Genomic DNA, 130,962 nt, shown 5'->3' on the forward strand with positions numbered 1-130,962 from the left:
TTGGTCAAAAGTACATGCAATTAGTCCCATGTTGCGTGAGAATGATGTAGTGCAGTGGATGTTATTGAGCTTCAGTCTAAAGGCATTGCTGGTTTGTCTGTCAAATGAAATATTATAGATATTTGCGTTGCTTTCTCTTAATTTCATGTTATCTAACAGTATGTGTTTTGTGCGAGTTAAGGAATGCTTCACCTCTGTGGAGATGTTATAATTGAAACAGCAAAAAAAAAAAAGAAAGAAATAAAATGTTAATGTCTTGGCTTTTTTAAATTTTATTTGTTTGTTTGGATTTCTTTTGAAAATGTGCAGGCAGTTAGGTAACACCAGGTGCAGTAGCTGGATCGGGCCCAAGAATCGGACTGTCAGAGAGCCGTAAGCATGGATGCAACAGAGAAGAGGGCAAGGTGGGAGCCATGCGAGCGCAGCGTGTGTGGAGGAGTCTGGGGGCATAGTTAAAGAAACACTGGGGCATTCCGCAATCACGATTGGAGAGCTGGAATCTGATTCTCACCCATCCCTGTTGTAGAACCAAAGAGTACAGGCAGGCGGCTGGGGACCAAAGTGGGCGAGTGCGAAAGTATTTTTGGATCGCACGGGAAACCTGCCACACCAACAGCAGCAGCAGCATCGGGGCCTGGTACCGGGCTTCCCTAACCCACTCCCACTCTCAGAGGAAGAGCGGGAGATGTTCCTTCAAAGACGAACCACGCTTCCGCTGCTTTCATTTTTCTTATTTGTGCTATTTCGCTTTCAATTGCCCAGTGTTTGGATGATGATGTAGTATATATAACTATGCAGAGCCCCACATGACAGAGAGAGAGAGAGAGGGAGAGAGAATAACGAACTTGGCAGCTGAGGCGAGTATCTTGTATTTATAGAAAGTCGTGTTTCCGGCAGAGGTTTCTGTGGTTTTAGCACTCCCAATCCATTTTTGCGGTGTCTTACTGGCCCCATTGTAGTCAGGTTTAGATTGAAGATGTTCCCTCATCTAACGCCTTGGGGGGGAGATTTGACTGTGAGACGTGTCAGAATGTGATTTGGGGGTGGCAGATGGATTTCTCCTAGCACCGTTTAACCCTGACTTTCGGAGGATTTCTCCATAAATGTTCTGTGCAGTCAGAAGCAGAAGACATTAGCAAAAAAGTACGGCACAGCTCTTGAGGCTGAATGTAAATGTGTTATATATACATATACATTTTCACACCATTAGGATGCAGAGAAGATGGGAGCTTACCTTGTTAATTTTTTTTAATTTTTTTAATCTCAGTTCTTTTGTATTTGTCTTGTGGATCCAGTGCAGTAATTTCTGTATAAGCTCTCCAGATCATGGTGGGTTTGAAGTGCTTTTTTATTTCAAACAGCAACGACAGCCTCTGCATCTCAGTGGATTTCCTGGTATGGATCAGGTTCGTCTATTATTTACTCTCAAACACTGTGGGCTGCAAAGCTGGTTGACAGGATGCCAAGGCATTGAGATTTTCAGGAGTTACTGTACACATCAGGTTCATTTTAAAGCATCAGTTGTAGGTGCAAAATGATTGTGTTTTTTTAACAAGAAGTAAGGTTGATGTGACTATAGAAAGATCCAGTGATTTAGTCCGGGTGTCAAACTGTTAAAGGCCGAGAAAATCAAACAGCGGCGGAGCTGTGTTGTCCGGAAAATTTAGAATTCCTATTGCAAATCGATTGATGGAAAGAAGCCTGCAACTGATTTTCAATAACTAGTGAAAGCCATCCACTTATCTGATTCGGCTTAAAACCAGAATTATAGTGTGCGCTGCAGGACAAAGGCAATAAATTCTATCAATAAGAACAGACAATTATAAGAGCACCTTTGGTCTCTGGGTGGAACACGAGCTCACATTCTCACAAAATTCGAAAATTAACACTTGCAGATCCAAATACAATACAATCCATTGATGAGACTTTTTTGATGTGCAATTTGTTTCACTAGCTTGACTGAGACCAGAATGAGCACAACACAATGTGCATTTACATGCCAGGATGTGACTTTTTTTTGTAATGATGTGTTATAAAGGCTCAAACCATCATCTGGGTTTCATCTGTATTACTGATCTAGGTTGTTGGTAAAGCAGCGCTTAGATATTCCATTTCTTACAAACGAAGTCAAAATAGCCAAATATACAGCAGGCATTATTGTCCACCCTAACCTTCATCTCACAGGCAATGATTTCAGAGGACACTCACTCCTTTCTGCCTCTTCAACTCGTGTCAGGCACCCACCTGGTAAGAAAAACTCCCACTGCCTGTCCAGGAGCGAACCTGAAAATAACCCAGCCAGATGCTTCACTTTGACCTAAACATCCAATAAAGCAGTTGCAACGTTACCAATGAGTTAACATAGACTTACTATGTTTTTTCTGTCAGAGTAGGCCCGATATCATTAGGACACTGCTATTTTTTTCACATGCAGACACTAAACGCTATGAAATACCGAGTGTATTTCATGGAAAATGTTAGCAGCGTGACTTTGAGCACAAAAGTAAAATCAATTGGCCCACCACTGTGGTCTAGACTGAAAATATCAAAAACTTTTATATTACACTCTTCTTCTGTGATCCCTTGACTGATGATTTAGAGCCGCCAGCAGGCTTTTACTTTTTTTTTTTTACCTTTTTCCTGAAGTATCTTCACATTTAATAGAAGACGTGCAGCAAAAATTCCTATAAATATTCATGATTGTCCGGTGACACATCTTAATGGCTTTGATTATCCTCTGACTTTTCCTCCAGTCTAACAGCGAGGCTGACATTTCTGCACTGTGGAAAGATTTTGCAAGAAATTGACACATGTTAAAGCCCGCCCTCAATGAAGTGGCGATCCACTTCATGTAGCAGGTCCAGATTTTAATTTGTCTCGCTCTTCATGACAAAAGAAGTGCAATTGTGTTAATTGCGCAGAAGCAAATGTTTGCCACATTTTGCAACTCTTCTGGCATCTTGAAACATCTGCAGGGAATTACTTGTGCAGGTATTTTGAAGGATTGTTCAAAATTAATTTCAGTAGTAGTAAAAAAAAAAAAAGAACATATTATCAGTTGAATCTGACTAGAAAAGAAAGTAAAAGCTTAAGAAGTTTGCTGACTGTGCCTCATAATAATGTTTTAAAAAGCATTTTTGTGGAAGTTGTAACATTATCTTTCCCATAGATTTCAGTTCAGGGTTATTTAAGTGCCATGCCTCTGATGTAGCTCTCACGTCTCTTATTTCTGGCTAGGCTAAAATGTTGGACAGGATTTCATGTAATAATAATAATAATAATAATATTGCCATTTTCAGTGTGTCAACATTTAGCCCAAAGCCTCACAGCCTTAGCAGGGCTGTGGACTTCACAAAGGAAAGAGCTAAAGCAGAAGTAGGCGCTCAGTGTTTGTTTGTCTGTTTGTTCATTTGTCTGTCTGTTTTCAGGAGGATAAAAGACAAAACAGAAAACTGCCAAGCAGACTTTCATGAACCTTAGAGGGGAAATGGAATATGGGCAAAGAATCCATTCAGGTTTAGGGCAGGTCTGGTTCACTCTATTTTTAAACCCTTTGTCACCCAAATATCAGACATATTATTATCAGACTTATTTTGTAATTTTAGCTGCAAAAGTAAAAAAGTAATAGTCGTCTTTCAGGAACCATCTGAATTTCCCCTCTAGCCCAAAATGTTTGAGGAGCTCTGGTAATGTGAGGCGCACATGGTAAAATCTAGGCAGAGCTGATTTTGCTGTCTGTGTTCAGACAGCGGTATCTTGTGAATGCTTTGTGCTACCACGATACACCGAATATCCCCGTGAAACTCGTCTTCTCTACTTTCCGAAAGCATTTAAATTTCGTAACTAGCACAACGGAGTTACGGTTATTTGAAGAGCTCTTGTAAAATGGGCCCTCCACCGGGCTGATAGTAAAAAGATGGGTTAAGATGCCAAAACAGGGCACTTGACTTGGCAGAGGATGTGCTCCATAAGCGCCCTTCTAGTTTAAATGTGCCCTGTCGTGTTTATATGTCAGATTGACAGTCGTGCAATGTTAGCAGGGCGTTTATTAGCACACTGATGGCACTTGGTTAATAAAATAACTAAGCGATGATGCCAGACCTTAAGGTTAGAAGACAAATTAATACATTAGCTAAATTAGAAAGTACTACAGCTTGAGCTTGTTATAGGTCAGTACTATATAAAAGCAAGTTCTACTTGTGCTTTACTGAAACTATCCATTTAGCAGAAGTGCCAAGACATCCTTTCATTAAAGCAATGTTTCATCTTCTTTCCATTGCCAGCACTTTAAACCTCTTTTGAAGTCAATATCTTATTAAAACAGAGAAGTTGGTATTGCTCTACATTCTCTCCCTGCCTAGCAAGCCGTTTCCTCAGAAACAGGAGCATTTTGTCTCACAGTGCTCAGAGGAAGGGAATAAAACAAAGGCTTTCATTTAACTTTCACAGGTATGGAGTTACCCCTGCGCTATAATGTCAGTAAGTGCTAACATTACGTAAATCCATTACTTAGTCCCTGTGCTGTGGCATTTTATGGAGGAGAGAGGTTAGCCACACTGCAGTTATCATAACAGCATCTCGTGATCTGAACTCTGTGTGATCAGATTGGTTTTAATAGACTCTGGATTACTTGGAGGCAGTTCCTCAAAGCTAAACATCTCTGGGCCTAGAATTAGAGTGCATAGCTGAGGTGAAAACGATTTGTTCCGGAGAATGTCACTGCTGCAATGAAAGAGCTTATATGCTATTATCATACCCTACCTTAAAAAGATGACAGGGTAGCGACTTAGAGATCCTTTGATACATTTTCCAGCGCTCAGTATTGATGGAGATAACATAAAATTTGAGCTGTCTAGTGTGAGCGGGCTGTTTATTATGGCTAATAGTCCTTTTTGCAGTAGATTTCTGCAGTAGATTTGTGCTGCAGTAGACACAGTAACTTTTATTCCATATAGTCCACAATCTCTTTTACCTTCGGTTAATCTCGCCTGTAACAAAACACACTTAGAGTCAGGTGGAATGGCCTGAGATCTGAGCCCTTGCAGTTGTCTGTCGTACGTGAATGAAGCAGCTTTCTGGTTTTCCTTCCCTTGCCTTGTTAGATTTTTGCTCGTGTATAGCCGCGTGCACTTGTGACCCCGTGTTGCTGGCTTTACAGCTATTGCAAAAGTCAAATTAAAGAGCGATTTCCCTTTTCTAAGATTGCTTCATTTGAATACGTTTTAACCCTAAAAATTACACAGTGCGGTAGATAGAAGTTTGAGAAGTCTGCATAATTTTAGGAGGGGTCCCTGTCCTTTCCTCTCTCCCAGGCGTGTTCCCTATTTTGTCCATCTGCTTTTATAAAAGCTAAAATACCAACAGACACTCAGTGCCCACTTCATTACCTGGTCAGCCTGTGCTGTTTAATGCAGTCCAGTACACGGTGCCATTTATGTACATGGCTTTACCATTAAGGGTACACAGCATTTAGTTATTGGGCTTTTTAATAAGAGGAGTTTCTGTTATTCTGACCCCTCATGTGCAGAATGTGAATGGGAAGGACAACATATAAGAAACACTTTTTATTCTAATGTAGCATTATGAATAGCATTTAATGTCTAAAAACACAATCTTCCTCTAACCCCTTAAATACGTTTGAGGATTCATGTTGTTGTTTTTTCAGTATACTAGCATGCAGATTATGTCATGAACTGTTATTTGCTTTCTATGGAAATTAAATACAATATTAGTGCAGATGTTTGAAGTACTATTATACTTAAGGCTTAATAAGGCATCTTACTGAAATACTCAAATATGCCCATGAATATTATGGCCGTACAGAGACTTAGAGTATCACTTATGCGGTTTAATGCTGTACAACTCAGAAGTCGGGGCCTCCTGCTCATGTAAAAGAAATGTTATTTGTAGAGATAAAAGCTCCACAGTGTTAATGGAAATGAATGATTTCGGTATGAATTCTTCTGCGGGCTATAGGATTGATTTTAAGGGAAATAATGCAATTCACCTAAATAAAGACAGACACGAAGCATTCAGAGTGAAGTTTAAAAAAAAAGAAAGAAAAAGTAATGACTTTTTGCTGGTTCATGTGTGATTACACGGCCAAACGCTGCACCGTCGCTATCCATGGTCCTGAACCTCCGAGCCGGAGCCAGAGGTCTGCTGCAGACTGCAGCGTCCTATGAAAGAGTATCGACTTTTTGTAATAGGAAGTGTGACCACGGAGTGCACCCGGCAACAGATGCGAAAGTGAAAAAAAAATGCTTTGGGGGGGTTGAAATGTCATGTGAACAGTTGGGTTCAACCACTGAACACCTCAGGGGTGTTATCGACTCCCTTCAATGCTTTTAAAGGCCAAGGGTTCGCTCAGACCAGGCTGTGCTGTTATTCGCCTGATAGAGTGAGCGACCACAATTTCCAGCGGCACCTCGAGAGGAAGTGAATTTGTGAAAGTAAATCTAAGCAGTGGAACGTCTGGAAGGAGAGTTCAGTGCACTACAAGAAACATCCAGATCACACAGTCTGCACCAGACACGAGAAAGGATGGTGTCAGCCGAGGAAAAAAAAGTACCTGAATAGGTGTGCATAGGCGTGTATTTAAAGCGTGTAGTGATATTTGTACCCGGTGTCACAGCACGTGAAGCCAGCCTCTTTCTTTTCAGGTTTTAAATAGAACAAAGTCTCAATTAATGTGATTCGTTACACCTTTAATATTTTACATTTGACTTTATAGACATTTTTGTATCCTTGCGTTATATCTGCTGGGCTACATGTGCGTTATTTCTTACTCATCTCGCACATTTACGCGCATTTAAACGTCATTTATGGCCCGTTTGGTCATGTAAGTGATCTTGTTTTATAGTATTTAGTATTCTGTATTGCATGTTACGTGTAGTTACTGCAACAAATGAGACATTTCCGTCTTTTAAGCTCATAGTCCCAAGTTGGAGTAACTCTTTTTTACACATCCTTAATTGGTAACTGCGTCCCTCTCGGCTACTAAACAAGAGGAATAATACTCGTTTGACACGCACAGCCAAAACAAATGGGCGCATGGACTGTGGAGCCCTTTTGACATTGTTTCTTTTCAGTGGGAAATTTTCCGCGTTGGACGAGGATGCATCCAGGAGAAGAGGACTTTATGGCTCAAGATTAGCTTCACTTTTGTGACATTTTAATTAAAAAGACGATTGGTTTATGTGGAAAGAAAAAGGCATCATTATTAAGGAACACTACCGCCACTTGTTGCAACGTCAGACTCCCATCTCTCCGGCATGGGAGGAGGGAGGATTTGAGGGGAGGTGGGGACACCGTCACATCCTCTGTCCATATATGGGCATGAAGTTTACACGCAGCGGGGAATCCTCTCACTGGAGCTGATGAATGGGGAGGAGGGCCGAGGGAGCTGCCAAAGTGTATATAAGGAGAGAGAGGGGAAGTCGCTGATGTGAAATCCACAGCAGGCAAATACCTACCGAGGAGCAGAGACGAAAAGGAATACCGTTAATTGCTTTTTTTCCTGTTTTCGACCACAGACCACTTTGGATCATTTGTTGAATACCATCAAAAAGGAGGGTTGAAAGAAAACAAGCTTCTGTATTGTTTGTTTACCCCCTCCCTTTTTTTTTTTTTTTACCTTTTTTATTTCCTTCCCTGGGAGAGACGGACTTTTAAGTGCATCAGTATGTTGAACAATATGGATTTGAATGCGAAAGATTCTTTCTACCCTCAGTTTGAGAATTGCAACAGTTCTTCCTTGGGGATGGAAAACAGCGTGCGGAAAGATAACCAGGAGGTGTATGTCGATGCAGAGCGGGGAGTACCTGCCCAGTTTGGCCACGGTGAGTTCGCATGTTTGCACTGTCGATGAATCTGCATGCATGACCGTTTAAAACGTAGAAGATGAGCATTACCGGAAAGCGATGAGACTTTATTTTCGGGGCAGTCCGGTATGCTCTCTATCGGGGGCAAAATACGCACGGATGTTTATGTAACGCAGATTTTTTTTCACACACCCCCACCAATCGCTTAAATTCCACTCATTTTTAAATCCACTTATAAAAGACTCGCGGTTACAAAGTTTCCTCTCTTTCTAATTCCACAGAAGGAACCCCTGCAACTCTCAAAACCGAAGCTTCCAACTCAGAATTCGCTTTTAACCCCTGCGAGTGCCCAAAAGACACATACACCCCCTCCTCGCTCGCCTACTCCGGCAGTTTCTATGTGGAGGCATCTCAGGGAGCGCCGTGCAGCACCGAAACACTCCTCAACATGATCACAGAGATTGTGGGCATATCCACGCTGCCGCTTTCAGAAGTGCAACAGAGCGGCAACAGTCGGGGAACTTATCCGTCGCCTGCGCCACTGGACAGCAGCAGTGGTAATTTTGGAGACCCTGGCTCCAAGAGGCAGTCCTACACGTGCTCCGGACCCTCTCCTCCTGTGTATTCTCCGGATCAGACGTGCTCGAGGTATCCCGATGATCAGGCCGGCGGCCAGGTCCAAGACCCGTCCTCTTCCCAGCTCAACTTCAGCTCATCCCGAGCTCCTAACCAGAAGAAGGCTGAACCAAAGTCAGAGGCTGCTTCTTTCCCCGTCGTGGTGAAGAATGAGTTTGAGAGCAGCTGCTACGAGTGGGGGACCCTTAATAAGTCTGACTGTTTGGAGACCAGTTTCCAGACTGAAACCTTTCCGATGTCGAGCGATTTCCCCCCTGACCAGCAAATGGATGTAAAGGAACTTTTAGACACGTTCCCCCCGATTTGTCCCAACCCGGAGATGGAGTTTAAAGTGGAGGAGGGCATCAAACAGGAGCCGTGTTTCTCTGACACCTGCTCTCAGAGCTACTCCAGCCCCATGTACAATAATTACCTCCCACCCCCGCCGATGGGCCTCTCCTCTAACCTGAAACCCTTCCCCGAACCTCCACAGCCATCTAATCAGTGCGATTCCTTATACACAACACCAGCTTTACCGAGCACCATAGACTCCATCCTGTACTCTTCCTTGCTGCCAGATTCATTTGCCCAAAGTTACACCACCCGCGCTGCGAAGCCCCCCAGGGCCAGAAAGAGCCCTGCCGCCTCTCATGGCCCCGCCAAAGAGAAGCCCTTCACCTGCCCCATGGAGAGCTGCGACCGGCGCTTCTCTCGCTCGGACGAGTTAAACCGGCACATCCGCATCCACACAGGCCACAAACCTTTCCAATGCCGCATTTGTTTGCGCAGTTTCAGCCGTAGCGATCACCTCACCACCCACACCAGGACTCACACCGGGGAGAAGCCGTTCTCCTGCGACGTGTGCGGCAAACGCTTTGCCCGCAGCGACGAGAGAAAACGGCACGGACGCGTACATCTGAAACAAAAGGAGAAAATGGAAATTAAGCCACAGGTGACCACCGGCGCGTGGCCGTTCACTCTTCCCGAGGGGATCTGAAGACCAGGCCGCGTGTGCACACTTAACATGTTAGGATCTTTCCGTCTTGGAAGATAAACCAGCTGACTACAAGTTGATGTCTGAGTTGGTCTGACTGGTGAGCCAATACCTAACGTAAGAGGTTTTTGCGAATATTAAGAGTTTTTGAGGAGCAGAGAAGGGGAAGAGGACTGCTTCGGCCTTATTGCAGGCTGCCGATGCTGCTGACTATTATGCAAAAAAAAGTGCATAAGTTGTAAGAGTCGGTAAACAGATCAACAATTAACTTGTTGCTGTTACTGTCAGTAAAGCCAAACCTCTCCGCCCTGAATTGCATGACTGCTGTTCAGCACCTCCTTCACCTGGACAGCTCCAACCTCCATTCGCCTCTCACACTGAATGGATTGCACTTACAGATTATTAATATCTCCATTTAAGATTCTTATTTTCTGCTTTTAGCATTCTTAGAGCAATTGTTTGGACTATGTTTCTTAAAAATTCTTGCATGTTTATGTCAGTGTTTTTTTTTTCTTTTTCCTTTGGCTGGAATATCAACCACTGTCAAGGTACTCGTTCACTCCACAGTGAGGGTTTATTGACATGAATGTAGACTAACATATTTATGGTCCTCACCATAAAGCTGCCCACCTTTGATCAGATTTAGTGTTTGTTTATCTTCTTATCATTATGCTGTCAGTGTTTTTTGTCACTGGTCTTTGTGTTGTGTTACAATTGTTTGGATTATTACAGTTGTGAAAGATATATCATAAATGGGAAATAAATATATTTGTATTACTGTACTTTCTTTGTATTTTTATAGCCAACTGTATATTTTACAAGTATATTTGAGCGTCCTTTTTAAGGTGAATTGTATTCTAAATCATAACTAATGTCTTGGTTTTTGAGGGCTATTGTTTAGTAATACAATATTTTAAATGTTACAATTTGATATCTGAAACCTTTTCGCACTTCATCCCATTGTTGGTACGATGAGAGTTATTTCATTGAATTGTTGATCTAGATTTTAAAAAAAAGGGAATGTACTCTAGTTGTGGTACGGCTTTTCAATTCAAGCCATTTTACAGTATGTACAGAGGTATGTTTATTCGAGCTAGGGGAAAAAAACCTAGCAAATCATATTTAAAAAGAACAAAAAAACATTGCTTTTAAGTAATCAGGTAGCACACATTGCTGCGAGTTTCTGTAGACTTTACCTTGGCGATGAAAGGGTTTTTGACTCCTCGTATCTTTTGCTGGAGATACTGTATGCTGAAAAATGTTCACACTTTAGCAAAAAAACGTTAAAAAAAACCCAAAACAAAACAAAAAAAATGTTCAGAGTTTGGTGAAACTGTCACCAACAGGGTACTGCAAAAAGTAATTTAACTCGCCTTAAGTTATATTAACTGTTCAAGTAAAGATTTTGTACATACACAGTTTCTACAATACTTTAAATTAATATCGATGTTGTTATTTTTATGAAAAGTTTATGAGCAAAAATAAAATTTTCTGGAAGCAGCAAGTTTCTCGTGTGTGTGGTTTGGAATGATCTCACTTTGCTCAATGGTATCGTGCGCCGTCGAGACCCCCCGTCGGAGCATTCAGATGAGTGTGTGTCTTACCCAAAATAAACATTATAACGCCCCCCCCAGTGGCACCACACTGTAGCCCTAACATTAGACATCGCAGTTCTGCCCTGTGACTCACGAGGCTCAAACACATTACGGTGAATACCTCGCCCCGAATCCCTGTTGACTTCAAAAGATTTTCTCATGATGTGAACACCACGTGTGCCACGGTAATCTTGTTAAAAAGGACATTTTCTTGCCATGTCAATGAGATGATCTCAAGCCCTGTGTTCATTCATTCCTTTGTTCATTCAATCGCCCCTTTTTCCTCTTTTTTGGGGGCTATAGAAGGATATTAATTTCAACCCAGGCGCTGAACACGATCATCTTCTATTATCGTGATTTTGTTTCTTTTTGAATAACGCTGGAACTTTAGCCTCCTCTTGTCTAAACTTCCCATTGCATTTCTGTAAGTGCAGGTAATAATCTTTGTGCCTTCAGACCTTTCTACAAGAAAAAGGAAAGAGTGACTCAAAGCTGTGGTGAAAGCCATTTCTTCTTTTTGTAATCTTTAGAGTGTTTTTTTTTTTTAAAGCAGCACTCTGTAAAGAAGAGAGCATTGTACGAGCAATGCTTAAAGTCAAAGCAACTACAACACTGATTTGCTGTACTGTGTACATGCATACGATTTTCAGAGGCATTTTTCAACATGTCAAAATCTCACAATCTGTCACCGCAAACCGTGGAGCCATCCATGTATGAGGGTCTCCGCGGTGGTACACTGCCCGTGACGCAGTTGGCTGGCAGATCACCACTTTGCATGCCTACGGCAGTGCGCAAGTGCCTGCGTTGTCTGTGGCTGACAAACATACTGTAGCAGTGTGGAAATGCAAGCTGCCACACAGAGCACTGTGAATAGTATGTACCCATCCTCTCCTGTCTATCACTCATCCTTGCTTACAATAGCGCGTGGCCCAACCGGCATCGGCACGCACCCGCTTGTCCGTGTTGTTTTAGTGGCAAACATTGTCCAGTGATGGATGGTTGAGGTTTTTGAATTGCGGTGATGTGCAGTCACGGTGACCATTATCCAGACACTTGAAGATTGAAGAGTTATTGAACTGTGGCCAGTGATGGAATTTCTGCAATTGTGCGTTTGTAAGCTCAAATTCGCATTTGCATACTGTAAATGGCTGATGTATCTGCAGCATGTGAGCCCGGTCTCAGCAGCGGTGCCTTTATTGAATATGTTTAGTATGTTGTAAGTCTTCCTAACAAAAGACATAAATCAGTTCTTTTCCTCTGACTGACGAGTGTGTGCGTGTTGTTGTTGTTTTTTTAAAAAAAAAAACTCCTGTAGACATGCATAATTGCTGAAGCCATTAAGTAATTGTGCAGGGAGGGCACATGACAGAGCACCATGCTTTCTAAGAACGTGGACAACTGTGAATTGTAGCACATCAAGTCCATTAAATCCTTGCCAGGGCATTACTAATGCAAACATGTTAACAAAAACTGTTGCTGCACTGTGTAGAGGGGGGGGGGGGGGGGGGGGGGGGGGGGGTTAGTTTATCCAAGGTAGCGCGTCTGTGTGACTAACATATTCCATATGTGACCAAGGAGAAAACCATGAACTGATGTGATTTTACTGCCTTATTGTCTCATCCAATTAATCGCTTGATGTAGGATTGCTTCTGGATAAGTCAATGGTACTATTTATCTGCTGCACCAAATGAGTACTTTGGCTCAGGATAAAAAAAAATCCTAAAAAATGACAGCGAAGGATTAGATAGGCCCAAATTCTGAGGATAAGTGTCACTACAGGATGATTTGTACTTACATGTTCATTACTTGTAATCACCAGCTTTCTCTTTTTTCCCCAATTGGCACACAGCAGTTTGTTTATGTACATCATTTGTTCTTCATAGTCTTTTTCATCATGCAACAACACACTGACCTCCATTAGTTCTATATGATGACATAGACTAATAAGCATCCCTCGTCCTCCTGAGTGTGAAGCTCTTCCAAAGCTGTACTGCCATTGAATGTCTGAAGCCTATCTTGAGAGGGATAAGTACAGCTCCAGTTGTCTCTGAAGAGTCCAACATCCCTTTTATCCATGCTTGAACTCCAAACAATTCTGCCTCTACAACAATAATCCAATAATGACTTTCAGAATGTATGAAAAGGAATTTATTTGCGTATATGAAGGTTCAGAAGCAGTTTCATTGGTTCAAGCTTCAGGTATCAGGTCACCTCAAGTACCTATTAATAATCACAGTCCTACTTGAGACGGTCTATATGGCCACACAGTCTCATTCGCTTGTGGATTGATCTATTGTGGGGTAATCACCACATAATTTTATGCGCACCTTTAAAATGTGCACCGGGGCACGTCACGGTCCTTGGGGTGGGCTCGGTAATCAAGGTGCATAATCGCATGGCGGTAATGGCAATCAGGCTTAGCAGATTAATTCCTCGGATCATACATCAGCCAGTCAGTCCTGTATCTGATCATGAAGAAGGGTGTAGGTGGTCTGGAGAGTGCAGGTGATTAAAAAGAAGAGAACCTTTGCAGTGAGAAGGTGCTTGTTATGCAAACATTTTAAAGTGCCCAATTCTTTTCCCTTGCTCTGGCTCCGAAATTCTTCATTTGTATTACTGATCAGGCGAAGCGGAAAAGTGAGGGGAAGAAAAAAAGAACTTTTCTTTCCCCTGCTTCATAACTGGTAAGTCAACTCTGGGTCAAGGAGTTCAGTCTAGCACTTTTATCCAGTGAGCAACATATCTACATCAAAGGCATTATGCTGCACCTGAGGTGAATGGAAAGCGGCGAATGCGTCCAGGTTAGATGAATGACTTTATAGTCGTTCAATTACTTGGGAAATTTACAGCTGCCCTCGGAACATTCCAGTTTTAGACCTTACAAAGCTGCTGTGGCACTGCTGCGTGTTTACTGTGACAACCTCGGGGAAATTTGGAAAGTCAGTGTAAATGATATTTTCAGAGCATGCAAACATATTCATAACTACATAGCAAAATCTTTTGAACCTTATGGTTTGGATGTGTTTTGCTTCACCTTAGCTGAGTTAGGGAAATATAAATAATGATCCATTTAAAAAAAAAGAAGAAGCTTTAATGAGTAAAACATGATACTGTGTCTGTAGTGAGTTTCTCTATAGGTCAGTGAAACATCTTTCAGCTCACTGTTTTGGATTGTGGCTGCAGCTGTTTTCTATCTGCTATCCCCACACAGAAGCAACATCCAGCTGTTTTCTGCAATAAACCTATGAAAGCCCACTGTACCTTCTCAGCTTGGCATAAAAATGCAGACAGCTAAAAAGCAGCTGGCTGATAAACAGCAGTGGAATATTAAACAGCTAAAGAGAGGTATTTACCTTGAGAACAGGTGGAGACCAAAAGCAGAGCTAAAAGGAGAACGATGGCCAGAGATGTGATGTAAATGTTGATGTTTATCTCTACCTGTGAGTATGTAAAACAGGTGGTGCTATACTTGTTTAAGATGACATAATCCTGATATATCTAGTATAAGACTTCTTTATATTTGAACTCCAAGCAGACAGTCTTGAGCAGGTTATTGAGGCTTTCTGAAGGGCACTCAAAGCATTTCTTTAGACATTGGCTGCTTTTTCACTCATTTTCAGTCGAGTCCTTGTACCTGACCATTTTCAGAGGAATGCTTTAACACTTACCTGTGACTCATTCAAGTATAAAAAAGGCTCCTAACTCAAGGGATGAACCAGTGTTGTGTTTACACATAACAGTAAACAGCAAAGAACCAATTTTAAATTGTACCTTTAGGCATTTTGTTACTGGCAGCCTGTCACAAAAACACATTATTTGTTCCCATTTTTTTAGTTGAATCTATGAAAAATGCAAAAGATAACACAATGTGACAGACATAAAATTTTATTTTTCCACCAAGGAGGTGAGTCCCAAAAAGCTGAAAACTAGCAATACATGGGATTTCCCAGCGTAGTATGCAGTTTGTCCTTAAAACATCTGAGGAAAGGGGACAAGTGGAGGACAAAAGAAGAAGTGTCAGGACTAAAAACTATCTACAGCAGATGAACAGTATCTGAAAGTCATGTCCTTAAGAAACAGGAAAACAATCCAGCAAAGACCTGATAGAGGACTTGAGAGATGCATCTGGCCCTTCAGCACATCCATCTGTTTATCAGAAATGGTCTCAGTTTCAGGGTGGCTTCAAGAAGCCATTCTTAGGGAAGGGAAACAGGGAGAAAAGCCTGAGGTACGCTAAATTAAACAAGAATTGGACTGAAAATCTGTGATGGAGTGATGAATCCAAATTTGAAACTTTTGGTTCAATTCATCATCAGACTGTAGCGAAGACGTAAGGAGAGGTACAACAGTGAGTTTCTATAGGCATCTATAAAACATGGTGGAAGCTCTGTCACAGTGTGAAGCTGCAAATCAGTCAGTGGTGTTGGGGACCTTCTTAAAACACAGAAAAGTATCATCAGGTTTTGATCTGCCATACAATACCATTCAGAAATGGCTCAATGTTTGAGTGTGATAATGATCCCAAACACAGTGCCAATGGATTCAATGGATGGAGAAACATAAGTCACAAACAAAATCACAAACAACAGTCACTGACAATCTCCCCAGAGCCCCAGCATTACTGAAGCAGTGTGGGATCCTCCTGACAGAGGACAGAACAAAAGGCAGCCAACATCCAAATAAGACCTTTTAATGTCCCTCAATAAGTGTGGAGAACTAATCCTGAAGACTGTCCAAATACATCAGAAGAAAGATTGACTGAAAGAGTTCAGGCTGTGTTGAAGAATAAATGTGGTCAAACCAAATATTGACTTTCAAGCTTGTTACAATTGTACAAACTCTCTTTTTGCCTCATATTATGTATTTCCATTTATGCTTCTACATATTTCAGGACTTTTACACAGCACTGTAGTTGGCAGCATCTAATGTAAGCTAAGACCTCACGGTGCAGCAGCAGCGGGTGTGAAAGAAAGAGGAATATTTCTAAAATCGGAAATTTGAAAACAACTGCTAGGAGCAGACACATTGAGGATGTGATTAACTATCAGTACAAACTACAAGACGTACACAGGCACAGAATTTGTGTCCAAAAACACATAAAATCAACTTGCGAGATCATTTATGATGTGACAAGACTAAACTGGAGCTGTTTGGAGTCATGGACCAGTAGTAGAACATTAAAGCAAGAAGAACGATGCTTTGCTGTTGCAGTAAATTAAAAAAGTTGACCATGTGACTGGCGTCTTGGATTTAAAATACTAAGGCCATACCTCAAAAGGAATGCGATGCCCTCAGTGCATAACAGTGTTGGGGAGTAACGGAATACATGTACCGCCGTTACGTATTTAAAATACAAAATATGAGTAACTGTATTCCGTTACAGTTACCGTTTAAAAAGGTGGTATTTAGAATACAGTTACTTTGTTGAAATAAATGGATTACACGGTGGTACTTCCCTGTTTCATATTGTCGCGCGTCAGGACTGTTTGGGTTTTGTCTGACAGCTATGTTCTGTTGTTCCAGGCAGCAGCGTTACGGTTGCCATGGTTACAGGGTGACACTCTCTCTCTGCGTGTTTCCTGGGTGAGAGAGGCCTTTTTGTTGTTGTTGTGCTAAGCTAATAGGCAGAATGCTACCGGTATAACTCTAAAGAATGTAGCATCATAGGCAGTGTAGTCCGTGCTGCAGGGAGAATGGACTGCTATACACGTTGTGTGTCTGTGAGCGAGGGAGGGAGAAAAAGGAAAAGTACGAGCTGTCATCGAGCAGAAACGGGAGCTGGAAGCATGTAAATATAATAATAACCACTGCAGCCAAGAAGAGTGCCTGACGAGCCCAGTTGTAAGTAAGCTATTAAGACTCGACTGTACACTGTGTTCTTGTTTTCCTCCAAAAACAATAAGTTCCGTTGGAGCAGCCTTTCAACGCCTCTCTCTGTCTCTCGCTAGCAAAGTTGACCCAGACAACAAAGTAAAGCTAGTTTTCAGCTACGAGCCCGACACAGAACCCACCGTATTAGCCAGAGGTCCCTTTACTACGGTTCGAAGCCGTGGACCTTCAGTAACAGTAATAAATCACAGCAATAGTACATTCATGTAGTTGTAAACAGCATGATAATATATTAAGTAATCCAAAGTATTCAGAATACGTTACTCTCATTGAGTAACGTGACGGAATACGTTACAGAATACATTTCGGGTCATGTATTCTGTATTCTGTAATGGAATACATTTTAAAAGTAACCTTCCCAACACTGGTGCATAAACAGAAAATTGGTAATCACTGGACAGCAACCCCGAAGCATCAGCCTAAGCTTGGTTCAAGAAGCATTCCTCAAATGTCCCTGAGTGGTCTGGAATTGAATCCTTAGTGGGATATAAAGAAAGCTGTGGCAGCAAAGGAAGCTGGGAACACTAGGACCTGGTTAAATCCTCACAAAGAGAGTTTGCAAGAAACTACTGGAAATATTAATCAGCGGTCATAAAAAAAAAGAGGATATTGTTATTAAATACTGACTTCGGGTGGTGAGTAATTTAGCTTTTGGGCTTTTTTTTGGAGAACTGTTCTTTATTTGTAGCAGCATTACTAAGCTTAACACTATGTTCTCCAAAAATCCCTCTAATATGTACTTTGGAGCGTTCTTTGGCTGTTTACCAGATTGAAGTTGATATGCTTTGATTACCTTTTATTCACATCACTAGAATATCTCATCAGTTAAAGGAGGTTCACATTTCTGATTGCAACTGTATAAAGCGATGATTTGCCGATGTCGTGTCAGCGACTTTCAACTCCACTCCCTAAAAGTCACTAAAAATTTGTTATTTCAGATTAACTGCATGTTTTCCAACACGATTAGCTTTTCCTCCATAATCATTAATCTGATCAGCCGATGGCTGGTCCTTCAGGTGCTCACGCTGAGGCTGGTGAGCACCTGAAGGACATCCCAACAAACGCTGGGAATATGAAGTACCCAGCACAAATGCTTACTGCGACTATGTGTGGAGGAAATCAACTTAAGGTGCATATATAAAGTAGCTGAAAGCATCCCTGGATTGGCAGTAATAACTCTGAAGGAAGTTGGTGAAAAAAAAAACCCTCCACCATGCTATTACTTGTTGCAAATAACCAGAAATCTGCTGTCACATTAGCATGAGGGCATGTGGGAAATTACCTCAAACGTAAAAGATCTGTAAAATCTCAGCATTTATATATGCAGACACACCACGCGCGCACACAACAGTTAACCCTTCTACCCTTGAAATAATTTACCGTATGTCCATGTGTCCGGTTGAGCAGCGAGCGATTACTTTTGGTGCTTTGACATTTGCAGCAGCAGTAATGAGGCATGTCTCTGACAGCCGTGTCACTACCAGCAGCCGATGTCTCAGCTGTTCAGTTCAACGCTGGGAAGAAGGCACACTGTGGCCAAACACTGGCACTCTTTCTAGATAATGATGGCTCACCCATAGAGAAGAAGCGGAGGGAACGTGTCGAAGTCTGAGAAAACTGTGCGCATGTGTGGTTCAGTAAGAGAGAAGAAGTGAGTGGGGAAAGGCCGATTGAGTTTGAAGTGTGTGTTTGTGTGTGTGTGTATGTATACATGCCTGTCATTGCCAAGATGGAATCAGAGACTGGGAGAGAGAGGAGGCTGGGCTGGGACATGAAGATTAGTAGTGGAAAAAAAAAATGGAAAAAAAATGAGTGGGCTGAACATGCTCACACAGTGCACCCTCCCGTCAAGCAGGGCGACGATTTGCATGTGCACACCAGCCGCAACGCCAACTACACTACGTATTCTGCATCTAAATTAACCAGCGAAATCAAGCGCGGCTCTCAGGAGCTCCATGAAATGTATGCAAAATGTAGCTACTTCAGCATTAGCAGCTTTTGCTTTCTCTGCCACCGCCGCCGCCGCCGTTGTTTTAATACCTGCTGAATTCTGACAGTTGTGGATTGGAGCCATTAAGGGAAGAATAACTGAAAACAGAAAGGCCCATTACTTTCTGTCAGCCACATAAGTGCCCTAAATCATAAAGAGGTGCTTTTTTTTTAACCATGCAGATGAATAGCATGAAATATAGATACATTTATTATGGAACAACTTGATATGAAGGAGACGAGAGATGAGTGCATGCTACAGCGAGCACGGTCATCTGGTTTTGAAGTTTATCCGTCCACACGGTTTTCTTTATAGCCTCCCGCCAGTTGAGGGAACTCACTGAGTGTCTGCACTGTCAACAAGCAGCCAGGCTGTCCTTGAGGCCTCTTTGTAGAGGCAAAACAGACAGCAGCAAACAGAAAGGAGGCAGGCTGTCATTCTCCAAAAGACTCCACTCTGCCTGAGCAATGCAGGCCTCCTCAAATTAGTGAGACCTCAGAAAGAAGTGAAATAAATAGAACTGTATTTGAAGTCTGAATTGAACATGTTGTGGTCACAATTAGGCCAAAAATCAATCTGTGACAACTCTCATGCTCTATTTTTTTTTATGCTTAGTTATGTAAAAGTTGGCATCCAGTCTCTTAGTTTTGCAAAGTCTCGTTGTTGATGTATGTAATCTATATATTTAAACATTTATCTAGCTTTACATCACCACTTTTGTCCTGTCTTTCTCCCCTCACCCCCAACCAGTCGTAGCAGGTGGCTGCTCCTCCCTCACCCTGGTTCTGATGGAGGTTTCTTCTTGTTAAGAAGGAGTTTATTATTCCCACTGTCGCCAAGTGCCTCCTCATAACTGTGCTGTTTGGTTTTGGGGGTTCTCTCTGTGTTATTGTAGGGTCTTTACCTTACAGTATAAAGTGCCTTGTTGTGACTTGGTGCTGTATAAATAAAACAGATTTGAACTGAGCTGATCTTTCCATGTGCCTCCTTCCTGCTGTCATGCATGAGCCTTGCTGATGTTTTATGTGAAAGCTCACCTTTAGAAGAGGTCTGGCACTCCTTACTCAGTGTTTATACCTGTAGCAGTATGTCTGCAATCATCTCATCTAGAATAGTCAAGAAGAGCGCATTTCCTTTTTGTTGCACCACCTGCACATTTCCATTAGTGTCATTTACTCGAGTAAAAATAATGACATTAAATAAATTCCATACTAAATGAATGAATAGGATTGAGGCAAACAAAAAGGGCTCTTGCTGCATTTTAAGGCTTTTGGTCTCACTTAAAAAGAAGACGTATTTAAATATGCAAAGGCCCTCCTCAAAAACGTATGTTGGTATCTTACATTCTGCTGTAAATTCTTTACACACATGGTATTTAAACTTTAACTAGTAACTGTAGCTTTTTAATATAAAAGCTGCACGGTCATTTTCTTTTGAAAGGTAGCAAAATACAAACATACTTTTCTCTCCAGCCTGCTCTGCTTCCACAGGCCACTGTGCTGTCCTCCCGTTAGCATGTAGCGTCACTTATAGTCCCCTCACCTCCTTATCCCTTTTCCCTGCTTTCTCCCCAGCAGTGCATAATAGCTAGCTCTGCCCCTCTTTCTCCCCCTCTTTGTGCCTTTAAGGTGGTGACTGACTGTCACTTTTACCAGAGGAGAGCGCTCAGAGAGTGACGTCTCTCCTTGTCTGAGTGTGTAGGAGCCATGCCGGGGTCACACAGGGGCGTATGCGATACAGTATGCTTTCCCAGGCATAAAAGAGCCAGCCACATATCAGACAGGAGCTGTCTCTGATCTCAAACCTGTAGGGTGTTGGAAACCTAAAGAGACATGTTTTGTCCCTTTCCTCTGATTCTCGGTGCTTTAAATGGGGGCTTTCATATGCATGAGTCAGATCAGCAGCGCTCATTTAAAAATCAAAACACTTTCTCTCTCTGTAGAATTCACTTGTCGTGTGATTTTTGTAGTTTTTGTAACTGCTTTAGAGAGCTTATGGCAAGGCAAGACTGGAAAATGAGCAGCTTTGGAGGATTTAAATTTACGAAAGGCACAATCTGCTGAATGATCTATGTACATTTCGCCTATTCTCTGACTGAACATCCTTTTGGTCAATAAATATTCTTTCTTAAAACAGGTTTGCGGCAAAGACTTGATCAAGAAAATGATGCTAATTTATGCTTTGAAGATTGAGCAGCAAAAACGCTAGGTTAGAAAACAGGAGAGGGAAAAAGAAGAAGAAGAAAAAAGAGCGAGTGCTGTTGCTGTTAGTCATCTGTGATCCTGTCACTCAATGCTGTTGCGACATAGGGTCTGCTTCCTGTTAACAAGATATGTTTACAGCATCAGCATTGAGCTCCCACCGTCTGTGTATTTGTGCATTTATACTCCTTGTCACTCCTCAAGATTGATACATCCACATGTCTGTTAACCATTAACTGACGGGGAAGTGCCATCTTCGGTGGAGACAAGAGAGTGACGGGGTCCAAAGCTCTCCGAGGCTGAGGCAGGCCTTCCTTTGTTAGGAAGTGGCAGGATGCTGTATGCTGTGTCTAACCATTAACTATATTCTTGACAGGAGGTGGGGCGAGCTTACTGCTCAGGTGACAAATCACAATGTCCTGTAGAAGTTCTGAGGACAGGGGGAAATATTAACCCCATCTCAGCTGGAGCTCTTCCTCCAGATCCTGCAGATAAATGAAGAGCTGCTGATCCCTCCATCACCATCAGCTTCTCCTTCCTCCTACTCATCCACTCACTTGTGTTTGCGTCTCTTCTGGGCACTACTGACAGCGGTGTCTAGTAAAGGAGGAAGAGATTGATATGATGAGAGGTAGATGAGCTGCTTCCTGCCTGTTTTAGATGAGAAACGGATAATTTATGGACTCATCACTCTGCGGGTCATTAAAAAACAGGCTTTCAAAAGGAAAAAAAAGTGAAAGAACAACCCTCAAAGAAATTATCATTGTGAGCGAATCCAGAAGTGTGATTGAAGTTGAACAATCACTTAAACAGTCACAGAGCCGGCACAATCAAGGACTTTCATTTATGTTGTACATTCTCTTCATTTGTGATCTCCTACAGTAGCTGGGCTGCACTCAGTCCTTTTTTGGAGAATGTGACCGCGTTTCTGTTCGTATGGCCCATTCACCGTGCCCTCAGATGTCGCGGGTCTCCCTGTGTTTAACACCTCTGAAACATTTTCCTACCTCCTTCCGCAAGATGTTAAAAGGGTGACAGATTTGGCTGTTGCCTCGATCATTAAATCCCCCCTCCCCCTTAAAGTCAGCAGACCTCCCCGGTTTCTCGGTCCCGCGACCGTAATGGCCGCTCACGGTCCAAATGGACTGAAGAGCTTTCATGTGTCCTGAACAGTCTACTCCTCTCATTACGGCCCATAGTGGCCTCACATCAAACAGCCTCATTATTTTCAACGAGGGAGGAAGCGCAAGTATGCGACGAGCTGGAGCTGCAAAGTGGCTCCCAAGTTCAAATAAAATCTGCACTTTGCGGTTGTTCCCTGTAAGCAGAAACGCTGCAGGGATCAAAGTGCTGCAAGCCCCAGACTGGCACGATTCACGATTATTTACACAGGGTTTGATGCAAATTGCGCGAAATTAGAAGCTTTTAATGTTTAAACAAGAGAGCTCAGCTTCTTAAGGAACCCCAAACTCCTCATTGATGCACGCAGCCGTCCTACTTCTGCAGCCAGGATATACCGTGATGCGCTGAATGGGATTAAACGTTCAACCTCTGCGCCTCTGAACACTCTGGATCACAAATGGCTTTTCAGATTCCGATCATTAAAGCGCAGCAAAAAAATGTTTTGATATCACAGAGACCGTCACATTAGCTCTCGGCTGAATTACGCCTATTTATAGTTTTGCAGCATTTTTACATCATTTACATAAAAACCCTCTATTACGAGCCTAATTTAATATTAGCTGACAACAATTTGACAAGGCAAGATCAAAGGTTAAGCTAACATACAATGGCTGTTAACTCTATTAACATGGAAATGAATGCAACAACTCAATAGCCTGTTGTCATACCTACAGTGAACAGCCTAAATAAGTTGCAGTGGGAAAAAAAGAGAAAAAAAATCACAAGGGCTGTACTTGATAAGACATACTCGTGTTACTATGGCAACATCCATGGCTCAAGCTAAGGATGCAGAGATCTGGATAATCGTTGTCATTGTGATACACAGATTCCCCCCACCATCACCACCACCACCCCCCACACCCCGCTTTAAAATCCGTGTATCACTATATGAGGACGTACATGTGTTTGCAGACTTACACTGGTTTCCATTCAGAAATCATTTTAACAATGACTGTGCAGGCATATGCTGAGCAGCCCGCAGCACGAAAAGCCTCCACCTATCACTGCTATGTATGTACTGCCCTCCTTAAGTGCAGGCATTGCACTGAACTGAAATGACTGTGCAGTGGCAGTTTGTGCACGAGAATATGACTCTTTTGAAAAATCGTTCTGTTGTGCAGATATTTTCCTGACAAAACACAATCGGCGTTAGTTGGAGATTTATTGGGGTGCGACAGTGCACAACGGCCCACACTGTAAACCTGACTGCTTCATCAGATCATGCACGGTGCGTCCTCGTTCAGCACGGGCCGCTGGGCTGTAGCTGTGCAGGATCGCTGGGTACTGTGAAAGCAACCCCCCCCCAACTACCCAAAATGAACAAAACCTATTACAAAACAATAATTTTATCACAGTGTAATAAAGAGGAGGGGATTTTCCTTCTGAGGAGGTGGCTAAAACCTCGCTTTGCTCATGTTTGCGTGTACAGTGCATTCTAATTTGACAAGTGCTGAGCCAAAACAACATCACTTTCCACTCTTGTTATTTTAGTGAAAACAAAAGATGGCACTGTGTTCTCCGTACAGCCCCCCGCCGCCACCACCCTACAATCACTTAATGGCTCTTGATCTAAGTCACACAGCTGATAAAATTCAAAACATATATTTGTATTAGAAGAGAAATGAAACTATAATTCCTCAGTAACTGAGCTGTTGTGACATTCCTGAGCTCTCGCTATTTTTTTTCTGTTGTTTTTGGATGTGAAGTGCTCAGATGTGTTAAGAGCCAGTGCAAGTAATAACAGCAGCGTTTGCCAAAATGAATAATTTGTCTTCGAGTGATTTCCAAATGTTTTCGTATTTGCCTGTTATTTGGCCTCTTGCTCCAGATTGTTCATTGTCGTGGCCGGACTGCTCGACAATAAACTGCACACTTTGCAGTGGAGTTGCATTGTTGCACGGGGAACGTGATGATGAATTTCAAGCTGCTCGCCTGCAGTTCCATCTCATTTTATCCCTTTAATGAGTATAATTGGCACTCGAGGTGATATATTGATATTGGCCGAGCTCCCACGGGCTCGTGCGTTGCTCCGTTGTGTTACCCTGAGTGTTAACAGACAGCAAAAGACCATTTGACTTACTGATTTAGCAGGAATTTCATGAAAGCCAGGCTGGCTGTCATTTTGCACAGCGTGTGGTCGCTGGTCAGTGAGTAAACTGATTTGTAAAAAAGAAGAAGAAAAAATGTGGTGAACATTTACAGGGGGATAATATGGCAGCTCACTCTCTCAGACACACACACACTTAAGCGTTTATATCATTCTGTATTCCATACTCTTATCATCTGACTAGTTATCTATAAAGATTACGTTGATTAGAATTGCCAGAAAGGGAATAATTAGCATCAAGACACATCAAGACAGTGCGTCTGTAAACAGTTTAAATATTTGGTTTGATCTCATTCTGATGATTAAAAAGTATTTTTCTCTTTCAGTAACACTTCAGTCAATCCAGGCATATTACTGGTGCCCCCTGCTGTTCGCAGATCATACTACCTTCTCTGCCTTCATTTCCCCCCCTGTTTTGTTGGCTTACTGATCTGTTTAGGTATGGCATATTTATTCTAAGGTGACCTGTAAAATTCAGCTTAACAATCTTAAGATCACAAAGAGACTTAGATTTGTTTTCAGATTATAATCACACCTATTCCATAAATATATTGTAGATATTACATTAGGATGAATTATTTACCACTGCTATTTGTAGGTGTTGCCTCCTCCACTGATTTCCCATGTGGTCTTGGCATTAGTTAAAAACACAAGTGTTAAATAACGTTAACATGCTTTAATCTCTGGCTTTAACGCGTAGGTATAATAATCATATTGTTAATAATAATTATTATAATGTGAGACTTTGCCTTTGTTTTCTTAGCCATCTTCTTCTTTGTCACCTTTTTTTGTATATATTAAAAAAACAAAAACAAATAAGCATTCTCACAGCCAAAATAAAATAAACTCCAGGCGAAGCGTTTTCATCGTACAAAAATGTCAGACATGTGTTGTGGTTGCTAAGCAAACAGCGACTAATAATATCTACATGGGAGAGGTTTGCATTAGTGCAGCAAGCCAAAGCACAGCATGTCTCAGTCTCTACCAATCTAAAGACAATGAAGGTTCACCACACTGTAATTACCCAACAATGAGTTTGTCAGTCACTTCTCATAAATATGAATAAGGAGGGATGGATAAAGGTGTTCGGTCTAAATTTGCCACGGTTTTTGACGTGAGAACGAGAAAACGGCCCAGCATCATATTCATCCTATCAAAATCTCCTGAGGGAGAGAGTTTTTAAGCTTTTGTGTGTCAGTCTTTCCCTGTCATGACTGGATGAGTGCGGCATGTAGAGGGCGTAGAGGGGTAGAGATTGATGTAACAGGTTTGGGTTTTTACTGTGTGTGTTTTTTTTTTTAAATAATGAAAAGGGTTACATGCTTTAAGAAATAGCCAGAAGGTGTCAGCTGTTACTGTGAGATGCAGGGAAAGATATAGCTGACAGAAAAGCTAAATCAAAGGGAAACAGATATCTGAGGGGTATTTTTTCTTTAAATATTCAGTTATATTCCAATTACCACTCTCACTGTTACATATTCTTTACTTAATGCTCATCAAGAGTGCACTTGTAGTGTCATCAAAGCAGACTTGATCCCAGACCACCTCAGATTAACAATGCAAAGCAGGAATTTTAATTGATTAATCTTTATCGTAGTCAAATGAATAGCTTCTTCTTCCTCAGAATGCATGTACCTGTGTTTAACGGGTCAGTTCATCCCCCTATTAAAGCTACATATTTTCAGTCTTCTTGTAATCCTACCTAAACCCTTTTTGGGTGTGAGATGTTCAGTTTTGAAGATATCGGCCACGTTCTTTTGAATGTAATGGAATCAGATGGCATGTGCCTTGTGGTGGTCAAAAAGCACCAAAAATTATCTTAGAAAGACCCGGCAGCAATATCTGGTTCTAGAAATCATGACCCAGTTACTCTGAAAAACAATAAATAAATAAACAAACTGAACTGAACTGCATCCACCAGGTTAAAGCGACTGTGCAGCTGGCTGACAGCACAGCTCAGCTGAGGCGAGACACCTTTAATCTTTACATCCTGTCACCCTGTCACGAGCCTCTCATCGCAGGTATAAGGAATGCGGTTGGTGGGTGTTGTTCGGTAAGAAAATAGCTACCACAACAACGTATGGTCGGGGGTGGAAGTCCATTTAGTTCTATTATATTCAAGAGAAGGTGGACAATATCTCCCAAAAAATAGACAAGTCATTCCAAAAACAATGTGGACGGATAAATAGCGCTACAGACCAAAGGACAAACATTTGTTTTGTTGTTTTGAAGTTTCTACCTGAAAAGATGGATTTTTGTTCAAGAACTGTGCATTTGGATCCTTTTCTGCACCCACACATGACATAAAGAGTAAGCTGATTGTTTTAGCTTTATATCCGATCACCTTTGAAAATTTACATTCAGGGGCCACATAATGTGGTGCAGACACCTTCATTCTTTCATAACTACAGATAGATCTCTGTTACTGTGACTCCTATGGGTCGCTGTCATACTGTGGAGAAGCACATCAATGATAATAATCTTAAATATTCCCTTCGTGACATATCAATTCAACAATGATCACATTTCTGCGCTGTGTTTCTGTCTATTCATTGCTGTAACATCAGCTTTAAAAATGCATTTTTACTGGCCACGGAGAATTCACCAGGCTTTGATCTCCTTTGAGTTATACTGAGAAAGTCAGCGAGAAAGACTGGTGAGGGAAATGTTAACATTTGGCATGAATAATTTGACAGTTGCGGGAAAGTGTTGAATTATGGCCCATTTGACACTTTAATGTTCTGCACGCTTGCTCAGAATAATCCAAAGTTGAGTGGGCCAAATTCAAATTGAAATTAGTGAAAAGACAAAAGACATCAAAAAAGGTTAGAGCCTTTGCTTTTCAATTCATGTGTTAGACATTACAGTAGTTGGTATATTTACACTAAAGGACACTCTTAGATGTACCTTTTGCCTTAATTTTTCATGGCACAGATTCAACAAGGTGCTGGAAATATTCCTCAGAGATTCTGGTCCATATTGATATGACAGCATCACACAGTTGCTCCAGATTTTCTTTTAACTGTACATCCATTAATGCCAATGACTGTGGCAGCTATACGACTACAGTGAACCAGTTTTAATGTTTAACAAACCAGTTTAAGATAATTTAAGTTTTGGAAATGGTGTGCTATCCTGCTGGAAGCAGCCATCAGAAGATGCTCAGTTGGTACTCTGGGGGTCAAACATGTGCCAAATGTCTCCCACCACCAGCATCTTGAACCATCGATACAAGGCAAAGAATGGATCCACGATTTGGCGTTTACATCAAATTCTGATCATAACATCCGAGTACTGCAGCAGAAAGTGAGACTCGTTAGGCCAGATAACATTTTTCTAATCTACAGTCTGATTTTGATGAGCCCATGGAAATGGTAGTCTCGGTTTCTTGTTTGTGACAGGAGTGGCACCCAGTGTGGTTTTCTGCTGCTCATCTGCATTCAGAGATGCATACCTGGTTTGCAATGAGTGGGTTGTTTGAGTTACTGTTGCCTTCAGCTTAAAGTAGTTTGGTCGTTCTCTCACCTCGGGCATCAACAAAGCATTTTCTCTCAGAGAACTGACGCTCTCTAGATATAATCTCTGTTTCAGACCATTCTCTGTAAACCATAGAGATGCTTGTGTGGGAAAATCCCAGCAGATCAGCAGTTTCTGAAATACCATGAACAACCATGCCACATTCAGTCACGTGTCTAAATGGACTGAGTTGCTGCCATGCGATTTGCTGGTTAGAAATTTGCATTAATGAACAGCTGATCAGGTGAGCCTGATGAAATGACCAGTGAGTGTATATTAGATCATATTAGATTACATTTGTTATCATTCTTTTGGAATTTCCAGTTGTGCCTTATTGCGACAATCAGAAAATCAAAAGGGTAAAGATATCATAACTACAGCTACCACAAAAACTCATTGCAACCATGTTACACCATAACGTACCAACATACCATCATATATATTAACTGTTTAGCAGAGGTATACTACAAGGTATCAAAGACCTCTGAGCACAAGATGTAAGGTGTATGTGTTGTCCCTTTGCCACGTCTTATAAGTTGGGTGACTTGAAATGCTCCTGCCTATGTTTATAATAGTATTGAGTTTGTTATTATTAACTACAGAGAGTGGAAATTACCAGTCAATAAAAAAAAGGCTTTCAACAGAAAAATCAGTATATGTCTATCTACGGCAAACTGTCTCAGTATAAATGTATAAATGTTGCAATCCTTTAAAAAAAAAAAAAAAGTACATTACACCAGTATTTTTAGTCCCATGACAGGTTTTCATCAATCACTGTACTTACATATCTATATATATTTACATAGTGGTTCCACATGCAGTAAATCAATGTCGAATAAAAGCAAGTTACTCCTCATCAGACCCCACAATCAAAGTTTTATTTTTCTGTTTTTTAAAGGTGAAGAGATTCTTTCTCTTTTTTGTTTGTGAATCTTCACATTTTTTTCATTTTGATGATAACTTTGAGATTGTGTGATACACCACCATTTCAGTGTCTGTCACCCAAAAAAAATGACATCTGAATTTTAAAAAAATGTCCAGAACAAACTGCTTTTTAAACAAAAAAATGTATTTCCAATAGTCTATCAGTTTTATTTAGATGCAGTATATTTAAGAATATATTGTCTTTAATTTTATTGTATTCTCAGCCTGCACATAGTGCATTTCTCATCTTTCACCAGGGAGTGGTGCTTAAGTTCCTGAATGGACCGTATGCATCTCTCTCTCTCTCTGTTACATGTTAATGTTAAGATTGAAATATATTCACGTACTGACTTTGCACTATATCGCGTCTGTTTGTGTGAATACATGTGCTATGTGCGTCACGTTCAGTCACTCCTAAAGTCTTCTCTCTCTCACAGTCAAGTGTACAGGCGCAAACACACAAGAACACCTCTGGTTGTGGCTGTGTTCATTTTAAGCTACAGTGAAATCAAATCAAAACACCAGGCAGTGCATTCACTCTGAGGTCTGCAGCTTCAGCTTGTGAAAGCTGAACATTTCCCCACATAAAGAGGCATTCAGCCTCTTCCACACCAAAAGGATATTGATTGAGATGATGCTGAGGTTTTAATGACCTCCTTTAATTAAATGCACCCTTTTAGTCAGCTATTATCAGAAAGAGTGTGTTTGCATGTGCCTCGAATAACACATATTCATGCAAACACTGAATGATATCATTCAAGTGGATCAATTTGCATCATTGTGTGATTATGTGTTTAATATCAGGAACACAGAGTTACAACAGCGTGAGATTTAGGATTTCACAGCCTTTAAAACACAACATCTTTTATTATTGTAGCACCGACTGGATGAAAACATCATTGTTTGCTTTACACTGATTTAAATCTGTGTAATGATACCTCCATTTCTGTTGAAAGTACTATTCTCTTTCACCGGCCATTTTATTACATATAACTGGTCAACTCTTCGTTAACCCAAATATTTAATTAGCCAACTCCGTGCATTCAGGCGAATAGGCACGTGTTGAAAGAAGAAAGGTGATATAAGTGAATTTGAACATGGCATGAGTGCTGGCCAGACGGGCTGGTCTGATTTTTTTTCAGAAACTGCTGGTCTACTGCGATTTTTCGCCTCGAGGGTTAACAGAGAAAAAGAAAATAAGAGAGAAAAGCGACAATATCCAGTGAGAAAATGCTTCGTTGATGTCAGAGGTCAGAGAAGAATGGACAGACCTGCTTCCAGCTGATGGTAAGGCAAAATGAACTCAAACAACCACTCATTACAACCAAGATATGCAAAAGATCATAACAATTAACAGAGTTTCACTTAAACTGGGAAATAAAAAGATTGGAAATACATTACGTGGTCTGATGAGCCTCAGCTTCTGCTGCAAAATTCAGATAGTCGGGTCAGAATTTGGTGTAAACAACATAAAAACATGGATCCATCCTGCCTTATATGAGCAGTTCTGGCTGCTGGTGGTGTAGTGGTGTGGGGGATATTTTCTTAAATGCCACAGCCTACCTGAGTATTGTTGCTGACCATGCCCATCCTGTGTACCTAACTTCAGGTGGTTGCTTCCAGCAGCAAAACACACCAAAATGTCCCTAATACACTGGCCAGTGAGTGTCCACAAAGACAGTTTTAGCCCTTCTGGTTGTTAATGTTACTGAGTGAGTCCTGTTCTGTAGGAGAACCAGTCAAAATCAAGATGGATGCTTGTGTCTTTGTATCAAATGTATATAAGCAACGTGTGTAAAAAAAGCTATAACGTGTGGATGACAAAGACAAATTCATTATTTGCAGACTGCTACTTCTAAACCATTAGTACAAAATACAGCCACAGGCTGTGAAGCATGGGACAAACATCAGCTGGTGAATAAATCCCTGGAATCTGATTTTTGCTTGTGTATTATTTTTTTCCTCTTTTCTGTCACCACAAAGAAGCCTACTGTATGATTAGCAGAAGAGTTATGACCCCCATTATAACACACACACAAACACGCTGCATTCAAAGGTCCAGAACATTCTTTAACTCTGTGTTATCAAAGAACCACCCATAAAAAAATGTGATTTGTTTACCATGACTGCCTGTAGTAAACAGCAAGAAACCATCAGAGCTGAAAGAGAAATGAGCACAAAAGAAAGTGAAATCTGCCGAGTTTAGTTCTGCGTGCTGCTGTCCACATGCAGCCCAAAATGTATCTCAGCAAGATTAAAACAGCACAGCCAAAAAGATAAAAAACAAAAAAAAACAACAGGAAGTAGAATATTGTGAAAACATTTACAATAATAAATGACATAATCTTAAAGAAAAGAAATCAAATCTTTATCATAAAAGTTATGATCAAAGCTAAAACAAAAGCCAGTGAATGGTGAATTGCATTAACTGCATTCCGATTACAAGGGAGTTCGCCTTGTAATCGGAAGGTTGCCAGTTTGAGCCCCGGCTCGGACAGTCTCGGTTGTTGTGTCCTTGGGCAAGACACTTCATCCGTTGTCTACTGGTGGTGGTCAGAGGGCCCGGTGTAGCGCCAGTGTCCGGCAGCCTCGCCTCTGTCAGTGCGCCCCAGGGTGGCTGTGGCTATAATGTAGCTTGCCATCACCAGTGTGTGAATGTGTGTGTGAATGGGTGGATGACTGGTTGTGTAAAGCACTTTGGGGTCCTTAGGGACTAGTAAAGCGCTATACAAATACAGGCCATTTACCATTTTACCATTAAGCAAGTCCCTCAGATACCGAGGCAGACTGTTTGTGACACACAGGGCCTGAAAGCTGAATCTTCAGTTTCCAGTTGTTATTCCTGAGGTCTATACGTTGCTCAGCTCCAGTAACACAGTTTTATTAGCATTAATATGCTAAATGGGAACAATAGCCAGAAGTGACTGATTACCATGGCAGTGTGGGGCTCATGCTGGCCAGTCACTAACCAAACTCAACACCTTGAGCCATAACACACCAGCTATCCCATCATAAATTAACAACAATGGAGGACAAACACATCATAGCTGCAATAACTGTTACTACACTGTAAATTTAATGCATTCACTTAAACATGAACAGTCCCTAAATCTTTGAACTAGCTGCCCTTAGTCGTTACATCTATAAAGCATGTCTAAGAAATACTTGTGTGACTTTTTTAACCATTGTTCCAGTTATTCCAGTATCACCGGGCTGTAGCCCATCCAACACCCTTGTGTCCCGTCTCTAAGTCTCTCAAAGAAAATGTACCAAAATTATCCATTAGTCATATTATTTGAATTTACATTATCCTAATTGAATTGATAAATTGTATTTCTCACAGATTCTATCTCTAGCTTGCATGAATCCTAATTCCTAACTTTAAACACATTGCCACTGATACATTTATCAGGTGGAGATATTTTGCTCTAAAAATGTATAGATTATCTTTGAAACCAAGCATCTTCAATTTTTTATATCGCAGGTGAACTTAAACACATATACTTTTATTCTATAAAAAATCAAAGAAATTAGCTGTTATTAATTTACTGGCACTTTTGGGACCTGTGTTGACATCTGGGTGATGCAGAGTTGTGTAAAAAAAGAGAAAAAAACAATAAAACAACCAGTCACGGCAGATGGCTGCCTCTTCAAATGTTGGAGGTTTTTTCAGTTAAAAGGGTGTTTTTCCTTCCCACTGTCGCCAGATTCTTGCTCATAGAGCAATATAAGAAGCGCTACATAAATGTATTGAGTTGAACTGAATTGAGAAGCAGTTATCAAAACAGCTGATAATTAATTGTTATGTGGACTGACTAATGATTGGCAACAAACAAAATACTGTTAGATTTATCATTAGTCAGCCCTATCAGCAAGGACTTGGCGACAGTGGGAAGGAAAAACTACCTTCAAACTTCTTACAGAACCAGACTCAGAGAGGAGCGGTGATCTGCCAAGTACAGCTGTGGTTGAAGGGAGAGAGGCAGACATGCTGTGGAAAAGAGCCAATAACTAATTATTAAATGCTGAGTGGTGTATAAACACACAGAGAGTGAAAAAGGTGAGTGAAGAACCTAACTGCATCATGGGAAGCCTCTAGCACACTAGACCTATTCCAGCCTGACTAAGGAGGATTTAGGGTCACCTGATCCAGCCCTAACAGTATGCTTGATCAGAAATAAATGTTTTAAGCCTAGTCTTAAAAGTAGAGAGGGTGTCTATCATCTGAATCCAAACTGGGAGCTGGTTTCTGAAAACCTGTAAAATGTCTCCCATTTTACTTTTAAGTATTCTAGGAACTACAAGTAAGCGAAGTGCTCCACTGGGGTGATGCGGTACTATGAGGTCTTTAACATAAGAGGGAGCCTGATTATTCAAGACCTCATATGTGAGGAGAATAATTTTAAATCTGATTCTGGATTTCACAGGAAGCCAGTGAAGAGAAACCAGTATGGGAGAAATATATCTCAGCATATGTTGAATTAAAAGACCCTTTCTGTCTTCTTCTGACCAAAGACACGTGAACATGCTGCCTGGATGACAGAGATGTTACCTTACCCATGTTTACTTGATGTTAATTAATAAGCAAGCAGGCAGCTGGTAGGACAAAACTGTCTTTCCAGTTTGTGATGGTGAGCTGCTGAGCTGGATGAATATGATGTCTAATCAATTTCCACATCCACAGCCTGAGTTGGTACAATATCCTCTCCCTATCCTGAGGACAGAAGGGCTTCTTTTTTTTTTCTTAATGATTCACATTTTTGCATCTGCTCCTCTCCCCCCCTCTCTCTTTCTCCTTCTCTCCTCCCTCCTCACTCTTCCTCTCCTCCCTGCTCGTCCTCTGCAGGCCTGCTGCTGCTCTCTGCTGCAGAGACGGGCTGCGTGACGTCACTGAAGGCTGGAGCGGTCCCTTGATTGGAGCAGGAGGGGGAGAAAAATGGGGAGAAGATTAGGAGGTGAGTGAGACCGCACGTTTCTTTTGCTTTTTCCAACGTCCCTCTGTCTTCCGATCACGTTTGTGTCAGCGTGTGTGTGTGTGTGCATGCTTTGTCGCTTCACTGCTGCCGCTCCGCTCTTCCAGTGCAACGAATTTTATGCAACGTCGGGAGTCCGGGTCCAGCAAGGAGCCAGTGCTGCCGTGAAAACACAGGAGAAAATCGGGTACACGCCAGGTTGTCCCCTCCCCGTTGTGCACGGCTGCTGTCACGAGTATCGGTGTGAATTAAGCTGGACTCCGGGCCTAGGCTTGTGTGTATATGTGTGCGCGCTTGCAGAGGCGTTCGTGGCTGTGAGATAACATTTGGTGGTGCCGCTCGTCCACACCCACTTGATCGGCTGCTTGTGGTTGATCCATGTGCGGTGCAAAATGTGAGGATCAAAGATCGTCAGCGCCGGATGATCCAGTGGTTGCTGTCACGTCGCTGGCGGCTGTCAGGCGACAGCTACATGCAGCTTTTCAGGGATCGCTCTGAGACTTTGGCCGGCCTTGGCCTGTAGGAACTGGACAGGTTGTATGTAGAAATATTAGGATGCTATCTGTTATAAGTTGCATGTGTTTGCTTATTGAATGTGCTCACACAGCTTGAGCATAAATCTGCATGTTTCCCCCCCCTTATAGCCTATACAATGTTCACTGCACAAATTTGTGCTGTTCCTCTGAGCACACTTGGATTCAAGAGGAAAGTGTCAAAGGAAGTCATGACTCTATATGCATGGTCTAATAATAATAATATACCCGAAGGACTCCTCAAACTCCCCTGATGTACCCTCAGCTCTTAAGGCAGCATGCTGCTAGAGTTTGGGAAACTGCCATATGACTACAGAGCTGGAGAAATTTCAGAGTCAGTGGGCCTTAGCCTTTATGTTGCTGCTGTGTTTGTAGAAATCTGATGTGACAAAAGTTGGGGCAGTCATGCTGAAAAAAGAGGGATGGCTGCAAGATTAGAGCTGAGTTTGTACAGGGTGGAAGTAGATTTAACTCTTTTGAAAACAGAGCTGTCAGGGCCTGTGAGTGCTCATTTTATTTAAGGAAGAGCTGTGTCCTTTATCTGCAATGCAGTTATATACAACATGCTTGTGTGCAGACAGTATGTCAGTTTATAGCATAGCCGGTCATCAGTTGTCATTTGTCATGCAAATGTCAGTGCAAACAGATGGTTTCCTGACTGATCACATGTGAGGCAAGTATTTATACAGATGCACAATGCTTACTGTCTGTACTGCTATCTGTCTGGTAGAATCCTTTGATGCAGGTCTTACCATGGTGACACCTCCAGGCACTCCTCTGGAAAATATTTTTTGAAGGATTATCTAAACTTAAATTATCTTAACTTAAATCTCATTGATTATTTGGACATTAAAAATGGACATGTCCAGGTAAAACCTGCTTAAAAATGTTCATTGACTTTGCCCCAAGTTTCATCAAAGTTTTTAAAAAGGTCCCCCAACTACCACAGAAGTTACACTTCTGCCACCGTCTTTGCTGTTTTCCCAAAGATTTTAATCTGCATCCTTTCAGTCTGCAGTTCTCAAACTGAGGGGTGGGGTCCCACTGGTGGGACAGAGTCACTATGAGCAACAAACTGAAAAATGTGACGTAAAGCTGAATGAAGTAGCTTCTTGTAAGGGAAATAAACAAGTGTTTGCTGGGGCTGTCTTGGTGACATCTGCTTTAGTCAAACTGAGATGTTTTAATAATGAGAAAGAACAAATTTAGTTAAATAGGTGTTTTGGTGCTAAAGACATAAACAAAGTAAGATTTTGGCATGTCTGCTAGTTTTTTGGAGTAGCAGCCATCAGCTTTTTTTTTTGGTGCTGGAGCTCATCATGTTCTCCTGGCTGTGTTTTGTTATGTACTTTATTTCTAGAATTTAACGTAGATTCTTTAGTTATTTTTATTTATTTCTGCAGATGTACAGCCAGCCAACTGTTTTCTGTATGACATTATCAGTCTTTCACATCATTGTGGGGGAATTTTGGCCTGCTCTTCCTTACAGTGTTGCTTCAGTTTGACTCTTTTAAGATCTTGCCAGGGCTTTTCAATCGTCTTGAGGTCTGGACATTAACTGGGTCATTGCAACATTTAAATTCTTTTCTTTTTCAGCCATTCTGTCGTAGATGTGCTGCTGTGCCTGGGATCATTGTCCGGTTGCGTGACCCAGATTGGGCCAAACTTTAGCTGTTGGGCAGATAGCCTTACATTTGACTCAAGAATACTTTGGTATACAGAGGAGTTCATGGTCGACTCAATGACTGCAAGGTGCCCAAGTCCTATGGTTGCAAAGCAAGACCAAATCATCACCCGTCCAACACGGTGCCAGCAGTGCTGATATGCTCTGTTTTTGTTAAATGCACCGCCTAAGCAGTGCTGCAAGACACTTAGAGAGAATAGGCTTTCCCCTGGTAACCTACCAAACAAGCCATATTTGTTCAGTCTTTCTCTAATTGTGCTATCATGAACTTTAGCATTTGACATTCTGAGGCCTGTTAGAGTCTAAGATGTAGCTCTTGGGTTTCTTGCAGTTTCTCTGAGCACTCATGGTCTAACCTTTGGGTGAATTTCCTGAGATGTCCATTCCTGGGAAGATTGGCCTTTTGTTAACACACACACACACGCCTGTATGCTCCAGACCAGCAAACTGCCAAAACATCTACTTTCATAGAGGTGGTCATACAAGTGCATTTGATTAATTCCTATTGAAGCAGTTTTTCACAGGACAGTAAATCCTGCTACACGTGCTACAGACAGCACTGAGAGTGTTGTAAACACTGGAGTAGAAGTTGCATTGCTGGACAAAGTACTTGTCTGGCCATTATGTACAGATCGAATATCAGACTCATGGCTCTGTCACAGGGCATTTAAGCATTTCTGACGGCTTGTGACTATCAACGACTGTATTGACCATAATGTAGAAATGATTCTTGTGCCATATTTACTTATTTATATCTTCATTTATTATTTTAAGGTTTTTAAACTTAAAACATCAAAAAGTGACATCTAAAAATGTTATGAACAATGTTCAAATATTTAACCCTCACTTCTTCACCTGCAACTTGCATGTTATGCCACCACAAGCCCAGGATTAATGAGTATAAGAGGACTTCAGAGACAGTCAAAATGCAGCCACAAATCACAGAGGCCATTTTCTGCATCATTTCCTCCTGACATCCTCTATAGGAGCTTCGTCCCCATTATTGTTTAGGCAGGCATGGAGGGGCTTAATGTGCAAACATACAGTAAGAAGCTTCTGTAGTCTTTAGAGAAGATGAGCAGTGGAGAGAAAGCAGGATACTGTAACATCCCTGAGTGGAGGTGACAGATGTGTTATCTGCATAGGCAGCTGTTTAAATGAACTAATTGCTGAATAAAAGCGTATGACATATAAATTGATCTTATTAACTGTTAAGAAATTTGCAGAAAAAATTCATTTTTGTATATTCCCTCATTAGCATACCCACATTATTGTAAAAACCCTCTATTTTCTGGGGAAACGAACAAGCAGAATAGAAATGTGCCTACATTGTCAGTATTGAATTTGTACAGTGCACAGATTTGCCCACATAATGAGCATGGACTTGTGGCGTTAGTGTGCCTAACAACATCCTCTTGGCATGCTTGTATGTACATGTATACTTGAATGTAATTGCTTCAGTGAACAGCTGTCTGGATCAATAGCAGACAGCGGCGAGCCAGAGGATGAGTCTGTCCATAAGCTCAGATCGGCGAGAGGCTGTCGCAGCCTTGTCCTGTCTCGAGCTCGATGCTCATCAGAGTAAAGTGGGCAACTGCCCAGATGCCAGAAGAAAAGTTCTGATTAATACATCCTATCCTTCAGTTGTAAAAAGGACCGATGTGTCAAAATCTTAATGCTGAACACATCTGTTGAGCTTTATTACATTTCCTTACCACTTTTTTTGTGTGCACTGTAGTAAACGCACAAGGAACTTCAAGCAAAGTGGTATTATTCCATCACAGGAGTACTACTATAAATGACTTTCCTTTATTAATGCAATCTGATGGGTAGTTTCTTTGCCAGTCATCAGAAATACAGAAATATTTATTCACAAATTAACATATTAAAATTATTTGGTTTTGTGGAAACTACAGCGTTTTATAATTAAGTGGTTATTTGTTTTTAGTTTTTTTGGTAATTGAAAATCAGGAATGTTTTGAAATATTTACATTTGACAAGAGCCTTTTTGGCATTATTGCTTAAAAACTGATCAGTTTTCTAAGTTTGCACAGATCTCTAGAGGACTGAAATAACAGTGAAGCTATCATCTATAATGGGGTACTAAAAGCATTTTTTTCCCCAAGGGACATGCCTGAGCTGCAGTGCAATGGCAGCTATTCAGTCACTGCAGTAGAAGGTATAGTTGTATTAGTTTTAGCTTTTTTAAAGCTTTGTGTTTAGAACATGTATATATATATATATGTATATATATATATATATATATATATATATATATATATATACGTAACATTAAAACCAAGCACACCATTGTTTTTCTTGTGACATTACCAATAAGTTTGATGTGTCACATGGCCCTCTTCCTATTGAAAAAACAAAAGTTGTATCCAAGATGGGGCCGACTTCTAAATGGCCACCATGGTCACCACCCATCTTGAGGAGTTTGCCCCCTCACATATACTAATGTGCCACAAACAGGACTTTAATATCACCAACCATTTATTACAGTGTATCCATATAAATGGCACACTCTGTGCAATGCAAAGGGGAACAGTCATTTGCAGAGTAAATGTTTATAAGTCTTTGAGATGCGCTTATTGAGCAAGTTTTGCTGTTCGATGTGTTATTACACGGGAAAGAAATTCTTGCAGGAAGAGGAGGTGGTAGTGACGGTGGAGAGTCTGCATATTGAGGTTCAGTGTTGTTATGCCACTTGAAACTGTTTCTGAGTCTGTTTGTCCTTGATTTGAGGGACTGCTAGTGCCTGGCAGAGGGCAACAGGTCAAACAGGTGAGAACTAGGATGCGCGAGATCCTTTGAGGCAGCTGGAGGTAAACAAGTCCTGCAGGCACCTCTGAGCTGTGTTCATGATCTTCTGAAGCCTTCTCTCTGCTTCTGTGCAGTTCCTGTACCACACTGTGATACAATATGTCAGTACACTCTCTATGGAGGAGCCGTAAAAGGTCACAAGCAGCTTTTGGCCCAGATTGTTCTAAGTCCTCCCAGGAAGTAAAGTCGCTGCTGTGCCTTTTTGGTTATCTGCTGGGGTATTCGCAGTCCAGGATAGGTCAGCAGAGATGAAGATGTTTTTAGCATCACATCTAGGTAGACATACCACTCTGAAATGAGGTGGTATCATCTGCAAATAAGACTCAACACACAGCCTGTGGGAGAACCAGTGCTCAGTGAGTGGAGGAGAAGTGGGGAACAGGTTTCACTGTTTGAGGCTGATTTGTGAGAAAGTCCTTTTTCCAGTCAAACCTAAATTGGACAGCTTGCTGACCAGAATCTCTGGGATGATTGTGCTGAAGGCTGAGCTACAGTAAATAAAAAGCATCTTCATATTGCTCCCTTGGTATTCTAGGTTGGTCAGCGCAGTGCGGATGGAGAGTCATGGCTTTTTCGGTGGATCATGATTGCTACAGATTTCAGACGGAGAGGGATGAGGGCTTGTCTCAGGGAGTAGTTGAATATACCGATAAAGACATGTGACAGATAGTCTTCACATGCTTTTACCTGGAAGCAGCAGGATTCCTCATGTTCACTGACCTAAACACTCCTCTACATTGATGTTCCTGTGGGGTTAGCGTCTGAGGGGCTGAGAAGAAAGGACTGAGTTCTGTTGTGATGTCTCATATTGTCCACAGATTTTTGCTGTAAAATCTGTAGTTGGTGATATCCTGTATTCCCTGCCAGAACTGTAGCCAGTTGTTTTGATCAGTGTAAAATCGTAGCATTATTTTTTATGCACAGTAAATATAAAAAGTACTAAAAATTAAAGTGGCCAAATATATAGAGTATATACAAGGCATAAATACAGTCAATACATCCACCTTGCTAGCTTGTAGCTTAGTACCAATGGTAACCACAAACCTATAGGTAACTTGGGCTTGTTCCTTACAACAGCAGTGGTTAGTACTTGGTCTTAAATGCTAAAATAGGGGAAAAAAAATGATTTGATGTCCTGTTTTGTTTTAATTGATTCTGATGCTAAGGAGATGTAAAATGTCGTGTATCTGCTTATTTGTATTTTTGACTAGATATCCAGAAAGAGTTTAAAATGAAAGGGTTTCTGAGTAATACTGTGACATGAGATGAAATGCTTCAGACGAGTGGCCCATTGTGTAATAACTGAAGTGTACCAAGTCTTTTTCGACATAAGCGATTAGGCTTGTCCTTTGTTGTCAGGTAATAGGCCCAAGGCTATGAGGTTGTCCTGTCAGGGGAGTCCCATGGCTTACTCAGGGCTAACATACTTTGATGTAGTCATGTAGCCCAAAAGGCTTTAGGTGCTTTCACTAAACCTCTCATTAAGTTTATAAAGGAGCCTATAGTGTACTGTAATGTGTCAAAACTCTGAAGGATCCTCATCTGTGTCCCCTTTAATTATTCTTGATACAACTGGAAGCCACGCAGAGCACTGGGGCGGGGTGATGTGAAACATTTTGTCGCACTTTGTTTATTTTGCTCTGCGTTTTTATCATGGTATTAACTGTAGTGGGAGGAGCACATTTTCCAAAGGAGAAATACCAGCAGGGATAACGGCTCCATTGTTAAAGCGTGGGTCGAGGAGGATGATCGTGTCGCACCTCTCCGAGAGGCTTGCACCAGTTCTGGATCAGCGCTACAGCATCTCCAAGCGATGCTTTGCAGAGGACTGGCATGAAGGCTGTGATACACCTTGAGTCATTCTCCTCCTCACACCTCCGAGCAAAACAAATCTTTGTCGGCGAGCGCGAGCACACAGAAATAAATCTGAAGTGACTGCGTGATAGAACCCCAGTGACAGCCTGTGAAACAAAGACTGCGAGACTGAGGGGGTATTTCGCTTGTGACTGGTCGCTTTTATTATTTATAAATAAATTCAGACCATCATTTGGCGTTTATCCTTTAGAGCTGAACCTTTAATAGGCATATCATTAATGCAGCCTGAGGGCCAGCTCATGATTTATGCACATGGTGCAGAGATTGAGCTTTCTGTTGCAGTCGCTGCAGCAGTGTTCATTGTCCTCAAGCAGGAGTTTGAAACTCCAGCTACACTAAACACAGTTCAGTCAGAGACTCTTAAAATCACTTACAAGGACCATAATGAGCATTAATAGAAAGTAGTTGTACAGTTGGAACAATATCCTCAGTAATAAACACATAAACGGGTGTTTAAACCTGAGCTTGATCAACAATAACAAAAATATAGCACATAAACAGGATGTTGTGGCTTTGGATAGAGCAGAGTGAGAAGTGTATACACCTGCTTAGAAACGATTTGCTGATGTGAATAAGGCAATTATTGTGAGGCCTGAATGCAGCAGCTGATGCCAATCAGTTTCTTTGTTTCTCAGGTCTCGTCAGTGGCAGAGATGGTTGAGCCAATCTGGACTATTTTCAGCAATTATCCCCTCCTGTTCAATTATTGTTAGATTTTGAAAAATAGCATTAACATTTGTTATCTCTCTAAACAAATGTATGCATGTCTGCTCTTTATCTTTTCAGCAGCATTGAGGTTCTAGACCAGGGGTGGGCAATCTCAGTCCACGAGGGCTGGTGTCCCTGCAGGTTTTAGATCTCACCTTGGGTCAACACACCTGAATCACATGATTAGTTCGTTACCAGGCCTCTGGAGAACTTCAGGACATGTTGAGGACCTAATTTAGCCATTAAAATCAGCTGTGTTGGTTCGAGGACACATCTAAAACCTGCAGGGACACCGGCCCTCGTGGACTGAGATTGCCCACCCCTGTTCTAGACATTTGACACGATAGTTACCGATTGCCTGCATGTGAGGCATTTAGGGAACCCCGGTAAATTGTAGTGATTACACTCACCCCCCAAAAATACATTTTGAGCAAGGGGGAAATGCTGCAGAGAAATTTGGGTGTAGCTCCAAAAAGTTAGAGTTCACCTCACACTACTTAGGTCAACCTGGTTATCTTGTAGCAGGCTAATTCATTGCTAGTTTATATTTCATTATTTAGAAACTTCTTTTGTTAGCTTTACCTTTCAGGCTCACTTCATCTGTTTTATATTAATTAGCAAAGACTAACCCTTCAAGTTGTTGTGTCCTTAAAGATCTGTCATTTCAAAGAAGTACTTTTACATGTCTCTTAGTGCTCACAGCAACTGTTTGGCTGTTTGGCTGTATGCATTTGGTACCACTGTCATCTCACAGCGAGAAAATCCTGGGTTTGAATCCATCAGCTAGCCTGCGTGGGTTCCCTCCGGCTTCCTCATGCAGTCCAGCAACTAGTGTGTTAGGTTAATTAGTGGTTCCAATTGGCTGTTGGTTTAAACGAATCCTTCAGTGTTAGCCTTTCAAAAGATGGGCCCAGAGTATGCCCACCTCTCGTCCCACGACAACTGGGATCACATCCAGTCCAACCACAGCCCTGAATTGCATAACTGCAAGGATGTGAACATTGAAATTGTAGCTACAGAAAATAATCCAGGTTGCTTCCCTAAACATAAAAATAAGTGGTTACAATAATTATTTCTTAATCATAATCATCATCATTATAAAAATTTGCTTATGTAATGATATGTTAATTAGCCACATGGAACCCACTTAAAGCATGATAGATAGTTAAAAGAAGATCATTCAAGTAAAGGATAATATGAAAACACATTGGAATTAGATATGGATGACATAGCCTCAAAATTATATCTCGATATTTCAAGAAAACCTGCAATAATGATACCTGGGAGGTTATCTTCTCCTTTTTAGCCTGGTTATACTTGATGATGTATTCTTTGCCTCAAGTGGTGAAACAGGTTTGTTGTTTCCACCTTTAAGTTTTCTTGCATATATAAGTACTTTGTCTTGTTGGAGGTTGTTAAAGCAGCTCTATTCTTAGATACTAAATTGTCACACAAGGTTGACACGTGGCTCTTGCAGCTCTCTCAGACATGCCTGAGCTTGTGTGCACTATGGGATGTAAACACCTGGTGTTGCTATAGCAATAATATCACGATATTACATTTTTATGTCACGTAAAAATTTATACTGAAAATGTGTTTAAAACTAAAAATAATTGTTTTATTTATTAGGAAAATAACAGTTGAATTCATGGTTTTATATCCAAATTTGAGCACAGTGGTCAGAAATGAATCAAGGATAACATTCAGCCACTAATGCATTTTATTTTTTATTCAGGAATTTAATTAAATAAATGTAATTTGACGTTTTTATCAAAAAATGATGTTCTGCTTTAATATTTTTGTCTTTTCGTGTAAAATATGAATTTGAAAATTCATGGATAACAACATAATATTCAAAATATCCCATTTTCATCAAAGAACTTGAATATACCGGCTGGTTAAGCATTACAGAAACATAACAAATGATTTTAGTAATTACCAATACTGTTAATTTTGGGACAGCTGTGGCCAAAACCTTACATTGAATGGTGGTCTAATAGATTTCTTAAGCACTATACGTTGTCAATCCTGCGATTAAAAACAACCCCTTCTAACCAAAGCTCAAAATTGACACCTCCCGGTTGCTTTTCTCTCTAGTCTGCAGATTAGTTCAGTATTAAAACCTGTTATCACCTCTTCTGCTGAGAAACACTTTCACTCCCTCTATCTGCCCTGTTCTCACTCACCCTCACACCTCTGTGTGTCCTGATAGATTTCTTATTCCTTATTATTACTTTTCTATATCTTTATATCTATCTCTATCTTCTCTTTGAATTGGACTCTTTTCACCTTTGACATCTTGCTTGATGTGCAGAATCCCCGTGGGAGGGTAGACCACGTTTCACTTTTAAACAAACCCCGACTTCAAATTACCACCCCAATGCAAACAGCAATGAATAAAGAGTCATTTATGCCTAATACCATAACTTTCAGTCTTTGACCTTGTTGTACAGGACCACAAAATGAAGCCCTCCCTCTTACACTCAAATAGGTCATAGGTTTATAGATTGTTGACTGGACTTATTTTGCGTCTTGTTTGACTGTCTGAAAGCTTCTGTGGGTTTAACAATAAGATTGTTACTGTTTCCCAGCAAAAAGACCTTTAAAAAGTAGCTTTTCATTAAATCTCTCCATTTGAATTACTCAATAAAGAAATACAAAACTGCCAGTAAAGGGTATATTTGTGGTCCCATCGCACCAGTAAAAATGTTGGTTGTAACTTGAATTGACTTTTGTTTTTTTTACTGATATTTGTACGTTATTATGTACTGTAAATATGGAATAACTGTGAGTTCTAATTAGAACTTATTATATTTGACTAAGTAAACTGTAAATACAATGACTGGCCAAAAGAAAAGTCACCAACTCGAAGAATTTAATTTATAAAAATTGAGCGACTCTCCCATCACCGTGACAAGATCAGACAGACGCTGCATAAGCTTGTGGAAATGATGCCTCGCTAAATTAAAATTGGCTTAGTTCTGCCAGAGGTTTCTTCCTGTAAAAAAAGGAGTTTTTCCTTCCCACTGTCACCAAGTGATTGATCATTGTCTGACTTCTGGGGTTTTCTCTCTGTTTATTGTAGTCTCTAGGCCTTACAGTATAAAGTGCCTTGAAGTGACTGTTGAATTGAAATATATATTTATAATATAAATGGTAAATGGACTGGACTTGGTATAGTGCCATTCTACTCAAGGTATGTAGCATTTCTGAACGCACAATACGTCAAACCTTGAAGCAGATGGGACACAGCAGCAGGCCACCGCACTGTGCCTGAGCTATCAGTGACCATAAATATCAATAACTAATGAAGTGGCCGGTAATATAGTTGTGAAAACTAACCTTTCTGGAAGTACATTTAGGCTTGGAGCCTTTGCATTTAACTCAACTGTTTATTGAACTGTCTAAATACACAATAATAAGATGAATTTAACCACATTTACATATCGGCAGGTTTTTGTTTTTTTTTTAATTTCTACATTATTAACTTTATTAAGACTTAATTGCTTGTGATCTGTCTATATGTCTCTCTACCCTTTGTGAGGGTAAAACCAAAGATTTTGGGAAAGTATGACTGTAAATATGATTGTTGTATTGTAAATACCGTACACAAGCTTACTGTGCTGCTTGATGCTAAGTAATGCACTCTCTCAGTGATATTTTGCCACTGCGCTGCGTGGCTGCTCTGTGGGATCATTATTATGGAGCCATTCTGAATATGCTCGAATCCCAAAATAGTACTGAAATACGATTGTAGCTTTGAGGTTTTTGATGTGATCAGTGCAGTTACGAGAACGTAAGCTATCATAAAGTGTTCCCTCACATTTCTAGTGCTTCTACTCAGTTTTAAAGGACAGCTTGTTAAAGCTGATCTGTGTTTGGCCACACAGCCTTTCAGTTGGCAGTTAAAGGTTGCAAAATGTTTGAGGCAGATGGGATAGCTGATCTGATGGGACCGATGGCTTTTTGTTGTTACTGATGGTCCCAATAGTTTCTATTTTGTATTTCTAATGTCTGCTATTCAGTACTCCACAATAAAGGAAATGAAATGCATTTCTTTTCAATGTTTCAGCTGAGCTTCACTGACAGGATGTGACATGTGGCTAAAAGCAGCTTCGCGTCCTTCCTTTTCCTGCCTGTTTAAATACCTCACTGAGTAATTTTAAGCAGATGGGAATGCCTGCTCACTGCAGTGCAGTGACTGTGTCTGTGAAATCCTCCTCCTTTAATAAATGGGGACGCGTTGCCAGTACACTCCCTGATCCAGCCTTACCAGACGTCTAATAACAGTCTGTGCGACTTCTGGGGATTTCCAGTGTATGAGCCCACTGTGAAGAATGGTCTGCATCTGGGATTTGTGATTGTGCTTCCAGTGCCTGCTGCTTCACTCATTAATAGCTGTTGTAGAAGTTTCTGAGAGATAGGAGATCTCTGAGAGTTGGTTCCAGTTCAAGTGCCAGTGTTGGTTTTTACTCTCACTTGTTAGATTTAGGAGCTAAAAACTACTTGGCAAGGTTTAGGAAAAGATTGTGGTTTGGGTTAAAATGTGCCTCTTGATGCATAACCGACTGTGTTATGGCACCAGTTCCAGAGGACACATTGTCAAATCTGTGAGACCCCACTGCCTTTGACAGACTGGAAGTACGTGACTCCTGGGAATGAGAACAGGCTGGTTTGGTGGGAACTACCTGGTAAAACAATCCCTGCTTCAAGCATGAGCTTTCTATGGCTTTGAAACACTACTCTACAGTCATTGTAAAATGGTTCTTGCCTTATAGCAGAAAGTAGCTTGTGCTATGTTGAAAATACAGATAATACACTACCCAGTATTTAAACTGATACCATTAGTAAGTCCACATGTAATGATGCTAGTTTGATTTTCTTGTCAATAGGGAAACATTTCCTAAAAAATACCCTTGGGTGTGATTTATGGAGATTCCTCAGGATCGTTACTAAAAGTGCACACATGAGTACACGCTAAAGCCAAAAACACCAACACACAATATACAATATAATATTTATAAATCGCAGTCTGCCTGGAAATGTTCACCTTTTGGATGAGCACAACTCCTAATAAAGATATGCTCTGTAATGATTGGGATTGGAACTATGACTGGTTTATTTCTAGACTGCAAATTTACAGATTGGTAATGATTTGGCAAGTGTGACCGAAAAAGGCATCGCCTACCGCCGTGTCTCCAGTGGGCTTTGCGTGGCTGAGGGGAGTGGTGTTCAGTGCAGCAGCAAATGGGATGCAGCAGTCTGATACAGATCCATCCACTCTTAAATTGAAAAAGCTGGGAATAATTCTTTTATATGTAAGGAAGCATTGGGCTTAGGCTTCAGTCACAGGGGTCTAGAGACCCTGGTTATTAGAGGTGGGAATCACCATACATCCCACGATACGATATTATCACAATACTTGACGCACGATACGATATTATTGCAATTTTTTAAAATATTTTGTGATATTTAGATTCTGTACATAAAGGTAAACTTTATCAATATTCATTTTATCTAATATCAAAGTCTCGCACTCAGTCTTTCTCTCATTTCAGTTTTATTGTTGACAAACTGAACGGTTTGTATTACAGTCTAGTCCAACTTAACTGAATGCAACCATCTGGTACAATTATAGCTATTCTGAACTATGCAATTTATGAAAACTATGCAGCCCATTCAGCAACTGAAGAATTTGAAAGTAAATTAAAACAAAATATAATTTTACATTAAATAAAAAAGTTTTAAACTTAATTAAAATAAAACATGTCTTAAATTAAAATAAGTAAACTGTCATGTTTATTGCTGCCATAAAAAAAGTTAAACACATTTGGACAGTGAAGGAATGTCAGGATTCTTGATCAGAAAAAGGATCAACATGCTCTGAAGTCAGAGCACAAAAACCTTTTTTGTAACAAAATATCGATTTCTGCTGTCCCTGTATCGATACATCATTAGCAAACAAAATATCACGATACTACACAGTATCGATTTTTTCCCCCACCCCTACTGGTTATCTCTGGTTGCTGGGGAAAAATGTATTCCTGACTGGTTGACGAGTGGCTACTGGAAGACCTTTTGATTGCTTTGCTTGCTCGTAGGTTGTTGTGTTTCCCTGTGATTTGCATGGAAGACGCCAACTTTTCTGCAAATACTCACTGACTAACCATATAGCGATTGTAAAACTTAGCAAAATAAGAAGTGATTGCTGTCAAAGTAAAGGGTGTGCCATACTGGTGAAACTGACATGTTTTAAAACAGGGGTGGCCAACTCCAGGCCTCAAGGGCCAGTGTCCTGCAGGCTTTAGATATCACCCTGGGTCAACACACCTGAATCAAGTAATTAGTTCATTACCAGGACATGTTGAGGAGGTGATTTAGCAATTTGAATCAGCTGTGCTGGATCAAGGATACGTCTAAAACCTGCAGGAAACTGGCCCTCGAGGCCTGGCGTTCCCTCGCCCATGTTTTAAAAGGTGCACCTTTGACTTTGATTGCAAACGGTCTCTGTTTCTGGTTTTCTGTCGCACTTTTTCAAGTTGCTGAGTTCCGTGCATATTTGTGGGTGATTGTGGCAGTCTGCAGTTGTGAGGAGGTTTTTAGTACAACACTGCATACCTCTTTGTGAGGAGTTTCACCTAGCAACAGAAAGCAGCAAATCAAAGAGTGGAAGTTAACCGGTGGTTACCAGGGGGTCCCTGGCCTGACTTTAGCAACCACAGTGACTGTTGGCAACCTTCAGCAGCTACTCACCAACTGCTCAGGGAATATTAATTTTTTCCTAGCAACTGGTGGTTGCTAGGCTCTATGTGACTGAAGTCTTAAGCACTGTTTTTTTAAACAAGTTTTATAAAATAAAATGTAGCCAACAAATACATCCAAGAACATGAGTTTACTGAATTTCTTATTAAGACAATGAATCACAGCAGGACTTTACTCTAAATGAGACCTTGCTACAGATATTATTTAGTAGCTGTGTAGGCTCAGAGTGAAGAACTCAGTATTGTTTGTCAGTGCACTTGAGCAGAACACTGAGCTTTACAGTAATTAGAGAAGCTGATTCAGGGAAACCAGAAAAGGATGGTGTGCTGAATTTGTATTTCATCAGGGGCTTCAAGTTCTGGGTAATTGAATAAAAAAACTAATTCGCTGTTCTTGCAGTGACCCACACAGCTCTGCATCTGAATAGCAAATGGGAAAAAGTAATCAAAAAATAATTTTGAATATCTTGAATAAGTTAACTTCACTTTCTGAATGCAACTGTGTTTGTTTTTTGTTTTGTTTTGTTTTTACCCAGAAATGCATCCAAGGAAAAGTTTTGCTATGCATTTACATGTTCTAGTCTTGTCTTCATTATCTATGAGGGCTGTTACTCTGAAAACAGATATCAGGGGTTTTTTTCTTTACTACTGTGGGCTACCAGATCCCTTTGTAAAGGATTTAGCCTTATCCAGTCTGACCTCTTAGACTAAGACTGGAAAATGACCTTGGCACTAATAAGCACTCTCACTAATGGATCCATTTCCATTTCCCCACCATTCCCCGAGTACAAGTGCAAGAGCTTGCTTTTTAATCCTTGGTGAAGTAAAGGTTTCAGGTTTCTTGACGGCTAAACTCATGGATTATGATTCCAGCTGAGAGAGACAGGCTTTGATTTCTTCAGTGTTCAGACAGCTGGAGTAGTAAATATTGAGAGGCCTGCGGTGAGGACATTAGGAAAACTGTTCTCTAATATTGTAATAAAGATTAGCTAAATGTAACAATAACCAGGATTTGCAACCCCAATTCCAGAGAAGTTGGGTAAAATATAAATAAAAACAGAATGTAATGTTTTGCAGATCTCATAACCCCATATTTTATTCACATTAGGACATTAAAAAATATAGAGAAATGGCCATATTTACCACTGTGTGACATCTGTCTGTAAACATCTTGGAACTGAAGAAAGCCAGTTTCAGGAGGCCTCCAGGAGAGGAATATTGTCCTGCTCTTGTCTGAAAGAGGAATCTAGCTGCTCAACAGTCCTGGGTCTTCTTTGTGGTATTTTCTTTAAATTTTAAGATTCTCCAAATGTTTTCTGCTTTCAGTGAAAGATCTGGACTGCAGGCAGGCCATTTCAGCACCCGGGCTCTTCTATTATAAAGTCATGCTGTTGTAATAGATGCAGTATGTAGTTTAACATTTTTCTCTAAAATATACAAGGCCTTCCCTGAAAGTGATGCTGTCTGGATGGGAGTGTATGTTGCTGTAAAACCTGTGTATACCTTAAAGCACTGATGGCACCTTTCCAGATGTTTAGGCTGCCAATTTCATAAACACTGATGCTCCCCATATCTCCAGAGATGCTTTTGAACTGAGCACTGTTAACTAGATGATCTCTGTCTTCTTTGGTCTGGAGGACATAGCATCCATGTTTTCCAAAAAATTTGAAGTTTTGAATTGTCTGACCACAGAAAACGTTTCCACTTTGCCTGCTTTAAACTAGCTTTGGTCTGCAGAAGATAAATCATGTTCACACATAGCTTCTTCTTTGCTTTTGCCTGCATTTGTGAGCGGCACAGTGAACTGTGTTCACAGATGGTGGCTTCTGGAAGACTTGCTCATCCCATGTAGTGATTTCCATGACAGAATCACGTGTATTGTTAATGCAGTGCCACGTGAGGGCCCAAAGATCACAGACATCCAATATTCAAGCCTGCTTTGTGCACAGAGATTTCTCCAGATTCTCTCAGTCTGTTGTTTGTATTACGTACTGTAGATGATGAGATATTAAAATTCTTCTTCTTCTTGTAGACATAGTATTTTATATCTCGGCCCACCTCTGCTGCTGAGAAAAGATGCTCTGTCATGTTACTGACCTGTTGCCAGTTAACCTAATTACTTGCAAAATTTTCCTCCAGCTGTTTCTTTTTAGCATCACCTACTTTTGTTACCGCATCCCTGTCTTCCTAGAGATGTGTTGCTATCATCAAATTCAAAATGAGCCAGTATTTTTCATGTCTCAGTAAAATGTCTCAGTTTAAACAACTGATTTGTGTTCATTTCTCTATTGTAAATAAAATGTTTTTTTTTTTTCAAATGGGAGTTTTATGTGGCCCTGTTGCAGGGAAAAGCCGTGTAGTGTTGCTGGAAAAGGCACGTTGTTTTTTTTTCCCTTGTGTATTTTGGCAGGTGGTTTAGCTTTAGCTTTGTCCTCTGCTTCTTGACATCTATTTAGTTGACTTGATTTTTGCCTTTGAGTGACTTTATCTCAGTATATCTTAGAATTATACTTGTATGAAACCAACAAACTTTATCTTGTATTTTCGCCCTCTCTTTAGGACCTTAGGAAAGGCAGCCATGGCAGATGAAGTGAGACGACCAGCTGAATGTTGCCACCAAGTGCGGTCATGTGACTGACCTGGCTCTTCTCTCCTGCTGATGTCCAGTAGTTGCCCTGTTCTCACCATGAGAGGATCTGTCAGGTGCTCGAGCTCAGTGCCCTCAGACTGGCGCTACCGTTGTGCTGCGTGAGCGCCCCCCTCTCCTCCGGCAGTTACTGCACGGAATGGCATCTTTGGACCTGCCATACCGCTGTCCTCGCTGCGGGGAGCACAAGCGCTTCCGAAGCCTGTCGTCGTTGCGTGCCCACCTGGAGTACAACCACACGTACGAGACCCTTTACGTCCTCTCCAAATCCAACAGTGTATGTGACGCTGCTGCTCTGCTGCCCCTAGTGGCTGAGGGAGCTCTGCTCGCACCCGCCAATAACAACGACCCTTTTGAGCCACTTCGGCCTTCAGCTTTAAAGGAGCGGCGCTTTCCTTGCCGTGAGCTTCCTTGTGCAGACGACCTGAGTTTGACCCCAGCTAACTCCAACACTGCAGCCCGGTATATTCCTAATGTGGAGTTTCCCCTGGGGGAGATTTTTATGAAAAAAGCCATGACATCCACAGATCCGGGTCCCCATGGAAACCCCAGCACAGCTGTAGCGGTGGCAGCTAATGTAGCAGCCAGTGCAGTCGAAGCAGCGTATGAGGAAGGCCTGGCCAGGCTGAAGGCGCGGGCGTTTGAACGGCTGGAGCTGGATGAGAGGCTGGAGAAGCTGTCTGAAGAGGTAAATACACTAAGCTAACAGAGTCAGAATAAACTTTATCAGGAAATTGTGTCCATAAACAGTCCTGTGCAACAACTCGCCTCTCATTTCTCTATATTTTGCTTCCAAGGAGCCAGACTTTCTTGGACTTTTTTAAGTGGTCCTTGGACATTAGCTGTTTTTTCACTAATTTTCTAATAGTCTACTTCTTCACATTTCCTTCTTTCTTCCTCTTACCTTGATGAGATTGAGCATCCCCACAGCATTATACTCCCACCACCGTGCTTCACTGAGGGGACAGTGTTCTTCAGGTTGCACCCCTTTCCCTTCTTTCTCCAAACATAAGCAGCATCTCCCCGGCCAAAGAGCTCTAGTTTCTTTTCTTCCTACCAGAGGATGCACTTCCAATATGCATAAGTAGTATGTAATTAGTATATTTCTGTCTGGCTTGAAAGTGTCTCTTCTGCAGAAGTGAAGTTTTTCTTGGTCTGCAACCTCACAGTCCATTCCTGTGCAGGTTTCTAGTGATTGCCTTCTTTCAGACTATAATTCCTGACTTGGCTAAGTCATTCACTAGTGTCATGGAAGTTGATCTGGGGTCTTTAGACACTGTATTTTGTTTTAACCAGTCTTCAAACTCTTTCACTTTCTACCTCTGCAATGCTTGTTCTGTACTGTGTAACTCTTGATGATAATTCTCTCTCCAATTATTGACATGTTGGTACACTGCGATAACTTTGTATATCCATCTCTTGCAACAAGTCTTTTTCTCCAGTCTAAACTGACTTCTTTTGTTTTTGGCATGCTTTTTCATGATTTTGTTCTCTGATCTGATTTTCTAAAGAAAACTAGTATGCTTAGAAATTCTTGGGAAAAAAAACCACTTTAAATTTTACACAGGGGGGTAAAATTTTCTCCTCAACTGTAGGTGGAGCAGAAAATAGCGGCCCGTGTAGGCCGTCTTCAGGCGGAGCTGGAGAGGAAGAGCTCAGAGTTGGAGCGGGCCAAGCAGGAGAGTGAACGGCTGAGCCAGGAGAAACAAGACCTGGAGGACAAGGCCTCAGAGCTTTCTCGGCAGGTGGACGTCTCCGTGGAGATGCTCGCCAATCTCAAGCAGGACCTGGTGAACAAGGAGGCAGAGCTGAACCACAAACAGCAGTAAGTGAAATATACTGGTTCTCTGCTATTTAACACATTCCAGTTTTATAACACATCTGAATGGGTTGGTGTATACAAAAGTGTAATTAAGTGCACTTAAACATCCTGCTAAGGAAAAACAGCAGTCCATCCAAAAATTTGGAAAAAAAAACATTTTAAAGGGTGTGGAAGTGCTAAAGCCAAAAACAGGTCACATAAGAATTTGTATATTAAAACAAATCTGCACACAATAGCACAGCTTTTACCTGCTTACATACTTATTTATTGATCTCCCTCATCGACTTCACTGCTAGATGATCTGATCCAGGACAGAAGAGAGCTGCTGCCCTGCTGTAGTTATCTTTATTTCTGTTTTCTTAACCCGTCCTTTCTTGCTGTTGTGCTACATATTAAATAAATATTACACATCATAATTAAGGATTAGATATGTATTAAAATAATATTTAAGGCAAAGACTCTTGGAGCTAACTAAATGTGTAAAGTATTTGAGAAATAATTATACAAGCTACTTTTTCCCTCTGTAGCAGGTCTGACACACACACACACACACACACACTCCTCGTGCCTATGGTACGACAACTTTTCCCCATGCCCCTGGTACACTGCGTAGAAGCACTTTGCCACACACGCACACGCACACACACACACACACACACACACACACACCATGCTGGTACTGATGTCCCACGGACTCGCACACAAACTTTGACCTCTTTTGACTGCACCTATAACCAATAAATACGATGACAAATCTGTAAGATTAACGTCCCTTCCATGCAAGTTGATATGAATGACTCTAGATGGATATGCCGAGCAGGTGTTTCTGACATCTGAATATTTGCTGGCCAAACGCTATCATAATCTTGCTTTCGCAGGGTAATGGCAGGTCAGAGACATCATGCTGTTCCTCAGGGCACTCTGATGGCATGCAGGCATATGGCTGACAGCAAAAATCAAAAGAGGATATGTGGCTTGTGTGATCTAGCAGAATTATAAAAATATAATTGTTGGCCTTCATATGCTTCTAATTTGAAATTAATGTCATACGAAATTGTGAAATAGATGATAGAAAAAAAGTAACCTGCAAAAAGGGGACTTATCAAGTAAGAAGTTAAAAGCACAGGTGCCTGCACACTACCTGGGGCAGGGGTCGGCAACCTGCGGCTCCGGAGCCGCATGCGGCTCTTTAGTCCTTATAGTGCGGCTCCTCGTGGTTTGGGAAAATAAATTAGAAGTATTTAGCTGACGTGTATTTTATTTAAGTTAGTTCTTTTTTACCTTGTAGATGGTAAAAAAGATTTTGTCTTGATTTCAAAAGTCTTGAAATGAAGGACTCGATCTATACTGCGGAAGCTTGTCAGGGTCAACGAAAGGTTCGTAAGGATATCAAGATATCAAGTACAACTAAAATAACTTTCACATGAGCAGAAGTTTTCAAGCTCCATAGTTTAATAAATTGGCCGGTTTTATCGGTTCATAATTAGCTGTGTTAAACATTTAATTGAAATGACATTTCACAAAAGAACAATTATTCTACTATAAATATAAAAAAAAATTTATATTCTATTATTTTTTTCATCGCTCAAAATAAGAGTCAAACTCGCGGAAGCCGGTATACCTGCTGAAACGCCGTGCATTTATCAAGACTTTCAACCCCAGGTAGGCCAATTATGGATCTTTGGATCAGCTATTCTCCACCGTGAACTTTGTTAAAAACAAACACCGCTCACGCCTCACAGATGACAGCTTACAGTCCTGCGTAAAGATGAAAGTCACTTCGTACAGCCCTGATTTGCAGACGCTGTGCGCAGAGGTTCGGGACCAGAAGTCCCATTGTAAACATATCATGGCAGACCCGACGATGTTTCCATGAACATGCTTTTCAGCATCTCTTTATTGACCAGTTTTCACACATGGTTGCTGTACGCATACAGCCGACACATACCAACAACAGCATAGATAGCACAGACATAAAGGCGGCGAGGTGTGATTGCAGGTGCCGCTCAGGTGCGTCGCCTCCCCTGCAGCGGCGCTGCAGACCAGGCCACGCCACACACATTAACCAGGTAAAATACATATTTAGGCAGAATTTTGCAAATATCTATTTTTCTTTTTTTAGCAGCACAGTGCTTTTTTTCCAATTATTTTTTAAAAGTCAGGTTAAGGCTCCAAAAGCCCAAAGGCGATATAAGGGTGGCGGCTCACAACAGTTTTTGTTTGCTACATGGATCATTTTAGTTCAGCTGGGTGTCTTTCCTTTTGTTATATTTCTTTAAGAGTTCAAAATGTATTAATTACATAAATAAAATGTAATTTTCTCTGTAGCACTTCATGGATTTCATAAGCAACACACCTTAGTTGTTCACACAAAGCATAAAGGTAAAAAACAATATATACAGTGTTATCTTCATTTTAGATGTCAAAAAGTATTTGCGGCTCCCAATGTTTTCTTTTGCGTGGAAACCGGGTCCAAATGGCTCTTTCGGTGTTAAAGGTTGCTGACCCCTGACCTGGGGTCTATGTGGGCACGTGCCTCATCTGTTCCTTGAAGCTCTGCATGAGGAACAAAAAAAGTGGGTGTTGAAGTACCTGCAGCACTCCTTGGAAAAACATTTTCCCGTGATTCCATGATTGCATTTTACTACCTGTCAGCATTTTCTGCAGTACTGTGCTGCAGCTGTCTTCCCTCCAGCTAAACGCATAAGGAAAGGTTGCTTTAATACGAAGTCTCCTTGTTTGTGTGCTGCATTTTGGATGAAGATCTGGTGTTTAGTTTAACCCCTCGTCAGTGTCAGAGTATTAGTTTAATTTCTGAAATGGTCTGAGGCACTCTGATTAGTGCTGATTTGGAAAGTGTCATTGGACTGCACACGGCAGCGCTTTATCATCCTCTTCCCTCCTTTCCTTCACCTCTCCCTCTGTGTTTATAGTGTAATTTGCCATCATACCCCCCCACCAGATGTGTTCTGCATCTGTCCCACTGTTGTCGCGATTTACCAGTGTCCTCCAGGGCTGGTCAGCTGCTCATGTTGAATGGAGGGCTGGATGGGAGCAGCTGGATTGGCAGTAGAGATTACAGCATCCTGCCAGTCCCTCAATAAAGCTGCCATGCTGTTTCTTGAACTAGTTAAAGTACGGCTGCTGTAAATAGACTAAGTTCTTGGATGCCAATCACAGCTTTATGAAGATAGATGAGGATGATTTGGAGCTCTTCCGCAGCATGGCTCAAAGCTTAATTTTCAGATTTTTAGAGCTTTTATTGAAATGAGTCCCAGGATGAATTATTGTGCGCTCCAAAAATTTGTGCTGTTTTTAGTTTGACACACTAGAATCTGTCAAACTAAAATCTTTTATAGGATGCATGCCATCTAGTTTCCTTTTTTAATATTTGCAAATGTTTGGATTGGATGCATTATAGCATTAGAAAGGGAAAAAGGCTCTGCAAACAGTAAGTACATAAGAACATGTAGTTGAAATATTGCTTGGATTTTTTGATCTACAGTGTTAAACTATAGTTTCTGTCCACTTGATTTAGATCAGTTTTTGGCACTAGTAACTATGAAAATAACTTCTTCACTTTAAGCAGTGAAAATAAAAATACAATTTTACTGACTGCTTTACTTTGAACACTGAAGTACCACTAATGGAACTAAAGCAGAACCATAAGCTCTATTGGAAAAAAATAAATTAAATGTTGGCTTTAATGAAAAAGTTTTCTTTTTTAAATACAGGCAGAACATTTTTTTCAGTGGTCACTAAAATTCAACCTTGCAAAAGTCACCGGATAGATCTCAGATTTTCAAACCTGTCCACCTCATGAACTGTTTGCCCTCCCTCATTGCTGCTTTCAGCTACATTTATTCACTTCAACTACTCATTATTCATTAATCTGTTGAATTCTTTTAAAAATAATTTCAAAGAAATCTTTGATCTTTAAAATGTCAGTACTGACAGTTTCCCTGTGTCCAAGATAATGCCTTCAGCATACTCAATTTGTCCGCTGAAGATATCCACCACACCGAAACCTCACACCTGTTAAAATCGCCTTGTTTGGCTTTCATTTTGCAGTGGTCTAGTGGTAAATGCAAACATTGTAGGTTTTTGACTAGTTAGTCTTATTACCCAAACGGCTTTGTTTTCAGATGTGGCTGATCTTGAGCGTTCATCTGGTTTAATGTACAAAAAAAACCCACACAAGATGTCCTGTTCTTTTACTCACTTCTGCTCGTCTATTGTAAAGGTTACAGTAGCTGTGGTCACGTATCTCAAACCTGGCAACATCAGACAGGGAAGGTCATGCTGTGGGATTAAAATCCTTGCCTGGGCTGTGTGAATACCTCCTACTTATGTCAGCAGCTTAGCTTCTCCCTCTTTCTCACACTCACACACAATTCTTGTGCCTTTCTGCCTCTCAGAGGAGAAGCTGGCAGCGAAACAGTAAGCTCATTCAGAGTCTAAAATACAGAGCAGGTCTGAGGTGGAAAAAGAGCATCACAGTCTGTGAATGTTCAGCAGGGTGGACGTGAAAGCCGTAGTCAACAGATACAAAGCGACTTATTGGCTCATGTATGTCTCCCTAACAGCCTATTAGATTATTTTTAGTTTAATTCTAAAAGAATCCAGCGACTTTAAAGGCTCTGTGAAAGCCCTTTAAGGAGATGTGTGAGATCGTGCTTTTACATCAGCTGTGTCAAATGCTGAAAAATGCGAGTCACCTAACCGAAGGTTGCTAAGCGACCAGAAGAAACTCCTACGAGCCTTCTTTTGCTTCTAGCAGTGCCGTGCATAAAAATATGACCTTGATAATTCTTCCTGCACTTAATATCCCTGTAATTAGAAAAAAAGGTGTGCAGAACGCCTCAGGTGCAGTTGTTCCTTTCAGCTTAGACTTTGTTACTCAGCATGCGGAATAATTCATTCACAAACAATGCGAGCGGGGAAAAAAAACCTGCCGCATGCTAGCCTGTAGCGGTCAGAGCTGAATGAAGCGTGCCTGTTAAGTGGTTTAATAGCAGCTGGAATAAACGAGAGCAGCTGTAATCAGCAGAAACTGGAGCCCGAGGAGAAATGAAAAATGATGGGATGGTTATCTCCATCATTTCAGCTGTTACAGAATCACTCAAATGAGAAAACTGCTCCATTTTGTGTCTGTCTCAGAAATATCATTGGAGTATTTCCAACTATCTGTGATTGCTTAACGATGTGGGTTTATTTCATTGCTATGATAATGATCTTGTTATGATTACAGTAGATGGTTTTAAAGAGGTATTTGGAGCAAACGTTTCTGTAATATTTAATAATGGACTGTAATACATGGTGATCATGCACAGCCAAGTATGTGATGGCCTGCTTCTCGAACACTGTATGCTTCAGTCGCAGCATTTTGCAGAGAGCTTAAAGGGCTGAATGCAGTATTAATTAGACCTATGCAATATTACAGTCCAGTGCTCAACTTAGGTTAAAAGTGAACCTGAAGTGCTTTTCCTTGTTGTCTCTCATATATCCAGGTAAGTCCGTAAGTGCTTGGACAGTGCCACAGGTTTTGTAATTATGCATGTGTACACCTCCACAGTGGATCACACAAACAGTAGCTGTAGGCAGCTGCAGCGAAAGCCTTTCAGAGCATCTCAAAGGAGAAAAAGCAGCATTACAATGAGGAGTGATCATTTGGAGAAAGTAAACATGATTTATTGAAATGCAGAGTTTGACTAATAAGCTTAGCAGGATTATTTAGCAGAGTCGACTCCAATGAAGATAGGAAGTAGGACAGGACCTCAGCAATGTCCTGTGGTAAATAATACCCCCACCCCAGTGTCTAGACACTTTTTTTTGTCATTGGTTCACAGAAAGCAGTCAACAAAAAGACTGGACCAGAGTGATGATGACTGAATTGAATTTGACACCGTGGGAAAATAAAAGTGATGTAAAGAACAGACCAACAGCTGAAACACCCAAGAATGCAGGCAGACGAGTGAATCCAGATCTTACTTGTTGAACGTCATATTTAAGCTTGATTTGCTGATGTCCATGGGTCCTAGACTTGAATCAGCCATAGACTGCACAGATTTTTATCCAAATGTGTTAAAAACTGTCCAGAAATGTTAGGAACAGCTCAGGTTAAACAGTTTGGAGACAAAGTTACAGAATCAATGCTGAGATGGTTTGGACAGGTGCAGATGAGGGATAGTGGATATACTGAACAAAGGATTTTGAAGATGTAGAGGCAGAAGAAGGAAACAGGACTGGCTTTGTCATGTTATGTGAAGGAATCAGAACAAGAAATGAAGTATGTTTTGTTTTTGCATTTTAAGTTGTAATTAACCTCCTAACACTCGAACTCTTCCACGGCATGCATTTTTAAATTCTCTGTGATATGTGGCCATATTGGGGCCCGATGAATGTAAAAACAAAGAATGACCTGATTTTTTTGTTTCTAAGAAAAATGAGAGCCACATGTGAGGATATTCATTTAAAATTTCGATAGAACAGTGGCAGTATAATGTCCTCGTAAGTGGATACCAGGCCCTTGTAGAGCAAAATTGAGTATTTTGGTCTAAATAACCCAAAATGTGATGTCCACATATGTGGACGCCAGGTCCTAGGAGGTTAAGGCAGAAGTAAATCTTCTCTTGACCTCATATAATCCCATGTAGGATAGACCATTTATCCATTAATCTGAAACACTATAGTGTTGAGAATGTGTCAGAAAAGTACTACTATTATGGTAGTTTTGTGCCTGGACAGTAGTGTTTATGTTATTAGGGTGTGTTGTAGATAGATTATCTGTGTTTCGTCACTTCTTAACTGGTTTGTACCGACCCAATGTATCATTCATCCATAATCATACTCATCTTACATACTGTACAAACAGCGGGGGGAGGCAGTGATGCATTTTTAATGTCTGTGTAGGTGTTCAAAATATTCCGTCCACCCTCTGCACAGAAAAGCAAAAGAGAGCTCTGAGAGCTGCCAGGTTTTCATATCATATTCAGCACACACGCGCGCCTGCTGCAGTAGGCCTTAACCCTGCAGGCTTGATTTATTCCTACAACCAGCTTTGATAAAGTAACATTGGTCTGTGCAGAATTCAAAACCCAGAGGCTCCGAAGGAAGCATAAAATACAGAAGAGTCCTGCTATGTGCTGTCACCATGTCTCCTTCAGAAAACAAGCCTATTTCACTGAGCAGGAAATCTCGACTGCAAAGTGAAGCTGTCAGGGCAGAAAGAGAACTCATCTCATTAGTAGCAGTGTCTCGGAGAAAGAAACATGGCAAGACTTCCAAAGGCTCCCTAATGACAAAGAATCAGAAAGGGAACAGGATACGCACAATATCTAGGAGGATGAAATATTTGAATAATAATAAAGAAGTTGGGCATCTGCTGTGAAGATGAAAAAATAAAGTCAAAGGTAGTTTTGATTTTTATAAACAAACTCATTTTTGAATTGTTGAAGTATCGGTGCGACGTGTGTCTGAAGACAGTCGAGAAATATTTGATCAAACTCTGGAGGAATGGGTGTCATTTAAACAGGCAAATCGTTTGAATGACAGAAAACACGCTGGTGCTGTTTCCACTTTTATGTTATAAAAAATGCATGCACATACTGTGCTGTAGAGATCTTTTCTTTTTTTAATTTCAGGGAATTTGTCCATTAACAAGAACAATAACATGAAGTTCTGCACTGGTACGTACTTACAAAGCCCATTTAATTGGACTGAATGTCTGCAGTTGGATTTATCAGGGCTGTAATGCACAAAAGAGTTGTGGTAATCCAACTTTAGAACAAATCAGTGCATGTGTATGTAGACACGGCTTCAGGTTTCCTGTAGTGAGATGAAGATGAAGTGGCTTCTAAGAAGAAATCGTTCCGCATGATAAATAATCAAGACTAGTGCATTCGATTTCAGTTAGGGCTGGATTTATGGGCAGAGGGCTTTTCATGTCTGCCATTAGATGTAGGAGACTGACATGAGTGTCCTTGAGTTTGGGTGAAATTATTTCATGAGGGCAGGAGAAGGGAATCAGGAAGGATGATGCAACCGGTCTTTCAGTAGACACATCTCTCCTCTCATTATGTTGAGACTGACACGAAAGGTTGGACTAACAATTGTGCAATAAGATGAATGGTGTGGTCAAGTGTAAGGTACTTGAAGAATCCATCAAGGGTAGATATTTGTCAGTGTGTGTCGGGGGCTGTTTTTAATCAGAAAACCTTATATTGAGACAATGTTGTCTCGGATGTTTTCAGGTTGTTATGTCAAAAACAGATGTCTTTGCAAAAAAGTCAAAATGTTTCGGAAAGACATTGATGTAGCCGCTCTGGCTTCACCTGCTGGTTTGTGAATTGCAATTTTGAAGGCTTGGAACAAGTGACTGAGACCATAAACAAGAAGTTTACTTAGGGCTCCAAATAAAAACTTAAGTCATCCATCCATTCATCTTGGGGGAATGAAGCTTATCTCTGCTGCCGTAGAGGTACACCCTGGACAGATTCCCAGTCTGTCGCAGAGCTAACACACAGAAACAGACAACACAGTCAAACCCATCGACACTTTAGAATCACTCATTAAATTAACCCCACTAACTTTGTGTCTTTGGTCTTAGAGGAAGCCAGAGAAACCACACATAGGCACAGGGATAACATTCTAGCGCCACACAAAAAGGCCCCACGTGGTGGTTTCGAACCCTGGATTTTCTTGAAGTGAGGCAACAAAAGTGAGATTTTCCATCTGCTTTTTGGGTATTGGGAAAGGAAAGTGGATTACATTTAGATTTACACATCTCTTTAAATGTTTTTTAATGCAATCTCCAAAAGTTTTGCAAGTTGTCCAAGTTTTAGGATATGCATGAACACAATCACATGACTTCAGCCCCATGTGTTCACCACGATGACTTTAAATGTCTGTAGTTGCTTTTAGTCACATATTCTCACAGTTTATGTTGTACAGTACAATGTGGTAATTTTAAAAGCTGCAGTTATGATCTGCTAAACACCCCCATCATAGAAATGCCTCTGATGGGGCCAAATTAAACACGATCTGAACTGAAAATCAGTGGCAACAGGTCTTATGGAGTGATAAATCCATATTTAAAACAGCCATCTGTAAAGCACAGTTGTCAGTACCAGATGTACTAGTTGTTTAATCTAATTGTTTTACATTTTAATTGATGGCTAGTGCTGGAAAATTGTTGTGTCCCACATTATATTCAGCCATCTGCCACCAGAGGGAACAGCAGCCCTGACATCGCTGTAGAAAAAGCCTAATCCTTTCAAGTATTGTGGTTCTTTTTTTTAGTTTTTTTTGAAGGCGAAAGTATGAGATTCTCGATACAAGCAGCAGAAATGAGCTTCCTCCTGTAGATGAGTGGAGCCTCTACTCCTCCATATTGAAAGGAGCCAGCTGAGGTGGTAGCCTCTTGGGTGAGGTGTTGTGACTGAGGACATCCTGGGGAGATTGCATCTCTCGGCTGGCCTGGGAACGCCTTGGTGTTTCCCCCTGTTGAGCTGTAGGAGTTGGTTGGAAAGAGGGAGGTCCGGCCTTCTCTGCTTAGGCTGTTGCCTGCGTGACCCAGGGGAAAAAATGGATCGATGGGTGATTATTATTTTGTTGTCATTTTATCTCTGTTATATAAATGCAAGGTTCACATTGCAAGGTGCCACACAGCTAAACAGCATTCAAAGTTTGACTCATTTTTGAAGAACTGTTTAGATCTGAAGAATGCTTTAGACTGTTTTTACAGTTTTCAACTCAACCAGACTACCGACAGGTCTCGCGCCACAGCCGCTCTATCACCTGATGCATACTGCTCCGACGTGCTACGGTTATGAGCCGAGTTACGCCATGTCGCAGGTTTTTGTGAGGTGCTTTTTTGATATTTAATGGATCGGATTACATTTTTTATTTCTCTCCGATATCCGATCCAGTAATTTAGGTCAGTATCGGACCGATACGTAATATCGGATCGGTCCATCTCTAAACTGTTTAGACTGTTTTTGACAGTTTGACATTAAATGGGCATCAAATTTAACTTGACATATGAGTGTTTTTGCAGTACAGTAACAGCATACATGGATAGAAAAACATCCAATGCAACACTATCAGTCATGGATTGGCCTCCCCAGAGCCTGGACCTCAACTTTACTGTGGGATCATTTTGACAGAGATTAGAAGAAAAGGCTTTGAATGTCCTTCAAGAAGCCTGGAGAACTATTCCCGAAGACTACTTAAATAAATTAGAAGAAATCTGCTTAAGGAGAGTTCAGGCTGTGTTGAATCACTAAGGTGGTCATACCAGATAATGACTTTCAAGCTTGTTAGAATTGTACAAACTCTTTTTGCCTTCTATAGTGTACTTCCATGTGTGTTTGCACATTTCAAAAATAGTTGCACCTGTTTCCCCTTTTTCTAACTAAATAAAGAAATGGTGGACGACTCTGGACTTTTGCACAGTACTGTATATGTTAAAATGTTTGTCTCCCTTGCAAAACATTTCTTAATTCTTTGATCTGCAAGTGATCAAAAATGACTTCATGGAACCAATTTTAATCATCTGTTCATTTAAAATCCCAAATAGAAAACCTGCTACTGCTTAATTAATTAAGCAGTAGCAAATATAGCTTAATTACTATATTTGTGGTTCACAGGGTATTTGATTAAATAAGCAGTTTTGAAGACATCTACTACTCATTCATACCATCATTATTGTAGATTGGTTGTCTTCTCCCACATTTTTGTTTAACTTGCACTTCCGCTTTCTGAAAGATTGGATGCAGAGATACAAAACCTCATCATTGCGAACATGCTTTTCAGGACATATCTATTCTGTTTCTAAAGACACACAAATTTTCGTTGGCCTTTCCCATGTAATGAATTCGTTCTTTCATGCATCTGAAATGCTGCAGATCGTCACCTTGCTTTTGTATCTCAGGGTTACTCAGCCATCTGGGGTTTGTAATGGGAATTGAGATTTTGAGAGAGCTGGTCCACCCGCAGTAAAATATTTATTTTCTCCCGATTGATCGGAGGCAGCAAAGACCAGGATTAGCGGTTTCTTGGGAAACCAGGTTTTCTGTGAAAAAGCAGCACATTTTAGCCTGCAACTCTTTTTATCATCCCCTTTCTCACAGCCTTTCATCCTCGTCCGTCTCACATCTCCTCTCATGTCGCCACGCTCTTCATGCTGCCTACCTCACTCTGTGCTTCTGTGTAATGCATACAAATGTGTGACACTATGACACGATAACACAATGTAAACCAAAAAAACCCCAGAAAACAAACCATCAGAAACAAGAGTAAAAAATCCAGGTGTCAAAACAGAACGACATGCGAGCAGCTGTCCTTTGTTAAAGGAGAGAAAGCCTCGTCGTCTTTATCCAGGCCTTTTAGTCAATCATCTCTGCTCTTAAATATTAATAAAGCATAATTTTAAATTAATGGCCACAGATGATGACAGCTGTGACAGGAGGTTGACCAGTCACTGTAATGAACATTTAGACAAAACCCTTCAGCTGAACATGTCTTATTATCCGTGTCTTTGCTAAGCTGAAGTGTTTACATTTGTTTTTGGAGTCGTTGCTTCTTAGTGCTTCATACAGTCACCAGCTGTCTGCTGTTTGGTGCCGAGCAGGTAGTGTCCAGATGGCTCTCAAATTTTCAGTTAAGTGCAAAATCAAATGCGCATGCATACATTTTTTATCTTGTGGGTGTTTGTGTGTAGTTTCAGAGATGTTGGCTGTGGAGACGTGTGCCTTTCTCTTGAATGAAATGGACGCAGATGCAACTTGCCCTGTGGTTCTTGGAAAAATCGGCGGCGGTGTTCCAGTTGCTCCAAAACAAAAGTTCCCGATTCTTGTCTTAAAACATTTGGTTTCATAATACTAATACTTGGTTGGAGCCTGTTTACCTTCACAGCTGCTTTAATTTCTTCATCAAGGGGCTGGAAACATTCCTCTGAGGTTGTGTTCCATATTAACATGTTAGCATGTTAGCATCTCACAGTTGCTGCAGATTTGTCGGCTGCACATTGATGATGTGAATTACCTGTTCCACCACAAACCAAATTAGATCGAAAGCTGGTGACTGTGGAGTCCAGTACAGTGAACTCATCATGTTTAAGAAACCAGTCTGAGATTATTTGAGGTTTGTGACACGGCACATTATCGTGCTGGAAGCAGCTATCAGTAGATGTGTACACTGTGGTCATAAAGGGACGAACATGGTCAGCAACGACACTCAGGTAGACTGTGGCATTTAAAGGATGCTCAGTTCTTTTGACATTTCCATCGAGAGTTAAAAAAAAAATAGGACCAGTTGGATGAATGTTGTAAATTGTTTTTATTTGTAAAATTTGGACAAATCTTAGCAGACTGTTTTCCCACTGTTTGCAGTCTTTTTGTTAAGTAAGCTAACCATCAGCTTACCAATGTCAGAGAAACTTTCATCTTCTCACTAAACTCTCAGCTGTTTTTTTGGTATTACAAAGTCTCAATTATTACTCAAAGTTATAGAAAATAGAAGTGTGAAAATAAGATGTATGCTGTGTTGTTGACTATCACTGAAAAGTGCATAAAAGGACAAAATTCTATGTCACCGTTGGCTAACGTTCACCTGGAATAGCCTGAAAAGATGGCATTTCTTCTTTTCCAGGTAAACACCCAGGCACGTTTATCACCTTGAGGCGTTTTTTTCGGAGGTGTGAGTGAGTCACTGTGAGAGTGAGGTGTTGTGAATATGTCAGCGTGTGTAAAAAATTGGGATTGACAACAGGAAGCAGCTACATCCCATTTCCCTCCTCTCCTTAAACCTCCTGTGCTTTCTTCTTCCACATGACTGCAGCTTTCTGTTTGCTGTCTGATCTTTTAGCTTCTGCAGTGTGTTATTTTATTTTTTTTCTCACAGTCGTTGTGGCCCTTCCTTCCTCTTCAGCTTCAGCTCCCTATTTCTCGTCTCCTTGTCTGTCTTTTTTATTGGATTTAGATCTTACAAAAAACTGACAGAAATAGCGTCTGTTAGGCTGTCAGGCAGCATTGGGGAAGGATGGGTTCCTGTGTGGCGTCCATCACGGGGTTGGTGTATCCATCTCCTGATACAGCTGAATAATTAATTAAGACAAATTAAAGATGCATGAAAATTTAGATCCTGAATCACATGCGCCCTAATTTTGAGTGCATACTAACCAAGCTCAATAATGTCAATTCCAGGATTTTCTCAAATGGATATTTGCTACTTTTCTGGAGGCTGAACTTAAAGCGATACTCAGTCGTTGTGTCCTCTGTTTATTAAACCGAATAATGAGAACAAAACGTCAGCTTCAGGTTTTCTAATGAGACATCTCATTACGTACAGATCTAATTATTAAATCAAAGTAAAAAGTTCTTGAAGTCATTAAACATAATGAGATGCATGTTTAGTGTAGGATGATTTAATGATATAATCTGCAGAAGCTGTTTGCTTATTTACGTCATTAGGACTTTAGGACTCCTCCATCCATCATTTACCATATGGTTTTTGAAGAGGGCAGTAGTCACCAGCCTTAAGAACTACAATCATTCACTAAAATGGTTAATTTGACTGGAGACTGTTCTGTGTAAACCTTATTATCTATGAAAGCTCATCTAGATTGCACAAAGAGGAGAGGAAACTACTCTTATCACTGGTTGTTCTGTTATTGTTTATCCCTTCTTTTCCTTGAGGCGGAGCAATTTTATTTGTAAAGTGGATGTTACACAGAAAGACAATTAAGATCAGTTGTGAGCTATACCATCCATCCATTCTCTTCCACTTTTTCAGAGTCGCCGGGGGGCTGGAGCGTTGGCGAGAGGCAGGGTACACTCTAGACAGGTCGCCAGTCTGTTGCAGGGCTAACACATAGACACAGACAACCATTCGCACTCACACATATTTGCAATTTAGAGTTACCGATTAACTTATCCCCATTAACTACATGTCTTTGGACTGTGGGAGGAAGCCAGACTGCCCAGAGAGAACATGCAAACTCCACACAGAAAGGCACCGGCCTGATGGTGAAATTGAACTCAAGACCTTCTTGAGGCAACAGTGCTAACCACCGTGTAGCACACACATGTGATATACGTCACTCTAAAATTCACAAAATCTCTGTCAGTCCTAAATGATCAAGAGTTTAATCCAAACTTGACATACAGAATTCAGTATTCGTAGTCATCATGTGGGTCATGTACCCTTCAACTAGCATACAGAGTTGTTGGGGTGAAGGGAGAAAGACAGGAAAAAGACAAGCTGTGGAAACATAACATTAAAATTTGGATTTAAATTAGTGCTGTCAGCATTAATCTTGTTAAAATGACGTTAATGCCATAACCGCATTAACGCGGAACGTCCCTAACGCGTTAACGAGCTATCCACGCTAACGTGTTGAGGCCGCATTAACTCGCTAACGGAGATTTGCCACGTTAATGCAGTTATGGCGTTAACGTCATTTTAATGAGATAACAGCACTCATTTAAATATATCAAAAAACTTAAAGTCCTCTGGAGAATGTTGTTCTCTGCTGAACAGTTTTTTATCTCACATCAGATCCTCACATCTGTCTGTATGTTCAGTTTGGTCATCAAATCACCTAAATGTGTTGGGCTGGATTTTTTTTTCCTTTTGCAAAACTAAACATAATGAGATGCATCGTTGGGAATTAACAGTGTGGTGATGGTGAGATAAGACAGTTTACAACAAGACACACGTGCTTCATGTTTTCTGTGTACATGAACACAAAGATTTTTATCTTGAGTAGTGTAGATAGTGTACAGTAGCAAGCCTCTTAATCAATGTACGCTCAACTTTATACAATTTGGTTAGTGAGCACTCGATAAAAATCATGCTATCTAAAGTTGTGAGCAATTACTAAGTGACTCCGAGCTCTAATCACAGTCGATTACATTTCATCGTGGAGAGAAGCCGTTTGATTCTGACATAATTTCCAGACTCGCTGATTATTTACTCACTGATGTTAAAGCACATTTATTGTTGGCCTACAGTTTGCTACCTTGACTAATTTTGGAGTCGTTTTCTTTTTATAATCTTTGCCTGAAGATAAGAAAAGTTATCTGTGCCAGGCTCGAAGCTATTTTTATCTCAGCTTGTCCCCATTTCAGGAAGTTGTGCGTGTTGTTGCTGTTTTGGATTCTGCATCGTATGATGGTTTAGCAACAGCGGATGTTTGACATTAATTTGACATGAAATAAGTGGCTTTGCTTGTTTAATGACTACAAATCCATTTAAATTGAAGCGACATGGACTATATGTCTCCATTCCATGTCTGCAGGAATCCTCTGAACTTTTCTTTTGCTTCCTGAAGGTCAGATGGTTTAATAAGCTCTCCTCTCTGACATTGTTTAGACGGTAAACACTGGGCTGTTTGTAAGGACACAGTCAGAGACCAATAAAGGAAAAAGACCTACAGCTTTTGGAAGCTGTAGACATTTGGATTGATGAGCATTAAATATTATATTCACATATTTTTGTAGATTTGGAAATGAGTAAAAGACAGATTTTTAGTTTGTATCAGGCAACAAGGGAAAACTTTTCAAAAGACCAAAGGACTGTGGGTCCTAAATTGTGGAACTTACTCTCGCCCGACTTATGATGTGTTCAGACTTGCTTGTTGTTTAATACCATCTACTCAAGCTGTTATTATTTTATTTTTTTTCTTATTATTTTTCAGCTAAAAAGCTAAAGCTTTGTCTCTGCTGTCCACAATAAGTTACTGTGTTTTATTATTTCAAGCACATTGCAAGAGTCCGACTGTGTCTTTTTAAGCTAATGCAGAGACACAGAGTCACACTTACAGGATTAATCGATCAGATCAATCCTGTTCCAGAGAAATCTTGGCCACTGCGTTAACTTCAAAACTTGGCTGCATGTATTGGCAAGGACCAGAGAGGGAGGCCACATTACACCAATTGTAAGGTCTCTGCTGTTTTAAGGCTCCCAGTCACAAAGATATCGTTTAGTTATTGTGCTCCATGTTTATGGAGCAGTCTACCTGATGACCTGGTGGCTGCTGAGACTGTTGAGATTTTTAAAAGCAAACGCAAGACTTTCCTTTTTATTGTATTTTACTTTCATTCATTTACTGATATATTTTCATTGCATTTTTCTTTGTTTACCTGTTTATTCATCTGTTATTATCTTTATGCCTTTATTCAGCTCTAAGTCAGTAGGATCAGCTTCTCTCTCATCTGACTTACGGTATAGTTGAATAGTGCAGACAAATTTACCTCCTTTCTCCTTTTCCGAATCACTTTCAAATCAGTATCACAGTATGAAGGAAAGGTGAATCTGACTGTGCTTAAAAAAACAAATACAAATGGAACTACAGTGAAACCTAATCAAGTTCAAACTGACTTTGATGTAAGTAATTTAGGAACTGTGGGTTGGTGTCAAAAGTCAAATCATACCTGCAGGTTATGGCATGAAATAGAAAAACACATTCATAACTAACACTGAATTAACAGTTATGTTATTGTTTTTTATGATTGGTTGGAATTGCTATGAATGACCTCTTTTACTTGGATAAAGGATGGTCCAGTGTGTCCTCTCCTAAAGGAGGTAATAAAGGAAGCACTAGAGCACCTTTCCTCAGTATCTAGAGCAGTTCTTATTATGGCTGCCACACAGATACTTCTGGGTCACTTCACTCTTAGAGACATTTAGGGTTGGAAACTGTCCATCGTTAGTTTTAGATAAATTTACCCTTGATGAGAAGCTTTTGTTCTGAAGCTTTTGCAGCTGACTAACAAGTTGTCATTGGTTTCAGTAAGCTGTCTTCTCTTCTACCGGTTCCTACTCCCCTCACACACATATGGTGCCAACAGAGGAAGCTATTACAGAAACTAGTGCAACTATAATTGAATGCAAAATGCATCTGAGACTATTAAACTGCCCTGAAATTAAGACCAAGGCTGTCTGGGTCTCACGCTGTCCCTTGAAATGACAGGAATTTGCCCTGCTGTGTTTGCAGTGCAAGTATCCAGCTGCTCTCTCACCCTCTACTCTCTCTGCTTTTGTTTTTGTATTGTTTATTTATCTGTGTCATCAACCCTCGGTGTCTGTTTTCAGAAAAGGGCAGTACAGCTGGTGGATGCATGAGAGAGGCTTTTGAAGGCAGAATCTGTACCCACATGCATTAATAAACTTGTGTACGCAAAAATGTCATCAGGACATGAATGTTTCTGAATTAAGGAGGTTTAGCAGATCTCTAATTTTCCCCACAGCCCTCCAAATATCCTATTTTAAGAATCCTAGCTTCCAGCAAGAAGGAAAGGTTCACACCTCTTCCCCTTGTGCCCACAGGGAGGTCGCCCAGATTGACCAGTTCCTTCAGGAGACGGCGGCCCGTGAAGCAAACGCTAAGGTACGTTTGCAGCAGTTCATTGAGGAGCTTCTGGACCGAGCCGACCGGGCCGAAAAACAGCTGCAGATCATCAGCAGCTGTGGCACCACGCCGAACGGCAGCCTGGGACGCTGCAGCCTGCAGGCCTCGAAGGGCAATGGACGCCAGGTTAGGATCTTTTAATACACATTGCTGTAGGTTCACTATGAAACGTGTGATGTCAAAATAAAAAATATATATAATGCATATAATATATAACATATTTTCTGCCATACGTAACAACACCTGCTGTACAAATTGGTTTTTAAAGATTTAACTGGTCCTTATCACTCTGATGTTGTTGGTTGATTTTCCGATTAACTTTTTCTATGTAATTTTGTAGCACATTTTAACTGGCATATTATTTTAACTGGCAAAAGTAAGTAACATTCTTAGTTTTATTGCAAATAAGTAATGTTTCATTAACATTTAGTAGTTACTTTTTTCACTTCCAGAGACTCTTAAAGACTCCTTAAACTGCAGGAAATTCCACTTCCAGCATTCTGGCAGTCATTAACAGAGCAGCTTGTTGCTGATGAAAAGTACATAAGCATAGATTGTATTGATTTATGCCTCTGTAATGCACCACAGCTCGAACCGGTAATAGACTTCAAGATGCCTGAGACAGCAAGTCTACTGTGTTTTACTGAACTGAAGGGTAGTCGCTGCCTGTTTTTCACATATGAGCAGTTGAAATGAAATAAAATATAATTCTGGATTAGTGATGCACCAAATTCTGATATTTTTATTCGGTTTGCTTATTCGGAGCAGTTATTACCCCTTCTGTGAAAACATAAGAAACAAAACAAGACAAACCTCTGCCGGCACGTCACTCTCTGGGCAGTATTTACTTTTAAGGGAATAGTACTGCATCATATTTTAATAGTATTGTAAACTTTATGTAGGAGTAGATCATGGAAATAGGTATTGATTTGTAAATAACTGGACATGAACAACCTGTGCATAGTATATCATATTATACTACGGGATATTTCTAGATAACTAGACAGCTCAGTCTCTTTCCTTTGGCAATACTCTTTTATAAATATCTAACACGTTTTACCGTCAACTTGTTAGAAAGGCAGATGTGAAAATTAAAAGTGAGATCGGAGGTCAAACGTGACGTGATATTTGGATGTTTAGTCATATTTAGAAACCCCATATTCTTTCCCCTGTATTTTTAAATGTGAAGATGTTTTTATTTAAGGTTATATTGTTTGGATATAAAGTGAGTCCTTATATCGTTGTACAAGAGATTATGTTTTCTATAGATTAGATTTTGTTAATATCCATGTGCTCTATATATGCAAGTGCATTTTATTAATATTGCACATTTATAACCAAAGTGCTTTAAATTAAAATAAAACAGATTAAACAAATTCCTTTCTTCAAAGATATGGGGGTAAGCCTAGCTGTATATATTGAACTGATAATATACAAAGCATTTTATTTTATACTCTATCAGTGTGATCTTCCTTCATCAAGGGATTATTACAGTAGGTATACAGTAGGTACAGTTTTACAGTTGTTACAGCATTCAGCATCAAAGCTGTTGGAACAGTGAAACTGTGCAGCTCGATACATCCTGATCAGAAAGTGTGCTCCTATGAAAAAGAAAACTGGAATGCAGCTCTTCATCTCCAGGCTCGGTGCTTGAACCATGTTTCTTTTGTTTTGCCGTATTACACAATGATTAAAAAAAGCTATAAAAGCACACAGAGTCTGTTCTTAATGTCACGTATTCAAATTACTGTACAACACTTATGGAAAAAAAAAGGGGTCACCTGTTTCACAATGCAGTAATGTGTATGCTGCCATGGAAACAGTTCTTGCTCTCGCTCAAGATTTCAGCATGATTTTTAATCAGATGTGATATGGTGCAGAGCTGCCTGAGAGGAATCATGTCCTAGGATTACCGTCTCCGAGTGCACAGATGATGTCGGCGTCCTCGGGATATCGCTTTATAGTCAGGTGACCAATTATAGACAAATCTTCAAAATAAAGTGTTTTACTAAGGAGTTGGGCCACTGTGACCACATGTTTTCCAAATGATATTCCATTATTGGATGTTATCTGACCAATCAGTCCAAATTCTCCAGTAGCTCTTCACTTGGGTTGAGATCTGGCCGTAGCATATGATTTACCTCATTTTCATCCTCAAACCATCGAGTGAACCTTTCAGGGCATCAGGGTAGACAAAGGTGGTGATTCAGAAGAGTGAATGTATTGATTCAGAGTGATCCTTCTTTCTAAGGTCAGGGCTTTTAAAGTGTGGCTCTTGGTAACATTTTATGCAACCCACGAGCATGATGAGGATAAGAACGCACTAATGCACATTTCATTCATCTGAGTTCATGGCAGACTCTGACAGAACAGGAGAAAACAAGTATTTCTCTTCAACTTCTTCTGCTGTAGTCATCATAGCTCACAAACCTTTCTAACACTGACAAATCCAGCAGGTATCAAGGAACACAACAGTCTCAGAAGAGGTTATAAAAACATTAACACCATAAACCACCTTCAACTTACCAGGCAAAAAGCCTGCTACAGTCACACTGTAGGGAAAACACTGATTGGAGACTGTGCCATAATCACAATTATTGCAATAGTTGCAACGAACTTGCGATCTTGTTCCTTTAAAGACGGGGAACAGCAGTACTCGCTGTCAGTTTCCATTTTCAAAGTGACTTTTTTTTGCAAGAGCCAGTCTGCAATCAGTTTGCGATTGATTGAGGTGAAGTTGGCATTGGCATAGAGTCTGTGTGGTTAATGGGCGATTAACTGTCATAAAATGGTAGAAATTGCAAGTCTGCTGTCATCTGTTGTAAATCTGTTGCAACAGATGACGGCAAGATGCACAGAAATTCACATTAACTGCTCGCATTTAGAGTTCAGCCAGAGCCTCATACACACAGAAATTCCTGCTCAGATGGTGACATAGTTACTGCGGGATGGAGATTTAACTGCAAAATGAAATAGGAAATAAACAACCTCGATTTCACATGGGAACATAACCAGAATATAACCAGTGTAGGCCCCTGTTACAAGGAGACATGCTGCAGATGTGTTGCGTTCGTCAGTGCAGACTGACTCAGACTGATTGCAATGTGCCGGCAGTTTGAATTCGTTTATAAATTAGATGGCGGTTGCTTGCAAACCAGTTGGTTATACAATCTGTCTGAGAGTTCAGTCAGTCTGAGTTGGACTGTGATTGTTTGGAGAAAGGTTGCCTCCCATCAGGTGAAATGTGCAGTCGCCTCATGATGGAAACTGATTGGTACTGTTGCACGTTTAAACACTTGGTGACCAGTTGGTAGCTGCAACTACTTGCAATCGGTTATTTTATATATGATATTTATATAGTTATTTTTTATTTACTAGTTGCAAGGAGGTTGCCTTCCTTCTTGTACTTTAGTGTGACTAAATACGAAATCCCTAAATCTGCATTAAGTTAAATGCCAGAGGTCCCTTCCTTCCTGTTAAAAGGGAGTTTTCATTCCCATTTTCGCCATGTGGTTGCTCATAAAAGGTTGTTTGACAGTTTGGGTTTCTCTCTATTATTGTAGGATCTTTAACTTGCAATATAAATTATCTCAAGGTGATTGTTGTGACTTGAAATATTAGAGAACCACATGACCTGTGAATGACCTGAAACTACCTACATTTAGTCAGTTTCTTGTCTCCATGCTTGTGCACTGTAGGACTATGAGTAATCAGCATGACAAGTACAAGTGTGGAGGCACTAACTGGTTGGCACCTTGTTATACTGTCAAGGGAAGCCCAGCGATGTCTCCACCTCTCTATATGGCCTGAGAAAGGTCGCCCTCATCTTCCTAGGAGACAGGTTTTAGAGTGACAGGGGTATTTTAGGACTGGTGGTGAGAGAATGGTTTATCTGCTCACTCTGTTGTTCTTTCCAGGCTGACTGTAATATAATTTTCACAAAGAATGAGAGGAATATACAGCAGCTTTAATCTGACTGTGATTCTTTATTATGTTTTGGGTTTGTAACAGAGAGCAGAAGAGGTAGAAATAGACAAATGCTGACGTTTGGCTCGAATTTAAGTCACCCAAATTGAGTTATACCTCCCGATGAATGCATTTGATTAAAACCATTTCTTGGAGATGTGCTCCTGCTCTGCCTTCACTGCAGTCTGTCCAGGAATGAAAGGCACGGATGATGCTCGCCTGTTTCCTCCATGGTCCATTTTCACTGGCAGTGGCCCACAAACAAGCTGTGTGAGTGAAGCAGAGAAAAAGAGAGGGAGCAGAGAGGGAGGGAGACTGTCTGTGTTTGCGCACATTTTCCCTCTGTGGCACGTCGCCGGTTTGGTACACAGAGTTCCACCTGGCATGGCTTCACACACGCACACTTCAGTGCACATGCAGCTTTGAGCACGGTGTGAAAGAGCGACAAGGAAGATTTTGCGCTGGCAAACACAGAGAGTCAGATTGCACACTTACAAGCAAATACATTTTAAAAACCTGCTCTCAGAGCTGCAACCAAATATTTTAGATTGCAGGGTTCTCTCTGCAGTGAGTACAGTGGATAGATAGAAGTATTGATTGCTCAGTCAGTCAGGTCCATCCAGCATTTTGCTCTAGAAAAAGATATTTTGACTACTTTCCATCCATTTTCTTTGGGTTATCCAATTCAGGGCTGCAGGAGTTTGTGACAGCTGTCATGTGGCAAAATGTGGGTTACACCCTGGACAGGTTACCAGTCTGTCGTGTGGCTAATACAGACAAATGATCATGTTAGACTCACACCTATTCACGACAATGATCCTGTTCAGATGCTTTGCTCGTGTGTACAGTACAAAAACATCTCAAATCAAGAAAATGACATGTGATGAAAACACGTCACTGAATCACACACAATTACCTTTAATCAGAAAAGCACTTTTGGTAATCATTATAGTCATGATTGTATTCTGTTTGACAAAAATGAGAAGTAACGGAGCCTGTTTGAGATACATTTAGAAAACCTTTCCCAGATAACTGCAAAATAGGCTGCAGTTTCATTTTCTATGATTTCATTCTACTTCCAGTGGGATTTTTTTTAAGCATGCTTCTGTACTCGATTTATTTTTGTAGCAGTTCTAATTTAGTGTGACAGCTGTTTGTCAGTAATACATACAGTTCTTGTCCTTCAATTAAATGTCTTGTTGTACTTTGTGTTTTGGTAAAATATGAATGCTCGCATTTCTCTATCATAAAAAAAAGATCAGCCTGTAAAATAATGTTTGAGAATGATGGGGAAACGGGACATTTTATTAATAACACGTTTGATCCGACTCTTTGTTTTCTTTGTGTTTCTCTGTCTCTCTCCAGAGAAACTCGAGCATCTCTGGGAGCACGAGGGGAATGTACCAAGTGTCAGAGCGACGTTCCTCTCCCAGCACAGGGTGGGTCAGCAACACACTGCTGTACATTCAACACAGGAGTTATCCATTCATAGTACCATTGTACCATAAAGAGCTTTATGAAACAAATGTTGATGTACATTGGAAACAGGATGCAAAAGCAGGATGCTGAGGCAGGCAATACTTCCAAATAGCAAGCCTTCATTTTTTGACCCCCCGGATGTTACAATGTGTGACTGCTGGGGAAAAAACTCTCAAAAAACAGCAATGTGCACTTTCACTAAATGCATTTTCAATAACATACTGACCGCTCGGGTTCTGATGGTAAATAATGTCTTGTGTTCTTCTACACAGTGTAGAAGAACACAAGATGTCAAATGTCCAGATGTTTATTCTCTGTATAAATCCTGCGCTCCACCCGAGCCTTAATCCTGAGGACCACACAAATTTAAGAGTTTAACCTTTTATCAAAAACACATTTTTCTCTCATTTATCTGATATGCCATGATTTTGGTTTCAATTAATGATACTTCTTATTTAGGATTTCTATGGCTGAAGTAAAATTCCCCACCATCCATCACTTATGACTAGGGATGGGTACCGGTATCCGGTGCCATGATGGCACCGGTTCTGACATAAACGGTAGTAACCAGACCGAAAAGCAGCGCACATTTCGGTGCTTTATTTCGGTGCTTATTTTTTCCTGAGCTGTGATACACTTTGAATTCTAGCCAATCGTTTTACGTTTCCGGGGATAGTAGGCGGGCCCAGGTACGTACGTTCTTTTAGAGCAGAGCTACAGATTAAAAATGCCCAAGGCAAAGCAGTCAAAAGTCTGGCTGTACTTCACAGCGAAATATGCAAACTCAGCAGCCTGCAACAAGTGCTTTAAGGTGATACTGTGCAAAGGAGGCAACACCTCAAATCCGATGAAACACCTGGCGACGGATAGCGTTTCTTTTAAAGCCGAAAAATGCGCCGTATTTGATAGCTTGCTGCGAGACCTCACACCGAGCGCCTCTACTGCGGGTGTGGTGCCTGTTGTCGGACCCGGAGTTTGCAACATCCCCCAAAAACCCGAAGAGGAGAGTCCTGGCCCCTAGCCCTGCCAGTGTAGGATGATGATGGCAGCAGCACCCGTTCTTCTCTGCGTGAGTAGCTTAATGTTGTTCGTGTGTAATTTACGTTGAGTAGGCTAACCACGTTATTACATTAATGCATGTAAGGTGAACTAGCAAACACCGTGGTAGTTACATGTGACTGTCTTCTTGTTTGATGGCAGATACTCCCTTCACCCTGGCCAAAAAGGCTAAAATGACCAAAGAAAAAGTGGAAAACAGTTAAACATGAGAGGTTTTTCGACAAAGTTTGTGTTTTTTCCATTGTTTAAGCACTGCTTCCAGCCAAGAGTGATACCATATATGCCCCATAGCTGCAGAAAAGGCTAACATTGTTATCTCTTTACAAAAAAACAGCTGAACATGAGAGGTTTTTGGACCAATTTTGTGTTCTCCATTCTTTAAGCACCGGTTTGAGCACCGTTTAAGCACCGGCACCGTTTCAAAAGTACCGGTTTGGCACCGGTATAGGATAAAACCTAAACGATACCCATCCCTACTTATGACTCACAGCTGACCCGAAATAACAAATGATTTTATAATCATTCTAAAGGCTCGCAATACAACAATAGACGTTACTCAGGTGGTGCATCACTATGAATTATTAGTTAAAATGATCTTCTCTGCTTTCAGAAAGGATGGTCCTGTGCATCCTCTGCTAAAAGAACTAATAATAATAATGGATTGGATTTATATAGCGCTTTTCAAGGCACCCAAAACACTTTACAATGCCACTATTCATTCACTCTCACATTCACACACTGGTGGAGGCAAGCTACGGTTGTAGCCACAGCTGCCCTGGGGCAGACTGACAGAAGCGAGGCTGCCATATCGTGCCATCGGCCCCTCTGGCCAACACCAGTAGGTGGTAGGGTAAAGTGTCTTGCCCAAGGACACAACGACCAGGACAAAGAGCCCGAGGCTCGAACCGGCGACCTTCCGGTTACAGATGCGCTTCCCAACCCCATGAGCCACAGTCGCCCCTGAATAAAGGAATCAGTGGCGTTCCTTTTCTTTGTGTTTGGAAAATCTCAATGGCTGCCACTTCCAGGTCACTTTACTCAGAAACCTTCCTAAATGAAGAATAAAATAGATGCAAGGAAAAGTGATTTGCTGAAATTAAACAGGAAGTGGACAAAAACAGATGAAGACAAGGAAATAGTGGAAAAATATAAACATTATAAGAATAAAGAAAGGAAATCATTAACGTCACAACAGGAACCACAGCTCAGCAAATACTATACAAGACCCTAAAACCATGATAACAAATGTAGTCTCTCGTTTAATGGTACTTTTACTGCTGAGTGAAATCGCAGTGATCCATGCTTTAAATTGGCTTATTTAAATTGTTATAATTACTATTATATGTCTCGCACCAGATGTATGTATGTATATATATATATATATATATATATATATATATATATATGTGTGTGTGTGTGTATGTATATATATATATATATATATATATATACATACATACATACATACATACATACATACATACATACACACACACACACACACACACACACACACACACACACACATATATATATATATATTAGGGGTGCAACGATACAAAAAATTCACGGTTCGGTTCGGTTCGATACTTTGGTGTCACGGTTCGATATTTTTTCGATACAAAAAATGTTCATGCCTTTTTATTAATTTGTCATTTATTAAATTTCCACGGCACATTCTGCACCACATCTCTGTGCGTTCATCATTTGTTTAAAGCCAGCTCACCTCCTGCAACCACTTTTCCGAGAATATGCGCTTCTTTTGTGGTTCGGACTCCTTCTGACATTTCTTTTGAGGTGGAGGAACATCACAGTAATTGCTTAAAGGAGCTTGCTTCTTCGACATCTTTAAGAGTTCTAAACAAATGTCTGTCCTCCTCCAGAAAATCTTATGTATGCAAACACGCGTTGCAACTTCTTATCTTGTGCGCGTTTTTTTATTTTGACAGCGAATGCGCACCTGCGGACCACTTATGTGCAGCCCTGGTTATTTAGCTCGTCATATTGCAGCCACAGAAATTTGTTTGTCCATGAAACCATAAAGCTGCACTTTCTTTTTGCCTTATAGTCTGATTTGTCATAACTTTTCCGTTTTGTGGTAAGCTTTTCTTTGGCTGTCACTTCTTCACCCTGACCTGTCTTATTTGGCTCAGCAGAACTAAAATATATATCCTGCTGCTTTTACACACGCACTCACACAACGCTCAGCAATCCTCTGCGCGATCAACCTCTCACATGTTTAAGCTGCGGGAGATTTCACTTGTCATGTTTGCATAGTAAGCTAACGATTGATAAGATGATGTCAGAGGAATTGGTGCGCAAATTATCATCACTCACCAATCAGTGCTGTCGCTCTCTATACACAGTTCGCGCGATTGCAAAGTGAAAGCAAAAAACAAGCGCTAATTCAAACGCGATTTCAATATGTCACATATTGACAGTGGCTCACCGATGCCAATGACATAATTACCCAGCTACATTTCCGAAAGAATGCAAAAGCATTGACATATATTTTTCCTTCCTACGATAGGCCGACGAGCAGAGCAGGGCAGCCCGACTGGAAAAATCGCTAGCCCGGGACATCGGGCTTGCGATTTTGCGAGCCCTGTATCTGATTGAGGAATCACTCATCTTTGGAAAAGAGAGTTTATTACAGAGAAATGGCTCTTTCCAAAATAAAAGCTATACTATACGCTTCTTCTGGGCTATATTCTCAGCAGCATATTAAACATATCAGGTCCCCATAAGGAGAATCATGTGCTAACGGCTGTCTAAATGACTCGGGTAAAGTTTGTAGCATGCGTGCTTGTTGTTTTTGTCTGCTTCCACTTGTCTTTGCACTAGGATGATGTCAGAGTAAATGTGCAGTCATATTCGTTGTGTTCCCACTAGTGCTGTCAGCCTTAATCTCGTTGAAATGACGTTAACGCCACAACACGGCAAATCTCCGTTAACGAGCTACCGCGGATTGCCCCGTGCGTGGGGCTGGACGGCCAACACGTTAACGAGCTAACTGCGCTAACACACTAGTTCCCACCCATGTAATTGAGCATTGTGTGGCACATCCAACATACTGTTTTACTTTAGTCCATGACGCGCTTACCTTCAGGGTCATACGTCACATGAAAACCAAAATAGTTCCAAACGCCAGATCTGAATGAGGGTGGGGGAGGTTCCATTTGCCATGTTGCAAGGAGAGCTTAACTTCTGTCTCGCTAGCTTGCCCTGCTCAGTGAATCTGCGTTCGACTACTCCGCCTAGGCTGCACTGTCGAGCGCAGATCCACTGAGCGCTCAACACAGACAGCACCGTCAGATGGAAAGTTGATAAAATAAATTTAAAATTTTGTATTGTTTGATACATATGCGTACCAAACCGAAAGCACTGTATCGAACGGTTCAATATCGATACGAGTATCGTTGCACCCCTAATATATATATATATATATATATATATATATATATATATATATTCACATGATACATGACATGAAGACATGATGGAGTCTACTTTAAAGCAAAGTCCACACAGTAACTCCTAAAATGGTGCAAAGCTTTCTTTTAAAACAACAATTATCTTCTTAAAATTCAAAAATTTAATTTAAAAAAATTAAGCAAGATTTCTAAACATCTGTTTGGTACACTTTTTCAAAAGTTAGTATTTGTTACCTTATCTAGCCTCCGAGGCAAGCTAAAGACTAACTCATTTCAGTGTTCAAAACTTGGGTCATACACAAGTTCAAGAAGCTAACATTTGACAGGAGGGGCAGGCAAGAGACAGAGAAATTGTGGTCGAAAAACTAGCAGGATATCATACACAAGAGAATCACAAAGTCACAGAAAATGCTGGACAGCTCTACAAAATGCTGAGAGTTTGGCAGAGGACGGAAGGAAGGAGGGCTCTATAAATACTGGGTGACTAATTGGCGGGAAAATAGAAACAAAGAGAGGAACTAGTTACCAGCTTAGAGATTTCAAAGTAAAGCAGGAAATTATTATATAGGTCATCAACTTTATATATTTTTTCCTTCTAACCAGAGCAAACAATCTGTAACAGATTTCATGGCAATACATTTTTCAGTATTCCATGATATTGTTGTTTTTAAACTAAAGAGCTGATTTTTCAGGACTCACATTGCTTCTTTGTGTCTGCCACATTGGACGTTATACAACCACTGGTTGTTATGGAAACTGGTTGGGGAAATTGTTTGCAAAGAAAGTGCTAAATCCCAAACCTTGCTAGCTTATTCCAATATAAACCTGTACTTTTTCATATTAGCCAAGCATCAGTACAGTTTGAGAAAGTGCAACGCAAGCTTGACATGTAGAAGGTTTGGCCTCAAAGTAAAGGTTGTGTCTCAGAGGTTTCAAATGGCGCAGAGAGGAGCCGACTGGTGTTTGTAGAAAACGCCGACACATCCGTTCAAACAAGACTGCAGCAATGTGCTAGCAACTGAAGTAATCACAAAGAGGTTTTGGGGGAATATGTGTTTTTACCTGCTGGTTGCCATGGGGTCACTGACTGTAGGCCTCTGTGACTAGCACTTTAGCAATCATGTTCCCAGTCGCTGCCACCAACCTCCAGCAATGACACATAACAGGTTGGGAAATATTCAGTTTTCCGTGATGACTACTATTTACCAGATGGTGGCGGTGCAGTCTGTAGGCTTGTATGACTGGGGCCTTATTCACTGGATCCTGCATTGTCACCACGACAGTCATATGTTCAGAATGGCTGAAAAGTTAATGTCATGTGGTCAGTGATCATGTGTTTGCAAAGCCTCAACTGAGCGAATGTGAATTTATTTTTTTTATTATTGAGAGTAGACTGTTTAATCCAGAGTCCTAACAACAGATGGAAATTAGCCCTTGGCTATAATCTGGTATGTTTACATTCATGTAATTTTTTTTTTTTTACATTTATGTTCATTAACATGCACTGTCCTAAATAAATAAATAAAAAATAAATTGTGAACATTTGTGAGCACAGTAGTCGCCAACTATTAATGAGAACATCAAATCTATAGTGTTGAAAACTGACTTAAAATTGAATCTATCCAAACCACATATCACAGATGCTCTCAGTCAGTGGCAGCGCTGAGGCGCAGGTCAGACGTCTCACTACACGAGGTGTGACTGAAGTATTTCTGGGTCTCCACTGGAGATTTCAAACACATGGCGTGCCATCATGTACCGACCCAACTGTCATCCCCAGTTGGTGTGCGAATGTGTTCCCTTCTCTGACGTCACACAGAGCCTGTCAGGCCTTCCCCATTAAATAAGTGATGGCACGACGCACGCACAAACGCCCGAGAACAACTGTGTGAGCCTTCTGCCTTCGGTTATTAATAGCTGTTTAAGGATAAAGGTTGTATTCAGATGCTATTTTACAGGCAAAGTTACTCAATTTGCACAACTTCAAACTCCCATTAAAACTTACAATCAAGATTTACTAAAGACACGCAATAAAAAGTTGGCAATCCAAAGTCACTGGTCACTGTTTTCCTTTAAGACTGTTTAAATAGACATTGCTGCACAAACATCAATCCAGAGTGAAAAAGAAAAGGTCACCAATCGTCAGTTTGCAAAAGTTTACACAAAACATTGTGAAACCTCATGAATGAACTTTCATGTATTTTGCTTCCTATTGCATAACATCAAGAATAACCTTGAAATTTTGTAAAAAATAGCACCCATCGATGTGACTCGGGTACATTTTATTTTCCTGAATTTCGCTGAAATGCCTTTAGGATGTCGCTGAATGTTATTCTGGATTGTGGGAAATGACTAATGGACCTGCTGATGTGCTTGTTCTTGATCACAGCTGTCTGTGTTTCAACAGAAAATTACAGAAACAGTGGTCACTTTATTAGGTACATTGTTTAACTACACATTATCACATACTGTCAAAGTTCGGCTGTGTGGCAGGATGTAGGACCCAAACGCAGGACTCAAACATGGGAAGTTACCTGAAAACGGCAGCCATGACACACACCTAATCAACCGATCATACAGAAGCAACTCAGTGCATTAGGCATGTAGATATGGTGAAGACAGTCTCCTGAAGTTCAAACTAACCAGAAAAAAGGTGAATTAAGTGGCTTTGGGCATGACATTGTTTTAACACCGTGTGAGACGGGCTGGTCTGAGTATTTCAGAAACTGCTGATCTGCTGTGTTTTTCCCACACAGCTATCTCTTGGGATTGCAGCTAATGGTTTGAGAGAAAATATCCAGTAAGTATCAGTTCTTGCCACTTCAGTTCAGTTAATGATGCCAGAGGTTAGAGGAGAATGGCCAGACTGCTTTGCTACAACCCATCTACTTTTAGGTGCATCTCTGAATACACAACACTTCAAACCCTGATGTATTGTGATGAAGATGAAGTTACAGGATGAAGCATGAAGATCGGAAAGATGTTGGTTGGCCTGATGAGTGTTATTTGGATGGTAGGGTCTGAATGTAGTACAAACATTTAAAGCATGGATTCGTCCTTACTTGCATCGGTTTTTCAGGCAGCTGGTTTTGTGATAGTGTGCAGGATATTTTCTTGGCGCACTTTGGGTTTCTTGAGGATGCATAAAAACAAAAACATGCTTACACTCTTTGTCAGCTTAGAAGTAAGAAACAGTGCCTGTGTTATTAGTAAAGGTCACCCCCACCCCATCAGGTTTGCTTGTTTGCAACCATAAATAGTGCTGCTTTTGGGAGATTATGGGTCAGTTTTGAAGTAAACTTGTCTAACACCTGTATTTGTCACAGAGCTTTCTCTGCACTGTCCAGGTCACTTGGTGGGGAAGGTTATCAGTGACCAGTTAGCCAGATCTAGTGTCAAGCTCTGTGCTTTGGGCACTGAGTTGTAAGCTTACTTGTATTTAACAGTCAACCAATTAGTAATGCTTTCACCGTATTCTCTTCTTAGCATTCTTCTGAGCTTTGCTTATTTGTCTACTCTGCTCAGGAGCTAGAAATTCACTAGTGTTTTACCCTTGTACGAATCCTTGACCATCAGGAGTGTTTTGCCCTGTGTTAACCAGTCAGTCTGCCGAATGTCTGTCTCTATGTTTCTGACATCTACTTCAAGGCCCACCAGACTCTTAGCATTGATGTTGTGTTATGTCTTTTCACTTTTGCTCAGTCTCAGCTCTGGCTGACTCATTTATGTGTCCTGTTGTCTCAATTTGGAGAAGGGTACAGTATTCATACTCTTGGCTTCTGTCTCTCTGGGACTGACTGATAGATATCTTCCTGCACTTCTCTATCAACTTCTGTTAGCAACTAAAGTTTCTCTGGGTTTTCTTGAGAGACTTTAGTCTGGATAGTTCCTTCTCCTTGCAGTGGCATTAAAGAGCTCATTGGAGTCTGTGATACTACTGGTAGCATTCATAGTGTTAACTGTGTTACCATGTACCAGTATCTCTACCAGTGGGACCACTGTCTGTCAGTGAGCTGGAGGGGTTGCAGCTAAGAGGTTGACTGTGTTTAGACTTGCTGCAGTTTTCATCCTCAGTTCGGTGGATGCAGCTGTCACGACTGCTGGTGCAGTATTATGTAGCTCTTTACCACCATGTATGCAGAGTTCCCACTCTGTTATTTATCTATTATTACTGCTGTTTTTTGTATGTAGTGTCATCCAAGAAAACCTGTTATAACTGTACACTGTACAGATGTAACGGTGTCACGTTCTTGGTGCAAGTCTTCTCATATTGATTTACTTGTTGGTTATTTTTGTAAGATGAGACAGAAGGGAGCTGCTTGTTGAGCTGTTTATTATTTACTGTTTGATGCTATGTGGACTCTGAAATTACCAATTCTTACTCATAGTCTCTTATTTTATATATATATTCATTTCACATTATATATTTATTGATTTTAATATTGGCAAAACATGACTGCCGTCTGTCATGTTGATGATGTTGCAGCTTTACAAACAGCTTGTTAGACTGCAGTTTAGTCCAGGTTCGTCCCAGTTTTGTTGTTTAAACAATAAAGTGAGATCATCATTTTAATTTTAGAGAATATAAATTGATGTTTGTGGCATTTTATGGATTTCTACTTTGGCGCATCTTGACTTGGAATTTCTGGTTAGTGCCATCTGCTGTATTACCTGTGATTCTCTTACACTTTTATTCCTAAAATGATGCATGGAGACGTTTTTGCTCTCCTTGTTATGCTGAGAAAAAGAAGCACTGAGATGGAAGAAAGAGAGAAAAAGAAAAATATTCTGCTTTTGAAAGGCTGATAACTGTAACTGCTTATTGCTTGAGATAGCTGGGAGGTTATTTTAAGGACTGTATTAGCTCGTATTCACAAAAGTCACCCTGATTTGACAATAAGTAACCTGAAGTGCGGCTTTTCCTCGTTGGTGATACTAGCTTATCTGTTCTGTCGTACTCTATAGCAGCACTCATGTTGTCTTCAATGGACCTCCGAGGATATTAGTCTTTGTTAGCAATGCCCTGAGGCCTTTACTGATCAGAAGAACATGAACATGTAGCTAATGAATTTAAAGTAGCTACAACAGTGAAGTCTTTTGTGTATTTGAGACTTTTGTGTGTAGTAATTGTATGTTTGAATGTGCCATTAAATTGGTCGACTTAAATCCAGCATCTGCACGGGGAAGGCCTGAATGGGGTCGCAGTTTCAACTGCTATTTACTATTTATGCTGTCATGGTATCTTAGTTGTTTTGCAAATTTGTTACACTTACATGCAAAGTTTAATATTATACAAAGATAACCTGAATAAATGCAGTTTTTAGATTGTGATTTCATTTATTTAGGGAAATAAATGTTATCCAAGCCTACCTGTCTGAAAAAGTCATTGCTTTCTAAACCTAATAATTGGCTATGCCATCTTTGGCAGCAAGAACTACAATCAAGGGTTTGTGATAACTGCCAATGAGTCTTTCACACGGCTGTGGAGGAATTTTGGCCCACTCTTGTTTGCAGAATTGTTGTAATTCAGCCACAGTGGAGGATTTTTGAACATGAGCGGCCTGTTTCAGGTCATACCAAAGCATCTCAATCAGATTTAAGTCCAAACTTCGACGAGGCTGCTCCAGAACCTGCTGGTATGTTTTGGATCATTGTCCTGCTTCATAACCCAAGTGTTTCTTGAGCTTCATGGTGTGACCTGATGGCCGGACATTTTGGTCAGTAGTGCACGGATGCCATTTTTGCCCAGCCTCTTTCTTATTGTTAAATCGTGAACTCTGACCTTAAGTGAGACAAGTGAGGAATGTACTTCTTTAGTTCTGGGTTCTTTACATTTGTCTGATGATCTGAAACATGTGTGACAAATGTGCAAAAAAACTAAGACTAAACTAACTTACTCCTTCAAATAGCTCTCGTAAAAACAACCAAAAGACTCCCACAACTTGTCATATTTACGTTGCATTTCAAGTGTAAGCTTTTTTTTGTAGACACTGTTAGTTACTTTTGGACCAATTTGTCTCTAGCTTCATTTTTAACAGATTGGTTTGATAATTAGGTCTCTGCATGAAAGCCAGCAAAGCTATTTTCTATAATATCTGCTATATGTATGTGAATTATTATGTTTGTATTTGTTCAAAATTATTACCACAGTAAGTCTTGTTATTAGATGTAAGATGGGTCATCTATATGTTAGACAATTCAATAAAAAACTCATGTAGATTACCCTCCCTTGTATTTTTTTCTGCAGAGCATCAGGGAGGATCAAGTCTGTCTCGCAAGGCTCTGGAGGTTACGACAGCGATAGCGTTGAGATGCATCCCATGGAGGACTGTCCTGAAGCTCAATACTATCACATGCAGTGCCGGTTGAATGAGGGGGGTTACGAACGCTCACCCGGATGCGGCTCGAGAAACTGGGGTCTTCGTAAACAGGCTATCCAGAACTGGCAGCGGCGACCTTACAGGAACAGCACTGAAGGCGAGGAGGGAGACGTATCTGATGTGGGTTCCCGAACCACCGAGTCTGAAGTGGAGATGTGGGAGCAAGAGAGGAGGGCTGTGGCGGAAGTCCAGCAGTCTGCTGCGCCCTATTCTCACAGCAGAGCAGCATACCGCCCCACCGCCGGTAAGGGCTCTTTGGAAAGTTGTTAATGTAGACAGATGGGTGTAGCCACGGTGACAGGTCACCCATCGATTTCTGAACTGCGGTTGTTGAAGCCAGAGTTGTTGGCTGTTTAGTATTGTGGCCATTCTCATCTTGTTTTTGCCAGATGTGTTTTTTTCCAGAGTCAGATGTGACGGTGGAGGTCTTCTACTGGATCTGCCTAGCTAGCTTGTTTTCAAGCTGCATTGACAAACTTCTGGGTGCACAGATACATTTACCTGCTAATCGTTCTGAGTAACATATAAATAAGAAAAACAAATAGTGTTTTGTTCATCAAAACTAGCACAGCCTTCTTGGATAGCCTCCAGTTTACTGTTATATCTAGCTGCCCTTGCAGACAGATGGCAGCCTAGCCTGTATCCACTTTCTGTTAACATATTAAATTCTGCTGTGAAGTTGGATAGATATTTTACATTAAAAGTCTAAGGGGATTAACTCACTGTAGGACCTGCATTTTTTAGTACTTTGTTGGCTTGATTTTCAGGTCCCAGATGTTGGTGCATGTTTGTCAAGTGCAGGAAAATTAGTAGAAATCTCCATCCTGTAAATCCGACACTCCCTACAATTTAATATCTGGGAGCCAGGATTCAGAGTCGAGGTTTTGAAATGAGTCCCATAATAGAAGTGACAGATGTAGATCTGGGTCAGCTTGCTGTAATGTAATATTGCAGGAGCTGCGTCAGTGGCCGAAGCTCGTTCTACAAACTGTTTGGGGTTTATCATTGAGGCCTTTTATCTGCTGCAGGTCTCGTATGATATTCATGCAAGACAAGGAAAAAATCTATACCATCTGAGAAAACAAAGTTAAATAAATTGTATATAAATTAATAAATAACATGAAAATAGGTACAAATGATTAAAAACTCTAATATTGGACCACACATATGCTTATTGTGTTTGCGGTGCAGGTACACAGCTTCAGTTCAGCTGTGGTGCATCAGGGGTCATCAGGAAGACAGCTCCATCTGCAGTGTTGGAGCTAAATGCAGCTTCTTTACGTTTGCTCCCGATAAACAAAATAAATGAAGCAACGAGGGACAAGATAAACGCACAAAGTTTAGGGTCTATAAATATTTCTAGCAGGCTCACAGGCTAATCCAACACAATTTAAAATCTTGAGTCCTTTTTAATGAGATGTTTTGCCAGCGTTTCTGTTGTAGATGCTGAGTAAATCAAGTCAAACATTGCTGCAGGTGATTCTGCTGTTCTTCCTTTGTGTGCCTTTGTGCGTTGCGATATTTGTCTGTCATATTGTCTCAGTTCCTCCCCTCATACTAGGTTCTGTGCTCAGCCAAGCTAGGCAGCTAGTCTTTCCTGCACAACTGAAATCCACCACAGATTGTGCATTTCTCTCTTAACTTCTTGTAATGCCAAGATCTTTGAACTCACTGCTGTGGCCCCTCCATCTTTTCCACCTGCTGTTGGGATTTTAAATACCAGTTGGACTGGGGCGGTCTGCGAAGAAGCAAAACTGGGCCAAATCTCTGACAAATTTGTGTAAACTGCTATAACGGCCCCATTAATACAAAAGATTCCTCTCATCATGTTACTGGCATCCCTCTGCTCTGACGTAGTCCTTCTTTTCGGGAGAGTCTCTGCCAGGTTGTGATGGAGGTCTATGTATCTACAAGCAAAGACAGAGTTGTTTTCCCAGCATGCAACACACAGTTTGGCTTCTTTTTTTTTTTAGTTCGCTTGGCAATCTTGAGCGTAGGTGGTGTGTGTGTGTGTGTGTATGTGTGTGTGTGTGTGTGTGTGTGTGTGTGTGTGTGTGTGTGTGTGTGTGAGAGAGAGAGACAAAGAGAGAGAGTGAACGAGGAACAGTGAGAGTGTAAGCAATGGTTCGTAGCCCTGTTGGTTTCGAGCGGACGCCTTCCAAGGCCAAAGACGAAATGAGTCATCTCGGAGCAATCTTGCTAAGAGGAATGGACGCATGATGTCCGCCGATAGATAAAAATCCACAGAATGAAAAGATGAGAAGGTGAAAAAAGAGCAATGTTAATTAGTGTCCTTCAGAAAGTTGGCGCCACCGTGTGACAGAATGTTTTTTTTTCTTTTTTAAAGAGGATTTAAAGTACTTTGTGAGAGTCTCAACTCACCCATCATTTCTTTTACATTTTGCTTGAAAAATGGGAAACAGTTGCAGTGATTTATTGAAATGTGCAAACATACATGGAAATACAGCATACAGGGCAAAAACACAGTGTGTGTAACTTTACTGACCTTGAAAATCAGAGTTTAACGTGGCCGCCTTTATTTTTCAACACAGCCTGAACCTTCTTAGGTTCAGGCTGTGTTGAAATAGTGTTTAAAAAAATTAGGAATAGTTCTTCAGGCTTCTTAAAAGACATTCAAAGCGCTTCTTTGAAGGTAAAGTATTGTCAAAAATCAAAATGGTTCTTGTCTGTGTTCATAATTCCCTCGGTTTTGACAAAACCCCACAGTGTAAATGTAGCCTGAAACAAGATTTCTGACAATGCTTCAGTGAACTGTCAGCCCTTTGCTGGATTTCTTCCCTATATCTTAAGGATTTGACTTTCAGATACTGTTAATTGTTAATCTATGCTAAATAGTTATTTCCTCCACATGTCCAGCTTCCTCATTATGTTTTGAAAGTACACCATATTCCAAGATGTTCCAAATTTTTGGCTAATAGATCTTTGGGAGTCACTTTGTTGTTGCAAAAATAATATTTGATGCTTGTCAAAGTGTAATCTTTGGTATTTTTCTTAGATTCAACTAAAGAAATGGGTGCTGTACTAAGTTGCAAACACAGCACGGTTCCTCACTAGACTAGGGTGCTTTCGTATGCTTGACTGATTCATAGGTCAGTGCTAAGTGGTTCAACACACAACCCCCCCCCCCCCCCCCCCCCCAAACATTCCTCTGAAAGAGTGAGTGAACAAGCAGATGTTTAGAAAGCTATTGAACTATTGTTTAAGACCACTTTCTTTAAAAAAAAAAAAAAGACAAAGTCTGGCTCCTTCAAAGCAAAATATAAAGAAATGAGTGTTGGCTCAAGATTTTTGCACAGTACTGTATTTGCACAATAATTTTGTTAATCTAGTTCGATTAGGAACTGGGTTAAAGACTCTTCTATTCCCACATGTCGGTCTGAAGGCGTCTACAGCAAGCCATGCAGACATGAAAAGAGTCCTTCCAAATCCAATGAGGTGATCAGTCCAGAGATCCTGAAGATACGTGCTGCCCTCTTTTGTATCTTCACCTACCTGGATACTAAGACCCTGCTGAGAGCTGCCGAGGTCTGCCGCAATTGGAAGTTTGTGGCCCGCCACCCAGCCGTGTGGACCAGAGTGCTGCTAGAGAACGCTCGCATTTCTTCCAAGGTGCTTAGTGAACATGAAGATATTGTGATATATGTAACAGTCAAGATAACCATGTGCTTACTGTTATTATTTAAGGTGTATTTTCTTATTTACATGTATTTTTTTTTCTCAGTTTCTTAGCACAATGTCTCAGTGGTGCACTCAGACACACTCTCTGATCCTGCAAAACCTTAAACCAAGACAGCGGGGCAAGAAGGAAACCAAGGAGGATTACCTGAAAAGCACACGGTGAGGCACACATCCAACATATAGCTGCCAAAGACTGCATGTAAAATATGGTCACTCCCACCACAGTGTCTTCCACTGCTTTGTGGATTCGCGTTTTGATGTTGTTGCTAACTTAGTTTCACCTTCAGACAAGAGGGTGGAATGCTAAGCTATCAGCTAATGTCAGCAAGCTATGGACTGTATTAAAAGCTCTGAGACGCAGTGGAGAGGTGCAGTTGAATGACTTGAACTGTCTGTGGTAAAATAATTCAGAGCTTTAAATCTTAACTCAAAAATTGATGAGTTGTTAAAAAAAAATCTTCAGCTACAAAAACCAAAAATCTGACTTTTAGTATGCTTATTTTTCACTGTTGGACAGTTTAACATGAGAGCTCATGGTGACAGCCTCAAGCAGGTCATGTGATAAAAAGCTCTGGAGCTCGCTGCTCGACCGATAAGCTCAGTTCCTCTTTTCAAATCCCTGCCTAGTGGCTCATTCACACCTGTTACTGCAGTGTGTGTTGTTTTGGCTTTATTAAGCATTGCTGTGCAAACTGTCAAACTAAGTGACATACCAAATGACTCCTCAAAGAGTGATTGATAAGCGGAAGCTACCAGGAGAAGGATAATTGATGAATACTGACATTTCCGTGCTGCCTGATTATGCTCGGCATGTAAAAGATCAGTTATGATTTCCTGGAAGTAGAAAAGTAGATATTTGATATGAGTGGACGAGTGGAACGTGGAGTGAAGGAAACTAATTAGAGTTAAGTAGGTGCTCCCAGGTTACGCTGATACAACTTGGATATGCTGCAAATGTTAGTGGACCCTTTTTTGTTATTTTCTATAAATGGTACTTTTGGAGTGTCAAAAAGCAAAAATATCACTTTCTGTCTTTTCCTGTTGACCTTCCCTTAAATCTCTGTCTAAGTGGCTGTCTGGAGGAGGGTCTAGAGGCATTGTTAAAGGCCACAGGAAGTAACCTGCTGATACTGAAGATTTCACACTGCCCCAACCTGCTGACTGATCGCTCCCTTTGGCTGGCCAGCTGCTATTGCCGAGCCCTTCAGGCTGTAACATACAGGTAGACTCTCACACTGACATCCAGGTCCTGTCTTTTGTGAAATAATGTACACTCAGACCGCTCTATAAAAACAAATAGAAACTATCCTGCTTTTTATCCCGAAGTCATGCTCTAATCTGTATAATATTGCGTGCAATTTGGTTATTTGTGCATATTTATTCTGTTTCAGGAGCGCCACAGATCCAGTTGGTCAGGAGGTTATCTGGGCCCTTGGAGCTGGATGTAGAGACATTATATCCCTACAGGTGGCGCCATTACATCCATGGTAACACACTCCATCTCAAACCTAGAAACTCTGTTAAAATATAGGATTGCAAACAAATGAATGAACATTTCAAACCCAGTCTTTTCCCTTCAGCCAACAACCCGCTCGCTTCAGTAACCGATGTCTGCAGACCATTGGAAGATGCTGGCCGCACCTCCGTGCTCTTGGTGTGGGCGGTGCTGGGTGTGGGATTCAGGGACTGGCCTCATTGGGTAAACTAGAATAATAATTCCACTCCTTAGCGATTACAAATTAGAGTTTGAGCTTCACTGATCTAATTACTTTGTGTATTTTCTTGTATTTGATGTTTTTATCCAAATAAGTCTTGTCCGTTCTTTGTTGTCCTGACATTATTTAGTTTAAAAGACCTGCATTTCTGCTACAGCTCCTATAAATATAAGTGAGTCTTTGTGTCCTGCAGTAACCTCTGCTGTGATTTATTTTGAAATCCTCCCTCTCTGTGCAGCGAGGAACTGCATGCGCCTGCAGGTGTTAGAGTTGGACCATGTGAGTGAAATCAACCAGGAGGTGGCAGCAGAGGTTTGCAGAGAGGGCTTGAAGGGCCTCGAGATGCTGGTGCTCACCTCCACACCAGTCACCCCGAAAGCCCTGCTCCACTTCAACAGTGAGTTTGAAAAAAAGAGATCAGGCTAAGTAGCTTTGCAGTTAACTAGTGTGGCTGTGTAGTCAATAATATTAAAGCAGAACTCTAAGCAGAGCCATGTTTTTGCTGTTACATTACTGCCGGTGTTGTTACTTATGTGTGTTAACGCTCCTTCCATTTATGTAGGTGTTTGCCGCAACCTCAAATCCATTGTGGTTCAGATCGGTATAGAAGATTACTTTGAGGACCCGAACAGCCCAGAAGCTAGAAAGCTGTTTGATGAGATGGTTAACAAGCTCCAGGTAACAGCACCTTTGTGTCTCACAGTCCACCCACACTTCACATACATAGTTTGATACACCAGTTTTTCAACTGATGAGACATCCAGTACTGTTCACAGACAAAATCAAGTTACAGGCATTTATTACTCAAGAGGAGGAAACCAACAGAAACCCAAACCTGCCTCCTAACCTCTCAGTTAAAATTAAATTTCCCATTTTTAGAAAATGCAGTGCATGATTGAGGTGACCTGTGGAAGTTCACACTGAGGTGATTTTAGTGACTTTAGATGCTGACCGCTGCCAGGCGAGCTGGTCCGAGTATTTCAGAAACTGCTTTTTTACTCAAACATCCCCACACAACCATCTCTGCAGTTTACAGAGATGGTCTGGAAAATAGGAAATATCCAGTGAGCAGCAGTTCCTACAGTGAAGATACCTTGTTGATGTCAGAGGTTAGAGGAGAATGACCGGACTACTTTGAGCTGATAGGAAGGCAACCAGGAGGTATGCAGAAGCGCAACTACAACAGCAGAACACCACACAGGGTGCCATCTCAAACTGGTTTCTTGAACATAACACTGAGTTCACTGTAGTCAAATGACCTCCACAGTCAGCAGATCTCAATCCAGTAGAGGAACTTTAGGATGCAGTGGCATAGGGCAGCGGTCCCCAACCTTTTTTGCGCCACGGACCGGTCTTTAAGGTGTCGCGGATAAATACAACAAAATAAAACTAGTACCGGTACCGAAAAAAAGAAGATTTATTCATAACACACGTGAAAAGACCCAGGAAAACCAAGTTAACGATAAAAACTATAACAAAATAACGCTGAAAACCGATAAAAACCCTGAAAACCATACATTTCACACCTGAGCCTCAACTCTCGCGGCCCGGTACCAAACGACTCACGGACCGATACCGGTCCGAGGCCCGGGGGTTGGGGACCGCTGGCCTAGGGGATTCACATCATGGATGTGCAGCTGACAAGTCTGCAGCAGCTGTGTGATGGTGTCATGTCAATATGGGCATACCATCACGCCAGCACCTTGAAGAATTAAGGCAGTTTTGAAGGCCAAAGGACTGATGGAAACTTTATTCTGTGTTATTTCCTTCTAAAAACATGCAGCCAAACACAATGTGACTGTCAAACAAACCACGAGCACCAGAAAATGTGCCAAGGTGGCGCCACCTCATCTCGCTGTTGTTTTTCATCTCTGTGTTCTTCTGCTGTTGTCGTTTTCCTCTCAGGCAAAGCTGACTATCACAGCTGACTTAGTGCTGTGATAGTCAAACATCCAGAATAAATAAAAAGAGTTTAGCCAATGAGAGCAAGACGTTTTTGTTTAAATAACTTTACAGTATCAGTTTGTATTATTGTTTGTTAGTGTAACTTTTATGTAGGAGTGAATATGATTTGTAATTTGGAAACATAACTCCTTCTTATATACACCCCCCACTCTTTGTCAGCCCCCATTATGAGTCTTCCTGAATGAGCAGTTACTATCTAACTAAAGTAACAGCCATTCATTCATCAAAGGTCGACTGTGCAATGTTAATGTCTGACATTGTAGTTACTGTATCTGGTTACAAAGGTCCTGTATACACATGACTAAGAGTTAGGCCAATAGTTGTTAAGTGGGTACAGTGCATCTATCTTTATCACAGTTGCATACCATTAGACCATGACTCAGTCCTCAAAGCCCCAGTGGTGGTTTGTTGTGGATGTGCTGCTGCTATGCTGCCAAGATGCTCTGGCTGTTGTTGAAGCTTAACACACACACACACACACACACACACACACACACACAAAGCTGTAGAATCAAGAGATTTTTTTAGTTTGAGGTATTTTTTTCTTTTCTCTCCAAAAGGTGCAAACAGCTCTGATTCACTTTTATCCCTCCTTCCTCACGATTGCTGTGGAGAAAGAAACATCAAAGTGAATCATCTGTTTTGTCAAACAAGTCATGTAAAGGTGAAGCACAAAGGGCAAAAAAGGTGCATCTGTACGAAAATAAAAGAGCATGACGAGATGGAGATTTATAGAAGATAGACTATTTGGCTTGCAGGTATTTAGAGATAAGTCATACACATCGTGTGTCTCTACAGGAAACAAGATTATGATATCGCACTCTCTTTTACTTTCAGGCTCTAAAGAAGAGACCCGGCTTCTCCAAAATCCTCCACGTGAAAGCAGACAGTCTCTGCTAACGTCTTTTGTGCAGGTTCCTCAAGCCTTGGAGAAGGTGCCATCACGGCTCCAGTCAATCAAAAAGACCCAGCTGTTCCTGGAGTTGAATGTGTCTGCAGCATCGTGAAGAAGTAGTATCGAGGGCTCAGTGTGCATTTTGCTAAAGTACAAATCTAAGACAGAAAAACTTGATACAGTTATCTCGTTAATATCGGTTAGCCAGTTTGACTTGCAGCGGCACTATGTATCAGAAAGGGGGGCTTGTTTTAAACCTGACAAACTCAAGAAACGCAACTGCTTACTCTAAATTTTCCTTTGCAGTAACCTTTTTGCTTTTTCCATTCAAAAAAGTGGTTCGTGTCATTGCACAGAGCAGATCCCTTTTATTGCAACCCTTGAAGCCACACGACAGTGCTTTTTAGCTGTCCGCATCCACACAGTGCTCGATGTAGACTAACACCAACAGCTGATGGGCTGACGGGCTGCAGAACATGATCACAGGCAAATGTGACTTCTCTTATTCAAGTTCACGTTGTGTTTGTGTCTGCGTGGATGACTTAAACACATAAATGGAAATTGTGACAAAGTACTGGATCAAGCCTGTACATTGAAACTGGACAATGGATGACTTTGAACACTTACTGCTTCCACCCAGAACAGAAATATGCTGCACCAGCTCCGGGTTACGTGGACAGAGTGCAAAGGACAGCCACACACAAACACACACAGACCTTCAGTCTTCTAAACACTGCCTGGCAGTGATGCATTTTTCCTCCTCTTCTCTAACATCCTCTGTTTCCATATGTTTAAAAAAAAAAAAAACAACAAACAAGGTCACAAATCTTGTGTTTTTAAATATTTGGGCCTGTTCATCCCAGACAGCAGGATTTAATACCTGACGTTACCGGTGCCATTCGTAACAGTGTCCTCATTCCAGTGAGCGTTTTCTCCAATGTGCCATTAACGAGGGGGAAAGGGGGACCAAGTGTTTGATCACTAAAATCAAAAGCAGTGTTGACGTTTGATTTAAATGTGTGTGAATTTAAGGCGTTGTGTTTCATATGGGACAAAGTCTCCAGGTGTATGCAGGTGTCGTAGAGTTTGGACGTCATCCGACTTTCTTCGTTTGCCACCTGAATCAGTGCCATTCCCGTTCACGGAGCTTCTCGTGGCCAAAGCTCTTGTGCGATTCCTCATTTATATTCATTTAACATTAACGTCCTCTGCCTCCCTCTGCTGGTGATTCCATGCAGATGCAGCGCTGACGTGCAGCTGGCGTTATGTGACACTTTGTACCCTTTGCAGCATGGAACAAGGATCACCTTTTACTATTTTGCAGACATAAGGGATCAGGTCTTCGGTGTCACCTTTAAAATTGGAAAAGCGACCTGACTACAGTTTAGTGTATGTTTTGGAAATCCTCAAGAAGTATGAGTAGCAATACCTGCAGTAGTTAAACTTACTGTGTTCACTCTTCTGTGCTGCAAATAACTTAAAAGGGAGGAGCGCCAGTGATTTTTATACAGCCAGATCGCCCGTATACACACACAGATACACACAGTAACACAGCCTGTGAAAACAGTATCTTAATATATGCTGAGGCTCTGCAGGAGCGTTGTCCTGTCTGAGAAAATAGAAATTGTGATCTGGTGGTTATCTCACATTTCTAACAGAAAACCTGGGATCTGAACTGTGGGTGTAAAAAGATGTAGGTGGTTACCAAAAAACTGTATTTCGGAGTGCTGCGATGGACTGTTTTATTTATTTATTTTTTATAGTTTTTGAAACTTGATGATTCTATGGACCAAAATTCTGATGCACTGAATTTTAAATGTCTCTCTAATGAGTTCCCTGACTTTATGGAAGTGCAATACTAAATCTCTAAACGGAGCTCACAATCAGTTTTAAAGGGGACCTATTGTGCTCATTTCAATTCAATTTTATTTATATTCCCAAAAACATTCGCTTCAAGGCGCTTAATATTGTGGAGTAAAGAAGAAACCACAATATTGGAAAGAAACCCCAAAAATCATATGACACCCCCGCCTACCAGTGAGCAAGAACCTGGCAACAGTGGGAAGGAAAAACTCCCGTTTAAAGGGAAGAAACCTCCGTCAGAACCAGGCTCAGGGAGGGACAGCCATCTGCTGCGACCGGTTGGGTACTGAGGGTAAAGAGCGCCATATTTTTATTCTTGGGCTCTACTAGGTAGCTTTGCATGATTCACAGACAAAAGTAATTCCTTATTTTGCTTAATCTAAGCAATCTAAGCCTTCAGAAAGATTCAGAAAGTCACGTGAGAGGTGGGTGGAGATTCTGTGCTCACAGTTATCTGCCTCAGAGGACCGTATCAAGGATTTCCGCTCTCTCGGTGACATCATAAAAATGTCACATGTAGCCTGATAAACTTTCAGAAACCAAACGTTTTGTTTGAAGCCTTAGCTTTTGGTTCACAGCGATTATGAGGAGCAGTATGAAAGGAAAGCATAGCAGGTCCCTCGCTATAAACAAATCACGAGCACAGTTCTGTAACAAGTTTCGAAATTAATCAAGAGACGTGCAGAACATCACTTCTTCTTCTACTCTGTCACTTTACACACCTTATTCGCCCGACGGCCCTGCCTCGCCACGCCAGGCTGCATCATTTGTGGGCGGAACAGCAGCAGAGCAGAGCAGGTTGACATTTTCAAGGAGCCCTGTGTGGGTGTCTGTCACGTGAGCTCTTTAAAATTCCCAGATAAACAAAGCTCTTAGCCGCTCTGCTTCACAGTCATATATACGTACGCAGACTTGTATAACTGCAAATTGTTGTGACGACAATTCGGGAACAGTCGTGGATGTCCATTTCTCCGTGTTCTTCCAGTACCGCATATTTATTATCCCACACTGGTCACAGATTGTTTGCTGGGTGCAGGTGAAGGAAATGTGGGGAATGTTGTAAAGGTTTGCTGACACAATAGAGAAAACACAAAAGCACTTATTGATTTTATTTTATTTTTTTAGTTTTAGACAATCCTGCCTTGGTTATCAGCTACTCTGTACATAATGTTTGCTTAAAAAAAAAAAAAAAAAGCAACAAAAATGACCAACCTTTGATGTTATATAATATTAAGGTCATACTAACGAGTGGCAAAGTTGAAGTTTACAGGTGTTCACTCTGTAAGCGTTTTCTCTCCAAAGGTTGACGACAGACGAGCAGAGAGAATTATATTATGTATAACAGTAGTGTTGAAATTGCAGTTGTGTACTAGATACTTTATATTAAATGTGCATCAGAGTCATATAGAGATGGAAATTATTTAAGAAGAGGTTAAAGTTAATAATCAGCTATTTATTTCTATAAAAAAAGAGCGATGTGTAATACTGTTGGCATGTTTGTGTTCACGCATCAGTCATTGAGTTGCCTTCTTTACTGTTCTGCTACTGTGGCGAGAAAATTATTCGATGTTTAAAGAGCTTTGATTGCCTGCAGGTTAATAATCTTTATTTCAACCCGTCTGTTGTTGCACTAGTGAAAAACAAAACAGGATTTTAAAAAAAAGAAGATATTTCAGATGTTTATTATAAGAGTGTTGTTTTTAATGTTCAGCTATCTCTCAGTATTTTAACAGAAATATGATGCACTTTTTCCCCCCCTTTTATTGGCCGGCCGGTCGTCGGTTGTGTCGGGGGCGACGGCGGTCGGCCTGCCCGTCGGCGCCTTCTGATGGGCTACTAAAAAGGAACTCTTCGCTTACATGTCGGTTTCATTGGGAAGGTGATTTCGGAAACACGATAAGCGATACCTTTACGAACTTCTATAAGTGAACAGACATACGGTTTCTCATCTGTCATATCTCTTCATGTTGGGAAGGGGAAAAGATCGAACCTGATTCAGCTACATTCAAGTGTTTTTTAGGTTACCGATATGACCTTACGCTCATCTATTTTGAAAACATTTTTAATTGATTTGCTTTAGTTTTGCTTTTATTTGCCGATTTCACGCGCACACCCATCAGTACATCAGTTGCTTTATTTTGAAGTTGGCCTGCTGAGGGTGTTGCAGAGCCCTTTTGTTGCCCTCTAAAGCTGCAGTTTAGAGGTGCCAAGCGTGCTCGAGTGACTCCTTTTGGTTCGAGTTATGATCCTGTAGTTGTTTCATTGTTTTGAAATTGGAAGGTACTTTCTCATTCACTTTTGTTTTGTTTGTTTTATTTAAATCAAGTATCCTCTGTTGCAGTTACGCCAGTTTATCATAGTGTGCAATAGAAAAATGGTGTCTGAGTGTTCATGTACCTCTCTGTACATATTTTATGTGTGATTGATTGTATTCTGCCCATTCATCTGAACAGTATTTTACACATTACCTCAACACTTAACTGGGCAATTAAGTGTGCCGTTTGTCTTTGTAATCTTTGTTTTCCTTTTACTTTTTGACCGCCGGCTGATCCATGAACTTCATCCGATTTGCTTGAGACGAAATTAATTCTGTTGCTGGAAAAACAACAACAACAAAAAACCCAAATAACTTTCCCAAAACATGATCAGCCTTCTCTGATGACTGCAATAGATGGAAATGTTTTACTGCTCATTTTCACTCATTTTGTTGTCATCAATAAAAACTGCTTTAAATTGTACTGGCTCGTTTTTTAAATATTTTTTTTTTGTCATTTTAGAATAAAATCATATCCCAGTAAGATTTTAAGATATGACTATGTAGTAGAAAATCCTTTAAAACGGAAAGATCACGGTTTCACAGGCCACTTTATTATCTACACCTTGCTAGAAACCAAAGGTGCACTGTTGGATTGAGATGTGGTGACTGTGGAGGCCATTTGAGTACTGTGAACTCTTCATCATGTTTAAAAAAACGCAGTTTGAGATTTGAGCTTTGTGACACAGTGTGTTATCAGAAGATGGGTACACTGTGGTCATGAAGGGATGGACATTAGCAGCAATACTCTCATAGGCTGTAGTGTTTAAATGATGCTCAGTTGGTACATTTCTGGGCATGATGCACGTGACTGTAATAAATCCACCCCAAAATCAAATTTTACCATCTATTTTTTATAAAAATGTCATTTATTATTGTAAAATTTGAAATCTGTGACTTAAATTGATAAGGAACACCCAATGAGGCAACTTGTCAACATGTGCATACTTTTGTAAAGAAAAAGAAAAAAAGAAATGAAATAAAAGCACCGTCCCCACATGTAATGAGCCACTCAAAACAGCAGAGCAGATCACTTTAGCCTTGGCCTGGAAAGATGTAGCTGAATGGTTAAATCCTCTCTCTCTTCAGCCTCACGTGTTCCCTGCTGGACCAGAACTCCTGCCAGAACTTTGTCCCCATGTTTCCTTTCTGCTTTCTTACAATCTGAATGAAGGAGGAGGAGGAGGCTGAGTACGCTGCACACGGAGAACAAAGTTTCAGCTTTGCTGCCTCTTACACACAAACAATTTCCCAGCACAGCTGATTTCTTAACTTGCTGAAACAAGTGAATGTTTCAAAGCTCCACTAATGAATGTTTTTAAAATGAGTCAAACGGCAGGATGTCATCCGAAAAAGATGATTCATAGTTAATGAAAATACAAACAATCTGCAATGAGACTTTTTTACTTTTTTGTCTTTAGCTTTTGATTTTATTACTATAGTATGGTATAATCTCATATTTCAGAAGGTTAAGGAAAACATGAAAACACAACAGACAATAATAATAATTTAAGGATATTTTATTGAAAGTAAAAATGGTATTATAATGGTATTCATGCTTGGTGTCCGTATTTATTGGAGTATTGGAAGTCTAAAGTAACAAGAGGGTACTGGCAATTTAACAGTTTATTCATTGAACACAGAGAGGCCTCAACAGCATGTGGGAGAACCATACACAGACACAACTGTCTGCCACCTCCTTGTCACCACCTTGGTCACACACTGCTGTGGGATGGGATCCCATTCTTCTTCCCCCATTTGCCGCAAGTCAGCCAGTGTGGTTGTACTGGTCACTCTAGCCCAAACCGCATGCCCACCCTAATCCAACAAGTGTTAGTGAGGTTGAGGTCAGCACTGCAGGCAGTCATCTGTCCTCTCCACTCCCAAACCTAATGTAGTCTCTGATAAACCCCACTCTGTGGGGCGAGCATTGTCCTGTTGGTGGACTGAGTTCAGTCATAGTGTGTGGAGATATGGGACTGCCGCTGGTTGCAGAATCTCATCAATTCCATCACAGTAAAAGCTGTTAGCATATCAGTGAAGCAATCAGCATAGTGCTCTCCGAGCCTTCTCCACGCACAAACACACAAAATCCCCCGGCTCATGCTTTATGTATTTTCATCCATTTTCTTCCACTTATCCTTATCAGGGTCAGAGGGGCAGCTGGAGCCTATCCCAGCTACCGCGGGCCGAGAGGTGGGGTACACCCTAGACAGATCCAGGTCTGTTGCAGGGCTAACAGACAGACACTCGCATTTACACCTATGGTCAGTTTAGAATCACCACTGAACCTAACCCCACTAACTGCATGTGTTTGGACTGTGGGAGGAAGCTGGAAGTGAACCCACGCAGACAAAGGTAGACGTGCAAACTCCACACATGCCAGATGGTGAATTTGAACCTTGTTCTTTCTTGCTGTGAGACAGCAGTGCTAACCACCGCGCTGCTCTTTATGTATTGTACTTCTAGTTTCAATTCTGTTAAGTGGAAGAAGTGAAAGCAATTACTAACATCCTGTTGCAAAGGGGAGCAGAGAACAGCAGGAGGTGGAGTTGACACAGGCATATGTGTTTTTCAAAAGTTTCGTCTCTGCTAGAGTGATGATCCAGCCCAAACTATAAGCGTTCGAGCCTAATCCTAAAAGCAGAGAGCACGTCTACTTTTGCCACAGCATTCTGGATGAATGTTTTTCAGGGAGCTTTTACAGCAACGTGATATAATAATGAATAACAGTAGTCAAGCCTAGAAGTCATACATGCATGAACTAACCTTTCAATATGAGGAAGTGTGTTTCTATTTTAGTGGTATTTCACAAATATAAGGTGTTGGTCTCTACATGCTATTGTGGCACAGCATGGTCTGGTTAGGATCCAGGATGGAGGAACTGAGACCAACCTAGACAAGTAGGGAGGAAGGAAAGCACAATATACATGCATATAATATAAATTAAGCTAACAAGTGTAGTAGATATATTGGTAATCTTTAAATGTATTTACTTACAAATCCTAGCTTTAGCTGATCTATTAAGTGCCCCACGTACAGGTAAATATACAGTTAATTGCATAATCTTGAAAAAAGAAGAAGGGTTTCACTCATTCTTAATTACAAACCCACTCAGGGGTTTTCCACCTCTGCTTAGATGGGCTGAAGGTTGCCCACAGGCTTGGTGCAGATTCAGAAAAGATAAAGGTTGAATATTTATTCTGCCTCTTGCTCAAATTAAAAGACGATAGGAACAGGAGGAACTCATTTTCTCACACCGAGCCATCCTTCGATCCAGCACATACATCGGACATCATTCACAAGCGACGCTTCAAGCTCAGTGCAGAAAAACACAGGTGTATAATGTATAAACCATTACTGCCTTTCTCTGAGGGATTGTCCTGACATTGTGTGCCTGCATGCTCACAGAGAAGCATTGAAGTGAGTCATTGTTAATGCTTTTAATGGTTTTCCTGCAGTTACAAGTAGAAAGTCTGTTGTGAAGGCCAAACCGCTGATGACTTCTGAAACGTGTTTGCTTTTTCTGGGAACTGCAGCTGAGCAGCAGGTCACCTTTGTTCAAATTCAAATACATTTAAGTAGCTAGCGTGCACAAATATCAACACTCTATTATTAGATACCAGGAATTACGACTATCTAGTTTTATAAATCGGCCTTTCGACTTTGTAATTTTACTGCTTTTACGTTTTCCCAAGATTTGGGGAATGCATTGAAATGTTGTTTTGAATGTGTGCGTGATGGTCTTTGTGGATTGCACTGAGTGAGAACAGAATGCACCCCATGCTAGAGAACAGACATCTTTTCTCAGTCGTGAATTAAAGCTCCCTTTTTTTCCCTGTGTGACAGTACGAATTGTTCCACCTTGAAAGGAGCAATAACAGAGACTTCAGTCAGGCTCTGTCTGCACTTGCCCACACAGTAATGAGACGAGGTCTAATCAGACAAAGTGAAAACACCTGGCCCGTGACCATTTAGAGGCTTTAGTTCCCAAACACAAAATTAAAGAGCCTACATGGGTCGTCTGTTCATCTTCGGGGGGGCGCGCCGTGCCCCTCAGTACTGACACGTTAAACTCTTGGACGTCATTCTCACGTTTGAACTTGAGTCTATTCTCCTTCTCGTTGACCATCTGACGCTGCTTGATTTTCATATCTGGCAGCAAGTTTACATCACGAAGATGGATCTGCGTCCTTGCTGCTTATGTGGTTGTCAGTCTGTGCTTCAGCTGTTTCCCATAAGAGCCGAGCTGCCTGTAGGGTGCAGATTCGCAACCCTCAAATTATCTCGTCTCTGTGCTTTAACCCTGTAATGCCAAGTGTGTAATGTTTGATGCACAGATTTTTATGAGTTTTTGAGACTTGTTACATTCCCCTAAGAGGTTTCGGGGCAAATAGGAAAATAAAAAAGAAGTGTCTGGATTGAAAAAGAGACATTGAGGCAAAAAATATGAAACACATACTGTTTGCAAAACTTTGCAAATCAGGTAAAAGTCTCTGTGCAGAACTGATACGTAGTACTCTAGGCTTCTTTCGGCTGCTTCCTTAATGTGGCTTAAATAAAGCTGACCACAACTATAGATCTGCAGCCTAAGTAGATTTTAACTGGAAACTTCCAACCAAACACGTGATCAGTAATGGATTCTGGGTAACCATTCGTGACATGGTGCTTGTCAGGGTGCACCGATTTATCCTTAAAGCACTGAGGGGCAATTTCGAGTTACTTTCCTCTGCAGTTATTTTTTGTGCCGGTCTTGGAGTTCTCTAATTATATGTGAATGCATTAAAATAAAACACTTTTCTGAACCATTTATCAATTCTTTGAGATTAATTCTGAACAATCTGCAAGCAACTGAAACAAATAATGCACTGAACTGACATCTGCCTGCCAAGTTATTTTCTTCCATGCTCTAGTCCAACAGTTAGCGTGTTTGTTGACGTGGCTAGCATAAATTGGTGAAAGTCAATGTTATGAACTTTTCTCCTTAAAGATTCCCATATTCAGTGTTGGAAAGGCCACTTACTCTTTCCCCTAATGAAAAATAGCCTAAATGTTAAAAAAAACAAATGAAAAATTTAGTCGTTTTAGCTCTCCTGATGTGATGAAACTTTTGTTGCTGACACATCACATTTCTACAATCAGGCTTTGTGACATGGTGTGTTATCCTGCTGGAAGCAACTATCAGTAGATACGTGCACTGTGGTCATAAAGGGTTGGACATGAGCAGCAACAATATGAAGGTCGTCTGTGGTGTTCAAATGATGGTCTAAGGAACTTGAAAAGAAAAGCATCTGGACTTATTGAGCCACGATCGCCCCGTGGCTCTAGAGTTGGCAGTTCGTCTTGTAATCTGAAGGTTGCTGGTTCGAGCTCCGGCTCGGACAGCCTCAGTTGTTGTGTCCTTGGGCAAGACACTTCACCCGTTATTTACTGATGGCGCCAGTGTCTGGCAGCCTCGCCTCCGTCAGTGCGCTCCAGGGCAGCTATGGCTACAATGTAGCTTGCCATCACCAGTGTGTGGGTGAATGACTAAATGTAGTGTAAAGCGTTTTGGGGTCCTTAGTACGGAAGCGTAGAGCTGCCACCCAGGCAAAAGAAAAATACAAGTGTATCACGTTATAACGTGAAAAGTTTATTGTTCTAACAAGATACTTTTCCTGTTTGTACAATATACTATCATGTTTGTACAATATACTTTTCACGTTTGAACAACATAATATCACGTTCGTACAATATACATAATTATCACGTTCGTACAATATAATTATCACGTTCGTACAATATAATTATCACGTTCGTACAATATAATTATCACGTTCGTACAATATAATTATCACGTTCGTACAATATAAATATATTGTACGAACGTGATAATTATGTATATTGTAATAACGTGATATTATGTTGTTCAAACGTCAAAAGTATATTGTACAAACATGATAGTATATTGTACAAACAGGAAAATTATCTTGTTAGAACAATAAACTTTTCACGTTATAACGTGATACACTTGTATTTTTCTTTTGCCTGGGTGGCAGCTCTACGCTTCCGTACCTTAGGGACTAAGTAAAGTGCTATACAAATACAGGCCATTTCTTTAAGTAGCTTGAAGACGTTTCACCTCTAATCTGAGAAGCTTCTTCAGTTCTAGGGTCAAATGGTGGAGAGTCCCAGATTTAAACCCTGTGGGAGTGCCCCCCAAGAGGGACAATGGACCCCCTAATGATCCTCTACCTAATCACACGAGCCAAGGTGTGAAAATGGGTGTAGGTCACAATCAGCCAAGGTTTCGGGTGAGTTCATTTTTTAAATGATGGTTATCTGGTGCTAAAGGGCCCAAAGTGTGCCAAGAAAATTGAGACTCATCAAACCAGACAACATTTTAATATCCAATTTTGGTCAGCATGTGTGAATCGGTCTTCTGCTGCTTGTGGTGCATCTTGAAATGCTCTGCTGCATACCTCAGTTCTAACCAGTAGTTATTTGAGTTAATATTACCCCTCACTTAACATTAAAGCAGTCTGGCCATTCTCCTCTTACATTAATAAGGCACTTTTCCTCAGAACTGCCTCTCACTGGACATTTTCTTTTTCAGAGCATTCTTTGTAATACTTTAAAGCATTTAAGTAATTCCCGAAAAATTTTGAGTAAAATTCTAGCTGCTCATCAGTTTCTAAAATACTCAGACCTGCCTATTTGGCACCAACAATCGCGACAGATTCAGACCTACCATGCCTGAATCATGCAGTTGCTGTCATCGATTAGCTGGTTAGATTTGTGTGTTAACAAGCAGCTGAACAGGTGCATTAACAAACCAGCCGGTGAGGGTTTGTAGTTAAAGAGGGCTTGTTTTCACACGACCACCTGACTCTGGAAAATGATGATCGGTGGGGCGTAAACACAGAATTTAAAACCTGTTTTCATTTGTTGCTAATTGAAACCTTCCCTTGTCTTTTCAGTCTCTGATTAAGAGGATTGACAGTGTTGTCCAACAGAAGTGGAGGCTGGGCTGAGGCCTGTTCTAACACCATCTGTCGCTTTGGAGCCTTTTTCCTCTTCTTTCCACGTGCACCACTTTGTGCTCCCTATCAGTCAAAATAATGAGAGCATCTGCACATCCACTGGTGTGTTTAATAAATTTAATGAATCAAGAAAACAAAACAAAACAGTATTAAATGATGATAAAACTTTTTTTTTTGTTTAGTATTTTCATTATTTTCGAAATAACATAGCATTACGTACAGAAGGCACTTACAAAAACAAGTTAAATTACAGATGCTGTTATTATAAACATTAAATTACTGATTAAAAAAAGAATGATAAAGAAATGAAATAACAGCACCATTGGCAACTTCTGAACAGTACATCTCAAATAAAAATTTAGCATGATTCAAATCTACAGTACAATAGAAACAAAAGTCATTTGTTACAAGTGTAATAATGCCCGAGCTATGCTTTTAAGTATAACTTAATCATCAGGATAAAAAGCTTCAACTCAACAGGTTTGTATTTTTTTCACTAGTCAGAGGTTCATTTATTTTTATATATTAGGCTTCGTGGTTTCCGCGCTGTTCAAGTCCTGGTAAATCTCCATCAGGCGAGTGGCCTCTCTCTGCCCTGATAGCAAAGCACCATGGGTAGTGGAATAGTATTTTCTGTGGGTGGCCTCTCCAGCAAACAGGACCTGTAAGGGCTGAGCAAAGAGGGGAGGAGAGGAAACCAGAGAGGGAACAAAAATGAGATTCAATCACGATCCATCAATGTCATCATGTTGGGTTTTTTGTTTCTCCTGAGGCACTCGCTCCTATTTCACTCCCTTGTTAGTGCTCCACATGTAGGAGGCTACAGAAACTTTCCTGAGGGCTCGGGATTTCACTTTGACAGGGTTGTACACTTCAGCAGAAGGGGGTCATGCCGTTCCTTCAGCAGTGTCAAGTGAACACACGGAACCTCCACCCCCACACTCCTAGCCCCTTCTCCCTTTCACCCAGAATGCATCGAGTTTCATGGTCTAGACTTTTGGCCTGGAGTCAGCACTTCGGACCCTCCTGACACCAGCTGTATTCGCTCTGCACGAGCTGGCATGTATGTGATGACGCGGCCACACTGGGTACATGATCTCTGAGTGTGGCCGAAGGTTGTAAACAAACCATGAGGGCAAAAACACTGCCATCCCAAACTTCTACACTCAGAACAGTTCAGCTTCTAAGTAAAAAATTTAAGATTTCAAACTATAAAATAATCAGTAAAACATTTTCTAGAAAGGGAACTGTGGAAATAATTATAAAGAAAAAGTGTAAAGTCAACATACAATATATGGATAAAAGTGGTAAAATGGTCAATAGACTGGCACTTACACTGTTCTACTCAAAGAGTTTGTGTAGTGTATTAAAAAAAAAGGATGTCTACTAATCAATAAATGACAACTAAATATCTAGCAACTGTAATGTAAGCAGTTCTTACTGGAGCCTTGGTGCTATTGGCATAAGGTAGTGGCATGGCCAGGTTTTCACAGTCCGCACCGCTGGATCCGACTCTGGTGAAGGAGTAGGAGCCTCGGATGTACGGGTTGCTGCCCCATGAGGAGCGCAGGATGCGCCGGGGCTTTGGAATGTCGGGGTTCCCTGGAGATGGACGAAAGGGTGGAAAGACAAAGGAGTCAGCTGAGATAAAAAGACAATGACAGTCAGCAAGTCGACAATAGCAGCTCTTATTATCCCTCTCAGCTCTCACTGTGGCAGATCCAACATGTTTAGGAGCTACCACGTCAGGGGGTTAGGATGCTAAGATTTAAAAACCATCCCTAAAACAACAAAAGCAGAGAATGATAACTGATGGTTGACATTTCATGAGCCATCATCATCATCATCAGGTGTGAATGAAAGAAATGTCTGTACAACAATTTCAAAGCAAATCCAAGTTGTTGAGATGTTTTTCAGATACCTCTAAAATGGTAAAATTATATGAAAGACCAGCAGCTAACCTGGACTAGCTTTTATACTTGGATGTTTAATCTGCCAACACCGATCAACTTGTGACTGTGTGTGAGCAGAGTGATGCAATTAAGCAAACAGCTGAAGGGATTAAACCACGCTGACCTAAATGAGGAGTGACTGTATGTGTTTGGCTTCTCTGTGCAAATTACAGTCCACTGACCTTATCATGAAGTGACAGTAAGTGTCTCTGTGACCTACTTCTGAGGTAGAATATAATCCGAGACCTTTCCTCTCTGCACTTCTTACCTTATGCAAGTTGCCAAACAGCAGGGCGTGTTACATTTTAGCTTCCAGTCACCTTGAAGCAGTTAGTCAGCCTTCTGTTTTTTCCCCAGTTGCGCAAGATGTGACGTGCATCATGTAACTGGTAGAGCAAGTACTGGATTGTTTGTGTATGTAGAAAAGAAGGGATGGTTAAAAATCCCAGTGACAATAAATGACTCTCTGCCTTGTGCAACATCAGCTGTCTGAGCGGTGACACGAGACTGGTAAGCTGCTGTTCACCGAACACAAAGAAGGCACCTGAGTCATTCAGCGGTATTATCTCTCAGCCTTTCTTTGCAGAAAAAAAAAGGTGCTTACATCACAGCTGAAAGGTGACATCATTTCCTTTCTATGGAGTACAATGACCCAACCTTAATCATAGTACAAATGAGTCACTGAACCCACAGCCTCAGACTGAACAGTGTTAGTTTTAGATGACTGATTCTTAGTGAAGGCTTCACTAGAATTAAAGAAATAAGGTTACAGCTGAATTTGCCTGGTTTATCATTAAATCCACAGAAGTGAATATTATAAAAGTAGAGATCTCTTATTTGTCCTCAATAGTTCTTTGTTAGTTAAACTAGATCCTATTTTAAATACAGTTTTAAAAAGTCATAAGAATAGCATATCTTGTTATGAGCGTAAAACTGTCCAAGCTCTATACATCTGCGTCTGCATGCCCTCACCTGTAAAGCGCCTCAGCAGCTCAGTGCAGGTCTCGGCCACCGTTTCGTCATCGCAGCGCTCCATGTACAGCGCCTCCTGCCCACAGATCCAGCCGCTCAGCATGTAGCCGTAGCGCTCAGGTGGATAGAGGACATCAAAGCTGCAGATTTTTTTGTACCACAGCTCCTCGGGGTAGGCCAGCTGCTCCAGTTGGGCCTCGTCCTCCCACACAAATTGGATGCTGTTACACTCGGGGCTCCAGAAGGGCTCCTCAAACTCCAAGAATATCTTGTCGGTGGTGCTGATGCCCAACTTCTCGATGGCGAGGACCTTGTCCTCGGGAAGAGAGGGCGAGAACATGGCTTCGTGGTTTTGCTTCAGCACGCCCAGAGAGGTCGTCACGATCACGTGGTCGGCCATGATCCACTCCTCATCCTCGCACTCCACGCTGACAGGGTGACCCCGCATCACAGGCTGGCTGCTGTGGTTGTTTTCATTGTGGTTGTCGTCGCTGCTCTTAGTGATCACCTCCTGATGCTGGGCTGAGTAGTTCCAGTGGATGCAGCGCACCGGCTTGCGAAGGCAGATGGTGTGGGAGGGGATGTCCTGGGCCAGGAGCTCCATGATCTTCATAAAACCTTCAGGGATGACATAATGGGCCCCGGGGATCTCCGTCCACTCACCAAACTCACTCAGGGACACCTCGTCCATACTGGGAGAACTGCTTTCGCAACTTTCCACCTGAAACATGATACAACATCAACATAGAGGATCGGGTGTCACTAAAGTAGCAATGCTAACATTCAAAATCAAACCTCTGCAGCCATTAAAGTATTTACTGCGTGTCAGCAAGTCATCTCTGCAGCTACTGCACTCAACAAATCAGCATGAATTAACTAGTTTAAACATACTGGGAATACACAGGGTTTAGAGGACAGCTACACCTGCTTCTGGCTCATTAGCTGGTGAACCAGTATGGCAGCAGTTACCTAATGTTTGCTGTTTGCTTCCCTGCTGCGTTTCCCCACATGCACTCACTTTATATTCACTTTGAAATATAAAGTTATACAGGCTATAACTTCAGTTCTATGAGGATGTACCTAGGCCACTAATGAGCTAGGTTAGCATAGCTTTGCTTATGCTACTTGCAGGGTTGATAGAAAATTAATGTTTTCAACTACTATGTATGTATGCGACAGTCAATCAAGATCTATTTACCAGTTGTGGTCAAGTAAATCTCCCTAGGGGACATATGACAAACTGGGACTGTTATGCCATGTTATTGACTTCATCCCTTCATGAGCTAATTGGCGACAGAAGAGGATGGTAACGAAAGAGGAAGATGGAGGATCTGCTACTATGATGCGACCGTTAAAGACAGCAGCTTAAAGTAACAGTCCCAGATTCTCATGTAGTCTCTAGGAAAATTAATCGCTCACCCCAATTAAAACAATCCAGGGTGATCACTAAGCAGTATCCTGAGAGGTGGACTATGCAGGCTCACATTAAACTGGAAAATGTGATCATTGCTGTGACTTGTCACCCCAATTTAACTGATTAAAGTGAATTACAGGAAGCTAGCCTATGCTAAATGCTAACCACAGCAATGTTAGCCTACTTTATGAATGAAAGATTAGGGTTGCTATGGCAATCATACCAGACAGATGCCCCATTCCCATGTAAATGACGTATGTTAGCGAGATTGTTTTTATTTATCTGCAAGTTCTGCAAGTTGTATTTACGCCGCTTTTTAAAATTTATATTTATTTGTCCATTGATAGCTACATGGATTATAGGCAGCGATAAGGAAACAAACCAAAGCTTCAGGGTTCATGAGTATCAGTTATTTTCTAGGACTCCAAATTTACAAATGTTTGTTTTCAAATGAAACAATGCACACCTTGAGGTACTGCTGTAGCATGGACAGTTTGAGTTTCTTGGTGCTCTCAGAGTCATCAGGATCCAACATGATCTTCTTGCGAACCACGTCTCGTGTAAAAACGCCAACGCTGTTCTGGCTCTCAGCACAGACGGGTTTCCCGTTCTTGAAGAACTCCTGAGTCAGCTCGTACACCTAAACGAGGGCAAAAGGCAAGGAACGATGTAAAGAAAGCAGGGCATTGTGAAATGAGGAACTAAAAGAAACCGGTTTATTTCAGTCCAGGCCAGATTTCTTTACTTGCATGACTAAACACTGGCATCATGGCGAAACACTACAGACAGAACAAGTTACAACACATTACAGGCCGGTAAAAAGCAGAACAAAGACAGCGGTAAAGAACACTATGAAGAAATGCTGCTGTGCTGACAAAATGTGCTTACACATGTTGATTATAAACCATTTCCTAGAAAGAACAGCCAGTAAGGACAACATCAGTTATGCATCAACATGTATTGAGTCAAAACATAACAGCGCAAAGCTGTTGTCTCGACTTCCAGTTAATGAATCCCTGACTTTCCGAATGCAGCCCATGTACTGGAGTTTAGACATTTCAGGTTGAATGTTACGCTTGGGCCTAAGTATAAATGGTTCCAACTGACTTCCTGACTCTACCTCGTCTTCCCAACCCCCAAATTCCCCTTGTGCCTGATGGTTTCTTGCTTGATTGCATGTGTGTTGGTCATTCTCGTAGCTCTGATCTCTCTCCCAGCAATGTTTTAAATCAGCATGTGCACAATGCTGAGCTATTTGCTGACAGTTACAAACTACTGTTTCGCTCAAGGAATAATCACTGAAACACACCCGTTTTCACACCTTGGCTCATGTGATTAGGTAGAGGATCATCAGGGGGTCCTTTTGTCCCTCTTTGGGGGGGGGGGGGGGGGGCGGGGGATACTCCCACAGGGTTTAAATCTGTGACTCTCCACCATTTGACCCTAGAACTAAAGAAGCTTCTTGGATGAGAGGTGAAACGTCTTCAAGCAACCTAAAGAAGTCCAGACGCTTTTCTTTCCAAGCTCCTTAAATCACTGAAGTTATTTTTGTTTTCATTGCTTGTGACATTTTTCTTTTTTGCTGGCTGCAGGTGCTGTGAGTGTAAACTGACAGGAGCACTGATCTGAATTTGGCTTTTATTAAATTCTGATTTTTGACATTTCATAGTGATTTTCTAGTGAAAAATGAAGGTTGATTTAACTTGATATACAATGGAAAAAAAAAACCTTTTAGATTGCTTCATAAATATATTACAAGTGAATGAATAAGACCTAACAGTTAATAGAGAGAGAGTAATTAAACTATACCACATAAATATTAAACATATTCAACTTTATTCATTAAGGAAACAACTCAATATTACACATGTGAAAGGGACAGTAACCAATGCTGAACCTCAAGGATAAACCCAGCACAGAGCATAAGAAGTAACCTTCATAGGACACGGACCATAATCATTATTAAGGGTGACAGAGTGTTCACCCCTGTCCACATCACTCCTCAGCCTGGGCTGGATGATATCACAGTACACAGTGTGGTAAAAGGGAAGTGATCCTGTGCAACTTTGCGGCCCCCAAGTCAAACCAATTTTTTATACACATCACAAATACCAAGAGAGCTTGTGCAATATGTGCATCAAAGCGTGCACTACGTTCACAAGAGCTGGAAAACTGGAATGATTTGAACAGCATAGACTCATTTCACTGTAAGAGGACAATTCACCAGAAATCTTGAGGTTTAAAAATAATGTAAAACTCTTTTTTCTGCTCATATCTGCGAAGCTGTAAAATTCAGATTCGTCACTGCACAGATGCTGAAAAGAAAAATGTGTGTGTGCTGCTATACCTTCTCTCTGTAAGTGCTTTTCCAGATGTGACCTACTTAAACAACAACTTACACAACAGTAAAAAAAAAGAAAAGAAAGAAAAAGTAATGAGCGTGAGAAGACTTGCTACAGTAAAATCACCTTGCTCACTACAATAATCTATTGAAGCTGTTCCAGCCTGTTTTTCCATGTCTGCACAAATGCGTTGCTCTTGTGCATCACTTAATCCACATTCTTATTAATCCAGCCTAACATATTCTGGATTTAAAATCATGGATTACAGCTAGAACAAAGTGAGCCTGCACAGTGAGTTTTTTCAATGGTTACCGCTGACCTTATATAATCTGGCTACTGCCGACAATACGTGGCAAAATTTCACTTGCATATTGAGTTGTTATGCAGGTTGAACATCGAGCATCTCTGTACGTGCACACTTCCATTTTTGCATGCTGATGTGTGCATCCAATTGTGCGCACATGTGTCCCCTCACCTCATTGTACAGGTCACTGAACTCTTCCACCAGGTCCTTGGGGATCCTCTTCCCGACATTGGTCTGGTAGTGAGCCACACCGTTCTTGGTGTACAGGCTGATGCGTCCCACGCTCCTCTCCCCATCTGTGGTGTGTTCAAGCAGCCCGTTGTCCTCCGCCAGGTGGTATACTGGGTTCCCATTGGCACCATGGATCCAGGTAGCGCCAAGCTCCAAAGTTGCTTTTCCTGCAGTACAGAAAAATCAATAGAGATTAATTTAAAGAACACAGGGTCTCTTAAGTGCCCCTGAGTGATGCAGTATATACGGTCTTCTTGGCTCAAGCCCAATCACTCTGGAGTTTTGGGTAATTATAGAGTTCAAAAGAAGGTCAACGCAATTAAAATACCAAAGCTAAAGCCCCAGTGGAATACCATGAATTTTCTTTTCTGAGGATTATAGCATCAAACCCACTGTATGTGTTCACTTTTTGATAAAACGACAGAAGTAACCACATGCACTCAAGCACACAAACATGCATTTACATAACACACAACTAACACAGCACCTAACATACAGACTTACGTGTAACCGAATGCGTGCATGTTTTTTACACGTGGCTCCTTTTATGCGCACAGAGCCAGGCTCTCTTTATTAACCGCTCGTTTGTTCTTGCCAGTTAGAAGAATTCATCATGGTGGAAATCAGTGGAAGGCTAAATTTTTCTTGCCTAAGACTCACAGTTCAGTTGATTTTGTAAGATAATCACAACAACGTCACTAAAATATGTAGAAATGCATTTGAGGAAGTGCGGTTTTTGGCAAATTCAGGAAATCCTGATTGTGCGACTGTATGACTGATTAACAGCACAGTTTAACTGAAACTAACCAATCAAAGTTAAAAACTGACCATATGTCAAATATTGCCTTCTTGGGAAAACCTTAGCAGATTTTAAACTGTTACCTGGATTTTTTTTTTTACCTAAATAGGGCAAAATTGTTAACTTAGTTTTTCTGGCATAAAATTCAAAACCTTTTCTGTACAGTTATTGGGTTCATAAGGGGCCTTATGCAGGTCTGTATGTTTAAAATAAGATTAATAAGACGCTGCAAGTTAAAACTAAGAGTCACATGGCTAGGGCAGTTTACCTAATTAGCACATTTTGTTTAACGGTGAAGTGAAGTGGCTTCCTAAAGCTAGTAGCTAGCTACCAACAGAAACCATTTTGCAAGTTTTTGTGTTTTATTCATTCATCAATTTTTTTTAAGCTTTTGGGCTTCATCCATAAAGATGGACATAGCTTCCAGGTATGACAGGTGAAGTCAGTGCTGAAGTGCCTTATGGCATTTATACGGTCATCAGGGAAGGACCTTTGAGCAAACAGCCGCGTGACTTCAGGGGCTGTTTGGCTATTGGCTCAGTTACTAGTTTCAGATTACATCAAATAAAACATTTTGTAAATTATTTTCATTCTAAATACCTGCTTGGGTCAGGACTGTGTGCATTTAGTGAACAATAAGACGGCAGCAGCGAAAATGCTCAGCTCACCATAACAGGACTTCATTTACGTGTGAGTGACGAGATGGTGGCTACGCCCAACTATTTTATTCACCGTTTAATTTAAGCTAGATGCCCTCATATTTTAGTTAACAGATAAAACTGAAATCCATTTAAAAGTGCAACATGTAGCAATTTTCATATATTAAAACAGTTTGTAATGATCTATTAGCTAATGCTAATTTAGTTGCTCATGCTGATAAATAGCCAGCTTTCTAATGTTGTCTTGAGTGGATAAAGTTGATTCAATCACACTCTCGGGGCTGATAAATTGCTGTTTTCCAATATCTTTAACAGCCAACTTAGACTCTTAATCACACTCGTGTGGGTAATGTGACTTCTTACTAACCAAACAAAATCAAAACAGAGAAGCTTTCCAAACGACTTAACCAGTGAACCTCATCCACGATCCATTCAAATGATTGCCAGTAAGCACAATGGTTTTCTAACTTCACGTAGAACTTCATGATTTAATCAGCTGGAGATGTTCATTCTACCCATTAACCCAATTAGTGTGTGATGCTAATTTTTGGGTTAAGACAGAAAAATCCTCCCACCGTGCTGAACGCTCTGAACTCTCCCGCCGATGTGGTCCGATGCCTCTAGGACAGAGACATCAGTGAAGCCGTTTTTCAGTAGGATCTTAGTTGCGGCCAGGCCAGCCAAGCCAGCTCCAATCACTACTATTCGAGGCTGCCGATGAATACGTAGGCCGCTACTAAGAGGATCATCAGTGCTGTCTGAGGAAATTTCACAACTTTGCATGCCGTCCAAACTCCTCTGCAATGAAGGCTGGGGACAGAGAAAAGAACAAGAACCAAGTTACAAATGATGACACTGACAGGAAGGTGACAAATACACATGTAAAACTCATAAACTCCACATTATGTAGTTTTGCTATGTATAGGAGAGGTTGGGGAAACTACTGAGAGTGCATTTTTTACTTTACACGGGAACCTTTAGAGCAAAACTACCCAAGAGGACAATAAAGTCTAAAGCTATTTAACTCAAATTTGCTATGTACATGTAAAACAAGTGTAACAACAACACAACATGTGTATATCTGTGCGTGTGTGTGTTCGTAAAGTGCCAATTTGCTCAGAGGTTCTACATCAAGAAAGATCAGCTTTAAGTTTGTTAAACTCTTAGCTTCCAAAACCCTGTTTTTAGAGCCTGAGGCGACTATCCATGGTGATGATTTCAGTTTGAGGACTTTTCGAAACCCAAAACATTTACAGGTGTGCCCTGCACATCTGTGCTGTTGGCTGCCTGACAAACGTATTGCCTGGGCATGACTTCACCACCCTCAGGATGATAACAGAAAAAAGTGGCAGGGTTTGTTAAAGGCAGTTACCTTGGAGAGGAATTGATGATAAATATAAAAAGACATAAAAAGAATGGAATTTAAATACTCTCTCACCAGTTTCACCTACTGAATAACAAGAATAACAAGGACGTGGTGAAAATAAGAAAATAAAATGATCTTGTTCAGCAAATGTAGCATACACAAGACGATGATTTATTCACACTACCCAACCAAACCAGAACTTTTTGACCAGTGGACCTCAAACCAGAGTCAAATCTGGGCCTCTTTGGTGCTCTGCTTGTTGGTCTAAGTATGTGCTTGTTTTAACACAAAAATAAAGCCACCCCTCCTCAAAAAATCCCCAAATCAAAACAAACAACCTATTTTACAACTGGTAAGTCCTGCTTATTGGCATTCCTGTGAATATAACCAACATTTACAGCTGTGTTTATACCTGTGATTAACTTAATCCCCCCCCCCATGCCATGCGGCTAATGTTCTGCCTTCCCATAGTGTGTCTGTTTATTATTAAGCACAAGGCCAAATTAGAAGCGATGAGACAACCCTGTTATTTCCATCAGAGAATAGACTATACAAAGGCACAAAAGCAAACCCTTGCTCATTTCTTGTCAGAGTCCCTCTAATTAAACTGAAACTGCTCAGAGACACCATGACTGTGAAGACATAACACACAGACGACCTTGTTGTTCAGCCACACAAGGCTGTTCGCTATCGATGTATGGACAGCTGCGGATGAGTGTGGGAAACAGCACGGAGGACATTCCTGAACGTCACTATGCACTAACACTGTAGTTCCCTATGGGAGATATATCAGTCAAAAGTTATCTCCATTATATGATAATGTTTAGGTCTGTTTTCCTACTCCTGACTTGTACAAGCATCAGTATAATGTCTTCTGAGGTAACCCATATCCTGCCAACACACACACACACATAAAACTCCCTGCTTTGTTACCACAGCAACACCGGAGAGAGTTCAGTACATAATATACTGTTTAGAAAATAGACAGAGTTTCCTTTAGCTTGAGGCCACCCAGCTGAAAGACGTACACGCACTCTGCAGACCGCAAATAGACATAACTGTGACACGCAATAGGCCTCTGCACAGATATTAAACTTTGACTTGATTTTGGAGTCCGAGAAACTGTGTTGTAAGAAAGTTGTGAGTGCAGTTGCAAGATCAGCTGATCAAAGAACAAAGAACAAAAAGGCTGTCAGAGAGGAAACCGCAAGCTTTGACAGAACATCTGTGCGAGAAACGCCCGTATCCGACTGCTGAAACAGATGTGGGTTAAACCCTCAAATCTGCCCGTCAGTACATGACATGTGGCCTGACTTCATGATCCTCCTCGTGAATACAAGTCAGACTTCCTGGATTTGTAAAACAGGGGCTTCTTCCAATATTTACTATGTTTGAGGGGTGCTTTTTTCAGCAATGTTTCAAATCATGGAGCAACACTGTGAATAAAATAATTTTCTTCTTATTCCCCCCCCCTCCTCCTGTGGATGATGTTTATTTGTTTTGCTGGAATTTACAGATTTAGACTATAAACTGTATATAAAGACGGATGCGGCCGCCATGACATCACCCACTGACATCGTCCTGCCTAGAAGCTGAGTTTTTGCCCGCTGCTATCTGGGTTTCTTTTTTTTTTTGAAAATGGGCGTGATTGGCATAGCAAACTGAGATACACCCCACAATCTTATGGCAGCGACTTGTAAATCACAAGATAAGCTCGCCATAACGCTTATGCTTTTTTATTGTCCTTTGAGATGCTAGAGACCATAAAGCAATTAGAAAAGCACAGGGTGTATCAAAAAGAAACATCTGATTTCAAAGTACTTTAATTCTGCAGTCGTTCACTGGTAACAATCAAAATACGGACTGTTAGAAAAACAGGATTTGGGAGTTTCACGTGTTTTGAAATCAGATGATTGTCACACTCACAATTCCCAATCTGACGAGTGCAGGTTCGAGGCACCTTTACATTGGTTTTACTTTTCAGACCAAGAAGCTATGTCTATCTTTTCTATACACTCTGTAAACTGGAACAATATTGTGTATCCATGAACACACAATCTATTGATTTTCTCAAACTGTATTATTACTAACATATAAGAATATTAAGTGGTTAATTCATGCACAACGCTCCACTGACTCCATTCTGCATTAGCACTTGTGAACAAGCTACCAATTAAAACACTGAATCACATCTTTGTAAGTATTAAATGAGGCCGAGTTTCAGTTTTGCCTTTTTCTCTGAAACTAATCCCAGCCATGAATGCTTTGAGCTAAGAAATGTTCCATTCACTCTCTGCACACAGAAACAACAACAACAACAACATCAAAACAGTTTTAACAACGACACCAATCATCAGTTACATTCCCTTGGATCTAAAATTGAAATATGAATTCAGCATCAACATGAATGGACTCATTCACAGGCTTTAAAAGAGGTTGGTGTTAGTCTGCTGCACGTATTTCTGGAACAATATTATATTCATGAAGGACTCAAAAATGCTTTTTTTTGAGGGGGGGGGGGTTTAAACCCAGTCGGGAACTACCATGTCTCTTTGCTCTGCTGCTTCAAAGGCAGTTTGTTTAAGAATGTGGTGTACAAATGTGTTTTTGTGGCATTATGTGATTTTGATTTTTTTAATTCTGCAGCTGTTAACTTTGAACATCACACAGGAAACTCATTTGTGGCAAAACACAAAACGCAAAACACAATGACAACAACAGAAAAGAGAAAAGGATGCTGGTGAGCTATTAGTTGGGTACCTTTTGGTTTATATCCTGCAGCCCATTGCCTCTGATCAAATGTATGTATGTGCAAAACCTTTTAAGCTAAATTCTTTATTTCACATAATGCAAATGTGTATGATGTTAAACTAGTTTCTACGGATGAATTACGCAAGCGTTTCCTCAGACACAGTCCACAGAAAACACAAGTCACTACGTGAATCATCTCCAGCAGCCAATAAAGACCCACCTTCATGTGTGACTTGTACTTACTGTTTACATTATGATAAATGCCTCAGCTTCTTGTGTCAGCACTTTCCAATGTTGTATATGACAACATTGTGACAGTCCCAGTTGTTAATTTTTCAGAAATGCTTTCTATCTACCCTCTATATTGCAGAACTGGGATTTTACAGGCTTTGTCTCCCCCCTTCCCGCTTCTCCACACACTTGGACTAAGACACTCAGACGTGGGTGAACTTGTGCCTAAAACAAGACCCCAAACCAGGTTTAGGCCATGTTGGAAATCATGTAAGGTTCATTTTCTTCTTTGCGCTGAAACATAAGTGCAACATACCCATCTAGAATAACTCTGATGAAATCTGGCTTGACCTACAAAATAAATCCTATTTCACTGTTAAAATTCACCTGAACGGATGATGGATCTAATTGATGGAAAGCATTTAATCTCACACACACACACACTCAGAACAGACAGATTGCGCATCACTCCGTGGTAGCATGTAATTCTATGGCTGGGTAATACACTCGCCACATGTCACCGCACCAGGCTTTACACCACTAGAGCAGATTAATGTGTGGCTTGGCCTTGGGTAGATAGACGGCTGAGGGTGGGGTGGAGTGAGGAGAATAGACGGGGAGGGGAGGGGGTAGGGCTACCATTGACCTAGAAATAGCAATCTACAGTACAGTGTGCGTGCTGGTGGACTTGTCAAGTTGCAGGGCGAGTCTTGGGCTGGAATGTCTTAAATCACTGAGTCTGAGCTCATTCGTGGCTCTCATCTTTACTGCTTTCCTCTCTGCTTTAATTGTGAACACAGCCCTTTCCAGCTGTGTCCACACTCACATCTGCATTTCCTCTTTTGGTCCCATGCGAGCAGTAGCATGGAAATGGACATTTCTACATCCTTACATGAAAAAAGATAGGGGAAGAAAAATGCAGGGTAGTCGGGTGGGGGGTGTTGCCAAAGGCCAGACATTCCACACTTCTCTCCCATCTCTGCATTTCCCAAGCTGGGAGGAAGGACCGGAGGCACCCCGCTCACAAAGACAAACACTCCACCGACGTGCCCCTTTATACACCACACTGTTCTTCTCCAAATGCAGATAAAGAGGAGAGCCGTGCCCTAAGATGCTGCTGCATCCAATAATTAATTAAATCAATTAGAGATGCACAATGAGGGTATACAAATGACCACTGACAGAGTCAGAGCATAAAATTCACAAATCAGAAAACATGTAAAGTGAGAAAACCAATTAAAGGTATTTTAAGCTATATTTGTAGGAAATCACGACAGAGGTTAACAACGGGTTTTGTTTTTGGGGTTGCCAGATGTAAAAATCCCCTTGACGGGGGGAGTACGAGAAAGTGAGAAGCTGATAAAATAGAACTGATCAATAAATAAATGATTAAGAATAAAATTAATTAGTTAGGTCTAAAAAAATCCGATAAAATGAAGATAACGAGTTCAAACATCATTAGAAAAGCAGCAGAGCAGATAGAAAGTAAAAATCAGTGGAAATCAGACTGTTTGATTCCCTGGTGGATATCCTGCTTGGATCAGCTGGAGTACAAGCCTCCCCCTGCCACGTATAGCTCAGCTGTGATGCCAAAGTGGCAGCAGTTTGAAACAAAGCAAACTCCGTTACTGCGTTACTTTAACTAATTATCTGTGAAAGACAATACGTGATGGTGAGAACAACAACAAACATACAACACCTAAAGGCACCTCAAAGCGGACATTTAGCGAAAAGCAAAAACCCACCTTATTCCAGCCTGAGCACTTTGTCCCGACACACACACACACACACACACACACACAAAGAGAGAAAGACCTGCGATACATCAACTAACATCTGATGTGCTCGTCCACCGGCGAGCTTAAACACAGGCAGCATTGCCCGTTCATGTTTTCTCAACACAAACAAGTGGGTGACGTTTTGTGTGTACGGTTGCCTTCAGGACCCCCCGAGCTGTCACAGTGTTTCCACAGATAACAGAGCCTCTTTCCCCCCCCTTACGTTAACAATTAAAATTACGGCGGTCCTCTTTACCGTCCCTCTGCTGAATAATAACCTGTTAAATATGCCAGTTTTTCCCTTTAGTAGAAGAGCTGGTTACCTGACTCTCTTGGTCTTTAGCTGTAAAACCTCAGAGTGCTCCGTTTTCCTTTGTGCCGTTTTTTCCTCAGACCGGCTGCGCTTTGTATTTATGCCTGGAAACCAGAAGGAGCCAGTTTTTCCGTGGCCGCTGCCTCCTCATTAATAATGCAGCAGGAGCGATGACGACAGACCTGCCCTCCGCTCCGCCTGTGCCCGTAGAGCTGTGGGCTGTACAAACAGCCCCACACACATGCTCATCTATTCAGACAGACGTTCGGGTAACGTTGCGTTCCGCGTTATTTTACTTGGTTCATGTGTGTTATTTTTGACCGTGTAGTAGTCGTCTTTTCTTACTAAGACCTCCGTAAAGCACGTTGGGATTGGTTTCTTGTCTTAAAGAGAGCTATATAAATACATTTTACTTACATGCATCTGATGGATAGCGTATGGTTTCAGTCATCAGGATCTGCACAGCCCTGTTAAAATGGAAGTTTTTGTGATGTAAAAAATAAAAGACACCAATATCTATCTATACTGTCAGGATATGACTGTGTTCAAAATAAACAATCAGATTCAAATTCATGTTAAATAGTATTCAGACCACACCTGCCACCAGTGTGGCTGATTAAAGTCAAAGATCAGCTGTCCTAAGACTTTTCTGACTTTACCTGGTTGCATCTTACAAAGAGCTTACAAAGCATTGATGAAAGATATGGTATCAGTCAGGAGAAGAGTGCAAATGATATTCTAAGGCATTAGATACGGTATACTGTGTGAGATAGTGAAGACAGTCGTCTAAAAGTGGAGAAAATATGATGTAACAGTGAAAATAATCATTAAAACATGAACAGTTTGCCCCAGAGTCACATAATCAGACCTGGGCTTTGCACGGCCCCTGGGTCACAATCAGCCCTTTGGTTATTGTACACTAGACACCTTAGTTACTCATATTTGTATGTGGGTTAACAAATGAGTTTGAGATTATGGAGTTGGCAACAATGCACTCACTGAAAGGTTCCTGGAGATAACTGCATGCTTGAACAGACAGGGACAAATGGGTAGATGTTACAACCGATGGCTATCCAAATCTGACAGAGAAAATTTGAGCCAAAATTGGTGTTGGTGTTCTACACCAGGAGTTGTTGCATTTTGCTGTTGATGAAATTTTGTCATAAACATATGAGTTAACTTCATCGGGGTCAGAGCACCAAGTCACAGTTTGTTGCACTTTGGAGGGGCACGAGACTGAACACAGTGACATAGGCCACCACACAGCTACCATAGCAGTGGTATTTATCCACATGTGTCTGATCAATTGTCTATCTCGCGTCAGCTGTGTTACATGTGATTTCTTTCGCCACGTTCCTGATGACCTGTGTTACATGTGATTTTTTTTATCTAAATCTTTTAAAATTGCAGTTCAGCCAACATTTAAAAAAGTTATTCGTAAAGAGGGAAGTCTTACATAAAGGATGCTGAATGACTTTCAGCACAACAATCCAAAGCATGCTTTCAAATCATGAAAAGAATGGCTTCACCAGAACAAGGCTAAAACCAAGACCTGGATCCAGTAGAAATATCTGTGAGGCTGTGAGAAGAGGGCTGCTCACAGGAGATGCCCTCACAGTCTGACAGATCTGGAGCGCTTTTAACACGGGAGAGTGGGCAAGTGTGGCTAAATGAAGACAGTCTGAATGCTCTATTAAAATGAAATAGTACTTCAACAGTATTAGTTTAAGGATGTGCCCATCGATATAACCAGGCTGTTGTAGTTTTAACTCATAAAAAAATTATTTTATTTTTGTAGTTTTTATCACAGCTTGGTTGATGAGGCTTTGATGGATGTGTTTATTGAGACTAATTTTGTGCCCTCCATGTAATAAAATACTGAGAGCATCAGTACAAATTTTCAATTTGTATTCAGGTCTGGGCCTTTAGTTGAACCAGGCCTGAAGGTTCAGTGTAAAAATTTACTGTTATCTGTAATTGTTCATAACTTTCTCCACCTCGAGTGAAGCTGCCAAAAAGAGCCCCAAAGCATGATGCTACTACCACCATCTATCATTAAGGCTATGGCGTTCTGCTGATGATGTTTTTGTACCAACCATACTTTTGTCAATTATAGCCAGAAAGCATGCTTTTGGAAGAGTTTATGTATATGGTAAATTTTAAAATATGGTAAATTTTAAAATTTTGGTTTTTTATTTTTAATATATTGTATATTGTATATATTTTTCACAGGGCTGGATTGTTCATTATGGATTGTACATAATGAACAATCCAGAGTAGGAATAGCAGTTTAAAATTTCTTTGAGATTTTGCACTGTGTGTTTTAAAGATTATTGCCTGACCTGTGTGCAAACAAAAAGATGTTGTATAGTTCTGAGTAAATCCAGGGTAAGTGGCTATTAAGGAGGGTGAATTATAACATCTGTTGGTACATGATAGGAGATTAGACAAATAAATAGGGTGTTTATCCAGCATGGTTTTATAATTAAAATAGATTAATTTGTTTTGATAGGACCAGGATCATTAAGTACACAGTAATGTGTGGTGTACAAAGAACTGGTCATAAAAATAGTCAAAGCAAACAACTGCAGAGTAGAGGTGCATTATTACCCTTTAACATAATTTTTCCATTGCACTCCCTCTTAAGGTGTGAATAGGAGCAAGTAAAACATTAAAAATAAGAAAAAAGTATCAAACAACAAACAGATTTAACACAGTTAAGGGGTTAATGTAAAGTAACCTTTAAAAAATCTACATAATGCCCACAGGTTGAGTCTAGTCTACAGTATCTTACATTTCATAAGAAAGATTTAATGAACCTAAAACCAGTTTGTTTAGGGTTTGAGTTGCAAAAAGAAAATCAAAGTTTATATAACGACTGGGAAGTTTACTGTAGTTACCACGAGTAAATACTAAAGGATATCAGAGGTTTAAATACCACAGAGTGACCAGTTCTTCTTGTTTGTAGGGAGGTGAAATATTGAACCAGTGATAAAACAATGATGAGATCAAAAAAGAATTTAGGAACTGCAAGGCAGCAGGGTAGTATTTGTCAATAATCAATACAAGGTCAGTAAGTATTTGTATCAATCAGAATGATGTGGAAATATAAGCTATAGCCAAAATTTGGCATATGTCAGTGTGTGGTGTACAGCGTGGCCTTAGAAACATTTGAGGAAACTGGACAAGTGCAGGACAAAAAAAGAAGTGGCAGGCCTAGAAAATTATATACAGCAGATGAACAGTATCTGAAAGTCCTGTCCTTCAGAAATAGGAAAAATCCAAATAAAGACCCAACACACGACCTGGATGATGCATCTGAACCTTCAGATGATCCATTTACTGTTCACTGAAGCCTCATCAGAAATGGTCTCAGTGGAAGGTTGGCTGTCAAGAAGCCATTCTTAAGGACAGGAAACAGGGAGAAAAGGCTGAGGTATACCAAATTACACTAGAACTGGGTGGAAAATCAGTAGAAACACTTGTTATCAGTGTTGGGAAGGTTACTTTTAAAATGTATTCCATTACAGAATACAGAATACATGACCCAAAATGTATTCTGTAACGTATTCCGTTACGTTACTCAATGAGAGTAACGTATTCTGAATACTTTGGATTACTTAATATATTATCATGCTGTTGACAACTACATGAATGTACTATTGCTGTGATATATTACTGTTACTGAAGGTCCGCGGCTCCGAACCGTAGTAAAGGGACCTCTGGCTAATATGGTTCTGTGTCGGGCTCATAGCCGAAAACTAGCTTTACTTTGTTGTCTGGGTCAACCTTGCTAGCGAGAGACAGAGAGAGGCGTTGAACGGCTGCTCCAACGGAACTTATTGTTTTTGGAGGAAAACACGAACACAGTGTACAGTCGAGTCTTAATAGCTTACTTACAACTGGGCTCGTCAGGCACTCTTCTTGGCTGCAGTGGTTATTATTGTATTTACATGCTTCCAGCTCCCATTTTTGCTCAATGACAGCTCGTACTTTTCCTTTTTCTCCCTCCCTCGCTCACAGACACACAACGTGTATGGCAGTCCATTCTCCCTGCAGCACGGACTACGCTGCCTATGATGCTACATTCTTTAGAGCTATACCTGTAGCATTCTGCCTATTAGCTTAGCACAACAACAACAAAAAGGCCTCTCTCACCCAGGAAACACGCAGAGAGAGAGCGTCACCCTGTAACCATGGCAACTGTAACGCTGCCGCCTGGAACAACAGAACGTAGCTGTCAAACAAAACCCAAACAGTCCTGACGCGCGACAATATGAAACAGGGAAGTACCGCCGTGTAATCCATTTATTTCAACAAAGTAACTGTATTCTAAATACCACGTTTTTAAACGGTAACTGTAACGGAATACAGTTACTCATATTTTGTATTTTAAATACGTAACGGCGGTACATGTATTCCGTTACTCCCCAACACTGCTTGTTATGGAGTGATAAATCCAAAATTTGGCTCAAATTGTTATCAGTACGTACACGAGGGGGAGAAGAGAGAGGTATGAGAGAGTTTTACAGACATCTGTTAAACACAGTGGAGACTGTTTTCTCCGTGACAAGACACAGTATACAAATCAAATCCCTGCAGTGGACTTGTTTCATGTGGAGGAGGAAATTCCATGGGAAGCAGGCGCTGTTTGTTTAATGGATTGACCCTTAGTTTAACTTCTAGACCACCCCTGGCTGTTTTGTCCACAAGTCCAAACCCATAAGTCAACAGGAAGTTATCTTGATGATTCAGTTGTGCACCTCTCGGATGTCTTCGGCGTTTGTGCTCTGGCTGATAATTGTAGACGTTGATCTTGCACGTTGCCACCCTTCCTGTGCTGTGCTTTTTCGGTGCTTAGTCGAAAGACGGAAGTTTGAATCTTTTGAATAATCAGCAGATTATTCATAATGTGCTGATTTAGTCTTTGAGGCGCATTGTCCCAGTCCAAAAAAATATCAGCTGACTCTTAGGACATTATTGAAACAAGTTGAGATATATTTCAAAAATATGTTGGTAAATAAATCTGACATAGTTTAACACCACATGACTAATTCCTGTGTGTAAATCACCATTAGTAAATGGCTCAGTAGAACCTCAACAGATAAACTATAAAGCATGATCATGCTGCTGAAAAAATGGAAACTGCTTTTCTGTGCATGACAGCGGGGTATTTCTCTTATCAATGCTCCAAGTTACCAAGTCTGAAATGGATTACACAGACTCAGAAATGTTTCCAGCAATATTTTTTGTGCCACTGAAACAATGACAGTTTGGTGAAAGTGTAACTAGTCTGACTGGAGTTGTGCTCTAATCATTAAATTGGCTTACTTGCTCTTTCCTGTTCAGGTTTAAGGCTTTACTTTACTTTGTTCCCTGAATCTCACCTTGAAACCTTCAGTTTAGATGCTTTTTGGAATTATCAGCACACACCTCCAACAGTCCTGGCTTAGTTTCTTTTACGTATTTCCTTTTTCTGAAGAACTGAAATGACTGAATCATGCCAGAAACCACCCAACCCCAGCCTAGCCTTTCACTGAAGGTTTAATTGAAGCAGCAATGACAAAATTGTTTGTGTGTGTTCCCTCTTGTACACCTAAAATTGATAAAACTCTGCTGTTGTTCACATATTTCAAACAATGTTCTGTGTTAAATGTGTGAGTATATGACCTGTGCTCTCTTTAACTGTTACGGTGTGTTCACACCGAACGCGATGGACGCGAACAAAAACGCCCCAAACGCCCCTAATTTGACGCGTGCACATTCGCGCCTCAACGCGTGTCCAAGAAAAATCCATCGCGCGTCAAAATATGATATTTTGACGCGCGTGAACCGGAAATGTGGGAGGGATGTGGGAGGAAGTTGTGCCAGACCGGTATCTTTGCAAGATGGCAGCTGTCGAGTTAGCGCTTGAAGAGAGAGTCTCCCTTCTCTATGTACTGTGGAGAGCAGAGCAGCGGCGTAAAAGACGCCCTCGCCGTACCTGGGTCCATCAGGTCCTCCAGAGGCATGAGCAGTTTGGTGAGTTTCACCATTTGCTCCAGGAGCTGCGCCTGGATGACGGCCGATTCCAGCGACATCACCGTCTTTCACTCGGCCAGTTTGAGGACCTGCTTCCCCGGGTCGGTCCCAGAATCGCCCGCCTAGACACCAATTACAGGCGCTCAATCTCACCTGCAGAGCGCCTGTCCATCTGCCTGAGGTTAGTAAAAGTATTTAATACGGTAGTCCTTTATTGATACCTGTGCTAATACATGCTAAACCATCCATTTATACACTGCTAACATGGATGTGCTATGCTAACAGTGAATGTGGTACGGAGACGACTGTTTATAATATTTCTAGTGATACTCAGAAGGTCTCATCAAGTCCCGATTTAATTCGATTTATGCTGTTATCAGTGTTTGAATGATAGCATGGCTGTGGTGTCATATCAATGTATGCGCTCGGTGTTTGCTGATATCAAACTGTAGCATTAGGACCACTGAGTTAACCTTTGTAGTGATACTCACTCCTTTTTATTTAGACCTGGTTTAATTCTGGGATAGTTGAATATTTGTATATAATCCCCGCAGACTGTTTTAGATTATATCTAATATATATCATGTAATTATCCTTATAATTACAAAAGGTTTTATGTAAGATTTATGTTTTGCAATTTGTAATTTTGGAATTTCAATAATGTATTTTGTAACTGCAGTACACATAATACTCATTTTAAACAATTTTGTCCAGGTTCCTTGCCAGCAAACAACTCCTCCAGAGAGGCTGTCCTGGTGAGGGAGAAGTTCATGGGTCACTTCTCGGTGGAGGGAGCTGTGTCTTGGCAACCAAAGGAGTAGCCTGTTTGAAGTCCGAGTGACTTCCCCATAACGGCTCTTTTAAGAGCCATCCACAAACCTCTAAAGAGTGTTCCTGTCTTTTTAAATTTTTCTTAATAAATGGAGCTCTACTCCAAAATAAACTAACCTCTTTTTACTCTCTTAAATAACTTGTCTTCACTATGTTCCTATATACAGTGTGGTGGAAAAGTTTGGGCAACCTTATTAAAAGTCATTATTTTCCTGTATGAATCGCTGTTACAATGAAAAATGTCACTTACATATATCATATAGGAGACACACACATTGATATACACTAAATATTTATTTCATTTCTCTTTTTTTGTGTCGCAAATTTATGCACCTGCTTGATTTAAAGTTATTCCACACTTTCTGTAAACTGCATTTCACTTCTCAAATATCACTGTGTGTGTCTCCTATATGATATATTTAACTGACAATTTTTATTGTGACAACCAATAATTTGTACAGGAAAATAATTACTTTTCACAATGTTGCCCAAACTTTTGCATCCCACTGTATTATTATGTTTTGTCATTAGTATAATATGAAATAAATTCTACTTGTGTCAAGTCGGGTGCCAATATTTGCTGTGTAGTAGAACAGAGACATTTGTCATTATAAATGTTTATTTGAAAAAATATATAAATTCATTAACAAAAACATTTATCATAAATATATGAAATTTAACTATTTACAGAGAGACAGGAATAAAAAGGACCCAGCTTGGAGTGGAAGAGCCTCAGGGAGAAGGAGGAGAAAAATAAGAACATTGTTTCTGCCCTGGAGAGCTGCTGCCTCATCAGAAAACTACTGATCATTAGGGTCCAATGTTTCCAAATTTAACACAGCTGTGCTGTTTTCAAAAACTAATTTATAAATTTGAAATTTCACGAATTCTCGTGTCTGAGGCGGCATGCTCTCCAGAACAGGAACAAGGCCGAGGAGGAAATGTTCTGTTGGAGACGGGCGTGGCCTCTTTAGGGACTCCAGGATGGCCAGCTCCACCGCCGATGGACCGTCCTGGGACCCGTCCCTCGCCCGCCTTCGAGCTGTCCTCCTCTGTGGGCCTGTAAAACACAGCACAAAACAACACAAAGTAATGAGAAGGCTGCTACTAGATTTTCATTTTCAAAATTGAAAAAAACAGGATATAAACAGATTGGTTGTAGATATTTAGTAAAGGTGATCACAAGGGAATTCAAGCGAGTAAAAAGCTGTCAGTGCTTGATGTTCATACCTGTGGGTGCAGCAGCAGGAGCTGAGGGACCAGGGACTGGAGAGCCAGGAGAAGAGACAGTTGAGGACTCTGCTGCATGATTACTTGACTCTATCAAGACAATATTAGATGTTAACAGGTTGAAAACAACAGTCATAGAGAATATTATATTATTATATACTTATATACTTATTATTATATACAGTGGTCTCTCATTTATTGCAGCACATGAACAGTAGTCACAGTTCTCACAAGTTGATTCTCAAAGTGAAAACCTTTGTCGATTTTAAAACGTAAAAGTATTATGCCGCGCTTTTTCTCCGTCTGCGCCGCCACTTTTGTGCGCCTTTTTTGCTCCCGGTGCAGGTGTGTATTTCCGAATGAGGGTCATAGTTATGAGTGTTTTTGTGCTGTTTTTTTCTATTGGACGTGATGGTTATCAAAACCAAACATGATAAGTTTGGCAAGCGCAGGAGACACGACACGGAGGAGATTTGTCATTTGGGCTGCAGAATGCAATGCGCGTCGTTGAAAGCTGTACGGTGCAATAAAAAAATCTGCGAAAAGGCGAGGCAGTGACGGATGAACAGCGGGACTACTGTATACTGTTTATTAATAAACAAAATATATTCCTGTATGACAACACGCATAAATTAACTGCCTACATTAACTCAATGTAAACATACCTTCTGACTGACACTCCCCTGCTGTCTCTTCGGGCTGTCCCTGGTCCTCGGGGGAGAAGTTCTCCACGGTCCGCACCATATTACCGCTTGTCTCCCGCGGGGTGAGGAAGGGGTCCAGAAACCCCATGACCGTGAAGAACTTCCATTTTCTCCCCGATCCTGCTGCAGACCCACTCCCCTTCTCCTTCTCTGTCTTCTTCTCCTTATTATAGGTGTCCCTGAGGCTCTTCCACTTTCTCCTGCAGATGTCCTCTGAATAAACGCATTATCTTGTTAGCGGAAAGGTATTTGTACATCAGTGGGAAAATAGCGGGACAATAGGCGGGCTTGCTAGCTTTTGCGCGGGTTCATCGGGTCAGTCTGAAAATTAAAAAGAAGGAATGAACTTACCAGGTTGCCCGATCTCCTCACTTATGTGTCTCCAAGCTAGGTCCTTTTTATTCCTGTCTCGGTAAAAGTAGTAGCTAGCATCGTATAGCTCCGGGTGATTAGCCACGGCACTGATAAGCTTTTCCTCCATTCTGAATGAAGAATGAAGGGCTTTGGCTGGATCTGCCCCTTTGACCTAGGTCAGAGCCACGTCACCAGGCTCCTGATTGGTTGTCGCGGCGCGATTTGACGCTGGAGTTCAGATTTTTCCAACTCGAGCGGTAGACGCGAAACGCGCGTATGCACAAAATGCAACACAAAAACTCACGCGCGTGGTTTTATTCGCGAGTCAAACGCGCCAGACGCGCTACACTGACGCGCGTTTCACGCGTTTTGGCGTTTTCGCGACGCAAATCTGCTTCCGAATTTTCGCGGCACCCACAATCGCGCGTCATCGCGCTTTTCCATTGACTTTACATGTAAACCTGACGCTCTATTCGCGTCCATCGCGTTCGGTGTGAACACACCGTTAGAGTTCAGAAAACTCTGTATAGCTGACCAGTCACAGTGTGAAGTAATAAAGGAAATATGATGATGAAGGTTTTATAGTATCTTTAAACCAGGTCGAGGCCTGTTTATTTCATTGGTGATCATGATTGACTAGTAGAAATTGGTATTTTCTCTTTCATAGCATAAAAATAATTTTTGTGCTAGCACTCATTGGATTGACCAATACTCAGAGCAATGGGAAAGTCCAAGGAACTCAGTGAAGATCTAAGAAGGAGAAGTGTAGATTTATAATTCAGGTCTTTTGGAGCTATTTCTAAACAACTGCAGATTCCAAAAAATGTACATAAGTACA

At 40.9% G+C, this 130,962-nt stretch overlaps 3 protein-coding genes and 2 long non-coding RNA genes across 8 annotated transcripts; 3 read left to right on the forward strand and 2 right to left on the reverse strand.

Moving 5' to 3' along the window:
• The first annotated feature begins 7,418 nt into the window (after window positions 1-7,418).
• LOC102777346 (uncharacterized) lies at window positions 7,419-10,926 on the forward strand. The gene is made up of 2 exons (XM_006787120.2): window positions 7,419-7,841; window positions 8,105-10,926. The coding sequence occupies exons 1-2, from the start codon at window positions 7,685-7,687 to the stop codon at window positions 9,433-9,435; spliced, it is 1,488 nt and encodes a 495-aa protein (XP_006787183.1). The 5' UTR covers window positions 7,419-7,684; the 3' UTR covers window positions 9,436-10,926.
• Window positions 10,927-33,654: 22,728 nt separating this feature from the next.
• Window positions 33,655-99,272, forward strand: fbxo41 (F-box protein 41). Of its 3 annotated transcripts, none has more exons than XM_006787121.3 (14): window positions 33,655-33,791; window positions 50,759-51,534; window positions 52,442-52,671; window positions 70,000-70,207; window positions 75,413-75,486; window positions 86,267-86,643; window positions 89,803-90,029; window positions 90,142-90,257; window positions 91,168-91,320; window positions 91,490-91,585; window positions 91,679-91,797; window positions 92,052-92,210; window positions 92,376-92,491; window positions 94,616-99,272. In XM_006787121.3, exons 2-14 carry the CDS (start codon window positions 50,986-50,988, stop codon window positions 94,676-94,678), a joined length of 2,487 nt encoding a protein of 828 aa, XP_006787184.1. In that variant the 5' UTR covers window positions 33,655-33,791; window positions 50,759-50,985; the 3' UTR covers window positions 94,679-99,272. The 3 variants fall into 3 exon arrangements, with proteins under 3 accessions (XP_006787184.1, XP_006787186.1, XP_006787185.1); XM_006787123.3 differs by lacking the exon at window positions 33,655-33,791 and adding an exon at window positions 33,858-33,996; XM_006787122.3 differs by lacking the exon at window positions 33,655-33,791 and adding an exon at window positions 34,048-34,343.
• Window positions 99,273-105,961: 6,689 nt separating this feature from the next.
• On the reverse strand, window positions 105,962-121,547 carry smox (spermine oxidase). 2 transcript variants are annotated; one of them, XM_087841736.1, is made up of 7 exons: window positions 121,402-121,547; window positions 115,121-115,355; window positions 113,028-113,254; window positions 110,677-110,850; window positions 108,797-109,517; window positions 107,314-107,474; window positions 105,962-106,543 (listed from the first exon to the last, which is right to left on the reverse strand). In XM_087841736.1, the coding sequence occupies exons 1-7, from the start codon at window positions 121,405-121,407 to the stop codon at window positions 106,391-106,393; spliced, it is 1,677 nt and encodes a 558-aa protein (XP_087697862.1). In that variant the 5' UTR covers window positions 121,408-121,547; the 3' UTR covers window positions 105,962-106,390. The 2 variants fall into 2 exon arrangements, with proteins under 2 accessions (XP_087697862.1, XP_006787188.1); XM_006787125.3 differs by lacking the exon at window positions 121,402-121,547 and adding an exon at window positions 120,995-121,128.
• Window positions 121,548-126,686: 5,139 nt separating this feature from the next.
• Window positions 126,687-127,975, forward strand: LOC148102505 (uncharacterized). Its single transcript, XR_015719126.1, has 2 exons — window positions 126,687-127,186; window positions 127,720-127,975. It is a non-coding gene; the product is annotated as an uncharacterized LOC148102505 (long non-coding RNA).
• A 462-nt stretch (window positions 127,976-128,437) lies between these two features.
• On the reverse strand, window positions 128,438-129,368 carry LOC148102506 (uncharacterized). Its single transcript, XR_015719125.1, has 2 exons — window positions 129,067-129,368; window positions 128,438-128,896 (listed from the first exon to the last, which is right to left on the reverse strand). It is a non-coding gene; the product is annotated as an uncharacterized LOC148102506 (long non-coding RNA).
• Between the last annotated feature and the right edge of the window lie 1,594 nt (window positions 129,369-130,962).

Source organism: Neolamprologus brichardi, chromosome 6 (genome assembly GCF_056152115.1).
Source record: "Neolamprologus brichardi isolate AB-2024 chromosome 6, ASM5615211v1, whole genome shotgun sequence".
In the NCBI taxonomy this organism is placed as follows: domain Eukaryota; kingdom Metazoa; phylum Chordata; class Actinopteri; order Cichliformes; family Cichlidae; genus Neolamprologus; species Neolamprologus brichardi.

Coding starts and splice junctions, on each gene's coding strand:
- smox (XM_087841736.1), bottom strand. Junction 113,255..115,120: donor AGTTCAGAGCGTTCAGCACG/GTGGGAGGATTT, acceptor TCTGTACTGCAG/GAAAAGCAACTTTGGAGCTT. Junction 107,475..108,796: donor GCTGCTGAGGCGCTTTACAG/GTGAGGGCATGC, acceptor GTCCATCTCCAG/GGAACCCCGACATTCCAAAG.
- fbxo41 (XM_006787121.3), top strand. CDS start 50,986: ATGGCATCTTTGGACCTGCCATACCGCTGTCCTCGCTGCGGGGAGCAC. Junction 51,535..52,441: donor TGGAGAAGCTGTCTGAAGAG/GTAAATACACTA, acceptor CCTCAACTGTAG/GTGGAGCAGAAAATAGCGGC. Junction 90,258..91,167: donor GATTACCTGAAAAGCACACG/GTGAGGCACACA, acceptor TCTCTGTCTAAG/TGGCTGTCTGGAGGAGGGTC.
- LOC102777346 (XM_006787120.2), top strand. CDS start 7,685: ATGTTGAACAATATGGATTTGAATGCGAAAGATTCTTTCTACCCTCAG. Junction 7,842..8,104: donor ACCTGCCCAGTTTGGCCACG/GTGAGTTCGCAT, acceptor CTAATTCCACAG/AAGGAACCCCTGCAACTCTC.